Below are 144,179 nucleotides of genomic sequence, written 5' to 3' on the forward strand. Positions count from 1 at the left end.
CAATGGGAATGGGACTTAAATGGCATTTAAAACTGTAATCTGCTGCAGTGGGAATGCTAAATACCGTTTAAGATTACCTGTAATTTAAAACGGGTCTGCAGTGGGAAAGCAGCATAATAGGCAAAATAAGTGACATAATCAAATAATAAAAATAAATAAAACCACTGAAACAAAATACATTGGGAGTCAGTACTATAATGTAGTATATATATAATGCTCTTGGATATACAGATTAGATATATATGGACAATGGAAAGGTCAGAAGGTTGACATTGTTTTTGTGTATCTGTCGACGTAAGTTGACATGAACACGTATCAGTGTACCACGTCCGCTCGGCACACTATCCTATTCTCCCTCTACGCTTTAGTGGATGGTAGCGTATGAAATACCGCCAAACAAATGCTTGTGTCGATCTTCCAACCCTGTTGACCATAGGCCTGTCGACCTTTAGTGGTTGACCTAGGAGCTCTCCCTATGGACAGGTATGTCCTCTGTGACGCAATCACAATGGTGTTGCCATGTTACACATTCCAAACTATATTCGTGATAAATGGGCTACTAAACTGTATCATCTTTATAGAATTGAATCCCAGCCGCAGCTTTTCATTTGTGCAAATATTCACTTTAAAATCAAACTGTCTTTTGATATCTCTTTATGACTCGGACTCATTGGGAGTCTTGTCGTGTAGCAGAACCTCAGGCCTTCCAAGGACAGAAGGTTTTCTTCGCGCTCACTCACTCAAGATCATTTTCATTTTTATTGCAAGACGGTAGAAATGCTCATTTATCTCTCTGCTGATGACTACGAGCTCAGCGCTGCGATATTACCATCGTTGGAAAGTGGCTGTAAATGGAAAGCACGTTTCTGCTTTTAGCCTGTTACAAACAATGAAAAAGTCAAAAGGGTCAAAAGGTCGACATCCAAAAGTTCAACATGGTGAAAAGGTCGACACGGTTTTCGGTGTGTATGTTGACACAGGTCGACATGGGCAATGTCTAAAGGCCCCCATACTTTAGTCAGACTTGTCCTAAGGACAAGTCGGACCTGATTGTCCCGGCAGCTCCCTGGGAGGGACCACATGCGATGGCACTTTATGTGCGATTTATCACATGAAACTCCCGGGGAGCTGCAAGGACAATGGGAGCGGGGGACAGCAGCGAGGGTATGCCCGCGAGCACAGAGCCGGGCAGGGTGGGGGTCAGTGCAGGGAGCCGGGCAAGAAGCCGCTGCCGTCAGCGGGAGCAGGGGGCGGCGAAGGGAGCCGTGCAGGAGAAGATGCTGCCGGGCAGTGGCGGGAGCCCATACAAACGAATAGGAAGCCATTGATTGGCTTAGACCTCTCTCAGCCAATCAATGACTTCCTATTCGTTTGTATGTGGGGGGGGGGGGGTTATGCGTCTTCTCCTGCCCGTCTTCTTGGTTCTCTGTGCCGCCCCCCCTGATTCCGCTGATGGCAGCGGCTTCCTCCTATGCCTGGCTCCCTGCGCCGCCCCCCCCCCCCCCCCTGCTCCCTCCACTAGGCTCTGGCACCTCCCCCACCAGCTGCAGTCCCCCGCACGGCTCCGGGCAGCACATAAGTTTTAGCAAATCTTATGTGCAGCCCGTCCGACCCTGATCCGATGCGCATGGGACCGCGCATCGGGTCGAAGGGGATGTCTCCATATGCGATTTAGGCCGATTTCACGGCCTGATTCATCCAAATCGCATAGTGTATGGGGGCCTTAAGTGTACCGCGTCCGCTGTACACTTCGGGATTGGCGCACTATTATATTCTACCTCCACACCGTAATGGATGGTAGGGTATGAAATATCGCCTGCCCGCACATGGCGGCTCAAAATTTTCTTAAAAAATGCATGTCAATCTTTTGACCACGTCGACATTTTGACTATCAACCAATAGTGGTTGACCTTATGAATTTTGACCAAGAGTCAATCTATCATGAGTCTGGGTACCACTGTTTGTGTGACTGATAAGGGTCTTATTAGCATGTTTAAGATGAGATAAGATAATATTTTATTGTCATTGTAAAAAAGGCTCAGCGATGTTGCAGAAGTATTTTGTACCAATCAAATTCAGTAACAGAAAAGATCATTATTTGAAGAAGCAACGTTTTGCATATACAATTTTAGTTGTATGCCTTTGCATCTTCATTCCAAAACTTCATTTCTACAATATGATTAGAGGGAGGGACTAGAGTTAATGCCAAATTCCATTAGGAAACAAGTGAAGTTTCAAACTTCCCAACTGTCTTAATTGAAAAGGGGTGAACCCAATTTAAAGAGACTGTAACTCCGCCTCAATTATCAAGGCTTGGGCACAGTTGGGAGCAATGGCAGCTGCAGAGGTGGGGCTGCAGTCCAAAATAGGGGAGCCCTGCTAATTGCCATCCCAAATACTGCCATCATCGGGTATGAAGATGTACAACAATTTGCAACCGCAAAAAAAGGCAAAATGAATAGTGGGATTGTCTTTGTTAAAAATAATAACACATTTATTTAAATAACTTATTATAATAATTTAACATACACAATGACATTAATAGAATAAAAATAAAATTACATACTAAACTTATCCTTAAAACTGTGTAAGGCAGGTTTATATCACATATAGGAGTGATCACATTAATTTTGCGTAGCGAGTCCCTCTACCAGAAATAAACGATGAACGGCCCTCATATATACTATAGTCCCACATTGACGCACATTCAAATTAGACACTTTACATATTACATATAAAGTTTCACCACTGGAGTAATCGCTAAAGTCTTTTTGGCTTTAGTCCACTAGTCCTCAAGATAGCACCATACCCCAGCATGATGGTTTCAGAGGTTACCGCTGGAGGAAGAGGGATAGACCTTTTAGATGACCCGCGGGGTGTCGTCTCTAGTATTTGGTGGATCGTTGGTTAAAGTTGGTGGAATTGAAGGACTGGAGGGTGATGCTGGCAAGTGACACTCCCCGGACCGATGCGTTTTGCTGTCCCTCTACAGCTTTTTCGGTTCATCGGTCTTCCTCTAGCGGTAACCTCCAAAATCATCTTGCTGGGTAGTACTGTGCTATCGTGAGGACTATTGAACTTAAGCCAAAACGACCCTAACAATTTCTCCAGTGGTGAGACTTTATATGTGATATTTCAAGTGCCTAAATTGAAGGCGCGTCAATGTGGAACTATATATGAGAACCGTTCCTCATATATTCCTAGTAGAGGAATTAATTTGATCCTATATGCGATTTACACCTGCCTTACACATTTTTAAGGATACGTTATTTTTAATATGTAATTTTAATTTAATTTTATTAATGTCATTGTGAATGTGATTAAATAAATGTGTTATTATTTTTAATGCAGACAATACCACTACTAATTTTGTAAAAATCCATTTTAGTGCTGCTTTTTTATGCTGTTGCATATATTTGTACATCTACTACCGAAGAGTTAGGACTATATCTCTGCCCCAAGCAGCGGCTTCTCAGAAAAGCACCTCATTAAAGCGCCCGAATCCCCTGCCATTTGGTAATTTTCTCAATCGGGTATGAAGAGTCAGGCACGCCACCGAGGAACTGGCCACACCCCTCTTTTGCCTGTTGCCCATATTAGGATTTCCCAGCGTTGAGGTGTGAAATTCTACCAAAATAAATGTCAAAGGGGAGTCAGTGATGACAAAGGATGGAAATATGGAGCAGTCACCATATTTCAGTAATATACTTTGATGTAAGTCTAAAGATGAAGAAAGTAATCTTGTATAAGTAACCTGCCCAGCACCTATTGTATGCCACACGGATATTGAAATCCAAAAACAAGTTATTTCCCTCCTTCCCCTGTTCATATTGTATATTTACTAAAAGAATGGATATAGCATTTTTTTTCTAGGCAAGTCACTCACCTGAAACTGCGGTCCTTGGCTGGCAGCGGCATCAGCATCCCAGCTGGCCTGATCTCAGTTGGTCACTTTGGCTCCAGCACTGTGATGCTCCCCTATGGTGGTTTCTGCTCTTCGGCCTCTAGCAGCCACCATTTTGTTGGAGCCTGCTGAGGTAACCTAGGAGGGAATGCCTCTCTATCAGCTCAGCTCCAGTGGGATTCTGTCTCCCTGATGGGTCCCTGAGATCTACCATCAGTTCATGTTTTCCAGGCCACCTCTGGATCTGTAGAATGTGCCGGTTAGGAATGAAGCCGCACATGTGACGTGTGGTACTAACTACACCAGTGCACCACAGGTGGGTCTAGAAAATATGGACCGTTGGCAGATTGACCAATGCTGTGTCAGATCCTTTTCTGCGCTTGTAGTGACTGTCTCACTTTACCGTCCTCATACAGGTATTTAGAATATTTCCTCTCTCACTTAAGTTATTACTTAACGAATACTATGCTTCCTGCTATTTGCACCCAGGTTGAACCCAGGTGGCCACACCCTGCGGGAATTTTGCAGAGAAGCTAAAATTCCATTGCCAAAATACCTAGTGGACACCAGTACCCCATTAGACTTTGGATAGCAATGACCATGGACAGCAAGCACACAATGCTAAGTACTCCAGTGAGTCCTTTCCTCCACATCAGACCCCTAAGGTGTGCCGTTTCCAAACTACTTCCGCAAATATTGCATGGAATAAGTTATAAAACTTTCTATCTAATGTATACTTAAAATATATTAATTAAAATGTTCTTTCTCCACATAGTCCTTGGGAGTCGCATCTTTAAAGTTTACCAATGGTCCCTCTGCAATCATTGCCTAGTAAGCTTCTCCTTCTCAAAGGAAACCGCATCTGATATAAGGGGAATGAGTGGGTCCTGAGTGTGGATAAAGCCAGTTACCTTCTGACTAGCAAGGGGAGTATAAGGGTAGCATAGTAGGGAAGGTGTAAGAGGGCAATAGTGTGATCAGTGTAGATAGTAGGATAAGTGTGGCGGTATTAATATGGGCGGTATAGATGGGAGCTGGGTAGTTGTAATGGGCAATATGGTCACAAAGATGTTCCCTGTATTGTACAGCAGTCACTGAGATGGGATCTGTATCATATAGTATAGCAGTCATTGAGATGTGCTCTGTATTGTATAACAGTCACTCTGATGTGCTCTGCATCGTAGAGCAGTCACTCAGATGCGCTATGTATCATAGAGCAGCCACTCAGATGCGCAACAGATCTGTATCAGTAGCAGTTACTCAGATGTGATCTGCATCATAAAGCAGTCACTGAGATGCACCCTGTATTGTATAGCAGTAACTCATATGCACCCTGTATCATATAGCAGTCACTCACATGTGCTCTGTATCGTATAGCAGTCATTGAGATGCTCTCTGTATTGTATAGCAATCACATATGCCCTCTGTATTGTATAGCAGTCACCGAGATCCGCCCTGTATTGTATGTCAGCTACTGAGATGTGCTCTGTATCGTATAGCAAGTCCCTCAGATGCACTCTGTATTGTATAGCACTCAGATTCCCCCTGTATTGTATAAGTCACAGAAATGCACTCTGTATTGTATAGCAGTCATTCAGATGCGCTCCGTATTGTATAGCAGTCACTCAGATGTGCTCTGTATAGTACAGCAGTCACTGAGATGCACCCTGTATTGTATAGCAGTCTGTGAAACTTATAAGACAGCAGCCACTCATGTCATATGTGCTTTGTATTACTACATAGCAGTCATCCAGATACTCTGTACTGTATTAAATAGGACACTGAACGTTTTGGGTACTGAGACCAAGGCAATGTCATTTTTTTTTTTTTTTATATCGGTATATATAATATTTTATCCCAGTCGACTTTGTGTTGGTGCCAGCTGGATGAGGATTCTGTCCTTTGTCCTAGTACCACTTTAAGTTCACAATCCGCCCCTAATCTCCTATATATTTAGCCAGATCTGTCAATCACTGTGTGTATAACGCTGGGAGGAGTTACATTTACACACGTAACTCCGCCCCCTCCTAGCGTTATTATATACACACACAGTCCAACAGATCTGGCCAACCCTGCAGCAGGATCAGGGGCGGGAGAGCCGTGTGGCGGTAGTAGGAACGGCAGCAGCGGGCTGAAGCCGCAGTGAAGAACTGCGGCAGCAGGATCATCAGAGGCGGCAGTGGGAGGAGAGCCGGGGAGCATGAGCAGTGTAACGCTCTGAGCGACAGTGAGAATACACTCCCTGGCTCTCCAGCTCTCACTGCCGCTTTTGATGATCCTCTCTGCGTATTTCGGCAACCCCCTCCGCACATGGTAGAGTAACTTTTCTCAGCAGCCGGGGGCCAAATGTAATAGGGTGAAAGTTTCCGAAAGTAAGAGATTTTGGGAGAGTTTTCCCTTTTGGCAATCATTTACATGGCAAAATCATGTTGGTTTTGCCATGTAAATGATTGCTGCTTTTAAAAAAAATGGGAAAACTCTCCCAAAATCTCTCACTTTCTGAAACTCTCACCCTATTACCTTTGGCCCCGGATGTCAGCGCGGCCCCAGCTGCCCTCCTGCTGAATATAATACTGTGTGCAGTGGCCAGCTATTATTATTATTATTATAATTTTATTTATAAGGCGCCACAAGTGTTTCGCAGCGCCGTACAAAGGAACAATACAGGGAAACAAAACTTGGCATAACATTGAATAAATAACAAAAATACAGTACAAATAAAGAGCGCCACAGTTCAATACACATTACAGCTTGGATATAAGTAGTGAGGACTCAATCAACATACAACTAGAGGCTTGAAGCCAATGATGGAGATGAGTATGAAGATGGTCACTGAGTGTTGGAGTATAGGAGAGCTGTGAGTGAAATGTGAAGAGAAGTGGGCTTTGACAACAGGAGGGAAGAGGGCCCTACTCGGAGGAGCTTACAATCTAGTAGGAAGGGGAGACAGACAGATTACAAGAGGTGCAAGCAAGTGGGCGGTGGCTAGATAGCAGGATGTAAAAAGGCAAGGGGTCGGAGAACCAGCTGGTTTATGCAGTGGAAGGGTACGCTTTGATGAATAGGTGAGTTTTCAGTGCCCGTTTGAAGCTTTGCAAGGTCGGGGAGAGTCTAATGGAGCGAGGGAGTGCGTTCCACTGAAGGGGTGCAGCACGGGCAAAGTCCTGTACTCTAGCATGGGAAGCAGTGATCAGGGTGGAGGAGAGACGACAGTCGTCAGCCGACCGTAGAGGGCGGGAGGGTGTATGAATGGAGATGAGGTTAGAGATATATGGAGCAATGGAATTAGAGATGGCCCTGTATGTGAGTGTGAGGTGTTTGAAGAGGATTCTGTAGGGGAATGGAAGCCAGTGCAGATTTTGTTGAAGGGGAGTAGCAGAATTAGAGCGGCGGGAGAGGAAGATAAGCCTGGCTGCAGCATTGAGGACAGATTGGAGAGGAGCTAGTTGGGATTGAGCAAGGCCGGTGAGAAGAGCATTACAGTAGTCAAGCCGTGAGATGACCAATGAGTGGATGATCAGCTTAGTTGCACTCTGTGAGAGAAAGGGCCTGATGCGAGCAATGTTGCGTAACTGGAACCAGCAAGAATGGGCCAGCGTTTGGATGTGGGGTGCAAAGGAGAGGGAGGAGTCAAGAGTGACACCCAGGCAGCGGAGTTGGGGAACAGGGGAGATGATGGTGTTGTTAACAGTGATAGAGATATTAGTAGGGGGCATAGCTCTGGGTGGGGGAAAGATAATAAGTTCGGTTTTGTCCATATTCAGCTTCAGAAATCGCTCAGACATCCAGGTAGAGATGGCAGCGAGGCAGTTGGAAACTTGAGAGAAAACAGTGGGGGACAGATTAGGAGAGGAGAGGTATATTTGGGTGTCATCTGCATAGAGGTGATATTGGAAGCCAAAGGAGTTAATGAGTGCACCCAGAGAGGAGGTGTACAGAGAGAACAGAATGGGGCCAAGGACGGAACCCTGAGGGACCCTGACAGGAAGGATAGAAGGTGGTGAGGTAGAGCCAGAGGCAGAGACTGAGAAGGAACGGTTGAAGAGGTAAGAGGAAAACCAGTTGAAGACTGTGCCAGAGAGGCCAATGTTTTGGAGTGTGTGAAGGAGGAGAGGGTGATCCACAGTGTCAAAGGCAGCAGATAGGTCCAAAAGGATAAGCAGGGAGAAGTGACCCTATTATAATACGCTCCCCTGCCACGGACACCACCCCCCCTTTTCCCTGGATAACAGTGTGACCGACCGCCCGCCCCCTCCCCCCCCCCTTGTTGATCCGTACCCCACGCGGCTGTCGTCCACCCTAAAAAACTTCTCCTCAGTAAGTAATACTGTGTGTGGTGGCAGGCTATTTTAAATCCTCTCCCCTGCCGCGGATAGCAGTGTGACCCCCCCCCCCCACTCAGCATATCTTGGAGATCTGGACCCTCAACGTCCCCACTGCATAGGGAACCCTGCACCTCAATATTATTAATACTGGGTGTGCATTTTAAACCCCTTGGCAACAAGCAGGTTAACCTCTGGCAGACCATGGCTAACTCCATAGCAACAAGCATTTACCCCTGGCAGAGCATGTTACCCCTGGCAGACCATGGCCAACTCCATAGCAACAAGCATTTACCCCTGGCAGAGCATGTTACCCCTGGCAGACCATGGCCAACTCCATAGCAACAAGCATTTACCCCTGGCAGAGCATGTTACCCCTGGCAGACCATGGCCAACTCCATAGCAACAAGCTGAGTGCTGGGTTTCGCTGGGGCAGGAAAACCTGCCAAGGCAGGTATGTCCTGCCCCAGCAAAACCCACCACATAGCTGTGGGACATCCCTCCCGTCGCTCCCCCTCTTCTCTGCTTCGGCGTCGGCGATCGTACGCTGGAGCTCCCCAGCCCTGCCGCTGCCCCAGCCACCGTTCACAACAGGTGACAGGCTCTGGGATGTTCAGGGCGGCCCGGGAGGTCTCGGGTGCCTGAAATCCCGAGTTGCGCCAAACATCCCCTGCTGTCTGCTTACTAGAACTAATGGCGGCGGGGGCAGGGGAGCTCCGGCGTAAGGTGAGGGGGAGCAAGGCGAGGGGAGAAGAAAGGTGATGCGCCAGTGGTGCATCACCCCACCCATGCCACCTATTGAAGTACATTTATTTAAATATGCAAAGTCTATCTAATTTATTCATGTCGCACGCAATCAATAAGCGAATGTCCAGATTTATAATCAATGAATATTATTTATGAATGTAAACAGATGAAACTGTATCATGGATTTCAAAATATAACAATACAGGTATTATACATAATAACGATTATTATGCCAGCATCCTTAAATACAATTAACCTCAGTGTTAAATACTGTGTATGCGAATACAGCGCGGGAGGGGGCGTGGCTATGAAGCAGCCATTTTGTGATACCAAGTCTTTGTGTCCGCCATTTTAGATACCGCCGCATGGCATTCAGCCATCTTATAATAACTGTCGGCCATCTTAGATTCCACTACATGGCCCACAAAGGAACTTTAACAAAAGACTAATAACTTCCGCCTGGCAATCAAACATAAACTGACTGTACGTTCATTTGTCTTTCCACAACATTTATTCCAAATTACCTCTAACCTGCATCATGCAATACTCAAGATCCTGAATATAACTCGCACATTCAGCAAACACACTTTACCTGCAGCATACACAATTGAATATCATTTAAGCTACAATGTACTTCTCTGTACAGAACACCTAACTGGCACTATACAATCTATGGCCTTGCTATATCATACTCACATCACATGCCGTTACACACACACTTCAATACAAAGAATCCAGACAATAGTGGACTACCCTCACAGCACATGTTATCTTACAGTTACATCCGATTATCTAGATAATCTAGCCAGACAATATACTTTAAAAGCTTTCAGTTTTACACCCACACATGGACACACAGTGGCTAGTCCAAATGCTAGCCGTTTACCTACACAAAAGACTCACTGCAGGCCGGAGCCTGCAGCACATGTCTACACATTCTGCTTACATAGTAATAGCATCCACAATGCTCAAATCAGTATAATCACTACAGCTTATCCTTACAAATAAACATACACTGCTATCTCTACCAATTTAAGCATATCCTTGCTCACAATTCATAACTACAGGCTAGCTAAACATCATTCACACAGATCACCTTCACTACAGACAGAAGCTTTCTTTGTCCAAACCATAGGTAAACATACGCTGGGCCTATGCACATGTTAATATCTGAAGACAAACTAAGAATGGAAGTTAACTACTCTTAAACTCTCTAGCATAATCCATATTCCATAACCGGGGTCCTAGTACACGATACAATCGGTCCTACAAGTTTATACGTTACTCAAAGCCATGTGGCATTCTTGTCCAGGAGTGTTGCATTCCATCTTGTTCGATCAAAGTCCCAATAGCAAGTCCCAATAGCTGATTCATTTACTTCCCAAGAAAACTCCCTTTGCTGGGCTCATTCATCACTGGCACACCCCTTTGTTTACAGTATCTTGTGACTGGCTTAAGTGGATCCTTTTGTTTTTCCAGAGGCCATTCATTCACCTGGTATCACTTAGCTTATAGACACGCCCCTCTGATACTGTATTTTAAATCTATTGTGAACTTATTATTTGTATAACTTGTGAGTGCAATATGATATGGAATTCTAATAACTGTCATCTGATAGCTAGTGTAATTTCGCACATTTAGAGTCCAAACATGACATTATGTGAATCTAAAAATATGTAAATTAATATTCGATCTTTTCCTTACTTATGAGATATGAATAATATTTATCTCAGACTATATTAATTTAGTGGGCCTGGTTAGAATTATAATTATGGAAATTATATGCTGGGAAAAATTAGGCATTGACACACCCCTACCAACCCCTCCCTAATCCGGGGTAACATTGTACACACCCACGGCACGCCTGCAACAGCACCTACTGCGCACTCATTATACCCACACACGGATCACCCGCACCCTACCCTCACACACCTGCAGTACCCTCGCAACTGCCCCTCACCCACCCACAACACCTTTCGCACCAACAACCTGACCCCCCGCACCCGCCCCTCTCCCAGCCAAAGCACCACCACAAGTGCAACTCCACCACATGCAGCACACCCGCACCACCACCGGACACCCTCCCCCACCTGGGCCAACCACGCAACCACCACTACCCCACCCACGGTACCCCGACATCCACCTGTTGAAGCACCATACCTGCCCCTCCCACACCCGCAATATTTCCCCACCCACACAAACCATATTACAAGCAATTCACAGGCTAAGGGGGCGGAGCCCCTCACAACGTTGTGAAGAGCACCCATAGGGCGCTATGAGTCACCTAGTGCTATATAAGAAACCAGACAAAAATGCACCAGGTGAAAAGTATTGAATGTCGTCTGTTTTATATGAAATATTTTATTATGTCTCTCCAGTACAGCTTCTGCAATCCTCTAGGGCAGGGATGGCGAACCTTCAGCCCTCCAGCTCTTGTTGAACTACACATCCCATCATGCACTGCAACAGTTTCAACATAGTAAAGTCTTTTGTGATATACCAATTTATTTTTTTATACATCACTGGTCTTTACATGGCTCTGAATATTATTTCCGCTGATGTACTTTTAATACAAAACTTCATGGTGAGTACCGTCACGCAATCAATAGTAATATCATTATTTATCTTATTATAGCTATACTGCTGCTTTGTCCTGTGAGAACATCTCACCTTGTGCCCAGCTCGATCAGTGCTGCGGTCATCTCTGTATATTGATTAGTGACAGCGTCAGGGATGTGTGTTTATTGATCACTTTGGAAAGGCTACAACTGATTACAATTCATAAAACACCAAATCCTAGTTTTGTTATTCTCGGCCAAGCTAAGCCAGCCATACATCTACAGATCGATTGTCAGATTGGGCTAGTTGGAACAAAATCCTGGTAATGGATGTAAGCAAATGACAGTTGACCATTTGCTTTGAAATGCTGAAAAAACTGCCAAACTGCCATTCAAATACTACCAGGATTTTGTTCCATCCAGCCTAATCTGACAATCCATCTGTAGATGTATGGCCACCTTGCATTGCGTTATACTGGTGAGGGTCTGCTCACTTGTACACCTTCTAAAACAGAGCTAGTTTTTACATTTATGGGGCAGATTCAATTAGCTGCAGGGTGCAGTAGATTTATTTTTTGCAACCATTTGGATGATCAGGCATATGGCGCACTTTCATGGCGTTAGAAGCACCACCGCCTGGAATATGTTGACCTGCGGAGCCTTTAGTGCGATAAGTGAACTACTTGATCGGCACAGAGGGCCAGATGTATCAAGCTTCAAAAAGTGATAAAGTGGAGATTAATAAACAACCAGCCAATCAGCTCCTACCTGTCATTTTTTTTCAAACACAGCCTGTAACATGGCAGTTAGCTGATTGGCTGGCTGATTATCACTCTCAACATTATCACTTTTTGAAGCTTGATTCATCTGCCCAGAATCTGCTGTTAAAACTCTTGCCAGATGTTAGTAGAGACCTGTTTAGGTTCCCTATGAATTGTATTGATTTTGGTTGCTCCAATCGATTACAATTCAGCACTTGACTTGGCATTTATGTAAAGATTCCCGGGCAGGGGGCAGGAGAGCCAGGCAGCAGAATTTATTTTTATTTTTTTAAAGACTGGCCGGCCGTTGATTGGCTGAACCTAACATCCCCTCTAATAAACTAACCCTAACCTTCCCATCCCAGTCAAACCTTAACCCTCCCTACCCACAGCCTAATCCAAACACACCCTACCCATGTAAAGGGTAAAATTAAATGTGCAGGTCCTGGCACAGGTGGGATGGGAGGAGTGTACTGTATATGCCTGTACAGGACAGGTAAAGTGAGAGGGGCAGGCCCTGTAATATAATAAGTAGTGTGTGTGTGTGTGTGGGGGGGGGGCAGCGATATTACTAGGGGTGTGCACAATTTTTATATTTTGGATCTGCCTTCGTGTTTTGGATCTGGATTGGTTTTTGCCAAAACCACCCTTTTGGGCTTTGGATTGTATTAAATCTAAATACAGCTAAAATCACAGATTTTTTTTGTTTGTTCCTACAGTATTATTAACCTCAATAATATTAATTTCCACTAATTTCCAGTCTATTCTGAACACCTCACAATATTGTTTTTAGGCGAAAGGTTTCAGAGGTAACTATGACTTTGCAAGGCGACATAAGTGGGCGGCACAAACACTGGACTGATATGGCACACTTTAACAGCACCCCAGGACTGATACACTTAACAGCACCCTTGCAGTAAAAGATACAGCACCCCTGGAATTATACATGACACATGGCAGCACCCCTGGAATTATACATGACACATGGCAGCACCCCTGAAACTATACAGCTCCACTAGGCATAATTCTATTCCTGCTGGCAGCATCACTGGCTCCGAAGTCTAGAGAATCACAATTACATTCAAACATGAATTAGTCCCAAAGCGGAATAATGTTTGTAAGGATTAGGGAGTGTGTAAGGACATTAAGGTGTTACATATAGTGATATACTGTATATAGTGTAATATGTGAGGATTAGTGTGTAAGTATTAGTGAGTGTGTAAGGACATTATAGTGTTGCATATAGTGTAATATGTGAGGATTAGTGTGTAAGTATTAGTGAGTGTGTAAGGACATCGTGTTGTATATAGTGTAATATGTGAGGATGTGTGTTAGTATTAGTGAGTGTGTAAGGACATTATAGTGTTGCATATAGTGTAATATGAGAGGATTAGTGAGTAAAGGTGTTACCGTTACCAGCGTAATATGTGAAGGTTAGTGAGTGTGTAAGGCACTGTAATCAGAGTTATATGACATTAGTGAGTGTGCATGCATGGTGTGAGCGGACATTCTGCAAAACTAATATAAAATGTTTGCGTAGTGGGCACAGGGTATAAAAGTACAGAAGAAATAATCCCGTTGTGAAGAGCCAATAGACTTTATTTACAAAGGGAACATCCTAAAAAAAAGTCAACTGAAATATTGTAAAACCAGGTGTGATACAGTATCGACATCTAGTGGTGAAAATGGATATTACAATTACCATTCATTGAGATTCAGTAAAAACATACAGGGCCAAATATAATAAGACGTGAGCATCAGGAAGTGAGAGATTTTGGTGGAGGTTTTCCTTTTTATAAGAGGCAATAATTTACACTGAATACAAAGGTGATTTTGCCAGGTCATTGATTGCTTTAAAAAAATGGGAAAACCCTCACAAAATCTCTTTCTGATCCTTACCCTACTACAGTTGCAATGCGATACGGTACGGTACATGCATCCTGATTCTGATCCGACGCGTTCACAAGAGCATTGGTTAGAATTGTCTCAGGCACGAACTAGGTACCTAAACAATGTGCGCCAATGGCTTCCACAACGCGCACACACACACACACACACACACACCTCTGAAAAAGATGCATCCCCGGCTACACTGGCCAGGGTTTAAAACGGTAATGTACAGTAGCATTGTGTACGCAGGTACAGACGCAGTCTCTCACACACACACACACACACACACACACACACACACACACACACACACTGAATATTTGCATTCTGCCCATACTAATAAACAGTGAAAGCTGCTTGTGCTGCCATTTAAAAAAAAAAAAAAAAGTAGAGTCATTTAGACAGAAAAAGTTGCAAAAAAATGCACGGACACGACACTCACACGTATCAGCATGCCTCCATGGGACAGCACGGACTGTGTAATGGTCAGCATTACTGCCTCACAGCGCTGAGGTCATGGGTTCTATCCCCACCATGGCTCTAACTGTGCGGAGTTTGTATATTCTCCCCGTACTTGCGTGGGTTTCCTCCGGGTACTCCGGTTTCCTCCCACAATCCAAACATATACTGGTAGGGTAAATGGCTCCCAACCAATGAACCCTAGAATGTCTGTGTGTGCGTGTACATGGGGTAGGGAATATAGATTGTAAGCTCCACTGGGGCAGGGACTGATGTGAATGGTCAAAATATTCTCTGTAAGGGATACAGTCATTGGGTCTACAGCAAGTTGGTTGACATTCATTAGGTCGACATGGGGATAGGTTGACATAGTTCTAGGTCGACATGGGGTTTTTCAGTTTGTTTTTTCAGCCGGCAGGCGGTATTTCATGCCCTACCATCCACTAGGGGGTGGTGAGAGAATAAAAAAGTGTGCCGAACGCAGTGAGGCACCGTGCCAAAGCATTGCCACTGTGTCGACATTTGGGTTAAAAAAAAACATGTCTACCCAATGCTTGTGTTGACCTATTGACCTTTCCCTATGTCGACCTAGAAGCATGTCGACCTTTCCCCATGTCGAACTAACTGTCGACCTAATGACTTGTCGACCAACTTGCTGTAGACTAAACGATCCCAATCCCTCTGTAAAGCGCTGCGGGATATGTGTGCGCTATATAAATAACTGTTAATAATAAAGTCACTGAGCTGTAGGAATCATTTCACAGCAAATGTTTGATGGTGGAGAACGAATGGCCGCATGTGTGATGTACTGCACCTATTAGCAATAGTTGTGGCTAAAGCTGGGGCGCACACTAACTGAAATAGGCGTCCACGTAATCTGCATATAGAGACTTTTGTCAATCTGGGATTTTGTAAACGAAAGTTAAATAAAAACGAGAAACACGGAGTGAAAATTCAATCCTTTTATTAACTGCCCTGAAAGCATGCATTATATTACAGCACCTGTAAACAGTCAATTCAATGCGCTGACATAAGCAGCTTCGTGGGATTTGGAATGTTCAGTATATATTCTTTTTCCTTGTCCACATAAAACAGACATTAGTGTGACACGTTGCATGGCTACAAACATCCATAGCAGCTTTCCAAAAAAAAAAAAAAAATTTACTTTGTTAAATTATCTCATTGCACTTTTATCAAATTTATTGCTACATAAAAAAGGCCATTTAGAATTTGTTATATATTTTACATGTTCAGATTATTATACTGATTGTCTACATGCAGGTGCCTGTTTAAAAGAACAAGTCTGAGCATGCTTTAGAGCAGGGCTGTCCATCTGGCGGCTCGTGGGCCGGATATGGCCCACCACCATCTGAAATCTTTGTAGACTGTTGAATGAGGATTTCTTTGAATAGTATTTGGGTGCAGGAGCCCTTGCTTGCAACATCCATGCTGCCCTCTGCACGTAGATACTTGGACAGCGATGCCTTAAAGCAGGGCTGAGCAGCGATGGGTCTTTAGTTGCTGCAGAAGCGTCTCAGCACCGGAGAGCGACCGGCTGTCCATGTCTGTTAGACTTCAGAGTTGAACAGTCTCATCCTCAGTTCGACATCTAAGATGCACCCAAACCACAGAGGGGTGTTCTGGCCATGAGGCGAGATAAGCACCTGTCTTAGGCAGCAGAAGGTGTAGGCAGGGGATATAGCAGGTCCCTCTAGCAGTTTCCATTATTGCTGCCACTCCCCCAATAACGGATAGTCACAGGAATGTACGGTGATAACGGGAGGTATGGGGGTTACACAAAAAGAAACATCCCCGAAGTAACAGTCCACACCCTCTGATCTCAGCATGCTACTACAGACAGCAAGACTGACGTGGTCCTACAGCTGGGCTGACAAACTCAGGAGCTACCAACAGTTCACGATTACCAGACCACCTAGCTGGGGCACAGGTGCAGTCATTACTAACTGTCACGTTTCCCAGACAACCTAGCTGGGGCACAGGTGTGGTCATTACTAGCCATCACGTTTCCCAGACCACCTAGCTGGAGCACAGGTGCAGTCATTACTAGCCGTCACGTTTCTGAAACAACCTAGCTGGGGCACAGGTGCAGTCATTACTAGCCATCACGTTTCCCAGACCACCTAGCTGGGGCACAGGTGCAGTCAATACTGTCAGATTCCCTAGACCACCTAGCTGGGTAAAGGTGTAGTCATTCTTAACTGTCCCGTTTCCCAGATCACCTAGCTGGGGCACAGGTGTAGTCATTCTTAACTGTCCCGTTTCCCAGACCATCTAGCTGGCTAAAGGTTTAGTCATTCTTAACTGTCCCGTTTCCCAGATCACCTAGCTGGGGCACAGGTGTAGTCATTCTTAACTGTCCCGTTTCCCAGACCACCTAGCTGGGGCACAGGTGTAGTCATTCTTAACTGTCCCGTTTCCCAGACCACCTAGCTGGGTAAAGGTGTAGTCATTCTTAACTGTCCCGTTTCCCAGACCACCTAGCTGGGTAAAGGTGTAGTCATTCTTAACTGTCCCGTTTCCACGACCACCTAGCTGGGGCACAGGTGTAGTCATTCTTAACTGTCCCGTTTCCCAGACCACCTAGCTGGGGCACAGGTGTAGTCATTCTTAACTGTCCCGTTTCCCAGACCACCTAGCTGAGGCACAGGTGCAGTCAATACTGTCACATTTTCGAATTCAGTCCTAACGGACACATTCTACAGATCCATAAGTGGCCTGGAAAACATGACCTGTTGGTAGATCTGGAGGACTCGTTTGGCCACCCATGTACAACAGCGTGGTCAATTGATCTCAGGGGGAGGAACAGTTAAGAGAAATGGGGGTGGGGGGGGGATGCTGGCACCTATCAAAGGCCGGGGAGCTATCGCTATAGAATAACGTGTATATGGCAAGGGACACCTCAGGGAGAGTTAGGAACAGTCCCAATGCCACATGGTCAGCGAAAGAAGGCAAAATGCATGTGTACAGTATATAGTCAAAGTATCACTTACTGATTTACATTTCAATTAAGCAGTCCCATAGCAGCTAATTGGATAACGGTATATGAAAAATACATTACGCAATAAAAACCGAAACATGACATAACCAATTCATCTCTCTGTCAGACAATCACCAATATTTTAGAAGAACAGAATATTGATCCAATCATGTATACTGTCACTTGGCTGAACGGATTTGAATGAAACAAACAAACAAAAATATATGACCGGAACGGGGGTACATGAATACACAACTACCGTGATTTTCTAGGTGTGTAAAAAAAAAATTGGGTATTGCATAGTGCTAAAGGGCCTCTCTCGCGGTAGGCAGGGTTAACGGCTTAGGGGTAGAACGTCCGGTTTCAGTAAAGAAACCGGATCGGGAAAGTGTTTCTGGAATGATTTTCGCAGGGATCGGAGAATTATCCAGTGTAAGTGCAATGCTTCCATTAAATTGCATTGATTAACACAATCCCTTGTACATATCCTAGTGCAAAGTGACTTGATATTCATGTATATATTACAAAAAAAATAAAATAATTTAAAAAAAATTATAACAAAAAAGAAATGTTTTACTTAATTTGCATGTGTCTGATGTTTCCAACACAGTAAATTAACCTATGACTACTATGGAAACCTAATTATACACAGCTTGCCGTTAATACTCAAACTGCGCAGAGGCACAACTGTGGCCGATTTGGAGTAGGAACGCTAAAATATACAGGAGAAAAATCAAAAAACCGTTATGTCAAAAATATATATATATATTTCCCTTTCCGAGTGTAGGAAAATATCCGCTACCGATAATCTAAGGCTATTTTGGACCCCTGATAAGACTATATTACAGATTATTCGTAAAGATATATCACCTTATTCAGGCATAAACATATTTAAAAATGACAATATAAGTATTCAATAAAAAGTCTGATAAAGATATTCTGTCTCTTTACATGGAAGTTCAGTAGTATCATCCAGCAAAACCAGGATAGAGAAGGACTGCAGCTCCAGCGCAGTAAGAAGATAAGGCCCCTTTCATCTGATTGGCAAAACAAAGAAAGGAAAGAAAAAAAATGGCCGTCTTTAGAGACGCCCAATATAATAGGTTAATGGTCCTTCCCATAAACAAGAGGGAACAAACCATTAAATATCTGAAACGGACGTCGAACTCTGAGAAGACAGGAACTGGCGGCTTCATGTCAGCTGCACGGCTTTCTTTAGCTTGTCAATGTCGCTCTGAGGTGGGGGGGGGGGGGGGGAGAGAGAACATTATGTGGTTACTTAAGGGGAGACGGACACATCACTTTGATGGTGAATTGCGATTGAATTTATGGTTAACTGATTAGTGCACGGGTGGCCAAAGCGTTCCTTGAGATCAGTCAACAGTCCATGTTTTCCAGACCACCTGTGGATCTGTAGAATGTGTTGGTTAGGAATGAATGCGGTATGTTTGAAAATGTGACAGTTAGTAATGACTACAGCTGTGCACCAGCTACGTGGCCTGGGAGACGTGGACTGTGGGTAGATCTTGAGGACTAGTTTGGCCACCCCTGAATTAGTGCACAATAATACCTCTGCAATGTGAATGCCCATTCACTTACTTCTAAACTAGTACGTAGCGTTCTTTCCTCTTCTAATTCTTTCTTTATTTTATCCAGCTCTTTCCTAGGAGGAACAAAAAAAAAAAGTTGTTACAAGCCAAGGTCTGAAACTGCGCAAATAAAACATAAAAATACTATTGTAAATAAAAGGTCACTAATACACATACAGAAGCCATAACTTCAGTAATAAAACAGAACGGATAATATAGTGGGCTCATATCTTTCAGCAAACAACCCATCCAGTCAGGATATTTTGGGGTAAATATACTGCAGCTGTAGGGTAATGGGACATGTTTCAAAGGTATCACCAGTGACCCCCAACCTAACAAAATGAGATTCACGTGACTCTAGTACAGCAGCAGCCATTGTTCAAACAAACGGTTAGCAAAGTCTAGGTAGGGAAACTAGGCAGAAGGGCCCTCCATCCAATCACAGACTGGCTGTAAGGTAGTCAGTTATCACCATCTATTACTAACTTGCTACACAGTTTGCGCTGCCAGGTATATAGTCTGTTGGGAAGCCCACTAAGTACAATGGACACTGGACACACTATATATTGGAAATTGTTTATAAAATGAAGGGTATACGATTTAAAATTAAAAACGGAGGTCTTGAAAAAGTTTCTGGTTACCGTGGAAACGAAACGCGTCGTCGTCACTTCCGCCTGTGGGAAACCTCCGTGGTCGAAAAAAAGCCGTGCAGCTGCGCTCCTCCTTCCCCCCTTGGGAGCCGACAACAGCCAGCTTAACCAAGCATCTCAAGCCAGTAGAAAACGTATATATTGCTCAAACCCCGCCGTCCATACAGGACCCAATCCATGCGGCGGACCCTCACCTAGGGCTATCAACAATCTGCCTGTCGGGTTGAGCCGTTGAAAAATCCGTCTCCTGCTGCCTACAAACTCAAGCGGAGGGTGAGATACCATATCCAGTGACACTGGACTGCACATGTTTGCTGATTACAGACATTCTGGCGTTTTATTGCATACTCGCTAACTAAGCTCCATGTGCACTAATGACGGCCGTGCTTTATACTAACCATCTGCTTGCTTGACAAAATATACTGGAATTAACCCCCTATTAACTTGCACAGTGACTGACACGGAGACTCCCACACTAGCTACTCTTTCAAAGTGATTTATTAATGCCACTTGGCATATCTCAATTAATATTTTTTGATAGTTTTATATATGTTTTTAATTTTATTTTTTTGTCTATGTCATATATGTAATTTGTGTTATTTAAATCGTATACCCTTCATTTTATAAACCATTCTCAATATATAGTGTGTCCAGTGTCCATATTACTTAGTGGGCTTCACACAACAGACTATATACCTGGCAGCGCAAAGTGTTTATTTTTCGGATTCCCTCTTTACCTCTGTGTGAGCCCTAAGCAGACTCACCCTAAACACCTGCAGCAGCTGGGATTTAGTCCGATTTAATCAATTTATTTGTAAATTCATATAGACCCAACAGCCTAAAAACTCTCCACTGTCTGTACACCCCTTTTATAACCGGCTACACAGACTGCAATGTGCTCGTTTTTACCCCTTTCACACTTGCAAAAATATCCCGGGTTTTTGCACATGAACGCGCATCGACCAAGGATTTAGCTCAGTGTGAAAGGGTCTCAAAGGAATATCCCGGGATGAGCATTCAAGGATTTCTACCCAGGTCCTGACCTGGGTAGATTCCGGAATCGACACTGGATGCAGTCAGTGTGAATGGTCCCGTACCTGGGATCAGGTACATGGGACTTTAAAAAAAGCTGCTGATTGGATTTCCCGGGATCAGTGTGAATGGGGCTGTCCCGGGTCGATCCCAGGTCTGAGTGCAGTGTGAAAGGGTACATTCCCGGGAAGCATCCAGGAACACATTCCCGTGTATGACCCGGCTCTGTGAATGTGAAAGGGGTATTAGTGACATCACCCTCCAGTCACACACCAACCTGCTGCATCTCTCACTCTGTGATAGTACTATACCAATCCCTGCTACATGGGGTGCACAGTGCAGTCATACAGTCTGTGTAATAGGCTGTGCTCACTATCATCACCAACCAATCATACACCTGTGACCCTGAGAACTCATTAAATACAGACTTATCTGCCGATATAGCGCTATACTACACTCTCCTCATAGCAGCCATCCGAAATGTAGTTACTTCCTATTTTTCTTGACTTTATAGGGGAAAGCCTGCTCACCCCCTGTTCACTGCACACGTTGCACCCAGAGGACAGCAGCATCTTTACTGCAGATCAGTCTAGACCAGTGGTTCCCAAACTGTGTGCCTAGGCACCCTGAGGTGCCTCAGGACACTTGCAGGGGTGCCTTGGGTTGGTGGACCAGGATCAATTCATATTATTTATGGTCAATGTACCAGGCAAAACCAGTGCTTGTGGCTGCCAATCATAACATATGTGGACAAACAGAAGCAAATCCTGTCCCTCACCAGATAACTGTGACATATAAACACAACGCACTGAATTTAATATTTTTTTTCTGAATTTCTCGATAAGAAGCATTTGGCCTAGGGGTGCCTTGAAAATATTTTGATGCTCTAGGGCGCCGTGATTCAAAAAAGTTTGGGAACCCCTGGTCTAGACTTTTTCCTGCTCCTTACAGATTACTAATGATCATGAATGTCATATTTGGATTCGTCAATCAACTAGGATATATCATTTTGCAGAACATACTTAATAAAGCCTACTTCAAAGTTGATTGGTTGCGGGGAGCAAATTCTCACTCATCAGAAGACTTGATACATCTTCCCTTAATTAGGTCAGGTGACCGGAGGGGATTAAATAGTACTGTACCTATGTTCTTTTCTGATCGCATCCACGACAGTCAGAAGCTCGTTGAACTGGGCCCGTAACTCCTCCACCTCGCTCTTCTTTCCATCATGAACATCATATTTTGCTTTGACATCCATAAAGACGGGACTTAAGGGGGTGGTGCTTGGTCTTGACACGGTTGACGTAGGTGTGAAAATAGGGTTTGTAGGTAGGGTAACGGATGGCTGAAATGAAGAAAAAAGAAAATAAGCAGCAAATCAGTCAAGCGGTTCTACCAGAACACAAACACGGCAAGTGTAGGACGCTCGTACACGATCCGTGTATGTAAATGCCACCTCTTAGGCATGTTACTGTATTATTTAATATACGGCATAGACAAGATATCAGGGTGGGGGGAGACCCTGTTCCTGAGAGATGGTAAGGGGCATGAGGATGCAGGGTGATGAACAGTACGGGAAGAGAGGAGGGTATTGGTGCATGGGTGGAGGTTGGGAGATGACGTGTAGGGGTAATATGCCTCCTATCAGTGGTGACATCTCCCCCCTTGTATTACAGCTGTTAACGGTTATTTCCAATGCAGCCAAGCGGCGTTTGTCCCACTGACCGGTATAAGCCCGCAGCCGCTAAGACAGCTTGAGTGTGCGGGAGACATCATGGATCGGTGAGACACACCCAGGAACTAGGCTATGAATAATTTACCTTCTTTACTTCCACTATTACAGGTTTGGCACTCTCCTCCTCTTCAGGATGAAGAACCTTTTGGTTCTCAATCACATCTTTATTATTCTACAAAACAAAAAAAAATAGTTTGGTATTGCGGCCGAAAATCCCACAAGGCGAGAAAGAAACAGACAGATGAATTTGTGACTCTAAAATCAGATCTAGCAAAAGGACAGAGCCTTGAAAAATTAACGGGAGTACACGCCCACATGACACTGGTTACACCCACCCACTACTGGTCACTCCCCCCCCCCCCCCCCCCTCCGCTTTGCACAGTAAGCTCTTGATTGTACTTACAGCACTCGGACCGTTGAATCGGCCAGGGGGTCTCCTGCCGGTCATCTTTGGTCTGCTGGCAGTGGGGTGGGAAAGGTTTTCTGAGGTAGGCAGAACGTCATCAAAGCTGTCCTCTGATGGAGCTGAAAAAACAGAGATTTAGAGTTTGTCCTCCCCTCTGCACCAACGCCGGATTAGTTATCGTAGGCAGTACAGGTTAGAATAGAGATGACATTACTAGGCAGGCAGTCAGACCAGCAGCTCTGGAGAGGGGGGGTGTTGGGTAGAAAATAGAGAAGCCGTCGTTAAAATTCTAATATTCATATCAAGTATAACGCTAGTTAAAATGAAGGCAGTTCATGTTAAATCTCCCCTTATGTATTGCTTACACACCTGAAGCAATCACACTTGCTCAGCACTGACACACACTGGTGCAAATGATGAAATGTACTAAAGCCAAAAGGAAGCCGATCGCCTCAGACAAAGCACAGGTCACTGTATATGAAGTACGACAACACATGATACCAAGCAGCCGGTACAAACATCTACAGAGAAGATGGAAAGTGACTGTCTCATTGCATTACTCTGTCCTCTAGTAGCAGCCCCGGGTGGGTAACTAGATGCCTGACCGACCGTGTCTGCGTCCATACTGACAATAGGTCCACATGAGATTGTTGCGATTTCTTTTCCCTGGACTTTCGCATTTTTTACCATCCAAGCAGACTCCGGGGAACAGTGAGTGGTCCAAAGCATGGTGAGCAAATTGAGGGTACACAGTACACTAAATGGGGGTACCGGCTCTGCAGGCCAGTCAGTGTCCAGATGGGTACATGAGGGATACACTGACCCAACAAGCTACTGTACACCCAGTATGAGCAAACAGGTTACTCTGAAGCACAGTCTATTTACTTCTTTCCATTCTAGTAACGGAAATCCATACAAGACACTGGCACCCTGGGAAGTGCGAACCTTCATTATTTCCATTATCATAGACGCAGGAAATAAAGCGCATAACGTAACGACAGAACAGATTTCCATTTGAACAGCAAAAATATATGAAATCACTTGTCCCCCCCCAATCAGTTATCTGGGCTCCCCTGAAACATTATCTACAGTACACGCTTATCTCTGTTTTCCTGGCTTGCATCTGTCTGGGATAGTTTCTGCTTACTTCCCCTTTGGTATGAGACCGCTCTGGTGCCTAAGTGCACAAATCCATAGGACAGCAAGTACAGCCCAAATATACCGCAGAGCGCATGTTCCGCGCATATATTATTGTCATTCTAGCTGGCCTAAGATGCCCATTGTTACATCAGAATCCATGATCTATCAGAGGGATAATGGGGAAATGTACTAAGCCTTGGGGATGGATTATGCGGAGAGAGATAAAGTACCAACCAATCAGCGCCCAACGTCAATGTTACAGGCTGTTTGCCTGTTGGATTTCTGGAGTACCGAAAATGGGATACGGTCACTAGGTCGACAAGCATTAGGTCGACCACTGAAGGTCAACATGCATGAAGGTCAACAGGGTCATTAAGTCGACATGGGGAAGGTCAAGTGTCAATAGGTCGACATGGGGTTTTTCACCGTTTTTTGTGCCGACAGGTATTTCATGCCCTACCATCCACTAGGCCGTGGAGGAAGAGTACAATACTGAGTAGACATTCGGGTAAAAAAAAAAAAAAACATGAAAAAAACCTTCCCCGTGACGACCTAATGACCCTGTAGACATGACCCCATGTCGACCTAATGCTTGTCCCTCCTATGATCCATACCCGTGGCCATTGGGTAACATTCCTACAAGTAACAAGGGGAAGTGTGGCGGGACACACGATTTGCACAAATCGTTATGGAACGGTCCAATCTGCACGGACAGAGACATGTACCAGGGACAGGAGAACAACTAGAACAAAGACATGATCTTATACAAATGACGGAACTCCTCTAGCAATAGGAAGACAATACAGGATCAAATGATTACAGTCATGGGGCCAACTGTAATAAGGTGTGAGAGTCAGAAAGTACCAGCTTTTGGGAGAGTTTTCCCATTATTTTTGTTTTTAAAGCAGCAATTACACTGAAAAACCAGGCTGATTTTTGGCATGTAATACATTGCCGCTTTGAATAAACTGCCAAGATCTCTCACTTTCAGATATCTCACACCCCATTACATTTGGTCCATGGTATCATTACATATTAGTGGTAAATATGAGGACATGACCTAATTCGGGCACATGGGTGTGACATCTATGACTGAGCAGTACATCGTGTTCTTTTGGGGGTTATGTATGGTTTTTCACTTGCTCGGCCACCTGCCATGATCTCTACCACGGTGGTTCTCAAACTCTGTCCTCAGGACCCCACGCAGGTCATCTTTTACAGGTCACTAAGCAGCTGCGCTCTGGGTCTCCAACTGTCACATTTTTAAAATCAACAGGTGACCCGGAAAAACCTGACCAGTGTGGGGTCCCGAGGACAGAGTTCGAGAACCTGCATCTACCGCTACTACGATCAAATTGCTGCCGGCACTTCTTTCTGCTCTAAACTGGCTGGAGAAATGCGTCGCTCAATAGGATCGTTCACTCCCATGTACCCGCAACTATGCCGCCACGTACACAGCTCGTTATACGGCCGGTTCAGCACCAAGCGGGGTCACCCCGAGTCAACAGCAATATATGGATAGGAGAGCGGCGATTACATCCTCGTAGAGGAGCAACATAAATAAAGTCAAGCTTGCCAGGCGAGAGGGAATGGAAATAATAATCAGCGCACTTAAGCCTTAGGCGAATTAATCTAGGTACACAGCGGACTTCTGAGAGAGAACGTGATCTTACCAAAATGGAGAAGGGTAGGGGAAGTTCCTGACACGAAAGAAGGGATACATGGCAAACAGGATAGGAAACAAAATCTGGAAAGAAAAGTCGAGGAGAGGAATGTCTAGAACAAAGATTTTAAAAACAAAAAATTACTTTGCAAAGCAGAAGAAAAAAAAAAAAACATTTGTAGAAGAGGTAGAGACCGGACATGCTCAGCTGCAGGCGTTGTTAGTGCGGGAGGCAGGCAGAGGAAAATCCCGTCCTATTCAGGGGGACAGCATTAAACCAGGGACACAACACCGCAGAACGCCGCCATCATCGTTTTACCCAAATATGTGCTTCCTTCGGAACAGTGGATAACACAGCACCATGCATCTACCTTACTGTCAGATACATCAGACAAACACGTACATCGTGCATGCAAGATATTTCATATGCAATTAAACACACATAATACAAAGTAAAGAGCAATAATAATTGGGTGTGGCTCAATGGATCCACAGTGATAGACCGTTAATATCATCCTCATATGGTTGACAAGGTGAAAAGGCCGGCGGCACAGGTTTAAGTTTTTGGTAAGTCAATTTTGCGGTCTCTTCGAATGTGACCCCAATTAGTGTACCGTGTACACGCACCAGGCTTCGGGCAAGGTGATTGGCTGTAGGTTCATATTTCCAATCAAAGTCCACGCGGACGTCAAATTAAGCCAACGTTGAAAAAAACGTTAAAGAAAATATCTAAAATCGGCCTTCTACCTTCTATGGACCATGTTGATATTTTTACCATGTCCACCATATGGTGTTGATCTTTCAAATGTATCTAGAACTATCTATCCAGTGTCTGGAACTCAGGATTATCCTTCACACTTCAGATACTGGAATAGAAGTAGATATGAAACCGTGCCGGTCTAGCCGAGTCTGGAGTTACATTGTGTTGTTTAAGTGTTCCCTTTATTTTTTGAGCAGTGTATAAACCAATAAATCCAACAAGGTCCTCCATGTGCTCGAAGTTTAGCAAAAAAAATAAAAATTAAACAAGTACTTATTTAACAGAATTGTCCTCATGACCAACATTCGGCGGCTGCAGGGGACTTGTCCGGAACACATAAGGGAGCATGCGGCAAAGACAGCGAAATGATGACTCTTGCACAGGACGACAGAGAGCTTTCGGGCAGATGTATTAAGCCTTAACAAGAGATAAATGCAAGTGTGATAAGGAGAGATAAACATCCAGCCAATCAGCTGCTTACTGACTTTTTACAAAGACAGCCTGAAACATGGCAGTTAGCAGGTGATTGGCTGGACATTTATCTCTCCTTATCACCATTGCATTTATCTCTTGTTAAGGCTTAATACATCTGCCCCTTTGTGCCAAATCGAGCAAAGTAAAAGGGGAACAGGATGGAATACAGGTTACACACACACACACACAGAGAATCCTGCACACTCCACACCAACCCGGGAAATCTAGTGCTGCATAAAGCATTGCGATTTATATAGGAGGAACCAACCAGGAGAACATAAGCTGACGGAGACTGTGGAAAACAACTGGTGCGAATGTGCAGGCTGTACAGCAGAGATGGGGGAACCTTCGGCCCTCCAGCTGTTGTTGAACTTTACATCCCAGCATGCCCTGCAACAGTTTTAGCATAGCCCAATAGCAAAACTGTAGCGGGGCATGCTGGGATGTGTAGTTCAACAACAGCTGGAGGGCCAAAGGTTCTGCATCCCTGTTGCAGACCCTGTTTGCCTTTATTATGTGCAATGTCAGGCTTGTAGACAGATCCTGAGCATACACAGTCAGATTCTAGTTCTTTTATCCCAGGCAGGCAGCCCAAGCCCCCCCCCTCCCGATGATTGGATCAGTCAGCATGCTGGGATTTGTCACGTCCAATCATCGACCGTTAGCATACAGTATGCTATTATTGCCCCGATCCACGATTACCAGCGATCTGGCGCAATGCTCTCCATCTGTATACCCAATTTATGCAGCGAGATCTTGGTTTCAAGAAGAAGAAAAAACTGTAGATAACACAGACAGGAACCAGTCCTTAGATGGAAGGGAAGATATAATGGGATGGGAAGACGACGGTGGTAATACACAGATAGGACAGCAGTGAGACACAATGATCACATGCAATAGGAGGACCTTCCCCCAGGGTCCCCCCCCACACACAGCTGTTACACACACCGCCACATACCAGTTTCTCTGGGGCTTTTCACTGCACTCGGTTCAACCTCCACAGATTTTGGTCGACTTAATATATGTTCCAGGTCCATTTTCGTTTTACTAAACGGCTCAGGCTCAGACTTGGGTCGACTAAGAGGCGACTCCCCATTCGGCCTAATAGAAAACAAAAGCAGGGTAATTATCCGGAACGTGGAAGATCAGGCCAAGAGCTTAAGTGTTCCCTCAGCTTAATCCCAGAAGGACAACTGCATAATATCTGCTACAGAAGTGTCTGGGACGTTCTAAAAGATTTGGTACAATGTCAAACACTGTTTGGTTCCATGAATTATGTATTTATTAGCTCTAGTTACTTATCAAGAGGATATGCTAATAGCTGGGGAACAGGTCATTCAAAAAGTATTTACTTGCACTAACGATTACAAGTCACCAGGTGGCGCCATGAGCCTATGTGTTGACTAATACTGCTTCTCCGCCAAAACACCAGCTCCCATCCCGGCTTGGGAACACTCTGTATTTATCCCGTTTACACTGCGGTGCCAACATTCACCCGGAATATTCTCAGAACCCCCGGGGGGGACCCGAAATACTCTGGGGACAAGCTCAGCACTCTGGCAACTGCTGGGCTGCCTCCAGCCTCCGTCTCTGCTTAGTGAATGCTTGCGGAGGGCATCCCTTCTTCTTCATCCCGGCACCAATGCTGGCAACGTAGCAGAGCAGATGGCGGTGAAAATTGCGTGTGCCTTGTCCACCAATTTACTGGCCACCCCACAGGGAGCTGCGTTCGGAGCTATAGGCTCTCCCATTGCTGTAAATGGGTCCTGGCATTTACACTGCCACTTGCTACCGGGTATGGATTGCAGGGTGGGGGAGTGTGTGAATGGGGTATAAGTGATCACATTACAGTGACACGAGGCATCTACAAGCGAGAGGCTAATATGCATGACTGAATGTTTTCTGTACAGCGCTGCCAGAATGCCTGTGCGCTATTTAAATAACCGGTAATAAACAGTTATAAAGGTTTGGGGTTACTAATACTGCTTTCACATTGCAGAAATGGGTAATGACACGGTATTCTTAAATGTTACTTTAAAACGGGTCTGAGCCTTGAGACCTTTCACATTGCAGGTGAAAACCGTTTTAAAAATCATTTAATACCATTTAAAATTCAACCCGTTTAACCCCCAAGGGACACGTTTCAAGCCATTGAAATAGAGCTGTTCAAACTGCCAAAAAAACGGCTTTAAAAACGTGTAGGACTCTGCTTCTAACCGTGTTGAAATACCGGTTAACTTTAACCGGTAAATCAACTTTGGCACTTTCACATTGCAGCCTTAAACGTTTTAAAATGGGAAAAAAACGTCAATATACCGGTTTAAAAGTGCGATGTGAAAGGGGTATTACACACAAATGTGCAAGACATAGGCAGACAGTCATGCGGACTCAGCCCATATTATGTTCTGCATTAAAGTAAAGCCTGTCAGTAAGTAGCAGAGGGTACCAGTGACCACAGTGCCAGCCCTGCACAGTATACTACACAGGACAGACCTAGGGTTCAGTGACACCCATCAGGCTGCCTCTAATGCATTCAAATGAAATGTCAGATTCCACCATATGCAGGAATAACCGTCTCTGAAGATGGCTGTATGAACAGCGGATTGCAACCGAGTCCATAATACTCGTATGAACAATGGCTGTATGAACTAAGCCTGGTGATCTGTAGGAGGAACTAGAAGTACGCTAGGGCGCTCACCGACAATGCGTGTGGTTAAGGCCTTTAGCACTCTGACCTCTGTGGACAGCAGAGGTGGACAGTAAGCACCTACAGGAGGACCGATGATAATTATCAGTATGATGTAATGCGTTAGTGGACACACAGTCCTGTCCTAATCAGAGCTGACGCGTTCTCCAGAGAAGTCTTACTTGGATGGGGGAGGAGTGAACGCTGGCTTGTCCGGTCGTTTGGGTGGGATGGTGGCTGGCTTATGTAGACTGTTAGACTTGCTTACAAGGGTGGGTTTCTTGGGGGGTACCTGAGGTGCGGCTGGTTTGAAAGGCTTAGGGTCCAAAGATGGCTTTTCTTCTGCAAAGAGACGTTAAGACAATGCATTTGGTAACAAATAAAAATTGACAATTGCTCCACCTACTAAAAACCACAATAAAGCCAGCAATCCTTATGTGTGTGTAATGGCGTACACATCACACAGGGCTGGCACAGCTATGCTGGGCGTACACATCACACAGGGCCGGCACCAGCTATGCTGGGCGTACACATCACACAGGGCTGGCACAGCTATGCTGGGCGTACACATCACACAGGGCCGGCACCAGCTATGCTGGGCGTACACATCACACAGGGCCGGCACCGGCTATGCTGCACGTACACATTACACAGGGCCGGCACCGGCTATGCTGGGCGTACACATTACACAGGGCCGGCACCAGCTATGCTGGGCGTACACATTACACAGGGCCGGCACCAGCTATGCTGGGAGTACACAATACACAGGGCCGGCACCAGCTATGCTGGCGTACACATCACACAGGGCCGGCACCAGCTATGCTGGGCGTACACATCACACAGGGCCGGCACAGCTATGCTGGGCGTACACATTACACAGGGCCGGCACCAGCTATGCTGCACGTACACATTACACAGGGCCGGCACCAGCTATGCTGGGAGTACACATTACACAGGGCCGGCACCAGCTATGCTGGGCGTACACATCACACAGGGCCGGCACCAGCTATGCTGGGTGTACACATTACACAGGGCCGGCACCAGCTATGCTGCGCGTACACATTACACAGGGCCGGCACCAGCTATGCTGCGCATACACATTACACAGGGCAGACACCAGCTATGCTGGGAGTACACATTACACAAAGCCGGCACCGGCTATACTGGGCGTACACATCACACAGGGCTGGCACCTGCTATGCTGCACGTACACATCACACAGGGCTGGCACCAGCTATGCTGAACGCACACATCACACAGGGCCGGCACCAGCTATGCTGCGCGTACACACTACATGGCATAGACCACGCACAACAGACATCTGGTCATAGCAGTTATTGGCTGGACGCTTCCAGACAGGTGTACACACATTTTATACACCCAACATTTCCTATGAATATATAAATTGCAGGTGTCCAACTGTAATGATCCCTCTGTGTGATCCTTCCCAGGACATACTACTGTACAGCAAGATGACCCTTTATAACCTGTACATGTAGAATGAAAAGGCTACGTCCAGTCATAGCACTGTCTCAGAGACTATACCATGCCGCCATAGCCACACACAGAACATCCACCACTTGCTATGTGACAATGCCTGCACCAGATACGAGTTCCTGTGTACAGTATTTATGCACATATACCGCACAGACTATTCCCTGACTTCTTACAGATCTATAAGCTGTCATACTGGATGTAGGGGGTAAGTAACATCTAGTCAATACTCTGCACTTCTGGAAGAGCCCTAATGTAAAATCCAGATTTAAGACAACGAACAGCAAGTACTAAATGTCTAAGCATCATGCAGAAATCCAGCCAATCTCTTTCTTGTGGATCACCTTTCTCTTCTGGTTTTGGGGGGGTGAACCTCTTCTCTCCAATACGAAGTTCTGGCTTTGGTACTAGTGGGGAAGAACAGAAAATGTCAGTGCACCAAATACACTTTTTTAAATTTGTTTAAATAAAAAAAAACTACATAGAACTAAAGCCCTGTACACAGGCATCGATTTTTCCCGATTTTCGATTCGATTTTGCTTGTAGAATCCTAAACGAAAATCGAATGTTTTTGGTGTGACTTTCGATCTGCATTCGATTCGATGCGCGCTCCTGTTTTCACAAAATGGAACAGAAAAATCTACTGTGCAGCCAAGGAAATATCGAATTCGATCTAATAAAATCAAAAGTGTACAATGGGGCAGATGTATGAAGGGTCGTAATGGGGGAGAAGGGGTATCAGCGCACGTTATGTGCACTGATACCGCTTCTCCCCCATGTATGAAGGAGGTGAGATGCGGTAAAGGACAGGGGCGCTATGCGCCCCTGTCCATATCGGCGCTGCTATCAAAATGATAGCAGGCCGAATGTATGAACGGTCAGCATCGCTGACCGTTCCGCACGAAGCCTGCTTTGGCTTCGCCAGCATCAGGCTGGCGAAGCCCTATCTAAACAGCAGGGACAGCACTGTCCCTGCTGTTAGGTCTGGGCTGCGCTGGGGATCTCGCGTGAACAGCGAGATCCCGCGCATGCCCAGTGCGGCCGGCCGGGGGACAGGAGATAGCGCATCAGTATTAACTGATGCGCTATCTCCAGAAAGGGACATCGCCGAAGGGGGGAGTTAACGCTCCCCCGCTTCGGCAGACAAGATGTTAATACATCTTGTCGATGTCCCTTCCTGCTTCGCCTCGCTATTAAGGCGAAGCAGGAAGTATCATAGCGGCGCGATAAGCGCTGCTATGATACATCTGCCCCAATGTACCATGGATGTATATCGAATTCGACATCTAATGCAGAAGTACAGCTCTATTGCCAAATCGAATGAAAAGATCTAATGCCAGATCTAATAGAAAATCGAATCTAACATCGAATCAAAAGCAAAATCGATGTGTGTGTACAGGGCTAAACATTTATAAAAAAAAAAAGAAGAACTTTGTTCCAACACTGTAAACTTAACAGTGATAAAAACCTGAAAATATCCTGGTAATGCCGGAAGACTACTTTGTCTTGGTATATTTTCCCCGTCATGTTGAGTGCACATTAGTGCAACCTTCGTGCTCAGACAATTAGCTTGCAAAGACTATACGGAGGCTCCATACACCGTGTCCTGGAGTCCAAAGCAACATGAAAATGTAAGAATTTTGCATGTATTCAGACTGGCACTGAGAAACTTTACATCCGGGTATCGTAGAAACTTTCTTATTGAGGAAAAAGATTATTTTTTGGTTTGCACCTAAACATCTGCTTAGCTTCATTCACAGTTTAGTAGATCACGAAAGTTAGGAGACACAAGGAACCGGATACATTGCATGTGTTCCTTTGACAGGTGAAGAATTGCATGCGACTTCGTTCTCCGCTGCTGGGTGGAGGTCAGAGTTGGAGGACGGACATGCAGCAAGTCCGACCTCCGGCTCAGATTCAATGCGCACAGGACCGCACATCGGATCAGATCGGACATCATACTTTACACCCGATTTCTCGGCCCAAGCTGTCTGAATCGGGAGAGAAACGCCCAAATCGGACTAGTGTATAGGGGCCTTAAGGGTGATTTCACACCAAAGCAACACAGGTTTCAAACTAACAGTTTCAGATTGTAATTACATTTGGTATAATGGGGCTGATGTATCATAGCAGCGCTTATCGCGCCGCTATGATACTTCCTGCTTCGCCTCAATAGCGAGGCGAAGCAGGAAGGGACATCGACAAGATCTATTAACATCTTGTCTGCCGAAGCGGGGGAGCGTTAACTCCCCCCTCCGGCGATGTCCCTTTCTGGAGATATCTCCTGTCTCCCGGCCGGCCGCACTGGGCATGCGCGGGATCTCGCTGTTCACGCGAGATCCCCAGCGCAGCCCAGACCTAAAAGCAGGGACAGCGCTGTCCCTGCTGTTTAGATAGGGCTTCGCCAGCCTGATGCTGGCGAAGCCAAAGCAGGCTTCGTGCGGAACGGTCAGCGATGCTGACCGTTCATACATTCGGCCTGCTATCATTTTGATAGCAGCGCCGATATGAACAGGGGTGCATAGCGCCCCTGTCCATTACCGCATCCCGGCCGCTTCATACATGGGGGAGAAGCGGTATCAGTGCACATAACATGCGCTGATAACCTTCTCCCCCATATCGACACATCATACATCTGCCCCATTATGTGTAAAGAAACCCCCCAAACCTTCAGCTGATATGTACACTGGTTTTGAAGTTTTATGCCTTTAAAGGAAAAATTTGCCATCAAAGTTTTAGTTTTTTTTTTTTTATTTGGTGTGGAAGAACCGCTAGGCAGGAGTGGAGTGGCTAAGGGATTTTTGTGTGTTTATTTATCTTGAGATCTGTCTGGTTGGAACAAAAACATGTTTATGGATGAGAGCAAATGACAGTTGACCATTTGTTTGGAAATGCTGGAAAACTGACAAACTGTCACTCATCCATAACCATGTTTTTGTTCCAACCAGCCAGATCTGAAGATAAATCTTACTAGTGTATGGGCACCTTTAACTACAACTTTTGCTTAGAAAGAGACAGACGTGTAGGTGCACAATCGGTGAGGTCGGACAAGTGTGGAAGAAGCTGTTCGATGATAATGAAGAGACTGGACACTCCAGCAAATGGCAAAAACTAAATTTGCCCTCACAGATGCCCACTTTCTGGCTTTCTACTTGATGTTAGGTACAGAGGCAAAAAAGGCTTAGTCCTGCTGAAATTGAGACGGCTATAGAGAGATTGCTCATGCCAATCGTCATCAAATACATGCCAGTCTTCATCTTTCGTGTATCAATGAAACCATTCATGTTTGAAGCCAAGTGTCTCCTCTAGCCTTTTGGATGTCCTACAAAGATCAACTTCAGTAGTAGATCTTCTGAAGCAGATGTTCACCAGTTTCATCAAGTGCAGGAAATGAAAGTGTTTGATTTTTTTTTTAGGGCAGGGGGGCTAGGACAGTCCCCCCTCCCCCATTACAGAGCAAGCACTCACTCCCCCCCCCCCCCCCCCTCATAACCAAGCAAGCATCCCCCCCAATCACGGAGCAGGCACTTCCCTCCCACCACTGAGAAGCTATCCCCCCCAATAACTTATGGCAGGGTGATGGAGGCGGCAGCAGGGGGGCACCTGAAAGAGCAGACATGCCATTCTCAGTTGAGGTGAACAGCGAGTCAGCGCTGAAAGGGGTGGGATGCAGCTGTCAGCTCTTACAGCTGTGCCCCGACCCCCCCCCCCCCCCAACAGGCCGCTCAGTGCTGACCTCCTCTGATGAGGGCGGCTGTTAGCACAGCTGACAGCCACATCTTATCCTCTGCTGCTCTCAGCAGCGCAGTGGAGGGAAGCACAAGGGCGCAGAGTAATATTTGGAAAAGGGCAGGGCGCGGGAAAATACACCTAGTTTTGTACAATCCAGAACACACAACAGATTGGGAAATTAAAAAGCAGTTTAAACTGGCCATACATCAGAACAATAACAGGCAAGATTTTGATTGCTCGTATGATGCATTGTGTGTGTCTTTGTGCATGAGGTGTTTCGGTACGATTACGAATCATACACTGGGACCCGTGGGTCAGGAGATGGATCGTATGATCTTTTGTGCTGCACCTGAAGATACTACTAAGGACGAGCATGCTGGGAGTTGCAGATCCTGTGATAAATCTTATGTGAAATTGCACACCAGATCTACCCTGTGTCCGGGAAGCTGCCGGGGAGTTCACACGTGACACCATCCAGATCGGATTCGGGTTGTCCCGATTTATGGCCAGCTTAAGCCGGTTGCCTGCTACAGAGCCTTTTCTGTTGAGGACGTGGACAAAGACATGTTTGACTCAGACTACATCAACGGAGTCAAATTCAGAGATGAATTGTACTTCTTACTGCAACAGTTTAGTGTGTGTTTATTCTGTTACTGCATTCATTTTGTTACGGTTCTCACTTCAAAAATTCTACGTGTATTAATAAAACAATATGTAAACATCTAAAAGTAAACCGTTAACTTAAAAAAAAAAAAAAAATTATATTTAAAGCCAAACATCTGCTTTAAATACCAAACAATCTGATTTAAAATCAAATTATATATATATATATATATATATATATATATATATATATATATATATATATATATATATATATATATATATATATATCTCTAAAACAAGGAAGGCAGAAGAGGGCGCTTCATGGTGCATTAAAAATGATTTAATAAGGATCCAACAAACATTTGATCCACAGTAAAAGCAAGGCAAATGCTCGTACCAAACAAATTCACTCTGTGGGCTGGTTACCACATGGCGTTATAATATACCAAGGCAAAATCAGCTCACGGTTCCCAGGCGGGCCAGTAAATCACTCCAGGACGCTGCAGCTAACACACGCTGGATTGCGCTGAAAGCTGTAGGAGGACGCGGGGGATCACAGCCGGCTCGGAGCAGTGAGTGAAACGAGGACGGGCACACAGTCACAAGCCACGCTTTTATAAAAAAATAAAAATAAAAAATGATGTGAAAGTGACAGCATTATGAAATGGATGGATGGATCTCAAACAGCAAATCGCTCACCACTAGAGCGTAAGCAGACTGCTCAGTCTCATCCTATGTCACAACTTTATACTCCACACACAGTGGAGAGGACTGAACGAACAGTACAACAGGGTCACATACCTGGACTTTTTGTAGGAGGTGGGGGCTTCTTTGGTTTCTGAAAGGAAATTGGTCAGAGTTATCAGGGTAATGGTATAATATAGGTTACAGGGAATTGCTTCACAAAACATTTGTAAGCTAGAAATTGTTGCCTATATCCCTCCAATACGATCCTCTGTAATCGCTAGCCGGCAGGTCTCATGCAGAACGCCATTGGTCCCAGCACCCAGCAGCAGCTCTACAAGTATTTGCGTTTATTGCTGACTTCTCCAAATCACTGTCACTGGGTACATACAGAAGATATAGGAGATGCGTTTGTGATGTACACAAGTACATCTGACCTCACAATCTCTATACACCAGTTTGACAGAAGCATCACATCGCTATTCTGTATTCTACAACGGTTACAATTTAGAGGATTGAATTGGCCGCATCTTAATCTGGCGCTTATCCAATGTAAACCCAGGACAGGGGCATTATAAGAGAGGAGGCGCTAGTGTGCAGGCCCCTCCTCCCTGCCGGCATCCGCGCAGAGCTTTAGAGTCTGAGCACTAGACAGCGATTCCGACAATATACGCAGCAATTCTGATGCCTTTATGAGAAGCCAGAGGGGTAAGTATTAAAAAAAAAAAAATGGGTGCAGCATGTGTGGTGTGGGCACCCCCCTTGGACACCGCAGCCATTACAAAAATACCATTGACCCAGCTGCATAGAGCTATTAACTTTGCTATGAATCTATCATTCTGATTGGCTGGGATACGGTCATATTGTCTACAGCATTTAGGTCTACAAGCATTAGGTCTACACCACTAGGTCGACCTGCATTTAGGTCGACATGACTGAAGGTCGACTTTTATAAGGTCGACAGGGTCATTAGGTCGACATGGGGAAGGTCGACATGGGGTCATTTGACTGTTTTAGGAGTCGACATGTGCCGACAGTTGGTATTTCCTGCCCTACCATCCACTAGGGCGTGGTGGGAGAATAAAATAGTGCCCGAAGCATAGCGAGCGCAGCGAGGGGACGCGGTGCTATGTTGACTGTGTCGACGCTTGGAGAAAAAAAATGTCGACTTTTTCACTGTCGACCTAATGACCCTGTCGACCTTCAGTCAGGTCGACCTAAATGCAAGTCGACCTAATGGTGTAGACCTAATGCTTATAGACCTAAATGCAGTCTGACGAATTATCCCATTCCGATTGGCTACAGGTTGTTCTGACCCGGCTAACTGTAGTTTCTGCACTTCCGTGTTGTGTACCCAGTTGTGAGAAATCACTACAATGGGTGCTGTAGCCTTGGTTACACATCCGAAAATACAGAACAAAAAAAAAACAACAACAAAATAAATGTATAGAACTTTTGTGGTACTAAAAAAAATTCATAACTATGGGGTAGATGCATGAAGCAGTGATAAGGTAGCAGAATTGAGCCAGAGAAGAAGTGGCCCATTGCAACCAATCCGCTGCTCTGTATGATTTTATTTTATGCAAATTATAGATGTTACACCAGTGCGGATTGGTTGCCATGGGCCACTTCTCCCCTGACTCACTGCATCATACATCTACCCCTGTATCTCCAGCTGAGGAACGGAAAATCTGCGCACTCACTTCCTTCTCAGAATCGTAGATAACGGCAAAGTTGTCAGGAAAAACTCCTTCTTTACCATTTAGTTCTCCTCTCCACCAGCCCGGATCTCCTGTATCCTGACAACAAGTATGTGACCATTAAGAGATATTAAACCAAATAAAGAGTTTCAGTTTGCAAACAAACTATCTCGTGTCAAAATAAATATGCAGAAGTTAGGCATATATATCTGTCTCGCCAAGGGAAGGCCTGTGACATCACCAAGTCGCCAGGTCTCAGTACAGTGGCTGGGAATGATCACATGACCACAGTGTTAAATGGATTAAAGTAAAACCACTATACCGGTACTAATGGTAACATTAATGTCTAAGGCGGAGATCCCTTAAAGAAGCAACATAAAGTAAGCAGAATACAACTCTAACAAAAAAAAAAATGAAAAAAAAAAAACTTACTTTACTTAATACGTGGATGATGTCCCCTTCTTTAAAACTAAGCTCATCATCATTGACACCTTCGTAAGGATACAGCGCCCTGCACATCTCTTTGGCTGTGGGGAAAGAAAGGATTTGAGATTAACTATATATAGGAATAGTTACGCCATCAGGCACTGCCATACACTGCAGTGTGTAACAAACAGGGATAACAGTTTCCTAGATTACGGCGCTAAAACATGGTTTTAAAGGAGTGCTGGATGAACCCCCGACTGTCAGGATTTTGACGGTCAGTATACAGACATAGGAATCCCGACTGTTAAATGCCCATCAGTCGGGATCCCAACTTACAGGGGCTATTCCCCCATCATGGGGGTCCACGACACCCATAAAGGTAGAATACAACCTGTGGCAAGCGCAGTGAGCCCGCAAGGGGCTTTGATGACAGTCCCTGTCTGAGTACCGGCAGTTGGGATTCCGATGCCGGTATACTGACCGTTGGATTCCCGGCTGTTGAGCCGCTATACCACACGTGTATTTTAAAACCCTTTTGTTTTTTAAACATGTCAAAAATAACATCTAAAAACAGTAGCGCTTCCATGCATCGACTTGTATCCTGTATTGCAGATTGGTTAAAGAGCTGCATATGCCAACTGGAATACAGAAGCTGAAGCCGACACCTGGAGGCTCTATGTCAAGACATCTAGGTGCATGATGAATATTCCCACCCTTGGCACTTACCGCTCCATCTTTATACTTATAAAGGAGTATTTATATATTGTAGGTCCTACCTCTGCGGCCATGTTCTGCGCTACTGTAGGAGCCCTTTTCTTGTGCATGAATCTATCAGCCTACCATTCTGGATGTAAGCCACCAGTACAGTGGAGACCAGCGCTATAGTGCACCCCCCCTCCCATTGAGTGTGTGTGTGTGTGTGTGTGTGTGTGTATGATGTGTCATTAGGACACCTGTAAAAAGAGTTCTTCCTAGAACGCATGCTACAGAGAAAAGGAGTAGGACGGGTTTTTTAGAGGAGGGCTTGCTGGTTGGTACTTTATCTCTGCCCACATTATCTCTCTGTAAAGCTTAGTAAATACACTTCTTAATACCACCTCTTAACTGCGTTTGGTATTTTTTCTTAAAAATACCCCCTCCTGCCCCAAGTCTTACACTATACGAGCTATTCTATACGGCGATCGGACAGGAATATAAATTGGAACATACAGTAGACATGTAACACAGACAGACACAATCGCCACCTTTAGGTTTGCTGTCTGTTTCTGTCCTTGGTAGGTCGGAACTTGTGGTGCGAGACACTTTTGTCGCTGGTGTTGGGGTGGGTGAAGGCTGCAAGACAGAGGCGTCAGAGCGTGAGATGTCAAATAAAAGAAAATAAATAAATAAATTAAGTGTATTTCAGAACTGAATCTACACAACCAATAAGCAATAAAACATTCAATCCTAAATATAGTCTAACTCAGTGGTTCCCAAACGTTTTTTGGATCACAGCACCATAGAGTATCCGATTTTATTTCATGGCACCCCTAGGCAAAAAATTAGATACCAAGAACTTCAGAAAAAAATATTAAAATAAATAAATTGCGCTTATATGTCCTCCTTAGGTCCAGTTATGTAATGAGGAACAGGATTCACTTCTGTTTATCCACATGTTATAATTGGAAGTCACAAGTACTGATTTTCCTTATTACATTGACCACATATAATTTGAATTTGTCCTGGACCACCAACCCAGGGCACCCCCGCAAGTGCTCCGCTGCACCCCTCGGAGCCACGGCACACAGTTTGGGAACCACTGGTCTAACTACATATATTTCCAGCAGGAGCCGTGGTGATCGAGGAGCAACACATTTTATAATGGCCACTCATAAAGGGCAATTAAAATAACTAAAACCATCCATGAATTCCTACTGTCAAACTCTCCCCCCCCCCCCCCATGAAGCACTGCAGGTGGGGCAGATGTAACGTGCAGAGAGTTTGGGTGGGGTGTGTTCAACCGAAATCTAAATTTCAGTGTGAAAACAACAGCCAGTATTTACTCTGCAAATAAACAAAATAACTCCCCCCCCCCCCCCCAATGTACTGTTACATCTGCCCCACCTGCAGTGCAGCATGATTTTGCTCATTTTGAGAACAAATTTGTCCCGCGATCAGCTCTGAATCGGGCCTTAAATCTGGATACAACGTATCGCTCTCACACGGATCAGAATAATATTTCATATACATTGTGTAGTGCGCATCTGCGAACCCCTCGTTCCCAGCGTTTGTTCACTGAAGTGTCCCATAGGATGTGCTACAAATCCAATGGGCAGATTCCAAGGATGACCAACATTAATAACAATACTTAGCACTATTGTACAGCGGATCAGGATCATACAGCATACACTGCAGATGCAATGTACCAAAAACAATGGAAGCGCTTGTATATGTAAGATTCTGGTAGCGAACAGTACATCGGTCATTTACCTTATCGGGCTTTTTGACTTCTGGTTCTGCGGCCGGTGTCCTCGGCTTGAGCTTCACAGACCCTTCTTTAAAAATATCTCCAAAACCAACTCCCATGATCTTCTTTGGCTGCGCCACCGTCAACGGGGAACCTTCTGAGTTACTGACCGGTAATGGTACAGGTGACACAGGGGAAGTAACAGCAGGAGGATCAGCTGGAAAACACATGGCACAAACTTAGCGCTTCTTCCAGGAAGCAGATCTTGCCACCTGGTGTATATGCGCAGCCCTTGAGGCACCAGCTAAAGTCTGTTTTATTCACCACAAAGTAATGAATTCAAGTAGACATCAATCGTCACATATGGGGTACACAAGGCTGAGCAATGGGTAACAGCAGAATGTCCAACCAATACCCTCAGCTATAAACCATTGCAGACCAATACAGGCAGGAGGCATATGGAATAAAACCACCCACCATGACCGCACTGCAAACCCTCTTCCTTGTTTTTTTTCCTCAGACATCTTAAAGGACCTTGAAAACGCACCGATTAGTTATGCTTTGTCACAGCACACTCCGGAGTAATGTGTAAGGGTAACATACTGTGTAGTTCCATTTCAATTGTTTAAAATTTCAAAAATATATTGTATTACTAGTTCTTGAAGGCGGAATGGAGTATTTACTATTGCTGTGCAGTTCCTCTTTCCTGCCTGAGGGGTCACTGTCTGCTTTGATGCAGCTAGTACAGTCTGGCTGGTATTGAGATCCAAGCCATAATGTTATTGATACCGCACAGCAGGGAGCGACACCTCAGGTAGGAAAGAGGAACTACATGGGTTTTGAAAGGTGCAGGGTGCGAGAATGAACACTAGGTAATATTGTAGAAAATATGTAGCGTTTTGCAGCTGTTCATTCCTATGGACGGTCACCAACAGTTATAAATGCACATGTCTCTATGCATGCATGCAGGTAGGTAGGTAGGTAGGTAGGTATGTATGCATGCAAGACAAGGTCACGGTAGTCAGCAATTCATGGCTACATATTGGTCCTTATTCTGTTCACTCGCAGAGGCAAATGCCTTCTCAAATGGACAAAACCATGTGCACTGCAGGTGGGGCAGATGGAACTCGTGCAGAGAGAATTAGATTTGGGTGGGGTTTTACTTCAAAGTGAGATCTATATTGCAGTGTAAAAATAAAGCAGTCAGTATTTTCCCTGCACAGAAACAAAATAACTCACCCAAATCTAATACTCTCTGCACATGTTACATCTGCCCCACCTGCAGTGCACATGGTTTTGTCTATTTGAGAAGGAATTTTCCTTTGCGGGTGAACCAGAATAAGGGCCATTATCTGTGCACGTCACCACATATGCTGCAGCAGAAAACACCATATTCTATTGATAATAAATAATAGCTTTAATCAGCAAGTATCCAGATGGCAAGCTCTCAGAAGCAGGACGCCCCCTCCTACTCCTCTGTCTGTTCTCCTGCTGTCTATGGACACTTTCCCTGTATTTACAGAGCCGACCCATTACTTGAACGAGATAGTAAACCAGCATATTGTATAAAGCAGAGGGCAGTGAAAGCAGTCTGCCTTACTGGAAGCAGAGCATGCTTGTACGGTGTACAGATGGAGACAGCGATATGCCACCAGTTATTTTGGCGTCTGGCATCAGCTCTTCATAAGTGCCCTCTTTAATGAGAGCCAAACCCTAACAGTCATGCTGCTCAGGATTCTGGGTAGTGGACCATCTATAAAGGTTTAGGCATACAAGCTAGCATGCTCCCCATTAGCTGATGATCTTAAGACATCTGTGAAGTTGCCACCTAGCTAAAGAGGATATTTCAGTGGGTAGGTGTCAAATAGGTCCATACACACTAGGAGATTTTCATCTCAAAAGGCTTTGCCAAAATCTCTGATGGATATATGTGTCACCAAAGTAGTGCGTACACACTGAGATATCTTCCCAAAGTGCAAGAGATTTTCAGCACTTTGCTGAAAATCTTTCATTATAAAAGTACTTGTTTCCTAGAACGGCCACAATCGCGGGCATCGTGTACCTTAAAGTTAAGGTACACGATGCCCGCGATGGACCCGATTTCCTTTGAAATCAGGTCTATTTTGCCGGCAAAGGGAAAATCGCGGGCATCGAGTCGGTCGCGACCATTAACATTGGCCCCGACGCAACCGATGCGATTTTGCCATAGGCTTCAATGTTAAAATATTTTTTAACATTGAAATCGGGAGCATCGCGTCGGTCTTGTGCCATTATAATGGCACAAGATGAGATGGACTTGATTAAGTCCATCTCGCATAGTAAAAAAATGTGAAATGGGCCAATATGACCCATTTCACATTGTATATGGCCCCGTCGTCACCCCACGATTGACGCCAACCCGAAGCGTGGCAAGCGCAGCGAGCCCGCGAGGGGCGGCGGTACGCATCCTCCGACCTTTTCATACCCCTACTATCCACGTCGGCGTGGAGTTGAGAATATAAAGTGTGGCGAGCGCAGCGAGCCCGAAGCGTGGCGAGCGCAGCGAGCCCCCCGAGGGGACGCGTATACCTGTGAAGGTATACGCGTCCGCTCGACACGCTTCGGGCTCGCCACACTTTATATACTCAACTCCACGCCGACGTGGATAGTAGGGGTATGAAAAGGTCGGAGGACGCGCACCGCTGCGCTCGCCACGCTTCGGGTTGGCGTCAATCGTGGGGTGGCGTTGAGGGGGTCAAATTGGGGGTATGTGGAATATTTTACATTGAATCCAATGTAAAATAGGGTCCCAGGGACCCTATTCACATTTGATTCAATGTAAAAATCTGGTCGATCGCATCGCATGCGATGCGACCGACGCGATTTTTCCGACACGACCACCCCGATGCAAATCGGTGTGGCCGTGCTAGGAAACAAGTACCTAAAAGGGTATTTAGATAATGGGCATGGTTTGAATTCCAAGGGTTCCATGATGGCACAGGCCAGCAATGTATATACATTACTGGCACCACTGCCCACCAACATATAGGAATAAGCCGGTAATTTATATACTTTGCTGGACTGTGCCAGCAACATACAGTATATACCTTAACTTAGTGGCAATGAATTTGTTTCCACAAATGTCTCCCAGTGTGTGCAGTCTTTCAAGGATCTTTTAAAGAATAAGAAAAAGACGCCACTGTCATTTTATTTAATACTTTTAGATGTAATTCAGATCAGATTAAGCAGCCACTGATTTGCAAGCTGCTGATTGGGCAAGCATCCCCTCATATGTCTGCCTGGCACCAAAGTGCTTACGGAGACTACAGCCAAACTTGCATCAGTCCTTGGAACAACAAATAGGAAATATTGGTGATCGGTATTCAATCTCCGACTGTCGGAAGGCACATTGATCAGCGGTAAACACTGAATCTTCACAAGGGGAAGAAAGAAAGTCCGAAAACATCCATCATTAAATAGGTATGAGCCAATATTTCAGACTGTGTCCCCCCCCTTAGACTTATACAGACCAAAAGAGAACACAACGTCAAACAGCCAGTTCACCCTACAATGATGCCCTAAAAGGGCACAAATCCAACTGTGGTGCGAGCGGCGGTGTCACTGTCTTTCAAGCATATTACAAATAATTACTTTGAAAATAACGGCCAAAGTTACAGATCTTTAGTTTCCGCTCTTTTAGAGACCCAATACATTTTATTTAATCTCTTTTTTTTTTGTAGTAAACTGAAAATGTTCTCTCTGCACAGAACGCGGGAACAGGAGCGGTGCACATGGTTCTGGCACAGGAAATAAAAGCTTACAGTCCAATTACACGTATTTATACATCACATAACTTTCCATTGTTCCCTGCGAGCCAATGAGTGATGTAAGAAACAATGACCGGGGACTCTTCTATGCCCGCTTCTGAAACCTGCTCTATCCGGGCACATACTGTATCTGTCCGCAGGCACACGCGCCTGGCAGTATATAAACTTCCCAGCCTGATTCAAACCATGTGCGCAATGACCACATCGTATATATTTCCGGCCACGTCTACTAGGCGAGCCGTGCCTGCCGAACATCTCCTCTCAGAATCAGCAGCTGTTTATAGACTGGAGTAATTATTACACACTACAAAAGAATCATGTGCGCGGCCGAATGCTGACACGGCCAGACCTAGCGGTAATGCAGGAAACTGAAACATACGTCTGCCATTGTTAGGACACGGGGGGGGGGGGGTTAAGAAATGATCGGGAGATCAATTACAATATAAGGCATAAAACAACGCGGACTCAGTGAGAGCTTAACCTAATTAGTCAAATGTTTACAAGAGATCATATTAAAAAATACAAGTCCTCGTTTAACCCAGACATGTCCAAAAATGGCCCTACAGCTGTTGTGTAACTGCAAAACTGTGGCAAGGCATGGTGGGACTTGTAGTTTCACAACAGCTGGAGTGCCATTGTTTGGACATGCCTGGTTTAACCCCTTTAGTCCACAGAATCTACACGAAGAGTTTTAGAATGTGTTTAATGATACTGAGGGCCTTATTCTAGTTCACTCTTTCTGACAAAATCCTTCTTAGATGGACAAAACCATGTGCACTGCAGGGGGGCAGATGTAAAATGTGCAGAGAATTAGATTTGGGTGAGTTATTTTGTTTCTGTGCAGGGAAAATACTGACTGCTTTATAGATCTCAGTTTGAAGTAAAGGTACATGTTTCCTAGCACGGCGCCACCGATTTCGATTGTATGACATCGAGTCTGAAAAATCGGTCCAATGTTAAATAGTCCCTGGAGTTGATTTCATATAGTGTGGCGAGCGCAGTGAGCCACCGAGCCCAAAGCGTGGAGAGCCCCGCGAGGGGACGCGCATTACTTCACACGTATTACGCGTCCGCTCGCCACACTATATAAAATCAACTCCACGCCGACGTGGATAGTGGGGGTATGAAAAGGTCGGAGGACGCGTACCGCTGCGCTCGCCACGCTTCGGGTTGACGTTGATCGTGGCGTTGCTTTAACAATGGGGGGGCATTTGACATAATTAACCATCAGGGTGGGTATACAATTAAAAATCGGGTCTGGGGGGCCTTTAACATTGGGTCCAATGTAAAATCAGGTCTGAGGTACAATTTAACATTGGGTCCAATGACAAAATCGGGTCGGTCGCGTCGCATCGCATGCCATTATAACGTCTTTAAACCTTTAAAATCGGGTCCGATCGGGTCCCATCCCATACCTTAAGTTATGGTATGCGATGGGACCCGACGGGCGCCGTGCTAGGAAACAAGTAAAACCCCACCCAAATATAATTCTCTCTGCACAATTAACATCTGCCCCACCTGCAGTGCACATGGTTTTGTCCATGTAAAGCCCCCCCATACACGGTCCGTTTTGCACTTTTAAAGTACACATCGTATCGGATCGCATGCACTGCAATCCGATGCGATGTGGAGCTAGTACATAAAGTATGTGCAGCACATACTTTTTGTACTGTACTATGTGATGCGCGGGAGCGTGCATCGCATAGTACAAAACGGAGCAGGCGAAAACGAAGCGTCTATGGGCTCCTTAAGAAGGATTCTGTCAGAAAGAGTGAACTAGAATAAAGCCCTTACAAAAGTAACCAAGCCCCACGGTAAGAGTAATCGGCAGATAAAGGGTTACCTGGATCTTCTGAGCTTTCCTGACTTTCTCCATCGTCGGACAGGTCCAGCTCTTTCACGAAGTTCGATGGAAACAGCCCGGAACGCCCGCTGCAGGTCCCGCTCCACCAGCCCTCTTCTACCTTTAAAAAGGTATAAGCAGAACAGTCAGAAAAGATGGCTTTCATGGGGAGGGGGGGGGCCTTATGGGCTTTCCCTACCAAAAATTCTGTGCTACTGTACCAGCAGATCATTATGGGTTACAGCATAAAGCCTAGTGTCCTCCATCCCGTTCTGAAGAGACCGTACACCCCCGGCCATCAGTCTTGTAAGTTGGAAACTATTGTATTGGTACAGAACATTCTGCCATTGTGCCCAAGATCCACCATTATTTTCAAAACAATGCCCTCCTCAAAGTAGAAGTGCATTGCAGTTACAGTATGAACACATGAGCAGCTATACTGGAGGGGGGCAGTAGGTGGCGCTGTATTCTAAGTTATAACTATTAAGTCTCTCTTCAGTAAGAGAAGGTTTGTGGTTTCAACAAAGAGACCTATTTTGCAACCAAAACATCCCCTAAAATGTATTGAGCATCTTCTAATGTACAGGTGTACCCTTTGCATGTAGCGTGCATATCATTTACTGGATTGCTCCCTGCACTTGGATGGGTAAGAACTGCATGAGTTGAGTGCGTTCTTCTGTTTTACACACAAGACTTTACTGGTATCTTCTCCCTCAATACACAGGTGCTCCAGCACAACTCCTCTGTGGTGAGAGAGAGTCATATCATGGGGAGCGAAACTCCGCACCAGATGCATGGTGCGTAAAAAAAACAAACTAAAAAAAACCACATGCCGTTCCTTTGTCTCTGTCGACCTTGTGGTGTCGACCTATTGACTGTATCTAGACACTGTTGATCTTTCATCCGGATATCCTGCACACATATAAGGCTGTAACTGAAGCCCAGTCAGCTTTATGTAATCACAGTGGGGATTGGAGTCCGCAGATCCGGCCCTTTGAAAAGCATCCCTACACCCCAGATGTTAACCACATCCCACCTCAACACACACGTGCTGCGCCAATCACACATCTCCATGACACAGAGAAGGTCCTGATTATCGGAGTATTACCAGTACTATTATTCCGGAAAAATAGGTCCAGGAACTCTAGGTCTGGGGGCGGCTCAATTAAATAAAAAATAATATATACAGGTTGAGTATCCCTTATCCGAAATGCTCGGGACCACGAGCATTCCGGATAAGGGAATATTCCGGTTTTTGGAAGAATTTTTTTTTAGCCATACTTACCTGCCCCTGGTGGGTCCCCGATGGTCCCTTGGCATCCATGGAGTCCTCCGGCGTCCACGGCAGGCCACCAGCACCGTCTCCGGCGTCTCCAGCGGTCCCAGGAGTGCTTTGCGCAAGTTCCCAGGCACGCCGGTGACGTCACCGGCGCGCACTCGCGCAAAGCACTCCTGGGACCGCTGGAGATGCTGAAGGCCTGCTATGGACGCCGGAGGACTTGGTAAGTATTAAAAAAAGGTTGGGGGGGGGGGGGGAACAAATTTTTTTTTTTAATTATTCCAAAAAAACACGGTTTTTGGAATAATTCGGATACGGGATGCTCGGATACGGGATAACCGACCTGTATATAATAAAGAGAGGGAGGGAGAGATAGATGTATATATTGTATTTAGAAACAAAGACACTCACAGGTGACTTTAAAATAAAACTTATCTTATGGAAAGTACATTTTTAGTTCCTGATGTCATATTTAATTAGAGGTTCAGGAACTGAGTTCCTGCTGAAAAATAGCACTGAGTATTTCCCTACGACAAGCTAACAAGTTTACATTATTATGGAATCTTATGGGTACATTTACTAAAGCTATGAAAATGAAGAGAGTGGTTGTTTCTTATAGCAACCAGATTGTTTATCATTTTCTAGGATGCAATATAGAAAGGATTGCTAGAATCGGATTGGTTGCGGTGGGCAACAGCCTCACTGTTCACTTTTAGTACCTTTGGTAGTAAATTTACCCCTTGGTGTCGATTTTATATATCGCAGTCAAACGAATGGGTATTTATGTTCTCTGCTAGTGAAATGAACAATTGAGAAAGACTTTGGAACGAGGGAAGAACATATGGGGCTATGCAGTAAGAAGTGCGTACAGGAAAGTGCCAAGCACTGTATGAGCTCAGATCAAGCGACCCATCTGCTCTAGATTACAGAAATACCAGATATAGCCAGATATCAAAAGATGTGACTTCTAAAAATAAGAACATCTGCAGCGAGCAACCGACACAGGAATAAATCTACAAGTGAGCCCTCGCGGTGGTGACCGTATACAGATCTACGGAACGTCCCACGCAGCAATGGGTCTAGAGTGGGGAAACGGGCATTATTACTCACAGCTGAGCACCTTAGAGACCTTTATTTTCCTGCCACGCATGGAACAGACCAAAAAGTAGCACATTATTTCTACTTATGTCTAAGTCACAGCAGTCACTGTGCTAATGCAAGAACACAAGTATTAGTCGAGAACACGAGTATTCGTGCCACTTCTAAAGTGGAGATGTACCAGGCAGTCAGGCCGAACTACATGGTCTGCGTTCGTTGTACAAATATTTGCTGTGCCCGCAGGTTTCTCTGTCACCATCCAGGTGAGAAGGTACGGAACAACAAATCTTGTCTATGGTGCAAATTACGGAAGAAACCGCAGCAGAATTTTAATGCAGGTTTTTAAACACTTGATTCCTAGTTACGCATAGATGTCAGCTAAGGGAGGAACCCCTAGCTCACTCCATACTCTACTTGACACGGTTCTCGGCATACTTTCTAGACTACAGATATGTCCCACACATGCTGCAGTCGCACCACACAACTAATCTTGGAGCACCTGGTTGCCGGAGAATCTTCTAGCGCCAGTCATCATTTTGCTTCTTTTCTGCTAAAATTACATTTTCGTTCGTGTTCCTTATAGGCGGTTTTAGCAGAGCGCCACGCCCTGCCTGTTTTTTAAAGGGCAAAATGCGCCATGCCCCTCTAGCAGCGCTCTGCTAAAACAGCCTGCCTCTGACCCCGCCGGGGAAGTCCAGCACCGATGTAGATGCTGGGCTTGCTACCGGCACTAATATCGGTGAGCCCGGCCTGCCCCCCGCTCTGACCTTGCTGGGCCCGGACTGCCCCACGCACTAATGTTGCCTGGATGGCCTGCCCCTGTACTGATGTCAACTGGCTGTCCGACATCTACCTCTGCCTTCCCCGTCCAAGTCCGACAACTACCTCTGCCTTCTCTATACACAATGTAACTCTTAAAATATCTGGATCACTCACCTGTCACAAAAAGTTTTTGAGACTCCCCTGTAGCACCACCTTATGGTTTACAGCTCAAGTGACAACACAATAAATACCTTTCACCAATGTATAAGAATACCACAAAACCACACAGTGTTTTGTCACCATAAGCGAGAGTTTGGCAATCCACAAACTCCCCAGACAAGATAACACAGACTGCAGGATCCATTCTACTAGGTGTAATCTACCGTAACCATCACTTATCAAGAATCAGCACATTTAAAGCACATTTTAATGACTACTATACTAAAACAATAATCCCATCCCGCAGCATACCTCGTTAGTGATGTCAAGTATATCTCCGATTTTAAGCTCCAGCTCATCTTCATTCTGTGGAGTGTAGTCAAAGACAACTTTACATTGTCTCTTTTTGGATTCTGAAATCAAGACAAAATCAGGATGAGAAAGCAGCATCGATCAAACATGTATTTGCAGGGGAAAAAACAAAAGTGATCTAAGAAAGTATTCCTTTACTGCCAATGGCTACAAACACACACTAACAAAGTAGTCCCATACCTTACCAGTCTGCTTCCATTAAATATGTTAATTTCCGATGAGACCCAGGGAAGGTCAAATGCAGTGAGACAAGGGGATGGCGCAGCTAGGGGGTCACGGCACAACGTTCTCCTTTTTAAATTCTAGATTAGCAACCACCTAGGATGCATTATGTCACGGTATAGGAGTTCCCATTAAAGATGGCGGTCATTAGGGCCCTAAATGAATTTTAAAGCTCATTATCTACTGATCGCACCGATACTTACAAATTGTGGACATTTTTATCCTTTATATAAAATCACTGGACATTACACTATAATAAAGGAGGAACTCAGAGCCAAAATAGAGCAGTATGATTGGTAAATTCCGATTAATAAAACCAGGCTAAAAACAGAGTGAAAGGCCCAGGCATTGCTTTAGTACTATATGGATTTATCCAGTGCTACCACGGATGGTGTAATGGCTAGCATTACTGCCTCACACCAAGTTATGGGTTCTGTTCCCACACTGTATATTCTCCCCGTGGTTGTGTGGGTTTCCTCCCACAATCCAAAAATATACTGGTAGGTTATTCCCAACAAAAATTAACCTTAGCGAGCAAGTGTGTGTACATGGGGCAAAAAAGATGGGCCAAGTGGTTCTGATCTGCCATCACATTCCAGGTTTTTATATATGATTATGCAATACCCTGCTGAAAAGGGCGGTTTCGCGCGCTCTTTTTCAGAAGTTGAAAAAAAAAGCTGCCGCAGCAGCATCATAATGCAGTCCCGGGTGCCACCTCCTCAATTCTGATTGGCTGCAGGCAGGTCCTTTTCTACAGGTGGACAAGCCATGCAGAAGCTCGGGGTGCTGTGTCTGCTATCTCCCGACGCTAACGGATGCCCTGTATACGGATCGCAGCAAGATAGCACCTCGGCCTCTGTCTTCAGATCTCTCCAAAGGCTCCGCACTCCGAGTCACAAGTCATCCAGTGACGTCCCGTCCGACTCCCCGCTCTCCACATGCGGCTGCCTGCGTCCTCCTGGGGCCTCCCATGTTTGATGCTGCCATACCTCAAGGATTAACCCCAGCAGCACCCATGTCCCTCTGTTATGCTGAGCTGGGATGGACTGTGAGGAGCACTGGGACCATAATGTAAGTGACACTTTTAAGGGCATTTTTTTAAATGGCACTACTGCGGGCATTGTTGCACGTGTGGGGGGCACTGCTGGGGGCATCATGTGTATAAGCAGGAGTATTGGGAGGCATTATGGGCTGTGTAATAGACATCACGGTGTGCGGCATAATGCACAATGGGCATCACGGTGTGCGGCATAATGCACAATGGGCATCACGGTGTGCGGCATAATGCACAATGGGCATCACGGTGTGCGGCATAATGCACAATGGGCATCACGGTGTGCGGCATAATGCACAATGGGCATCACGGTGTGCGGCATAATGCACAATGGGCATCACGGTGTGCGGCATAATGCACAATGGGCATCACGGTGTGCGGCATAATGCACAATGGGCATCACGGTGTGCGGCATAATGCACAATGGGCATCACGGTGTGTTGCATAATGCACAATGGGCATCACGGTGTGTTGCATAATGCACGTGCACGTGTGTTGCATAATTACATGCGGCGTAATGGGCTGTGCTAGCTTAGTGGCCCTCAGGCTTCATTGATTTTTTTAAAGGTTGAAGACCCCTGCCCTACACCCTAAATCATCTCCCACAGACCAAGAGAGCCACAAATTAATCTCCTTTTTCCCTACTTTAATCACAATCTGTGATCTTCAAATTTAACCTAAAATGTACCTATGTGTGAAATGGGGAACTAGAGGTTACTGTGCTGAACTCACATAAAGAAGAACTGCTTTGTGGCCAGTGTCAGAGCGTAATCTAGGAAATCCAGGCAGGTTTTTGTAATGGTCCACACATGCGTCAAAGAGTTCATGTCCAAACACACAGCTGCATTTCTATATAGTGAGAATATGCAGAACAGGGCACACATTCACCAAATCACATTAATCCATTCACAAATATGTAAGTGATTGTTACATACATCATATACACACACACACACACACACACACACACCACAAGATGATTGGACAGTACAGAAAGACACTGGCACAGCCAAGTCCAAATCCTGGTTGAAAAATGTTCCACTTTAAAGGTGCACTTGATTTGTTGCATGAGGTGCACATTCTCACACCAGAGCCTTTGGCTACAGATCACCAGCTCAGGCACCCGATACAGGAAGTAAATAACTGTACAGCACTGAAACCAATCAGGAAGCTACTTTCACAGAGAATCCAGCCTATCCCTAAGCAAAGGGTGCATAGGATTTCACACAGCAATCGTCAGTGCGTTGGTCACCACAGAAGACAGCTTGCAGAATGTACATACTTTTCTTGAAGGACCTGTTCTGAGGTGGTGGTCCCATTCCAGGAATCCCATACACGCTCATCCTCTGCACTAGACTGGCCACATTTCCAGGTTTTTCCCTTTTAGACACATTCTCTTCCTTTGGTTCAGAATCCTTTGTGATTTCCTACAGAAAGAAAAGAGACCACAAGATTGTAAAATGCGCAATGTATGGAGAACATCAACTGCAAATCGGTACATCGAAATAAGAGGGGGCAAAGATGACCATTTCTTTATAACCACAATGAGCACATTCTATAGCTCAGAGAGATCTTACCCTTACAGAGCATATAGTACATGGGTTACAGAGTCACCCCATGCACCGGGTTATACTCACACTACAGCGAGTAACAATGGAATGTAAATAATGCAGGCCAGCAGGCGAGCACACGTTCTAACAGATTTGCTGCATTAATACTTACACATAATGAGAAAGGTATGCGGAGTTTCAGGGTTTCAAGTTATTTCACTGACTGAGTGTTCTATTAAATGTGAGTCCGGGGCTTTTCAACTGCAATCCTCAAACAGTCACGTCTTCAGGATTTAGGACTTGACAAAAAGCAGGGAACCTCCGATAACCACACACCACTGGGATTGGTCCAGGGCGGTTTGCTTGGCATCATCTATGGAAGTGCAATGGTTGAAGGTCTTGAGGGGGGGGGGGGATCTGTTTAGCCTTGCGTTCTTTGGTGCATCACGTGCTATTACCTGTGTTATTTAGGCATCGGCAGTACTATTTTTTCTAGAAAAACTGGACCTGGAACTCCGGGTCTTGGGATGGTTCATTTAAATAAAAGATATATATTGTATTTAAAAACAAAGGCACTCACAGGTGACTTTAAAATAAAACTTATCTTATGGAAAGTACATTTTGGCCGAGAAGAGGTTCAGGAGCCCAGTTGCTGATGAGGTCATATTTAATTAGAGGTTCAGGAACATAGGGGTAGATGTATTAAGCAGTGATAATGGAGAAGTGATAAACGGTCTAGTACTTTATCACCGGCCAATCAGCTCCTGTTAAGTTACAGGCTGGGTTTAAAAAGGAACAGTCAGGAGCTGGCCGGTGATAAAGCACCAGGCAATTTATCACTTCTCCATACATCTACCCCTGTGTTCCTGCTGAAATATAGCATTGGTATGTTATTCCTTTAGGCTCCAATCTGCAGGCATGTGCCAACCACTTTAATTGCGGTCTTTTAATATAGGATTCACTTGTGGGCAGGTCTTGGCATAGTTTCCGGATGTTTTTATTTCTCCAGCTGTCTGATAGGTTTGTAAGCACCTCATTTGGAAATGTACCAAGCAAGACTATCTTCCCTAAGTGTCTGTCCACCAGACCGGACAAATCATCTAGTGCAGTGCTGGCTAACCTTGACACTCCAGCTGTTGTTGAATTACACATCCCAGCATGCCCTGCATCAGATTCAGCATGGCCAAATAGTAAAACTGTAGCAGGGCATGCTGGGATGTGTAGTTCAATAACAGCTGGAGTTAGCCATCACTGATCTAGTGTGTACCCAGCTTTATGGAGGAGGTGGAAACATGTGAAACAAGTTTCTCCCTTTCATATTATCAAGTCATAATAGAACATTAGTTAGGGTGTAATTACTATGCGTAATTATAGCATTTGCCGCTTTACTGCATTATACAAACCCTTGAAGGAAAACAAACAGAAATCTGCTATATTTTAATGATACCGAAGCTTCCTGCAATGCCCGGGGATGATTACAGACTGCAGCTTGGCCACATGGAAATACAGACACAGGCACAGCACGGGACAGGACCTGGAGGCCCCAGCGAGCAAATAATGCTGGCCACGCGGTAACACCTGGTCCATGTAGCTCTATGCTGCTAGTATAAACAGTTCTGATTGGACGTCACCCACTAGGATTACTAAACAAATCTGAATAGAACCCCGAATGTTCTACAGTTCCGTTATGAATAGTGGGATTCTGTGCACGCATTTACTGGAGAGAGATATAGAACCAACCAATCAGCTCCTGTCATTTGTCAAACACAGACTGCTAAGCGGCAGTTACAAGCGGATTGGTGGGTACTTCATCTCACTATGGTACAGTAAATCCGGTAGGGATCTGGGAGAGTGAGAACAGTGACTGGTTGCAATGGGTAGCGTATAACACCGCTTACATACAGAATAGGCAGAACTGGAGTGGTGAATCGCTGTGTATAGTGTCTATGCTGAGGGTGCAGTGCAGTGGGTGCCGGACGGGTTCCCGACAGTCATTTACCCGACGTCAGGATCCCGACTGTCAAATCACCGACAGCCGGGTGCCCGACGGCCACCCGCTATTTTCCCTCGTGGGGGTCCACGACCCCCATAGAGGGAGAATAGAATAGGTGGCTCGCGCAGCGAGCCACCGTGCCCGCAGTGCGGCGAGCCCGCAAGGGGCTTTTTTGCGCTCGCCATGCTGTCTGACTCCGGACAGTCGGGATCCCGACGTCGGGATAATGACTGTCGGGATAATGACTGTCGGGATAATGACTGTCGGGATAATGACTGTCGGGATAATGACTGTCGGAGTCACATACCACACCCCAGTGCAGTATCCCAAGTTACAAAGAACAGTGGGTACTTGTGTATTTTGGCGGCGCCCATCGCATCGCATACCATAACGCATACGATGGTATGCGATGCGATATCGTACGATAGTGCACGATGGCATACAATTTTGAAATTGTATGCCATTGTACATGGCATACGATGCCATACGATGCGATGCGATTAAACATTGTATAAGCACCCTAATGGGTGCTTATACAATGTTAAGCACCCAAATGGGTGCTTACAATGTTAAATGCACCCCCACGCCACCCCCCCTTCTATAAACGTGAACCCGAAGAGTGGCGAGCGCAGCGAGCCCACGAGGGGCGGCGGTACGCGTCCTACGACCTTTTCATACCCTCACTATCCACGTCGGCGTGGAGTTGAGAATAGAATAGTGTGGCGAGCGCAGCGAGCCCCGCGAGGGGACGCGGATACCTATGAAGGGACGCGTTTACCTGTGAAGGTATCCGCGTCCGCTCGCCACGCTTCGGGCTCGGTGGCTCGCTGCGCTCGCCACACTATTCTATTCTCAACTCCACGCCGATGTGGATAGTGGGGGTATGAAAAGGTCGTAGGACGCGTACCGCCGCCCCTCGCGGGCTCGCTGCGCTCGCCACGCTTCGGGTTCATGTTTATAGTGGGGGGGTGGCGTGGGGGTGCATTTAACATTGTAAGCACCCATTTGGGTGCTCAAAAGCACCCTTTAGGGTATTGTAAGCACCCATTTGGGTGCTCAAAAGCACCCTTTAGGGTGCTTATACGATTTTTTGATCGTATAGGGGGTCAAAATCGCGTCGCATCGTATGCCATCGGGTGCATGGCATGCGATGCGATCTGTTCGTCGTACGACGGACATCGGGGGCGCCGCCAAAATACACAAGTACCGAACAGTGTACTGCCCCTTTTACACAGAGGCAAAAACACAGATTTTTTCCCTCGTGGACCCACGTCAGCGTTGGTGTAAAAGGGGTCAACCCAGATCCATTTACATTGGAATCCTACCCAGGTCCTGACCAGGGTGAAGTGCTAAAATGGATACCAGAAGCAGCAAAAGACAGCAGCCAGGAAGGACGTCCCGTCCTTGAGCGGACAGCGCACACAGGCTCCGGGCACCCCTGCTACCTGGCGCTCTACAGGTGGACTTGCCACAGCCCTATCCCACACTAGGAAGCAGCGGGGGGCACATAGGAGATGCTGCACTTTTATACCGCTATGTGTGCTTGAGCACTGAATAAAAACTTTTTGAAAAAATATTTTTCGAAATGAACAATCCAATATTTTTCAATGCTAACTTGTCATGTCTTTTCATTGTTATTTTAAATCACATTGAGGGAAGGTTGGCTGGCAGTTTATCAGACCTAAAATTTACCATTTTTGATGTCATCCATATGGAAAGCAGTGCTGACACAGGTGCAGATGCGGGTCCGACCTGGCTCACAGTGCTGTGTATGAAGCTGGGTCCGACCCTGCAAAGTCCCGTGTTCAAAGACCAGGGATTTTGGTGTAAAAAGGAGTACAAGAGGCACATGGACTAATTAGCACAGGGGCATTAAAACTGTAGAAGCTCATTGTAACGGCTACCAAAATGGCCAATCACAAGCTAAGATGGAAGAGTAAGAAGTTTCCTCCTTAGTAGTAGTACGTTTATTTATAAGGCGCCGCAAAGTGTCCGCAGCGCCGTACATAGCAAACAAAACAAAAAAAATTACAAGGTAACGTACAGGGTGTGTTGAAAAATACAGTATAAATAGGGGTATAGCTGGTAGAACTAAAATCAGCATCAGTTCTGAAGTAGGTGTCGAAATTGTCGAGGAGACTGAAGATGAAGTAGAGGAAGGGAAGAACAGGACAGGAGCACAGGTGAGGTAAAGAGGTAGGGTGAGTACGTGAGGAAGGAGGACCCTACTCATAAAAGTTAACATACTAAAAATAGGTGGGTGGACGAACGAAAAACAATAGGATAAGTAGGAACGGAGGGGAACGGAGGCAGGATAGGAGGATCAAAAGAGGTTAGGAGGAGGGATAGGCTAGTCGAAAAAAGTGGGTTTTGAGGGAGCGCTTGAAGGAGGTAAGGGAATCAGAAAGCCTGATGGGTGGTGAGAGGTTGTTCCAGTGCAGGGGGGCAGCGCGAGAGAAGTCTTGGACACGGGAGTGGGAGGAGGTGATTAGGTGAGAGGTCAGGCGGCGGTCGGCGGTGGAGCGAAGAGGACTGGAGGGAGTGTGGATAGAGATCAGTGAAGAGAGGTAGGGAGCGGTGGAGGAGGAGAGAGCCTTGTAGGTGGTGGTGAGGACTCCTTACGCAATATACTTCCCTAGAAATAATGGTCTATCAATAGAAAGCAGATGGGGATTTCATACTTCTAGTTGAACGTCTCTCCATATTTACATGGAGAGCAGACAATGCCTGGATAGGGTGGTGCCAGGTCTTCCTAGTAGTATAGTATAATAGTGACATTTAAAGCCTATAAAATGCAGGGATGCGATGACAAAGTGTTGCACCTGCACAGGTGTCAGACCCGACCAATCTATCGCGGATTGAAGGATCACAGATCAGTACATGCAGCACTGGGAGATCATTATCACACACATAACTCTCATATGTAATCGGTACAGTGGATTTGTCAAATAGAACGTCAAAAACTAAAAAACATTTACATTTCCTGACAGCTATGCAAAAAAAAAAAAAAAGTGAACACTAAAAAGTTTTTATAAGAGAACAAGCCTATATAAACTGGGACGTAGCATCCGACCGTCTCCAAAACAGAAGAAACGTGTTGCAATTCTGATTATAGAAAAGGACTGTTCCGTACACACATTCCATAACTGCTAGGCATCTGAAACAGCCAAACATTCTGATAAGCAGATGCCCACCCCGAGTTACACAGAACAGGAATACCGATTATAAAAAGAGGAGGAAAGCCAGATCCCATTCTCCGACAGGCGCCATTTGTAAAGCAGGCCATACACTAGTGCGATACGGCCACTTTTCATTAGATTCCGTTGGATCGGGCTGAGAAGTTGGATAAAAAAAGTGGCAAATCGTATGCAATTTGTCTCCAATTCCGATCTGCGGTCCTTCGCGCATCTCGTCAGAGATCCTGGTGTGCGGCATGTAAGAATGGGATTGCATATGCTAGATCATACGCAAAAGGACCACATATGACATATCGTATGCGATCCAGCTGCAAGATTACTTGCCGGGGTATCGCATGTGATTCTAGCATACAATACTTTGGCCTTGCCCCAGCAACAAGTATATGGTGGTGCCCAAGAGCCAGAGAGATTACTGTAGACAAAAGATTGGGGTTTGCTTCATCTAGATAAGATAAGATAAGATAATTTATTGTCATTGTAAAAAGAACAACCAATATAGTTGCCAGCACAACGAAATTCCAATCTTAGTCTCAGAGAAATACATCAGAAGACAACAGTGTTAACAGTTTAGGTTAAAATCACACACTGCGGTAGGGAAAAAGCTATTTTTCAGACGAGAGGTTCTAGCTTTTATACTCCTCAATCGTCTATTTGATGGTAAAAAGGAAAAGGCATAATTGTAAGGGTGATGTTGATCTCGCATAATGCTTTCCCTCTTTTGTCTACAATTTTTTACGAAAATATCTGAGATGGTAGACAAATCGCAACCAATAATGGTTTCAGCAGTATGTACTACTCTGGTTAGTTTCTTCAAATCCTTAGTTAAACTATTTCCAAACCATACTATGATGCAATAAGATAAAATGCTTTCAATAACACAGCTATAAAATCTGACTAAGTTTTCCTGGGAAAAATTAGCTGCCCTCAATCTCCTCAAAAAGAAAAGACGCTGTTGGGCTTTTTTGGCTATCAACCCAATATGAGAGGTCCACGATAGGTCCTCAGAGATCATAGTCCCCAGTAACTTGAACTCCTTCACACGTTCTACCTCCAAATTGTCGATGAACAGTGGTTCTACTACAGTTTTCCTCTCCCTCCTGAAATCGATGATTATTTCTTTAGTTTTTGCCTGATTCAACAGAAGGTTGTTTTCCTTACTCCAGCTAACCAGAGTCTGAACCTCATCTCTATATGCGGATTCCTCGCCATTTGAGATGAGTCCCACTATTGTGGTATCATCCGCAAATTTAATAATTAAATTAGAGTCAGATCGCGAGTGACAGTCGTGCGTAAACAAAGAGAATAAAAGTGGACTCAGCACACAACCCTGAGGGGCACCTGTGCTCAGTCTCTGCACCGATGACTCACACCCCCCCAATTTAACATATTGGGGCCGGTCTAACAAGAAATCTAGAATCCAGCTACATAATCTCGGAGGAAAGCTCAAATTCAACAATTTAGTCACTAAAATGTTAGGTATTATAGTATTAAAAGCAGAACTATAATCAATAAACAACACCCTAACATAAGAATTTGATTTTTCCAAGTGTGAGAGCGAGGGGTAGATTACCGACAGTAGTGCGTCCTCAGTGGATCTTTTGGGTTTATATGCAAACTGATTATTATCAAAACCCGGAGGCAAAAGCTTTTTAATGTGCGCCATAACCAGCCTCTCGAAGCACTTCATAATCAGCGAGATCTACTAACCTAGCAAGTAAAACTTAATCCTTCCACAAAACAGATTGATGCATCCTGTCTATACAATGGTTGGCCCCAGCGAAAAGAGATGTAGTCAGTATCCAATTTAGACAAGCAGAGACTCAGCATCTCAATATAACACTAAAACAATATTTGATGAAAAACTGGCACTAATGGGAAGCAGCTATGTTAATCCTCTGGAGACCATCCACTTCTCCAAAAATATAGACAATCGGGTAAATAAATATTAGGCTAACCAGACGGTAGTGCTGTGCAGGCTGGCGCACTATCCACCAGCGTCCTACACGGAGACCGGGACCTTACTGTGAACCTTCCACTACAGCGTCTGCAGCGCTGGTGGACGGAACTTTCATCCCGATTTCTTGTAAATAAATTGTTCGCACCTACACCTGGGGCATTGGAGAATCCTTTGAAAGAAACAGTTATGGGCATGCGAGGCTGAAGGCTAATGTAGGTGTACCCACATCCATACCGCATTTTGATGAGCTAGAGAGAAGTTTTAAAAGATACCTTTTGGTGTACTCGAGAAGGGATTTTAAAGTAAGTGTCTGTCTTGGAAGGGGAGGATCATTTAACGGTTGAGTTAAAGAAACTGCTATGTGAACTCGAGACAGGATTGAAAAGTAAGTGTGGTTCCACTGACCCACTAAGGAGTTACACCTGTCTTAAGCTGGGTACACATATGTACAATTTCATTTTTCTTGCGACCGTTCGATCGACCGAATACACGTTCGGCCGTCCAAAACATACGACCGTTCTGCGCGTACACATATGTACAATTTTACTTGCGACGTCCGATGTACTCCCGTCCAAACAATCACAAGAAGAAGTATATGAGAGACCCTGTAACCCTTTGCCTGCTGTTTTAACTAATGTGTGTTTAATGCCTCACTGCCCAACACTTTAGAGGCATCACTTTAAGACATTAATCAATGTTGAAGTTTTAATAGTGTGTTATGGTGCCCTGCAAAGAGCTTCCAGCACACTCTATTAAAACTTCAACATTGATTAATGTCTTAAAGTGATGCCTCTAAAGTGTTGGGCAGTGAGGCATTAAACACACATTAGTTAAAACAGCAGGCAAAGGGTTACAGGGTCTCTCATAATGCAGCATACCACCGTGCTTTGTCAAACTGTCAAGCATATCGATCGAACGTGCGTACACACTTCACTTTTGTTCCGATATGGAGCCGTCCTGTCGGATGAAATATTAAGCAGCAAAGAACCTTCAACCGACCAACCGTGGACGGCCAAGAGCGTTTTTGGCCGTTTATCGATCACACAGCAGCAATTGGGACAGCGTACACACCTATACAATCGAACGGCCGTTTGCCCCTAGATTGGAAGAACAGCCCGACGATTGTATATATGTGTACCTAGCTTTAGAGTGTCCAGTTCACAAGAAAGTTCTGAAATTAGCGCTGGTTATCCTAATATTTATTTACTCAGCATCTCAAGCCATGCAATCGGCACACGGAGCAGATTCAGGAAAGTTTAGACAAGCTGCATCCTCCACACCTCCTGGTCACTCATCATGGACCGGAGCCTACATGGCAGACGGCAGAGACTGGAGACACCGCGTTCAACCTTGAACAGCTGGAGATTAGACTCTCACTTTGCACAATTCTGCTGGATGCAGGGATTCCAGAGTGGTCTTAAAAAGGGAAGATGTTTATCGCTCAATAGTGTTAAAAAGATCTTCCCTTTTGTAAATATTGGAGCAGATGTATTAAGCTTTAACAAGAGATAAATGCAAGGGTGATAAGGAGAGATAAACGTCCAGCCAATCACCTGCTAACTGCCATGTTACAGCCTCTGTTTGAAAAAAAAGTCAGTAAGGAGCTGATTGGCTGGATGTTTATGATGTTTATCTCTCCTTATCACAGTTGCATTTATCTCTGGTTAAGGCTTAAGGTGCCCACACACTAGAACGATTTTTTGGCCGATTGACCGATTTCCGATAAATCGTCCGATATATCATCCGATGTTTACAGATAATCGGACAAAAATCGGCCGATTTTTGTCCGATGCGCGCTCCCGTGGATCTTTTGCTAAATCTTCTGATCTTACTTGCTGCACGAAAGATCAGAAGATTCAACAAAAGATCCATTGGAACGCACACGGGATCTTAAGAAAAATCTTTGGTAACGATGTGCGCTCGCCTGAAATCTTTTGTCCAGGACAGGCAAAAGATTTGAAGGCTAATTTATGCGCACATCTTACGATCGCAGATCTTTCTAGTGTGTGGGCACCTTTAATACATCTGCCCCATTGTTTGGAGGGGAGGGGGTACAGCATACAAGATGTTCAAAGATGTGCAACTCACCTCTCAGTCACAGAAGGACTACATTAACATGCCCCAAATGCCCTCTTTTTATCATGTTCTTACATACAATACCTAGTGATCCTTTGTCACAGTTGAGAGGGCCGCACCTGCCGATGTCACTGTTTTGGGCGGGCCAGGACTGGCACTGTTAGTGCCGAGGAGAGGGCCCAGCATCTCTGATGGTGCCGGTCTTCCCCCAAGTGCACCGGTGCAGTTGGATGGCCGGCTGTCCTAGCATTTTGTCCTTTAAAACTCCATGTGGGCGTCCTACTAAAAACAGCCTTGTGTGAACAACATAGTGTTCATTCTAGCACCCGCTATCTTTGAAAATCCATGCAGTTCCTCTTCCCTGCCTGTGGGGGTCGCTGTCTGCTGTGGTGTTTCTAGCACAGGTCTGGTTTGCGTAGCAGTGCTGAAATACAGACCACACTGTGCTAAAAGCACTACAGCAGACAGCGACACCCCAGGCATGGAAGAGGAACTGCATGGGTTTCCAGAGATAGCGGGTGCTAGAATGAACACTACATCAATACCATACCAATGGGCAACTTTTTTTTCTAAATTTCATTAGAACTTTTTGATACTTTTACCATCCATGTGGACTCTGACTAGGAAAGGTAAATTGTGTCAAGCGAAGAGAGGGTACGCAGTACACTAAATGGGGGTCTAAGCTTTTAAATCTACAAAATGACACCATAGAAACCTGAAAATCTCATGTATAAAACTTCAAGCGTCAATCTTTTTCCCCATGTCAACCTTAGTTATTTCACACTATGTCACAACGTCCCCTGAACCATCGTTTTCCTAAATGTCAAAGCCTTTTAAATACCTTACGCATTTCTCATCTGCGAAATCGGTCATGCGTTTACATATGCGTTCCCATAATCCTCCAACCGTGCACAGAGCTCTGAATACATTAATTTATAGTACATGGCGCCTAGCTCCGATTCGTCCATTTAAAAGCCCACATGAGGTTATTGTGTGTGACGGGTCTCTAACCACAAACACACTTTCACACCTCGTGACACAACACTCGAAACATGACAGCGGAACGTCCAGGAGGATAGACAAGGAATTTGTCATTGTGTAGCATCATGGTTTATGGTACTAATGAACGGTGCAGGGTGACTCACTGTGGGTAAGAGAGCAAACAGGGAGAATAAATCCCTTTATAGGTTTAAAAACAATTTACGAGGAATTTGGACACTTTCTTATGCCCATTTTGGTAAAATAACATTGCTCGCATCAGCATCTCCTCTCCAGCTCTCAGACATCCAGAGAAGACAGGCTGGGATATTGCCACATGCCCTGACCGATAATTATTGCACCAGTACTGCGGAACAGATGCTGACCACTGTAGGACTAACCTTCTGCTCAGTTTCTCAGCACAACACAGGGAGGCAAAGACCAACACAACAGTACAAGCAGAACAAGCAAGGCCTATCTTCAATGCAATGATTATTAACCTAAATCCCGGATATCTGAATCCAGCTAATCTGTCCATAATTCTACCTTCATTGTAACTTTACCTTTTCATCTTGGGGATGGGACACTACGGAGCCAAAGTCTGAAGGAATAAATAAATAATCAGTGCTTACCATTATGTGAAGCACTGTTGGGGGTGGAAGTGTCATTTTCCAGTCAGATAATCCAATAAAGCACTTTGCCAAGCATGGTCTTATGTCAACTGCGTCTTACTGTTTCAGAGAAGGAAAGCAAAGCACAGTCCCCGGGTCTAAAGTCACATTCTCCTGCCTTCACACACCCAGCCTGATAGCAGCCGGTGGGAGCGGCCTGACGTTCGTGTATAGACAGGACGGGCGCGCTGGCTGCAGCTGCTCACCTGCACTGACACATATACTGTAGCAGGCAGGGAGAATGGTTTACTAGGCCAATAACCCTTCCACCGCCAGGGGTCACGTGAGGCAAATAAAGGAGCAGGGACCGTTTCCTGTACACAACTGTGGAGATGTTGCCCGTAGCAACTAATCAGGAGCCTTTATCTATTTTTGCTTGTTCCAGCCTAGCCCACTTTAACATCATGGTGACAATATTTTTAAATGGTCGACATTATATACAGTAGGAGCCACTCTCAACTATCCTCCTTAGGTCTTGGCTCACCATGGCCCACAATTAGTGACATCAGTGGCCCGGGACTGCCCACAACGGTGACGTCGGCGGGCCCAGTTCACCTCCCTTATGCGCCCTGACCTGCTTAGTTCCTAGAAGGAACACTAGTAATGCGGGTCGCTCGTCCTACTATCCTTCACAATTTTAGTCCACGTAGCTAGCGGTGGATCTTTTAATACCTGTGCTCCAGCAGGAAAACATGTTGGGCACACATGATATATTCCAGTGCGTACCCCAGATAATGACATCGCTCAGACACGGAGTGTCGGCCCTGCAGCACAGCCAATAGCAAACAGATCTGCTGTTATATAAGTGCATCGAGTGGACCGTAGCAGCCACAGAGGCCACCGGCGACTGACAAAACAACTGGGTCGGCAACTGTCATTGCTTCCCCGTTTGTGACATCAGGCAAAACACATTGGGCCGATGATCGGTAAGTGTAAACGCACTGATATATTGTCAGATTGTTCTGTATTATGTACTGGCCTAAGAAGGATGGATGATTGCAGACCTTGCTACTGTCCAGTATAAGGGACTAGTTAGATACACCCTGCTAGAGAGTGTAGATGACCAGCAATAAATAGGAACATGGATTCCGTTAGTAATATATAAAAAGCACACTTACAGTAAGCCTCAATATGAACTTCATAAGTTTGTATATTCTCCCCGTACTTGCGTAGGTTTCCTCCGGGTACTCCTGTTTCCTCCCACAACCCAAAAGATATACTGGTAGGTTAATTGGATGCCAACAAACGGGTTGGGATCATTTGGTCTACAGCAGGGGTGGCCAACCGGTCAGAGGTAAAGAGACGAAAAATATCTGTAGCCAAGCTAAAGAGCCAACAACAAGCGCCAAAAAAGGGGGCGTGGTCTATTTGTGTGGGGCGTGTGGGTGGGGGGTGGAGGGGGGAGCAGGAGGTTAAAACAATTCAGACAATCAGGGGAATGGGTAAGGTCGCGGTACGGTACAGGCAGCGCTGCTACAAAAAAATATCAAGGGAAGGTGGCATCAGCGTGGAAGGTGGCATTTCATACATTTAATATAGCCGAGGAGGGCTCAGGGAGGAAGGTGGCATTACATACTTGTAATATTGCCCAGGAGGGCTCAGCATGGCAGGTGGAGCAGGAGGCTGAGCGGGAGCCGGACGGAGCACAAGAGCTCAATAAGGACACACTCCGCAGTGACTAAAATGTCACCGGGGACGCTGCCTCCTGGGCGACTGCGCATGCACCGGGTCACTGAGACCACAGCCCATCAGTGCTGTGGACGTGGCCTCCCATGGCGACTGCGCATGCGCCGGGTCACCTGTACATGAAAGGGAGGGAGCCGCCGCCGCCACACATGAAAGCGAGGAAGCCGCCGCCACACATGAAAGGGAGGGAGCCGGCGAGCCGTACATGAAAGGGAGAAGAGCCGCGGGTTGGCCACCCCTGGTCTACAGCATGTTGGTCAACAAGCATTAGGTCGACATGGGACAAAGTCAACAGGTCGACACAAGCATTAGGTCAAAAGGTCGACATGGGGTTTTTCACAGATTTTTGACCCGGAGTGTGGTGAGCGCAGCGAGCCCCACGAGGGACAAGTAATCCATGTCCGGTCGCCACGCTTCAGGCTCGCAAGAAGCTCGCCACGCTTCGCGCTTGGTGTCTCTCTGCGCTCGCCACACTTTATAAACTAAACTCCATGCCGACGTGGATATTGGGGGGTATGAACAGGTCGCGAGGATGCGTAACGCGTCCTCTCTCGGGGCTCACTGCACTTGTATGTAAATCAAAATTTGAATGCGATTTGCATACGATGCGATCCGCAGGGAAGTGCCGCCGTGAAACTACACAAGTACCGTTTCCAGTGCACCGCTACGCTCGCTATGCTTCGGGCACAGTGCCTCGCTGCACTCGGCACACTATTTTATTCACCCACCGCGCCCTAGTGGATGGTGGGGCATGAAATATCGCCTGTCGGCACAAAAAACTGAAAACCCCCATGTCGACCAACATGCTGTAGACCAAATGACCGTATCTCCAACAAATTAACCCTAGAATGTCTGTGTGCGCGTGTACATGTGGTAGGGAATATAGATTGTAAGCTCCACTGGGGCAGGGACTGATGTGAATGTACAAATATTCTCTGTAGAGCGATGCGGGATATGTGTGCGCTATATTAATAACTGGTAAATAATAAAGTTGTACATGGCAGTAGTTACAGGCAGGGTGTGGGAGTTGCAGACTGCTACTGTGTGGTCTAGGCACAGGTAACATAACGAGAAGGGGAGTATTACACTGAGCAGAGGGGAATGCTACCGCCTTCCTTATCTGAGGAAGTATGTCAGCAATGCCGAGCTCTTCCTGCTGGTTTGGCTCAGATCACAGGCTGAGAGCACTCATACAGAATAGGTGACTACACACACAGGTGAGCAGCGGGCCACGCCTCCCAGTCTGGGGGAATCTGCATTTCCTGCACTCTGAAGCTGGGACATCCAATGCAACGCCTACGCCTGGTTATAGTACACAGTAGCACCATGAACGCAGTTCTAGGTGGGCGATATACAGCAAAAAAAACAACATAAAATGTTCCAGCGTCTTATTTGCAAGACACATATTTTTTAGGCAAAGCCAAATGTGCCGCCAAAAATCTACAATTTAAGGGGTTAATTATGTATTTCCTGTCACCAAAGCCGAGAATATACTTCAGAATCATAAAGCTCTTCAATAAATCATTAAGTATTGCCACACAGCGGGACCATTAGTACTGAAAAACTCAGATCCAAGTACACACTCAGGGTGTGCGTGACAACTGATCTGAGTAAGATCGAAATTTCCACATTTCCCTGCTGGAAATTATTGTCGCCATCCAACCAAACTCCCAGAGATGTATTAATTCTGGATGAGACATGGTTCTCCCTCCTACAGATGACAGGCAGGCAGAGGACTTGTTGGGCCCGGACAGTCTACGCCAGACACCGGGAGCCACAGATTCTGTAACGTAAACTTTGAGCCATATAAAAGTTTGTAGTTTTTACTCTGGGATTATTTGGGCAGGGTGTGGGGGGGTTATGTTAGATTTTAATCTTGGAACACATTACTGCCAGACACGACTGAGGTCACAAGTTCTATTTCCACAATGGCCCTAACATTGCGTCATCCGTATATTCTCCAGATATTCCGGTTTTCTTCCACAATTCAAATACGGTGGCAGGTTACATGGTTCCTTTCAAAGGCCTTTATTCAGCACCACACGTTAAATCGCGATTGCTGCAAAAGTGCAAACGCACCAGTGCTCCTGGCCGTAAACGGCGGTCACGCTGCAATTAGTAGAACCACAGTCCACGTGACGACAGGGGACGGTGGCTGAGCATTTGCAGGGCGGTTGCCAACTGTTTTGTAGGTGCAGTCCAGACCTTTCGGGGTGGGTGGTATTGCAACGGGTGCGTAACCTCACACGCAGGCGCAGAGATCCCAAAAAATGTCCGGCCTGTGTCATGCGAGCGCTTCACTGTATTCGCCCAATAGCTATACACCGCTAAATGTTGCAGTTCCCGTGTGCCAGGCAGCCGTGTCCGTCCGCCGCCCCCCCCCCCCAATCTGACTAGAATGCTTAGAAATTAAGCACAGACTGGTCTTGATTTAGGGAGGTAAATCTTGGATTCCCATAATAGGTTTGATTTAAATAATTTGACAGAAATGTTTTTGTCCATTTTCCTGGGGTTGTGAGCTGATGCCGATTGCCATTTGTCCCCATACAGTACCAGATTTTCAGTCCAACCAACCAACTGGTTGGATGAAAGTTGGTCTAGCCAGTGTATGGTCAGCATTAGCAATGTAAGGTTCGTGTTTTCCAAGAAAACCATAATATAGCATTTTGTATACAGATACAGCTGCGGCCACTCACATAGGCGTGTAGCAGATCATTTTAATCGGCAGAAGCAGCTTGTGCGTCCTAACCTCTGCGTTTTGCAAAGCAGACGCCTTTAACCCTTTGAGTACCAGTTTATATTCAAAGGGTTAAATGACCTGGAATGTTTACCTTATATAGGAAAAATATGTTTGTTTTTTTAATTTAAATTTATATAACAAATGCGAGCAACGCCGGCATTTTTTTTTTGTGGATATTTTGAGCATCTCTCACAGAGATGTTGGCACTCAAAAGGTAAAAGAAAAAAAGTTACAAAAAAAATAAAAAAAAGATACCCGACAATACAGAGTCACACACAAGACACTAATGGAAGCTGGATGTATGTGGACACATTTGTAGCAGATCAGATTTCACAACGCACAACATGTGTTTTTGGGGCATTTACATATTAAACGGACCAAAGAATCAAATCACCCTGCCCCAATCTCTATATCTCACTGTAAACCAACATATCAACAGTACAAGCAGAGATAAGCACAGAACGTACACCCATTGCAACACTGAACATGCAAGTCCCTAAAACACATTTGCACGCATTACGCTGCATATGCATCAGCCAATCAGAAGCAAGATAAGATAACAAACCTTTACAAAGTTATCCGGGAAAGCTCCTCGTTTTCCATTGGTCTCGCCCTCCAGCCAGCCTTCCTCGTCCAACTTTTTCACATTCTTGATAATGTCCCCCACCCGTATGGTCAGTTCGTCTTCATGTACCGCTTCGTACTCATACTCCACAATGTACTCAACTAAAACGACAAAAAACATAAAGCAGGGTCAGTAATCAGGCACAGGAATACCGAAGGCCCTTTGTTCAAATTTACTCCAGATTTTAGGAATATTTTTCCTTGTTCTTTTTTGGCAACAACATAACCAACCTATTTTATGAACTGTAAATATGGCAGACTGTACTGTTCATTCTACCACCCTGCCACTTTAAAAACCTCTGCATTCCCTCTTCACTGCCTGAGGTGTCGCTCTTGGCTGTGGTGCTTCCAGCATAGTTTTTTTCTGCATAGGAGTGCTGAAATACAGACCACACTGTGCTGGACACACCACACTAGAGAGCAACACCCCAAGCAAGGAAGAGAAACTGTACAGGTATTGAAAGCTGCAGGGTGGGGTCGATCCTGTTAACATTAGCATTTCCAAAGATGACGGCCTGTGATAGAGGGGTCATGTGACATAGCTGCCAATTTTGATTGATTTAAAAACAGAAACTGGGATAAACTTTAAGGCTTTTTATGTAGCTCTGAATTTATAGCAAAAAAAAAAAAAGAAACTGCTTGCTGAATGGTGCAAGTCAATCTAGACCAAGCATGTCCAAACTGTGGCCCTCCAGCTGTTGTAAGACTACACATCCCAGCATGCCTTATTATTGTAGCATTCCCCAATAGTAAAATGGTGGCAAGGCATGATGGGACTTCACAACAGCTGGAGGATCAGGCATGTCCAAACTATGGCCCTCCAGCTGTTGTAAGACTACACATCCCAGCATGCCTTATTATTGTAGCATTCCCCAATAGTAAAATGGTGGCAAGGCATGATGGGACTTCACAACAGCTGGAGGGCCATAGTTTGGACATGCCTGATCTAGGCCAATGGTGCCACAGGAACAAGCACACAGGAACAAACACATGGCCCATTGGTTCACCCAAATTTAGATTGACATGCTTTGGGTCGACACCTGAAATAGGTCAACATGGCTGTTAACAGGGTTGGAAGGTCAATACAAGCATTCGGTAGACATTGGCAAGGTTGACAATCAAAACGTCGACATGAGGTTTTTTTTGTCCCTAATGTCGACATTGACACCGTCAAAGAGTGCATCTTCCCTTCACATGGCTTGCTGTGTTTGCCGTGCTTCGGGCACACTATTATTCTCCCACCACGCCGTAGTGAAAACCCCATGTTGACCTTTTGACCGTTGGCCTTCTGAGGTGTCGACCTTCGTGCTGTCAATCTAATGACCCCATACCCAGAGTCTGAGGGAGAGAGGTAGAGAGTTTCAGAGGTGTGCACACACAGACATACGGAACAGAATATAAATCGGACCCAAAGCTGGATCTGAGGGTCTCTCCTATCCCATCCCCGTACCCTGGACACAGCTGCTTTTTCCCCAATCTCCGCCGTGTAAGCCGTGTGTGTGTTTGGGAGGGGTTAGTAAAAGGTTTGCGCCTCCCAGAACATGTTGTAAGCTATTCATTTAATTTCCATGATCTCATCATATATACATTTTTCTCTTTCACACATACAGAAACACAGAGGCAATCTCAGAGGTAGCAGACTAGCTTTGGAAGCTTTAGCCTCAAGCGGGCTTAGCTAGTCCTAAATATAAATCCTACAGAAAGCCGCCCTGCTCAAAGTCTGCCTACACTGGTCACTACCCACCACCACGCTGCTCTAGAAAGCCATCATGGACAGGAGATAACGGGATGGTGCAGGAACCAGGGACTGGCATGGCAGTGATCACACTGCAGGATGCAGCTATTGCCTACAGTAAGAGAGCATTTCTGTCCCAACAGTAAATACCCATGATACAAGCATTTACTGTTTGTGCTTTTTCTATTCTTATTTTCTGGCTTTCTTGCACTTTCCAGTAGTTGTTTCTGCTTTTCCTCTCGTTATGTGTCTGTTCTTCACCCTGTCTGTGTTTGAAGTCTGTCGGCGCAGTCCCAGTAGCTGCTTGCTTCAGTGGTTTGGACTCATATGGACAGCATGTGAGAGGGCAGAGACCGGTCTAAAATTAACTTTCCCCAAGCTCCCATCTGATGCAGGAAAGGCGGGCTGCGGACGTGTGCAGACCGTGCCAGACGCTGACCCCGTCTACACATGCCGCCCTTCACTTGAGAAACACACAGGCTGCATTCTCAAGCCAAAAGGCAGCGTTAACATTATGGGAACCCGCCCATAAGAAAGCATTCGTCCGACTTGTAATAGGCTTCATCGGCAAATAAAAAGCACATTTAATTTATGAATGGTTCTTCACATAGCGCACATGTATTCTGCAGCGCTGTACAGAGAATAGTTCTTCTTTCCCATCAGACCCTGATCATACAATCTATAATCCCTGTAACATGGACTGTCACTACTAGGGAAATTAATCTGTCAGTATGAGTTTTTATTAGTTGCCCGAGGAAATCCAGGGGGACATACAAACTACACACAGACTTGCAATGGCAGGGATTTTAAAACATGGCCTCAAGTGCTGTGAGGGAGCAATGCTAACCACTACGCAAGGCTCAGTAACCGGTCTCAAAATACAAGAGATGATCTGGTGACAAAGTGATTACAACCCTATGGTATAGCACAGATACAGATCATTTACACAGAGAATGTCCTGTACAATCCATAGTCTCTGGCTGACTGCAGCTGATCAGCTTTGACAATCTATGCCACTGTACCCGGGAGAGCATATAAAGAAGTCACCGCTAACACTCCTCCTGCAACTGCAAATGGTCTATCCCAGGCAAGGCCACACTATGGCCCTCCAGCTGTTGTGAAACTACAAGTCCCATCATGCCTTGCCATAGTTTTGCTATTAGGGAATGCTAAAACGGTGGCCAGGCATGCTGGGATGTGTAGTTTCACAAAAGCTGGAGGGCCACAGTTTGGGCATGCCTGTCACTGTAACTAAAGCAAGGCTAATGCATAATCTGCCTGGCCATGACACCTCTGCATTCCATTGATGAGGGGCACTAGGACCTAAACCGGATGCCCTATTGGCGAATCGGCAGCAGTATGAGGCAGGAGGTGGCTCACGTCTCAATCACCTCTACAGGATCAGATAGGTATTTTGAGCACTTGCGTGACCATGTACAAAATTTGTACCACACACAAACACACACACACACGGTAATCATCATCATTGGCTGCCAGGCTGTGTGTGTCATACAGCCATTGATAATGTGACGTCCAGGTAATTATTAGTGTCAGTATTACAAGAGGATATAGTGACAGTCTGTGCAATGTGTCCCCTAGACTAGAGATGGTTCTACCGTGACAGGAGCCTATAACCAGGCAAAGAAACTCAGCGCTGCAGCAGCATTACAGACTGCGCACTGCCGAGATGGCAAAGTAACTAGTCCACTCTACTGAAGAAGCGGGCAGACTTGAAGGCGTGGGCCGGGGCATCATGTAGGGAAGCTGGTTATAAAAAAGGGCCTGACACACTGCACTGCATCAGGTCCTTGTACACTACAGTACTGTAACACAGCCCGCACTGCATCAGGTCCTTGTACACTACATTACTGTAACACAGCCCACACTGCACTGCATCAGGTCCTTGTACACTACATTACATTAAGGTAACACAGCCCGCACTGCACTGCGTCAGGTCCTTGTACACTACAGTACTGTAACACAGCCCACACTGCACTGCATCAGGTCCTTGTACACTACATTACATTAAGGTAACACAGCCCGCACTGCACTGCGTCAGGTCCTTGTACACTACAGTACTGTAACACACACAGCCCGCACTGCATCAGGTCCTTGTACACTACATTACTGTAACACAGCCCGCACTGCACTGCACCAGGTCCTTGTACACTACAGTACTGTAACACAGCCCGCACTGCATCAGGTCCTTATACACTACATTAGTATAACACAGCCCACACTGCACTGCATCAGGTCCTTGTACACCACATTACATTACTGTAACACAGCCCGCACTGCATCAGTTCCTTGTACACTACAGTACTGTAACACAGCACTGCATCAGGTCCTTGTACACTACATTACTGTAACATAGCCCACACTGCATCAGGTCCTTGTACACTACATTACTGTAACACAGCCCGCACTGCATCAGGTCCTTGTACACTACATTACTGTAACACAGCCCGCACTGCACTGCGTCAGGTCCTTGTATACTACATTACATTACGGTAACACAGCCCACACTGCACTGCATCAGGTCCTTGTACACTACATTACTGTAACACAGCCCGCACTGCACTGCGTCAGGTCCTTGTATACTACATTACATTACGGTAACACAGCCCGCATTGCACTGCGTCAGGTCCTTGTACACTACAGTACTGTAACACACACAGCCCGCACTGCATCAGGTCCTTGTACACTACATTACTGTAACACAGCCCTCACTGCATCAGGTCCTTGTACACTACAGTACTGTAACACAGCCCGCACTGCATCAGGTCCTTATACACTACATTAGTGTAACACAGCCCACACTGCACTGCATCAGGTCCTTGTACACCACATTACATTACTGTAACACAGCCCGCACTGCATCAGTTCCTTGTACACTACATTACTGTAACACAGCCTGCACTGCATCAGTTCCTTGTACACTACAGTACTGTAACACACACAGCCCACACTGCATCAGGTCCTTGTACACTACATTACTGTAACACAGCCCGCACTGCATCAGGTCCTTGTACACTACATTACATTACTGCAACACAGCCCACACTGCACTGCATCAGGTCCTTGTACACTACATTACTGTAACACAGCCCACACTGCACTGCGTCAGGTCCTTGTACACTACATTACATTACGGTAACACAGCCCGCACTGCACTGCGTCAGGTCCTTGTACACTACAGTACTGTAACACACAGCCCGCACTGCGTCAGGTCCTTGTACACTACAGTACTGTAACACAGCCCGCACTGCACTGTGTCAGGTCCTTGTACACTACATTACTGTAACACAGCCCACACTGCACTGCGTCAGGTCCTTGTACACTACATTACATTAAGGTAACACAGCCCGCACTGCACTGCGCCAGGTCCTTGTACACTACAGTACTGTAACACACACAGCCTGCACTGCATCAGGTCATTGTACACTACAGTACTGTAACACAGCCCGCACTGCATCAGGTCCTTGTACACTACATTACTGTAACACAGCCCTCACTGCATCAGGTCCTTGTACACTACATTACTGTAACACAGCCTGCACTGCATCAGGTCCTTATACACTACATTAGTGTAACACAGCCCACACTGCACTGCATCAGGTCCTTGTACACCACATTACATTACTGTAACACAGCCCGCACTGCACTTCGTCAGGTCCTTGTACACTACAGTACTGTAACACACACAGCCGGGCAAGTATATACAATCTATATATAGATTCTATATGCAATGATATGAAATTCCTGGGGGTAATGGGCGGTCGCACTGCTGATGATGCATATAGATCATGGGTCTTCAAACTGTGGCCCTCCAGATGTTGTGGAACTACATGTCCCAGCATGCCCTGACAGTTTTGGCATGCTCTTATAGGAAAAAATGTGGCAATGCATGTTGGAACATGTAGTTTCACAACATCTGGAGGGCCACAGTTTGAAGACCCATGATAGAGACCGGCTGTGTCTGGGCAGCGCGACCGTCCATTAACCCCAAGAATTTTATTTTTATCCCATTTGGGGTAATTTACCCCTGTTCCCTGACCACTGGTCTAGGTCGACAGTCAATAGGCAGACCACTATTGGTCAACAGGCAATATGTCAATACATGAAAAAGGTCGACATGGTCTAGATCGGCATTGAGAAAAGCTTGACATGAGCGAAGGGTGGATGTGTCAGTGGTCGACACAGAAAAAGGCCGACGTGCGTTTCATGCTTTTTGTGTATATGTCGATCTGGTATTAGTGTATTGCTGTGATCGGCACACTATTATATGATCGTTCTATGATCACTTGGACCGTGACAGAAGAACAAGTCTGTTTAAAAAAATAAAAATCATGACAAAAACTTGTATCAACCGTTTCCAGTGTCGACATTTTGTCAATGTCTACCTACACCATGTCAGCCTTTTTAATAGGTCAGCTTTTCGGCCGTGCATCCGACATGAAAATCAGAGCTTTAACAATCCATGTGCATAACCGGCCAACAGATTGCCAAACATACCAAATTACCGGTCACCGGCAATGTGGGTGACCAGCATCTAAGCTAAATGGCTAGGAGTCTGCAGAAAAGTGGCAAGCTTAAGGGGCCTACACGCGCAGCGACACTGCTGAGCATTCTGAACAGCGACACTGCTAGATTGCTCAGCAAGATCGCTCAGCACACACCGATGTGTCAGCGCCAGTGTTCTCCGGTGATTAACTAGATTTATCCAGCATGCTGGATATTAAATGCCGAGGGGGGGGGGGGGGGGGGGGGTCCATGCATTTCAGATTGCAGTCCCCATCAATGAATCTAATAATGTAATATCAATTGCCATGCATAAAATTACGAGTTAGATAGAGTAGGACTTTCAGGAAAATGGGTTCAGTTGATGGGGGTGGGGGGGGGGAATGTATTAACCAATATATGAACTAAACCTTATTATTATGGTGATAGCACAGAGGGGGGGAAAAACCTTTACTCGGTTCACGCAATAAACTCATAATATAAATGTATACTTTAACACCACCTATATAAAAAATAATAATAATAATTCTTGTCTAATTTAAATACCTACTGAAGCAATAAAAAGCATTAATGACTCATACAGTATGTCCTTGTATTTATCACAGCGAGGACGCTCCAGACGTGGCAGGTACTAATCCTGCAGCCACCACAGTGTAATCATCAGCAGCAGCACTACGGGGCCAGGACCTTGAACTGGTTCTCCAGGATGCTACAGAACTCTGCAGAAAAAGCGCAGACAGTTTCTGGGTGTGGAACCACATTAGCATTGTAAAAACTTCCCATTAACAAACTCTAGTCATTACCATTACTGATCATTACATAATGACCACAATAATGTGTCACGGAAACGTGCCAATCTCCCAATAAGGAGGCTAGCAGAATAAACTACCATCTCTATGCAGCGGGATAGTGCACCGGCATAGCTAATGATAATAATAATAAGGCGTGTGAGATACTTTGGATAATATGTTAAGGGAACGGGACGACCAATGAGAGACTGCAATGAAGGACTTGGTGACCGTTCATTGGCTCTCATTTTTGTTCACTTTCCACTGGTTACTCCACTGGTTGAAAGTAAATGAAAACGTTTGCCACCTTCTATGGTAATAAAGTTTTAATGAAGCGGTGATCCATTGAACAGACAGTGGAAACGGGATCAGGGCGGTGCTGGTGTAGTAAGAGACCCAATGGAATGATTAAAGAGTCAAAAGGTAATATTTCTGGAACATGTAGTGGCAGCAGTTCCTGGCTTTACGCAACATGGCCAAAATACAGAGAAGGGTAAGTGGTCACCATAGTGATAACCATATGTATATATGTCCCAGAGTGGGCAGATGATGACCAGCATTTTTCTTTAAAGAAGCCTGGCACTTACGGACATCAATCCAGTTAGTAAATAGACCATAGATTGTTCTGCTAGGATGGGATGTTGTAACCAATCAGAACCGGCTTATTTATTTAGCACCTTCTAGAAGAGAATAGACAGTATCTGATTGGTTGCCCATAGCAACATCCCATGTTCAACAGAACTCCCATCTTAGTAATACCCCTTTAACACCAAAATCCCGCATACGACCCGGTATTTGGAACACTGTTCCCAGCCAGGTCGGATCCAGGAGTTTGGTCCGTTTACAATGCGGTGCAGACTTGCAGTGTAAATGGGAGCGGCGCTTGGAGATGACATCATCTCCAAGCGCTGGGACCGCCGATTGCCGCCGCGATGGGGGCAAGCCCAGCACCAAGGTAAGCTGCTGGGCTCCCCCCAGCCTCCGTGAACCCCCCCGGCCCCCGTCCGCAAGGTGAATGGATGCCGCACACAGCCATCCATTCACCTCCTCCCTGTCTCCACTGCTGTCGGCACAGTACAGCAGCGGAGGCTGTGTGCGTCCCCGCCCAACCTTCATGTTGACCACAGGACGCTGTCCTGTGGAGGTTGGGCTTTCCTCATTGTTGGAAACGGGAGCCGGGTCGGATGACCAGCATACCCATTTACACTGCCAGTGTTCTACCCTGGTCAGTACCTGGGTAGAATTCCTGTGTAAAGGGACACGGGTAACCCCTTTTACACCGCAGCTGACGCGGGTCCACGTGGGAAAAACCCGGGTTTCGCGGCGGTGTAAAAGGGGTATGCATAAAACCGTTCAAGAAAGAAAATCCATTACCAACACAACTATAGCTGACCATACAAAGAATGGCAGGTTTGTCACAATCCCTTCCGATCACAGACACGGAATACATACACAAAACATGCCTACACGGGGATCAGCGCTTACTTCTCACAGAAGACTAGCCGAGGTTTGTGATACCTCTGCGGCAGGTCATTGGAGGCTCCCTCCACTGCCGCACATATCACTGCCACAGGCTGGGTTTACCAGACCGCTGTGCCAGAACAGACAATCGCAGCGTAGGGCAGAGGGCGAAGCTTCTCATTTTGGAAAAAACATTCTCCCAACTACGTGATCTAACGATTATATCTATAAGATGCCAGACAGAGGGATTCACAGTTCCAAGTTCTAAACCCTATGGAGCCAGGGGTGATGTAGCTGTAAACCGACCAAAATAAAATGTATCCAGGCAGAAACAGGCAGCGAGCCCAGGAAGATGATGAAACTCAGCCAATACAGAGAGCCTTCCTTTAAAGGATGAACGGTAACGGTGTGATAACAGAAGATGATTTTATCACAGCTAAATTATCATATTGAGTTCTTGCAGCTTTAATTCAAGGACAACTATATTTTAGAAGTATCTGGTTGGGGGGGGGGGGGTTAAATCAGCGGAGCTCTGGGAAATGCCTTCAGAACTGTCAGGTGAAGGCAGTCTGCATGCAGTAACATCGCTGATCCGGAACGCAGGGCAGTAGGAACAGCACTGGGTGCAGGGAACAACACAGGCGAGGCAGGGAACACAAGGGATGGCCGTTATCTGTAGGTCTCATTTACAGATCAATACTAGGGGACAGATGTATTAAGCCTGGCACAGTGATAAAGTGGAAGGTGATAATGCGGCAGCACACAAAGCGGGAACTCCGAGACCATGGGCACAATGCAGTAGAAATGCTAAATTCCTTATGGGCCCATTTATCATTGGGCCGAATATGCAATGTGATCTGGGTGGGATTTACCATGCAGGATCGAAATACTATATGCGATCCTTTCAGTTTAATGTATCAACCTGCGTCTGGGGCTCTGAAAGGAGCCCATCCCTGTGCTCTGCTTCGCTGGGCGCCGAGGGCGCTGACCACTGGCCGACCCCACTGCTCTGCCAGCAGTGCAGTCTGTAGCCCATGGACCACAACTGCGATGCAGCCGGATGATGATACACATCGCATGCCCCCTAGTAACCTATGGAGGGGGGTTACGTCCGCAAACACTTGAATTAGCCGCAAATATTTTATGATAGATGGGCCCTTAGTGAGGTCACAGAGATGAAAGAATTATGGGGAGGAGACAATTATTCATTAATACAAGGGGGGACAATTATTTCAGCTGGGGGGGGCCACTTAATACTTACAGCAGATATTTGAGGGCCGCATTCCAGAAATAGGGGGTGGGGTCACTCAAAAAGGGGGTGTGTCTTAGAATGTATTGTAGCACACCATACAACACAATAGTAGGCCCCTTATACTTCCCCTTACATTAGTAATGCCCCACACCAGCTCCCCCTTAGTTATTACACACATCTGCCCCATTAGTAATGCCACACACCTGCCCACCAGCCTTGAAAAATGGCAGCACTGCGGCTGTAGTGACATGTGGGTAGCTCGGCGCCGCTGTATGTGGTTCCAATGGCAGCTGTGTGTGTGCGCGCAGCGTAGTCCAGCAGCAGCCTTTCACGCATGCGCCGGACGACTGCTACGCACAGGCTGAGCATCGGCTGCACAGGACTACGCCGTGCGCACACACAGCCGCCATCGGACACATACAGCAGCGGCGGGCCAGTCAGGAGCTTTTCGTGGGCCGCCTGTTGCGCACCTCTGCATGAATATGTAACATAGAAACATAGAATTTGACGGCAGATAAGAACATGTAGACAATTAATTGGATCAACACATCCATAAAATGCAGTTTTGTGGCCCTACAATGGCACGGGGAGGTATTAATGGCCCTTCTACTCACCCAGGCCTAGTGACATAAAGGAGGCAAATATTAGTATGACTGGCATAATCTGCTTCTACGCCGAACTGCCTCCACTGTACGTATGTGAGGGGCATATAATTACATAGAATACACACGGGGTAAATTCTACGCACCACATGTTTAAGTAAAAAGATGAACTCACCAGATATTGCCTGTACGGGCTAATGCACAACCACCACACATTGGCTGAATTTAACCAACTGGAAAAAAAATCATTAGCTAGAAACGGTTTACAGCATTTCTGTGAGCGGACGGGCAGGCAGCATGACGGAGCTGAGAACAAAACTGGAACATGTGGGAAGCAGAGTTTCCTTCCTTCCAAAACACAAACACATATAAAAGCTCTCTGTTCCGGTTTCACCAACACCGCAGCCCAACATTTCCAGCAAGATAAATCCTTATCTCACCCTTTGCCCTTTCAATAGGTGTGTGTGGTCACTATGAATAGCATTGCATGATGCAGGTAAACATAATTACCTCACCCCCTTTACAAAGTCTAAGGTTTCACAGTAAAATAAAACACTGTTTCCTCAAAATTGGGTCATTAACGTAGGGAAAGTTATCCCAAAGGAATTAAAAGGTTATTGAATGATTATTTGTCACATCTTATCACAAACTAAAGCTCAATATCAGAGATGCGTGAACGGTATCTGGAGGATAGGTCGGGGGGTGTCTAGATGGACAGTAATACCACTTTCACACCAGCCTAAATTCCCGCGTTGAGTCCGGGAACAACCCGGTACTACCTCTGGTAGTAAAGGTACCCGGGACAAATTACCGGGCAAATTTGCCGGCAATCCAACCCTGCTAGGTAGCAGGGTTGTTCCCAGGTTCAACCCGGGGACCTGGCTGGTGTGAATGGGGTAGGGTATACTTACCCGGGTTGCCGGTCCTCTGTGTGCTGTCCGGCCGGGAATCCACGCAGGCGGCGGGCGCAAATGACTGGACAGGCGGTGGATGTTGATGACGCAGCTCTCCGGCGGCAGTGAGGGCGCCGGAGAGCTGTGTCATCTTCATCCGCCGCCTGTCCAGTCATTTGTGCCACCGCCTGCGTGGATCCCTGGCCTGCACGGAGGACCAGCAACCGGGGTGAGTATTCATACCACCTCCTGCCCACTTCCGCCGCCATCCTGCAGACTGCTCACTTCCTCCCCACCTCCTGACGGCCTCCTTCCCGCCCCCTTCACACACCAGAAAATGCAGGGACTTTTCTGGTGTAAAAGGGTCCCAATCCGGGAATGTCGCTGCTTGTCCCGGGAATGTAACGGGTTTGTCCCTGCATTTCTGGTGTGAAAGGGGTATAAATAGGCCGAAACGTGAAAAGGGTGGGTTTGGGTCAATTAACTTTAGCTCGACATGCATTGTGTCGGCCATTTGGCTCAACTCAACCTTTTGACTCTCAACCTATTTCAGGTGTCGACCTACAATAGTCAACCAAATGCATATTGACCTTTATATGGTCCCAAAAGGGCGACATGTGTATTAGTGCTCCTTCTAGGTTCTGGCCAGGGCAGACGTCACAATTGGAGGCGGGCCTGGGCTGCCGACATCACAATAGGATACCGGCCCAACCACCAGCATCCCCTGTCGGGGAAGCGCCGGGCATCTACAGTGGCGATGGGCTTCCCTGTGCGTATGGGCCGAGCCAGACAGCAGGCTATTCTAGCAGGGCGCAATTTGCCCTTTAAAATTGGGCAGGGCGCAGCCTAGCGTGAGCACGATTTAAAACTATTTATTTCATTTAAAAAAAAATAAAATTGGGGCCTTTCCATACTTTCACAGGGACTCAGATTGGGAACACCTCATGTCAACCTTTTGCCAAAGTCGATCTTTTTATCCAGAACCAGCCTGAATAACCCCCCACTATCCATTTAACACATAAATAAGTTAGAGTGCAGCCTAATAATTGTAGTTTTCATGGATTCTCCGCTCGCCCCATACAGTTACCACTGCAAATACTGCGCTGATGGGAAGCACAAAATAGTAGTATGTTTAAATGCAAAAACTGGAAAATGTCCAGCAATTAATAATTCACCATCAGACATTCTTACTCAGCTTTGATTATAAGCAGCAGGCGTATAATGTTTGCACCAGCTCCGCGTTCTTTTAAAACTAACACAAAAGTAAATCTATGTATTGCTGTTAATCGCCGCGATCTCTGTTAATAATGATAATAATCTGAAGATGAGCCATCTGTTAAATACACTTAAGGAACCTTAGATTGTCTATCCTGCCTCCTTCCGCTTACAGAACACCGGGCACTCTAGTGAAATTGGAATGACATTAATATTTACAGCAGGGATGGGGAAACTTCAGCCCGCCAACTGTTGTTGAACTACACGCCCCAGCATGCCATGCTACAGTTTTGCTGTTTGACCACGCTAAAGCTGTAGCGGGGCATGCTGGGATGTGTAGTTCAACAACAGCTGGAGGGCCTAAGGTTCCCCATTCCTGAATTACAGTATATCATAGAGAATGGGACAAGCGTTATAAAAAGTGTGAAGTGGACCCCTGCCCCTATTGGCACGGGGGGGGGGGGGGGGGGGTTGGGGCTCCAGGGAGGAGTGGCAAAGATTTCTGTTGTTTGTATTGTTGTTTCCAGGGAAACAAGCACCATTAAACATTAAAAGCAGGCTGGCATAATATACAACATATCATTTCGGTAAGGAGTCTATTGTGCGTTATCTTCTTGATTACCAACGGTTAGGTCTGAGCAGTCAAGATCCAAATATGCAAGCCGGTCCAACCAGACTGCTATCAGCTCAGTAATTGGAGACAAACGCAGCCAGCCATGCAAGAAGGAATATTGCATTCTTATGAAACATACAAAAGCAGGAGTTACTTAATCTAAATGTGTTGAAGCCAATGGGGCACTGGTCACTGGGGTGCAAGGCAAATATTGAACCTAGATGGAATATTCATAATAATGAGCCCCGATAACAGCTCTTAAAGAGAATAGGTTTGTTTTAACGAAGTGCAGACCTTCGGTCACAAGCTCACGGGGGACTGTCCTGCACGATGTGTGCGGAGTACAGCTGGAAACCGGAACCGTGAAATAAATGCGTTTGCTCATTTTCCCCCTCGAACTCCATAGAGAGACTCAGGAAAAAGAAGCCTTGGTGGCCCATTATAATGATCACTAATGTGTGCAGCTAAACATCAATGACTGAGCTGCTCCTACAGAGACGCTTAATTAACAAAGAAATGCACAACCATATTGCTCAACCATATTGCTCTCTCAGCCAATCAGCGGCCGTCCATTCATTTGAAAGGGGACTTTTGAAATCTCCTGCCCTCCCACTGCTACCGCAGCCGGTTTCCTGGAAAGCACTTTTCCTGCTAGATTCTTCCCTGCTCTGCAGACTATAGGAGTGTCCCAGTGGTGGCACTGCTGGCACACGCCTACGGACCTGATAGGATGCGATAAATCGTGGGCATTAAAAAAGCACCCACGATGTACCGCTGATAGGTCCGATTCATCTTATGCCTGTCCAACCTCCACTGCGTATCGGATTGGTTGTAAAACACATTTCTCGGCCCGATACATCAGAATCGGGTGAAATCGGGCCCAAATCGGACAGGTGTATGGGGACCTTCACACCACTCCTAAGGTGTAAGCAGAAATCAGACTAAACTAGGGGCCAGCACTTAAGGCCCTCCAACTTACCACTTAGTGCGAGCAAGCACTCGGATACAGGGGTGTAAACGGGCATCTCCCGACTATGTGCAGGGCGCGATGATGACAACACCGGGCTGAATTCAACCTCCAACTTTTTATGTTAATCCCCAGTCTTGTTTGATTACGGTTTTGTTTCCGGTTATGAAGTGCAACGCAATACGCTGGCAAGACTGAATAAAGGTTAATATTCTACTGCGCAAATTGTTCTGTTTGCCACGTACTTTATGCAGATCAGGAATATGCAGGATTTTGGCATAGTTTAATACCCAATGTTGGGTGTAGCATTTATAACTGCTCTCTAGAATAAGACATCTTCAACGCTGGTGATGTCACTATGACCAGCTGGGAGAACAGTCATCCCAATCAGCAAGCATACACAATGACGTACAGCAACGGTGATTACATCAGTTGCTCTCCTTGAATAATTAGTGGAGCGCATAGTGCAGTTGGTTACAGGTGTTTGTGGGTAAGGAAGCCATAATAATCCGGTGGTGTACATAACAAATGTGCAGTTGTGTGCCCGGCTACAACAACACCTGCCGATAACACCGGTGTCTACAGACAACATAGTTTCCTCCCCTGACTGCCATGCAGAGGAAGTGGCTGCAATCTGCAGAGAGACAGTTGTGAGTAGATCTGTCTACAAATCGGTCTCGGAATGAACAAAAAATGCACCCGCGCCATGGGGAAATTTAGGATGGGAGATTCAGAAAGTGAGAGATTTCTTAAGAAATCTCCAGGTTTTTTTTTTTTAAAGCGGCAATCATTTACACTGCAAAACCAGTTTGCCGCTTAAAAAAAAAAAAAATTTAATTTCTTACCAAATCTCTTACTTTCTGAAACTCCCATCCTATTACATTTCACCCCATCTCTGAGTCTTCCCATCCGTGGACAAGTTCTAAACACATTATGGGCCTAATTCAGTAAGCAGCCAAATCTGCTGCTTACTGAGCGCTGAAACGTCCCCAAATATCCCCCGTTGCCGAACACATCCCCTACCATGTACATGGGCGGAGGGGCTAACACCTGGTTGCTTGGCTCAAGCTGCCAGCCCTGATCCAATTTAATGGCATTAAGAACTTGGTTAACAAACTTCCAACATTAGAGTGCGGATCACAAGCTGCCGTACCCAATACTCACTACTAGCAGCGTGGAAATCCGAGCACAGGAAGCCTTTATTGTTAGCAACATCAAGATCCCCAGACTCCAGCGGATGAGGTTCCATTGAGGACAACACATGAAGGGTGTCAACAGCGTACTACGACTGCTTACAATACAGTCAGGAGACTGCACCTGTAATTAATCAGCAGCTGCAAACGTATGCAAATCCTGACTTCTGCTCTAATTAGATACTTAACTGCAAGGACTATGTCTGGCGGATTAGTCTAGGGGAGAACCTGTTATTTGCCCATCTCTGTATATCCAGCACTACTTATAGAGCCAGCTGTTAGGGCGTGCAGCCACTGCAAAACTGCTCAAATATCAGATTAACAATTAACCCAAACTATCAATTGCAGACAGCAAATCAATTAAAAAAAAAATTCAAATCTTATTTGGGACATGGTTTTCATGGTATTGAGGCAGTTTGTAACCAGAAAGTGATGACCCAACAGTCATGCTGTACATTAGTGTTGAATGTAGCACCCTGTGCAGTTCCTCTTTTCTGTCTGGTGGTGTCACTTTCTGTTCTGATGCTTCTAGCACACTCTGGTCTATATCTCAGCAGTGACATAAACGGCTTCATAGTCAAGGTCCATGCTAAAGAGTCAATTAAAATTTGTTTTGACTCATAACAACTAATTGATGAGCACATTTTTGATTTCTGACATACATTACCCCTTACACGACGCAAACACAGGTCAAACCACAATAAAACACAGATCATCCATTATACAGAGGGTGACCCGGGTTTAACCCTTCTTATAACCATGGTCGATTTGCCGGGTTGGTCGACCCGGGTTATAAGCTTTGGTGCGTCGACATGCCACCAACCCGGCAATAACCTGGGTACGAGGTGCGGTGCAATATTGACCGTGGTAAAGAAAGCTTCTGAATTAGAAAGAAAATAAATACATTAAATAAGATGACATAGTAATCCATCCATTTCCCTTGAACTCCCGTACAAACGATATAGAGCAGCGGTCACCAACGTGTCGCTCGCAATCTACGGGTAGCTCGACAACTGCTCTGCACCCCGAACCATACGCCTGACGTCCCGTAGCAGCAGCACTCCTCCGCACAGTGACAGTCACCTGCCTCTGCGCGACTCTATGCAAAGGAGCGGAGGCTTCTCAGGTGATCAGCGGCCAGTTCAAATGTGGCGCCCGATCGGGAGCCAAAAGTTGTTCTAAACCAACTTTTCCTATTTTTATTTATACTGGAGTTTTTTTTTTATTCAGAGCGGCAATTGGCTCACAAGTCAGCGCCATATCTGAAATGGCCGCCATGGCACCAATATGCAGGTGTGCCCCAGTGATGCACCATCTGGCAGCACCACCTGTAGGGCCGATCTGAAGACCAGCGACAGCCCCTTCATTGGCGAGTATTTCTGGAGTAGAAAAATCTGTCCTATGAGGATTGTCCTGCCCGCAGGAAAACCACCACTGAAGGGGTTAAATAATCCCAAACACTTAATAGATCCACAATATCACTTCAGTTGTTCAGTGTGTGTATGATGTACTCAGTGGTGCCAAACTCATGGCCCTGCATCTGTTGTGGAACTACACGTCCCAGCATGCCCTACCACAATTTTATCAAATCCATTATATAAAATCTGTGGCAGGGCATGCTGGGACGTGTAGTTCCACAGGACATGATGTTGACCACAACTGTATTATTAGAAGTGGTCATTCTGGCACCCTGTGTCTTCCAAAACCCATGCAGTTCTTATTCCTGGTCTGGTGTGGTACTCTTTGCTGTGAGCGAGCCTGAGATAGTGACACCTCTGCTGTCTGATGGTACAATGTACACAAACCTTGTTCCATGCACTAAAGTATCTTCAGGCTATGTATATAAAGGTGTGCATGAAACAAGTTAACTTTGTGTATGTACACAAACCGTTTCACGCACAAATACAAAATATTGTACAACACTTCCTCCAGGCTATGGGCCTTATTCTGGTTCACTCCTTCTGGCAAATTCCTTCTTAGATGGACAAAACTATGCTGCACTGCAGGTGGGGCACTCAACATGTGCAGAGAGAATTAGATTTGGGGGAGTTATTTTGTTTCTGTGCAGGGAAAATACTGGCTGCTTTATTTTTACACTGCAATATAGATCTCACTTTGAAATAAAGCCCACCCAAATCTAACTCTCTCTGCACAAGTAACTTCTACCCCACCTGCAGTGCACATGGTTTTGTCCATCTAAGGAATTTGCCAGGAGTGAACCAAAATAACCCCCAGTGTGTATATGAAAACTATGAAGATTTAGATCTCATTACACTAATATTCAAACACATGAAAAAATCCCAAATGCTTCTGGTCGCAAATATTTGTATACGGGAGAATCTGTCTGCATTCACCGACGCAAATTTCTCAGAATAGCCGTCTTTGCAACCAATATCGTTTACATCGCAAATGCCAGGTCTTACAAGGGATTTGGACACTGGTCCATCCCATTAGCAACTCGGCATTTATGAGGTTTAGTTCCCCACAGCGATCCCATAATAAGCCCGGTATCTGACATCAAGGAAGGGTGGGACGGAGCATCATAAGGGGTGAGGGGGAGGAGGTAGCGCTTGGAGCTGTTGCTGTATTCAAAAAGGCCCTTTCACAGCACACATAGACCCGGGATATTTTTTGCGATGTGCAAGAGGTATAACATTGCAAACACACTAAAAGATAGATTTTTTTAAGCATATTGTTAATTATTATTATTGTGCGTATTGTCTTGTCAGTGTGTTAACAACCCTCCCTGTCATCTGAACAAATTTGAATATATTGTCAGTGTGTTTAACGTTGGCCAGAGTGACTTCATTGAAGAATATCATTAATTAAATTGTTCAGTGTGTATGGGCGATATATTGCCTGGAGAGCACTGCCGATATCGTTAATAATATCAGCGGTGCAGCGGATCGCATAGTGGCCCTTATTCTAGTTCACTCTTAGAGGCAAATCCCTTCTCAGATGGACAAAACCATGTGCACTGCAGGGGGGGCAGATGTAACATGTGCAGAGAGAATTAGATTTGGGTGAGTTATTTTGTTTCTGTGCAGGGAAAATACTGACTGCTTTATTTCTACACTGCAATATAGATCTCCCTTTGAAGAAAAACCCCACCAAATCTAACTCTCTCTGCACAAGTTACATCTGCCCCACCTGCAGTGCACATGGTGTTGTCCATTTGAGAAGGCATTTGCCTCTAAGAGTGAACTAGAATAAGGGCCAGTGTGTAACCAGCTTAAGACATCCCAGGCATATCACCAGACACCCAAAATGTGGGACTTATCGCCAAATTACAGTACCCCAGACACTGGCACTGCAACCAGTGCGATTATACTGTGGAAACCGGCAAATGACAGGGGTCGGACACAAGGGAGCGGGGGGGGGGGGGGTAGAACAGTCTGGGAATTGCTGCAAGTCAACCAATGCGCCATCCGTCACATAGCGCAAAACGGATCTCTGTATAAGGACACATCTGTATCAGGGGTTTTCTTACCAAAACAATGAGTTACGCTTTTGTGAGACAGAGGTTTCACTCTCTATGTAGAAAAACCAATGCTAGTGTAAACGATGCCAGTTCCGACAGTTATTGTGGCAATAAGGTGTGACCACCAGGAGGCAGAGGGTGTCAGGATGCATACCTGTCCTCTGCAGCAGTCAGGGCGGCATTCTACATTCCACCAGGTGCCGTTTGGCCCCCACAAGCCTTTTACAGATTAGGCAGCTAGAAGAGAGACATACAGGGAGGTAGCACATTCCTGTGCACTGCCGGAGGGGGTCAGCAGGTAATCAATCACCAGAGCAAAGCAGCAGGACTGGTTTAGAAAAAAAACAAAAAACTTGTATTAGCTTTATTGTACCTTGCACGGAAACAAGTATACAGTACTAGAGACCACGTGCCACTGAAATCACCCAGTTCAGCTGCAGCTAAAGCGGGCAAGGACTCAAAACGGGCATTTCTTGGAGCCAGAATAAGTGACATTTAGGTTTAAAAAAAAAAAAATGCAGCAAATATTGAAAATCAGTTCACTTATCGAGTAATTATGTACTAAGTATTTTCTCTCTTGATTAGGGGATTAAGGGGCTCATTTTGCAGACATATTGGGTTATTTTTCACGAAAAATACCCTGGTCAGGAGCTGCGCATGCTTCCCTGCCACCTGTCAACTATGTTTACCAGCTCCTGGAGGGGATTCCTGCTTCTATGACCTACACACCTGTAAATCGGGAGACCATGTTAATTTTTTTTTCACACTCATTAAAGTCGGTATAAAGGAGCCCATACACGGTCCGTTGTGGACCGGCTCCGTTCTGTACTATGCGATGCGCGCTCCCGCGCATCGCATAGTACGGTACAAAAAGTATGTGCTGCACATAAGATGTGTACCTAGTACAAAAAGTATCGGATCGCAGTGCATGCACTAGGGATGCGATCCGATCCGATGTGTGCTGTTTAAGTCCCAAACGGATCCGTTAAACGGACCGTGTATGGGCAGCTTTAGACCCACATAGTGGCTAAACCCCACCTACTAGGACAACCACAGGGTCCAAAAACCCGGGTGCAACCCAGCATCTTGGTGTAAAAGTGGTATCAGAGAACACAAATGTATATAAAGCTTTGGAACCATCTTCTCCCACTATTTTGCACTCGTGGTTAGCAAGACTCAGGCACCAGTGGATGTGATCAGACGACAGCTAATGAAGTCACAGGGGAGAGACTGTGCTTATAGCTGCTATAAGACGCATGCCTGAAACTTCCGGTAACAGGTGCATTATATGGTCACAATCATTATACACCAATCTGTTATGTCATTTTGGCCAGCCCATCCGCCCGTAGGGGCGCACTCTTAGAAGATAGACAGCCAGGCAAGTGATAATACAGTCAAGTCAGGTTTATTTACTAAAACAAATTACTTTAAGTAGTGTTTAGTTTTTGTTCCCATAAACATGCGCCGACTGTCCCATAATGCGGTCTGTGCTATATTGCGCTTAATCTTTTAAAATCTGCGGCGTCACTTGCAAAATAACTGACAGGTCTGTAAACTCACAAAGTGCAGGAAGAGAACATTTACCTTTTAACTTATGTGACTCGATGAATGCACAAAAACATTAAGCAACTTTCGCTGTTCAAACAGAGTTTATCTCACGTAACAATCAGGAACCGCGGATCAATCTATCCGACAAGCACTGGGTAGGTCTTCAGATGACCTATAGGCACAGTCATAAAGGGGCGGAGTTCAAAGCAAAAAAAAAAAAAACAGAAACTCTGCTATAATACTCTGCAGTAATGCTTCCATGCAAGTGTTGCATACACATGCATTATTTTTGCATGCAGGGTAAATAACGGCTGCATTTGGAAGCAGCTCAGAAATGTTGGAGATATTTTTTTTTAAATTGTAGTTTAGATTTCAGCTTGCTTTGTTCCATAACAGAGCCATCCCCATTAAGCATATCACTATGGAGGAGCGATTAAACCAAGTATAAATACAAGCGCTCTGAAAGGGGGGGGGGATCATAATATATGCAGCAATAATGGAAAGGCCGGGCATCATAATCCAATGTTTCAATGGTAAATATAATCCCTGACTCCAGAGGCAGCTGCCTACTGAGGAAACATACACACAAACAGCAATGGAACAAGAGACGTGTTGTGTAAACATATATACGTGTAAAAGGCAGAACACAAGACAATACTTCTAATCCGAGACACAAGCAGGAATGTCAGGAACCAGACACATAACCAGCACATTCTTCTGCCGCTTCCTGCTAATCACGGCATAAAATTGTTCTGATCTGTGTTATTATTGTACAGGCTTGTCTTATCGCTCGCTCCATCCTGCCAACATCCACTGTAAAGGCCCCCATACACTATACGATTTTGGGACGATTTCATCCGATTTCGGCACTTTGGGCCGATAACCAGATGAAATCGCCCCAAAATCGCAGGTGTGTGATGTATGATCCGATCCGATGCGCGGTCCCGTGCGCATCGGACCGGATCAGGGAGGTCGGACGGTCAGCACATAAGATCATCCGACCTCCCTGTATGCTATGCATATGCCTGCCCACCTGTCAGGCATATGCATGCAGACACCGGGGGGCGGGGGAGCACGGCGGGCAGACACACTGACCTGGCCGGCTGTGATCACAGATAGCAGCGGCAGAAGTGGGGGCGGGCGGCGGCAGTAGTGGGGGCGGGCGGCGGCTCACAAATAAGTTCCCGGCGGGTGATGCTTACCTGGCCGGCATGCTGTGGTCTCAAATACAGCAGTAGCGCTGCCGCTGCGGGACGCACAGCGGCGGCTATTAGATTTTCAAAATAGCTGTCAAATGACTGGCCGTTCTGTGATTGGCTGAGAGAGCTCTCAGCCAATCACAGAACGGCCGGTCATTTGACAGCTATTTTGAAAATCTAATAGCCGCCGCTGTGCGTCCCGCAGCGGCAGCGCTACTGCTGTATTTGAGACCACAGCATGCCGGCCAGGTCAGCATCACCCGCCGGGAACTTTTGTGAGCTGCCGCCCGTCCCCACTACTGCCGACGCCCGCCCCCACTACTGCCGACGCCCGCCCCCACTACTGCCGCTGCCCGCCCCACTGCTCCTCACCGCCCTGCAGCTCCCCATTTGTTTTACATGTGATAAATCGCATGCGATTTATCACATGTAAAATCTGGCTCATCAAGTGCCAAATTTTATGTGAGCCTCCCGGGGAGCTGCCGGGCGGCTCACAGGAGAATTGGGTCCGACTTGTCCTAAGGACAAGTCGGCCTAATGTATGGGGGCCTTTACCCACGCAAGGCTCCTCAGCCAGCATGACTAGAATGGACTTAAATAGGTTTATTATATAAAAAGGTCCATGATTAAGTGGACAGATCAGTTCTTAAAGTGCCCAAACATGTGGCAACTCTGCAACGCACTTAGGCAATACCTGGTTGGCTGTAAATAACAAAATATCTGGCCCCTTAATGTTCCATAGTATCATCAGAAGCATTCAGAAGTCAACCGGGTCGACAGAATGAGGAGTTAACTTTAGATATCGAGTGTGGAGGTTGTCGTCCAATCTGTGCTCGACAAATGGACAGTGGGCACCATTAGACTGGCACACACAGTCTTTCCCCCAGTGACTGAGATCTGAATACACTTCATGCAGCATTTTAAGTCATTGGGTGATGAGGGTTGGATTGTCCTAATATCCATCAGTCAAGTTCACACCGCCACAAGGTCTGAATGAAGAAGCATTTACTCCTATCCCATCAATTCATAGACTCAGGAGCTGACGGGCTGGTGCTTTATCTCTCCCAAAGGCTAATTACACCTGGCCACGTGCACAGTGTATAGTAGTGCCGACATAACACGTTCACCCCCATGTGCAAGGGAATAGTTACAATGCGCCATTCTGGAACATTTATTTATTAACAGTTATTTATATAGCGCACACATATTCCGCAGCGCTGTACAGAGAATATTTGGGCATTCGCATCACTCCCTGCCCCAGTGGAGCTTACAATCTATATTCCCTACCACATGTACACGCACACACAGACATTCTAGGGTTAATTTGTTGGGAGCCAATTTGCCTACCAGTATATTTTTGGATTGTGGGAGGAAACCGGAGTACCCGGAGGAAACCCACGCAAGCACGGGGAGAATATACAAACTCCGCACAGTTAGGGCCATGGTGGGAATCTATCCCATGACCTCAGCGCTGTGAGGCAGTAATGCTAACCATTACACCATATATTGGAACATTGCATGGAACTGATCTTCCTCCTATAGGGTGTGAGGAAATACTCGAGAATCTGTTCCAGGAGAGAGTGTGTCGGCAATTGTACAGGTGTCCTAATACAGAATAGGGAGCATAGATGTATGCTTCGGAAGGGTGACATTATATATATATATATATATATATATATATATATATATATATATATATATATATATATATATATACACATACATACATACATACATACATACATACATACATACATACATACATACATACATACATACATACATACACACACACACACATATATATACATATACACACACACACACACACACACACACACACACTTGGCATGGTGTAAGTGACAGTAATAGCTCAGTAACAGGGTGCTGGCTGCCACAGGTCAGAGTAATAGTTGGGGTCTCCCCCCGAGTATCAGTGACAGAGTAAGGTCCCCCCCTCCTCCCCTCAGGTATGTGTCACCACAACAGCCACCGCCCCCCTCCCAACTTCAGGCCCTGGTGCCCGGGATACTCACCCATGCTGCCCGGGAAGGGGAGTCACTCTCCGGCCTCTCGCTCCCCGCTGTCACAGTCGGCGCCGTCAGCCCATCCACTCCGCCCGGCTCTGCGCTCCTCTGCCCGGGACCCGCCCCTTCCCTTCCCCTCACCGGCTCCCGGCTGCCTCCTCCGTCCCGACAAGGTAGCAGCTAGTTCCCAGGCTGTAAATGTCTTCGGGACAATACCATGTGACCCGGCTAGAAACTACAGCTTCCATCATGCAGCGCGGTGACCGGAAGTGACTTGGCTGACGCCAGGGGGACGGGAGGGACTCCGGCCGGTGTCTGTGTGTGGCTGGTCCAGCAGACTCTGGCCGGCAATCAGCGGCTACTCTGCGGTCTACCAACTACGTGAGAGCCGCTGACGCATGCGGCCATGGCCTAGGTCAGCTCACTCAGGTCAATGCCATGTGCTCCATGTGTCACACAGACGTGTAGTTTGCTCCCATGTGCCGGCCGGGTATCAGTGTGCTGTAGGCGTGTTGTATGTTCTCTACATGCCATACCTCCCAACATGACCCTCTCCAGGAGGGACACAATGCTCTGTTTCTGGACTTTCCTGGTAATGTATGATTGCCATCACCTGTTTAAAACAGGTTCATGGATAAGAAAGGTGTTTCACCACAGGTGATGGCAATCATAAATTAAGAGAGAAGTCCAGGAACAGAGCATTTTGTCCCTCCTGGAGAGGGTCATGTTGGGAGGTATGACATGCCAATATATATGTACTCTGCAGGCTGTCCCTCGTGTGACGTGATGTATGTGTGTGGTGTCCCTATGTCCCTTTATAGTGTAAGCTTGCAGCAGGGCCCTCCTACCTCCAAGTCTGTCTGTTGTTACCCAGTTTGTTTTATCACTGTATACTATTGTAAAGCGCAATGGAATCTGCTGCGCTATATAAGAAACTGTAACGGAATATGCTGCGCTATATAAGACACTGTAACGGAATCTGCTGCGCTATATAAGACACTGTAACGGAATATGCTGCGCTATATAAGAAACTGTAACGGAATCTGCTGCGCTATATAAGACACTGTAACGGAATATGCTGCGCTATATAAGAAACTGTAGCGGAATATGCTGCGCTATATAAAACACTGTAACGGATTATGCTGCGCTATATAAGACACTGTAACGGATTATGCTGCGCTATATAAGACACTGTAACGGAATCTGCTGCGCCATATAAGACGCTGTAACGGAATCTGCTGCGCTATATAAGACACTGTAACGGAATCTGCTGCGCTATATAAGACACTGTAACGGAATCTGCTGCGCTATATAAGACACTGTAACGGAATCTGCTGCGCTATATAAGACACTGTAACGGAATCTGCTGCGCTATATAAGACACTAACAGAATCTGCTGCGCTATATAAGACACTGTCACGGAATCTGCTGCGCTATATAAGACACTGTAAGAGAATCTGCTGCACTATATAAGACACTGTAACGGAATCTGCTGCGCTATATAAGACACTGTCACGGAATCTGCTGCGCTATATAAGACACTAAGAGAATCTGCTGCACTATATAAGACACTGTAACGGAATCTGCTGCGCTATATAAGACACTGTAATGGAATCTGCTGCGCTATATAAGACACTGTAACGGAATCTGCTGCGCTATATAAGACACTGTAACGGAATCTGCTGCGTTATATAAGACACTGTAACGGAATCTGCTGCGCTATATAAGACACTGTAACGGATTATGCTGCGCTATATAAGACACTGTAACGGAATATGCTGCGCTATATAAGACACTGTAACGGAATCTGCTGCGCTATATAAGACACTGTAACAGAATCTGCTGCGCTATATAAGACACTGTAACGGAATCTGCTGCGCTATATAAGACACTGTAACGGAATCTGCTGCGCTATATAAGACACTGTAACGGAATCTGCTGCGCTATATTAGACACTAACGGAATCTGCTGCGCTATATAAGACACTGTAACGGAATCTGCTGCGCTATATAAGACAGAAAACAAATAGAGGATAGCTTCCCAGCGCTGGTTGGGTCCAATTAATGATACGATGTTCCAAGGTATATACCCTATGGGACCACACTGACCTTGGTGTTGGTGCCTATGTGCAAAACAAGGTTTCTTTACAGGTTCAAATCCACAAGATCTTTTACACTCCTATCCAAGCTAGGGGAGATTACAACTGACCTGATGATAGGTCCCTATGTACACATCACGGTTTCTTTTAAGGCTTCAATTTTTCTGTGTCAATCACACACACTATAATTCAGATAGTACTGACCTGGTACCAGTTCCCTATGTTCACATAGGGGTTTCTTTGTCGTGTCTCAGCCAGCACAATGGATTCCCAACTCCAGACAACATGATTTCCAAAAATATGGATGATTTATTGTAAATGGTAAAAAGTATTTCCAATACAGATAAAATAAAATAGAGTGAGGGACAGAGAGCTCCAAACAATGACCACCCAATTTCCTTCTCATCCGGATTGAGTAGGAGAACGGTGGGACCGATGGAAGGGGTCTATCCAGAAGCTGTCCGTACCTCTCTCTGTACACTCCAATGCGTTTCAAAGTTAATCCTTCCTCAGGGATTCCTCTATTTGTTTTCTGGTTTATATGTAAAGGAGTGATGCTCCTGGATAGCGATTCAGCTGCAGTTAAAAGCGCTGCTTAACTGAGAATCCATTTTGTTTGAACTGCGCTATATAAGAAACTGTTAATAAATAATGTACAGTGTATGTGTGACTGAGCAGACAGCTGCCACTGACAGGATACGGTCAGTTGGTCGACACTATTTATGTTGACATGCAATTAGTCGACCACCAACGGTAGACAGGGCCTTGGTTGACACCTGAAATAGGGCAATAGTGTCGGAATATTGACACGTTAGGTCGACAGTGGGAAAGTTGACAGTTAAAAGGTCAACGTGAGGTTTTTCACGTTCTTTTTGAGCCGACATGCAGTATTTTATGCCCTACCATTCACTACGATGTGGTGGTAGAATAAAATAGTGTGCCCGAAGCATGGCGAGCACAGCGGTGCACTTAAGGTGCCCATACATGGTGTGATAGCACCCGTGCGCGTTGTACTAATACCCCCACTACCATTGCGTGTGTACTGAATGCAATACAGTCCAGTGTGAGCCAGGATATGTCAGCAGACCACATGATCCCAATTCAATAATTGCATCTGCAGAGCGCACCACATGCCCAGACCGGGTGTGCTGGACCACGGGATGGTCTTAACAAGGGATGGCCATCGTTGCCATAGTGCATATGCAATAGTGCAACTGGCCATCGATAGTATTAAACTGCAATGGATGACCATTGATATTTTTACTAAGTGATGGTCATCCATTTTGAATGAATGGCCTGTGGGCCAATCAAAACATGGGGGTGGGGCTTTGTGGGTGTCGGGGGCAGAGCTATGCTCCATGTCCTGGCACTTTGAAGAAAAAAACAAAAGCAAAACATTTGTTTTGCTATGCCATCGATAAAGGGTAACCATCTGGTTCTCCCCCATCGATGGCAAAAGCATTTGACATCAGCCATAAACCATCGATGATTTTGAATAGTTGATGGCCATCCCTAGCGGTAATGCTGTGTTATGCACTGGAATACACAGGTAAAGTTGGGATATTTTGGGTTAACCGGCTGCTGGGATGTGTATGGCAAACACTATGGCGTTTGAAACACATAGGTGGCTATGTGGGGTTAACAAGGGGGAGGGACAGGACATTCCTAATGGCATTGATCATGCTAAAAACGGAATCTGTCAGACCAGACTTAGGTCTACAGTCATTAAGTCGACCCAGGAAGGTCGACAGGGTTAAAGGTCGACATGGGCCAAGGTCAACATGGGTTTAGGTCGACATGAGTTTTTCTCTGTTTTTTTGACCCGAATGTTGACACAGTCGACATGGACACAGTTGGAGTTGAACCGCAGCCCCTCGCTACGCTCGGCACACTATTTTATTCTCCCACCACGCCCTAGTGCAGGGCCGGGCAACACCGGCCCTCCAGATGTTAATGAACTACACATCCCAGGATGCTTTGCATTAGTTTTGCTTTGTGGCCATGCTGAAACTGATGCAAGGCATGCTGGGATGTGTAGTTCATCAACATCTGGAGGGCCCGTGTTGCCCTGCCCTAGTGGATGGTAGGGCATGAAATACCGCCTGTCGGCACATGTCGGCTCAAAAAACAGTGAAAAACTCATGTCGACCTAAACCCAGGTCAACCTTGGCCCATGTCGACTTTAACCATGTCGACCTTGGGGCCAGTCGACCTTCCGGGGTCGACCTAAGTGTGGTCTGACAGGTGACCGTTTCCCGCTAAAAACATTGTCTATTAGATCAGAAGGGTGCGAGGTGCCGGTTTCATGCGTTTAAACTGGGCCAAATTCGCTTAAAATTTCTCGCTCCCCTATGGAGGTGCAAGTGCATGTAAGCAAATTTAGCCTGCTGTAAAGTCCGCTCAGTCGTGCCGTGATGGTTTGCACCCAATAGGATTAACCCCAATGAGGAGATTAGGGGTAAGCAGTGTGAGGGAGAAGCAAATAGCAGCTGGGGCAGTACTGGGGGGAGGCAAGGGGTCAGAATAGCAGCTGTGGGGGGTACAGGGGGTAGAAAGGGATACACAGGTAGATAGCAGTTGGTGCAGTGGTGTCCCCCAGCAGCCATATGTAGACTTCAGCTCCCTCCTGTTCCAGTCAGTAGGGTGCGAATCATGACAGCATCGGCGCACTTTACGGCAGGCTGAATTCGTTTAAAATTTCTCTCATCTCCATATGGGTGTGAGCAATTTTAAGCGAATTCGGCCCTGCGAAGAGTGCAAGTTAGGCTTAATTTGGGTGCCGTTTTCGGTGTTTAAACGGCACCAGAATGACAATTTGCAACCCTTCGGCGCCAATAAGATCGACCCGAGTGTCGGCATCACTGGCGTCTGCTTGTAGACAGTTGGCTGAAGTACAGTACTCGGAGCGCAGGCTGCTGGTGGGGCCCAGCACCTCTGACATTGCTCCTGCAGCAGCCGGGAAAGTCACATGGCGCAATTACATGCAGCCGCGGCTCTCCCCTCACAAAGCTGGATCACCATAGAGAGGCAGTGGTCCCTGCAAATGGCCCCTGGTGTGTAGGAGACACTAGATGGCTCAGACTCTACTGCGCATGTGCAGATCTCAGGAAACATTGCGCAACCTCCATTTTTCTGGCTGCTCTGCTGCCTTAACCGCAGGACTCCAGAGAAGCGAGTACTAAACTGCACCCATTTTAAACACGCCACTGCCCAGTGGCAGAATGGGTGTCAGTAGAGGCAGTAGGTGCCCAGTGGTTCCCCCATGCCAGGGGCAGAACAGGTGTGAGTAGATTGTGGTGTATATGGTGCGATCTGGGACAGTGGCAGAGCAGGTTTTTGTATAGGTAGGTGTATAGGTTGGTGTCAGCAGTGTAGGTAGGCACACGGTTGGGTTGGGGCATCTGCCAGCATTGGAGAGTGTATAGGTAGGTGTATTAGCGGGTGCTACTACGCGGTGTGTTGCCAAGCAGCCACTTCAATAGGGATAGTCAATCCCACAAATCAAATATATAGAATAGAAGAAATAAGTAATAGAAAAAGTGGCGGTAAATATTTATGATTTATTCAGCGCCACTTTTTCTTCTATTTATTGTAAAACATGTGGGTGCCCCCCATGCCAACGGCAGAGCAGGTATAGGGAGGTATACAGGTGGGTGCCAGGGACACAGCAGGTACTGTATACAGGTGTGTGCCAGCATAGCAGGTATAGGAAGGTATACAGGTGTGTGCCAGTGGCAGAGTAGGTATAGGGAGGTATACGGGTAGGTTCCAGTGGAGCAGGTATAGGTAGGGATACAGGTGGGTGCCAGCCGCAGAACAGGTACTGTATACAGGTGGGTGCCAGTAGAGCAGGTATAGGTAGGGATACAGGTGGGTGCCAGCAGAGCAGGTAGAGGTAGGGATGCCGTTGGGTGCCAGTGGAGCAGGAATAGGTAGGGATGCGGGTGGGTGCCAGCGGAGCAGGTGTAGGTATGTGGGTGGGTACCAGCGGAGCAGGTGTAGGTAGTGATGTGGGTGGGTGCCAGCGGAGCAGGTGTAGGTATGTGGGTGGGTGCCAGCGGAGCAGGTGTAGGTAGTGATGCGGGTGGGTGCCAGCGGAGCAGGTGTAGGTAGTGATGCGGGTGGGTGCCAGCGGAGCAGGAATAGGTAGGGATGCGGGTGGGTGCCAGCAGAGCAGGTGTAGGTATGTGGGTGGGTGCCAGCAGAGCAGGTGTAGGTAGTGATGCGGGTGGGTGCCAGCAGAGCAGGTGTAGGTAGTGATGCGGGTGGGTGCCAGCGGAGCAGGTGTAGGTAGGGATGCGGGTGGGTTCCAGCGGAGCTGGTGTAGGTAGGGATGCGGGTGAGTGCCAGCGGAGCAGGTGTAGGTAGGGATGTGGTTGGGTGCCAGTGGAACAGGTGGATAGGATACAGGTGGGTGCCAGCGGAGCAGGTGTAGGTAGGGATACAGGTGGGTGCCAGCGAAGCAGGTGTAGGTAGGGATACAGGTGGGGGCCAGCGGAGCAGGTATAGGTAGGGATACAGGTGGGGATAGGGATACGGTTGGGTGCCAGTGGAACAGGTGGGTGGGATACAGGTGGGTGCCAGCGGAGCAGGTGTAGGTAGGGATACAGGTGGGTGCCAGCGGAGCAGGTGTAGGTAGGGATATAGGTGGGGGCCAGCGGAGCAGTTGTAGGTAGGGATATAGGTGGGGGCCAGCGGAGCAGTTGTAGGTAGGGATATAGGTGGGTGCCAGCGGAGCAGGTGTAGGTAGGGATATAGGTGGGTGCCAGCGGAGCAGTTGTAGGTAGGGATATAGGTGGGTGCCAGCGGAGCAGTTGTAGGTAGGGATATAGGTGGGTGCCAGCGGAGCAGGTGTAGGTAGGGATATAGGTGGGGGCCAGCGGAGCAGTTGTAGGTAGGGATATAGGTGGGTGCCAGCGGAGCAGGTGTAGGTAGGGATACAGGTGGGGGCCAGTGGAGCAGGTGTAGGTAGGGATACGGGTGGGTGCCAGCGGAACAGGTGGTACTGCAAAACGCGTTGGTGCCTGTTGCCTCCTGGACCCAATTGGCCTAAGATTTATTCATCCACACCAGAGGACTTTTTCCCTCACTTGCATATTTATCTGATCAGATTCAATCCATCTTTGGAAGTCCCTTGCCCATTTCAATATGGACACCTGACCACTCGCAGCAGTGAGGACTCCCGAGCAGGCTAATTACATCTTGTGCCATCTGTTGAGTCCATTCAAACATCATCAGGATGCCATCAAGTGGCTAATAAGGACTCCATTCCATCCACCAGGATCAGTGCAGGTTGAATTGTCCTTAAAATTGGTGACTATACTAATTGGGTCCAATACCAATCATTTCGTATTTTAATACGTATGTTTAATATAGATGTATTTTATTGTGTATTATTGTCATTAAATAATTTTTCATTGATTTAATTGTGAGATATCAGCGCTGCTTCCTTTTGTCCTTTTTATCTCTGATTTTTTAGGCAGCTGACTACTCCCTTAAAACAGCTGCTTTGGGTAAATAATTTGTGGCAAGCGCTCTATACTAACCAGTGGTTGGTACCTTTTCTTTCTTATTAGCTAAAGACGACCTATTTATTTTTATATGAACAGGCCAATTCCCGTTCCATTTTTGTATTTGGTAACTAGCTGGCTCAGGTAGGGAATAATCTATTTCACTGTGAATTAAATCACAAATACATTATCTAAAGAGATTCTAAACTCAACCGCCCCGGCTGCTTTCCCCTTTTAATAACTATATACCTGACTTGTTTCATTAATGTACAGTACAGAAAGAGGCAAATGTTTCCACGCTGCAGGCCTGACAATGATAAGTCTCCATTACGCTCACATTGCTATTACTTGTCTGTTTACCCTAACACAGGTGCCGGTCTGGGCGTGCCAGTGTGCACAGCTGGCATGTGTGCGGTGTATCCGAGGCCTGCGAGGCTGACTTACAGTCACTGCTTCCCAGCCTTTTTCGCATGTAAGATAACATGGTACATTTATTAGTTCAAACAGGTGTCCGTTTAGAGAAAAAGATTTATAAAAAAAAAAAAAAAAGTCACATGATTTATTTCCCCTTTGATAATAAGTCAGTGTAAAATGACTTCTATTCCGGCCGCAGACTGCTAAAAAGGGGGCGGGCGCTGTCGTCATGGGACATCAGCCACCCGCCCTGAGCAGGAATTGGCCCATCTGCTTTCCCAATGGAATGCCCGGCATTTTTATGGGGATGCCCATAAAACACTGGGCAGTCCCCTGTTCCTGCCTCCTGCCCGCTCCTCCTACAGCGAACAGCTTGGCATGTGTGATCCTCGCCAAAGCCATTCGCTCCCAAGATTTGTGCAAACCCCCCACCCCCGTAATTCTTGGATGAACTTGTAACATTTGCGGAGCACCGGACGCTTTTTCATCAGAAACTAATCCAGGTTTATTCATCAGGGATATAGATACAAACCCACAACAGTCTTTAGTTTTTCGTGTACTTTCCTATCTCCACTTCAATAGATGTATTGTGGGGATGATGTCTCTTTAATTTATTATTTCAATATGGGAGGGGCTACCCACTACTTAATTATAGACAGACTCAACAACAAGAAAAAGTTAAGTATTCATGTGGGTGCACTGAACGTCAAATAATAATACATAAAATTTAACTTTTATTAGTATTCAATAAAATATAGTAGATAAAGGTAAAGATGAGAAAATTTAAAACATATATGGCCGCTGCTGGTCCACGTCCACGACTTGTAAGGGTACTGTATTGTGTACAGCACAGGTTCTCAAAGTCCGTCCTCAGGACCCCACACAGTGCATGTTTTGCAGGTCTCCTCACAGAATCAAGTGACATAATTAGTTACACCTGTGGATCTTTTAAAATGTGTCAGTGAGTGATGAGTGCAGCTGCTGGGTGACCTGGAAAACGTGAACTGTGTGGGGGTTCTGAGAACCGAGTTTGAGAACCACTGGTGTACAGAAAATGATTGCTACGTTTCTTTTGTAAACTCAAATGTTCACTGGCTTTATTTATAGCCTTTCATTAAAACTTTGTATCTGCTCAATGGTTACAGACACTTATACCGCTTTCACACTGCCAAAACGTTTCAAAAACGGGTATTTTTAAACGGTATTTAAAACGGGTCTGAGCCTTCACATTGCAGTAGATTACCGTTTTAAGTACCATTCACATCAGTCAACCCGTTTATTCCCCTGAACACGTTGCAAGGCAGAATGCAGGGGACAGCCTATCGCAGGTCTGTAGTCTGTTGTTTTTACTAAATACCGTTTCAGAGCCATTCTCACTGCATAAAAAAGGCTCTGAAACGTGTAGGACGCTTTTTAAACGTTTTGAAATACCGGTTATCTTTAACCGATAAATCAACTCTGGCGCTTTCCCACTGCAGCCTTAAACGCTTTGAAATGGGAAAAAAACGGCAATATACGGTTTAACAAGTGCGGTGTGAAAGGGGTATAACTTCTGTTACAAAATAATCAAAATATTAATTACACAATTTCTTTTTTCTGAAAATTAAGTCCCTTGTGAGGTTATTTTTAGTTCATTTGTTTGGAAAGTACCGTTCTGTGAGTTCTGTAATCCTCTCCTCTGTTACATATCATGGTGCGAATACTAATAAATGTTACATTTTATGTATTATTATTTGACTTTCACTGCACCCACATGAATACTTACCTTTTCTTGTTGTTGCGTGAGTCATCAGGGATGTTGTTATAATCTCAGGGGACGGGATGCCAGCAGTCGAATACCAACGCCAGCATTCCGGCACCGGAATATCGACACCTGAATCCCAGGGTTAGGTTTAGGTACTAGGGGAAGGGGTTGGGATTAGGCTGGATTTTTGGCCCAAAAAAATAAAGCTGTAATGGGACGATATAATATAATGACCGGCAGGCTAATAATATCTGGGTTTTTTTCAGGGAAAAAATGACTCCACTTACTAGGATACCAGATTTAAGAGGTCAACAAAAGCCATAATTCCAGTAATCCTCATTACAAAGGAGAGTGCGATTCGAATATGGATGATGTATTCATTTGGGGAATTACTCATTGGTTGCCGAACTGTCTGTCTGTCCCACTTCATGGAGTTTTTACAGCATTTGTGCCACCAGTAACATCATTGCTTCAGCCTCTTTTTGTTACTTTTATAGTCACTGGGCGGTATTCAATGAGGCAGAATCGCCAAGTTTTATGGCGATTCTGTGTTTTTTTCATGTGTGCTGGCGTTTTTTTGAGCTGAAAAAGCGAATCACCCTATTCAACGACCTCTATTCGCCGATGACGACCGGTGAATGAAGCACCAATCGCCAAATGTTATTCTCTACAAATCGCCGGTTTTTGTCTATAGGAATTTTCATGGGGATTCGCCGGTAGTCGACGGGAATCACCATGAATCGCCAAAAGTGTATTCAATGAGAAGTTGGCGATTCTTATTTCTTGTTTCATATCGCCGTTCCTCACCGAGTGTCCCTCGTCATCTTTTTATGGTGAACTTTGTTATGAACCTGTGTAATAATTGGTTTTAAGTGTTTAATTTCACTCTGCAAGTGTAATCTAATATTATTTGCTGCCCTTGTGTGATGTGATGGTCGTAGAAGTGCTATACAAATATATATTTAATTTTTTCTGGTATTTTTTTTTTCTCCCACAATGCACTGTTCTTACCCATGGTTCACCTCAATTACCCATGATTCTCCTCCCCACCTCTCTCCTTCGTTTGGCCTTTGAGGAGATTACACAGCTTTTGCAGTCTGCTGTATTGGAATCGTTTTTTCAGGGTAATTTGCATTTTTCTTGCATTTCACTGCAATTTCTTACAGTTCTGAAGCTGTTTAGGGAAACGCCGGATTGGCTGAGAATCGCCGTTGGGGGCGGCGATTCTCAGCCACGTTGAATAGGGTGACACAGCTAGTCCCGGCGACTCCCGACGAATCCCTACGCGTGGCGAATCGACGTAAAAAAACTGGCGAATGGCTGGCGATTCTGAAATCAGAATCGCCGTGACCAACGATTCACGTCATTGAATACCGCCCACTGTGTTGAGGCTTTATGTCCTTTTACAAAGTATGAATTAAACGTATCCTTCATACATCCTGCAAGGAGGTTTCTCGTGGGGGGGTCGTAGCTTGTCCAGGCTGGGACACTGCTGGGCAAGCAGAGATGATTGGTCACCCTAGGTCAAGGGTGGGCAAACTGGTCTTTGAGATGAGGTCATGTTTTTCAGGGGTTTGGGTCGATATGGGTATGGTCAACAGGGTCGGAAGGTCAACACATCGACACAAGCATAAGGTCAAGCAGGGCCCATTCTCCGCAAACACACCCTCCTGCTCCTCTGATACAGACACAACAATATCTGACGTCTACCCGACAGTTAGCCTTATCCCAGTAACTAAGGTGTGAATAAGGCTATGGGTGCATTATGTCCTGCCTCAGCCCCCTGCAAGAATGGTCAGGTACCCGGCAGAGCTGATAAATGACCTGGCAACTGGGGGTGTCGCTTATCGAACGTTCACATTGCGAATATGCGAGATCAATTGGCAAAAAAATCCATATGCATTGAAGTCGCAGAGTGGCTGCAGTTTGATTGACAGGAAGCCGACGTTTAGGGGCGGAAATGTGGCATTTTCTGGGTGTGTTTGTGACAGTGCTGACGTGCCCAGGAGTTTGTCGTGTGATGTCAGTAATGACCACTTCCAGCCTGGTTCTTGAGCAGAGTAGTGGAAGCCCCAGACTGCTATTTGCGATACTTTAGCAATTTTGCGAAGAGCGGTTTCTCTGGTTAGTGATCCGTACTGAATTAGTCCCAAAATACAGAACAGTTACCTTATTACAACCAACCAAACCTTTTCATAGTCCGGTAGTGGCACAGTGCACCTCAATTGCTGCTCTAGTATTGTCACGGGCACAGAGTAGTGAATACCAGACCGGGGATTGACGCCCTGATGCAGGGGTGCAGGATCTTACAGTTTCATAGGTTTTCGCCAGTGACCCCTCCAGTTGGGATATGGGCTTCACTGATATGAACATGCTGGTCGCGGTCCCCTGAACAGGTTCCCCATATGGCACTGGCAAACTGGGAAGCAGGTAGCGTGGAGTCTGGATTACTTGTGGTCATCTTAGCCGGGTCATACACTGGTAGTCACTGGATATGGTACACTAGGATTAGGCAATGTATAGTACAAGGCAAGCTGAGGTCAGACACTGGTAGTCACTGGATATGGTACATTAGGATTAGGCAATGTATAGTACAAGGCAAGCTAAGGTCATACGCTGGTAGTCACTGGATATGGTACATTAGGATTAGGCAGGAGAGTAGTCAGAGCAGGGCCGGCGCCACCACTAGGCAGCCTTAGGCATTTGCCTAGGGCGCCGGCCGCTGGAGGGCTGCAGTTTGGAGCTGGTCCGCGCCGCATCACCCAGCAAGCCGCCCCATCCATGGGGAGCGTTGCGTTGCTGCGACCCGCACCGCCCGCCAAGCCCCCCCCCCTGGAAAGTGAAGGCGCTGGACACCCCCCTCTCCTCCCGTCCCTGGGCAGAGTTGCGGCGGGCAGCGCCGCATCGCACTGCAAGCCCCCCCCCCCCCCCCGGAACGTCACAGCGCCGGACCCCCCCCCCTCCTCTCCCCTCCCTGGACCCAGCAGCGTGGCCCCCCTGGAGCGGGTAAGTGTTTGAGCACCGGGGCGCACCCCCCCTCCCCGCCTGGGGCGCTCCAGTGCCTAGCACCGGCCCTGAGTCAGAGGGATAGCCGGGTTCATACACATTAGTCAGGAATCTCAGAGGGATAGCCGGGTTCATACACAGTAGTCAACACTGAGCTAGAGCCTCACAGGTTCCTAATCAGTGAGAGAAAATAACCTGGGCCAGACCCGGGTTGCAGAATTAACTACTCGGGTCAAGGAGCGGTGTGAAAGCACCAAACCTTATTACCCAGGTCGAGCAGCTCGGTAATTTGACCTGGGTTAAAGACTGGTCACTGTCCGTATAATGGGCGACCCTGGTTTAATGTGAATGCGTCTGACCCTAGAATGAAATCCGGGGTCCGATCCTGCTTTGTGATGTGAGAGGGGTATTACAGGCCCCTTATACTGCGTTCATACCGCTAACCAGGGTCCAACCTCAATCGGACTTGGACTAACTAAACCCAGATCACCCTTTATATCCCTTCTACACCACTTCAAATATCCCGGGTTTTTACACATGCGTAAAAACCTGGGATTGCAGGCAGTGTAAACGCTCCCAACTGAAATGACCTGGGTCGTGCGACCTGTCATTTCGACCCTTTGTAGTGAGCAGGCCGGCTCACGGTGCAATGTAGACAGGTTTCCCGGGTTGATGCAATGCTGGACCCGTCCACTGCAATTAAATAAGCGGCACTGGGAGATGCTCTCCATAACGGCAGTGTAATAAGGGTAACAAAGCTGGGTCACACCTGGGTGGAAGCCGCGTCCAAAATCCTGAGTCCGACCCGGCTATTTGATATAAAAGCGGTATTATAAACATTGCGACCAGGGGTTAACCCGGGTTGAAATGTCTAGTTGTTCAAACTGGGCTATTGACTTTGGTGCTTTCACACTGCACCTCGACCTTGGTGGACCCAGCAATACCCCTTTCACACCACACAAATAACCCAGGTTATCGCATAACCCGGGTCTAGTAATCTACCATTTCAAATCATGTTAAAAGAAGGGGTGAAGCATGTTCAGTGTAAAAAGGTCTGACCCGGGTTCAAGATCTCGGGTCGGACTCAGGTTTGCCATCTTATGTCAGACTTGACCGCAAATGTGAGAAGTCACAGCGGACTGCGAGGAGAATGCTACCGCACAGACAGAAGACGCCCCTTGCTAAATAGCGAGAGGATTGTGAATGGATCGCTTATCGCTATTCCCGAAACATCAAACAGTTTTTGCCTTCTGGTCAATTGTGAGTATCCCTGAGGCCCCCACTAATCTGTGACTGAGACAGGCGGGATGTCACAGACATCGCTGATGTCACAGACTCTCCTCAAAAACTCCTGGGCATGTTGCCATTTTATCAGACATACCCCAAAAATGGAAGGTTACCACCCCCCAAACGCCGGCTTCCCCTCAGTCAAAGGCCAGCCGCATTGCGATTGCGATTACGATTTGTGTGCATTTTTTTTTTTTTCATCAATACATTTTTATTGGTACAGAAAGTTTATATGGGGTACAAAAAGAAAGAGGGGACATTTCAGGGGGGGGGGGGAACATGGACTTCAATCGTAACACATTACAATTCGGCAAACAACACAAAACATTACATGTCACTGCCCAGAGCGACCAGTACCGAGAACATGTTGATAAACAAGACACAGCATGACGACCATGATAGTCTTAAGAGCTATAGGTAGGTCATTCAGTAGATGGGGAAGGAGCGGGCCTGAGGCTTTGGACCTGGGATGGGGAGGCCTCTGGGGATACTATCAAGCTAAACTGTGTGGGGGGTAGGGAGGTTGTGGAAGGTAAAAATCTGGCACCTTCGCCTTCTGTGGTATAAATGTACCATGGTAGCCAACGGGGATGGGAGTGGGGAGGTCCCGGAGGGGAGGATAGTGAGCAGGTTTCCATAAGGAAATGGTGATTTGTTTTCAAGATGACCTGGAGGAGGGATGGGGGGGAGGGTTGTTTCCATTGTTGGGCTAAGTTTGCCCGTGCCGCAATGAGTATATGTCCGAGGACGTATGCTTTTTCTGTTGGGACCTCGGAGGGAAACAGGTGAAATAGAGCAATACTTGGTGCTGGGGTCAGTTTCAGCTGCAGGACCTTATTGATTAACTTGAATACCTCGTCCCAGTACGACCGAAGCTTGAGACAAGACCAGAAGATATGATGTATGTTGCCCACACAGCCACACTGTCTCCAACACTGGTTGGAGCAGGATGGCCAGAAGGTGTGGAGGCGGTCGGGGGTCAGGTAGAGTCGGTTGATGAGCTTAATATGCATCTCTGTATGGTTGAGGCAGCGGGACATTGAGTAGGAGGATAAAAAGATCCGGCGCCACTGGGAAGGCGAGAATGTCTCGCCTAGGTCCGCCTCCCACTTCCTATGGGCAGAGGTCTTAGAAAACGCAGAGGGGGTTACCAATACTTTATACCAAAAGGAAATATCTCCTGTGGAGTGTAATAGGGCCGGTCTGGAGAGAGCTACCTGTGAGCGTGCATCCGGTGTAGCGTAACTGTGGAAGTTGGTTTTCCACCAATGTGCTAGCTGTAAATAGTGGTACTGTTCTGTATTGGGGAGTGAAAAGCGGTGTTGGAGGGTAGTGAAGGGAATCATAGTGCGGGGATTTGTGTGCATTTTCTGCCGCGTATACGCCCAGTCGTTCGATAATCGCTCTATTTACGAATTCTAATTAGTGGTCAAGTCTGAAAGTGGTATTACAGCAGTGTTCTCCATACTTTGTGTAAAGTCCCCTTATGTCACGCAAACTGTTTTTTTTTCCTTTAGTTTCACAATCTTTCCATTTTATCATTGTTGAACTCAAAAGCGAGAAATTGCAGAAGCGAGCAAAACAAGAGGAACTAAAAATAAATCAATATATATAAATAGTAATAGAGTGCGCTTATAAAATTCCACCACCTCAAGTCCTCAACACACCCTCAGAGGGGAAGGTATTTGATGTTTTTGCAGCATTGGCCATGAAAACCAATAACAGAAGTATCTGGGTGAAGCTCCTCCCCCCACCACTCTGTGCTCCTCCCTCAATGTCTTTACCTCTGTGTCACCCCAGCTTGTCTGAAAGTCCTCTATAGACTGTATGTTCTCACAAGTCAGGCCCTCTGTGCCTATCCTTCCTTCACTTATACCATCTCTCCCCACTGCCAACAGCAACACTGAACATTTGGATTCAGCCTTCTCCCCTTCTGTGGGTATGGTGGTTATATAGCTTGTATCTATATTGTTTTGTACTGTAAATCTTTTCCACTTTTTCCTTATTTAGTTTGCACTTGTGGGTGCTGTGGGCCCTTGGGTGTGGTATGGGGCTCCGACAGTGGGGATCCCGGCAGTCAGTATCTCGACTGCCGGTGCTCCGAAGGGGGCGAGCGCAAAGTAACCCCTTGCAGGCTCCCTGCGCACGCAACGCTGCGGGCTCGGTGGCTCACTACGCTCGCCACAGGTTCTATTCTCCATCTATGGGGGTCATGGACCCCCACAAAGGAGAATAGCCCCTGTAAGTCGTAATCCCCCCTGTCGGAGCACCGGCAGTCGGGATACTGACTTTCGGGATCCCCATTGTCGGAGCGTCATCCGGCACCCCGACCCTTTGTGGTGCCAGATTAAGGATAGTAATAATGTTTCTGTAGAGCAGGGCTGGCCAAACTGGTCCATGAGATGCACCAACAGTTCACATTTCCCAGAACACCTAGCTGGGACCCAGGTGCAGTAACTACTGTCCCATTTTCCAGACCATCTAGCTTATGCACCGGTTCAGTTATTACTAACTGTCCCATTTCCCAGACCACCTAGCTGGTGCACAGGGGCAGTCATTACTAACTGTCCCGTTTCCCACACCACCTAGCTGGTGTACAGGGGCAGTCATTACTAACTGTCCCATTTCCCAGACCACCTAGCTTGTGCACAGGTGCAGTCATTACTATCTGTCCCGTTTCCCAGACCACCTAGCTGGTCAGGGCAGGTGCTAGGGTGTCCGTCGCCCTCCTGCAAACCATAAATTTTGCGCCCTTTCACATTGCCATTGCAACAAGCTGCAGCCTGATTGTGGGAGTGTATGCAACATGCAATCCTATGAAGGATCTCGGCTGCATGTACATGTATGCATACACCATCTCAGTGCTGTGTCCGCAAAATGTTGCAGGCACTAAAGGTGTCTATACACGCTGCGAGAATCGCATACGTTATGGACTAGATCGCATCGCATGGCATGCATAGTTACATAGTAGGTAAGGCTGAAAAAAGACTTGCGTTCATCTAGTTCAATCTGGTATAGATATCCATTGCTGATTTGGTAGGTTCTGGTATTTTACAGACAGATTATATTTCTTATTTGTACCCATGGATGTTTTTCTCCAGTAAATGTTTGTCCAACTTTGCCTTGAACGCATTTAATGAGCCAGCCGTTACCACCTCTCTGGGAAGAGAGTTCCAGAGTTTGACTGTTCTGACCGTAAAGAAATTCTTTCTACTAGCTGAATGAAATCTTTTTTCTTCTAATCTATACTCATGCCCTCGTGTCCTAGATTCCTTTCTAGTAGAAAAGAGGGTGTGTGACAGTTCCTTATATTGGCCCTTGATGTACTTGTACATGTTGAGCATGTCCCCCCTTAAACGTCTCTTTTCTAATGTAAATAGTCCCAAATTGCTTAATCTCTCCCCGTAGCTTAAATTCTCCATTCCCCTAATAAGCTTTGTTGCTCGCCTTTGGACTTTTTCTAATTCTATGATGTCCTTTTTATAGTGTGGGGCCCAGAACTGTACTCCGTACTCGAGGTGAGGTCTCACCATTGCTTTATATAGTGGCATAATTACCCTTGAGTCCCTAGTTTCCATTCCCCTCTTAATACATGCCAGAATTTTGTTGGTCTTTTTTGTAGCTACATTACAATGGGCACTACATCCTAGTTTGCTGTCTATTTGGACTCCTAGATCATTTTCAAATATGGAATTACCCAGTTTCTCTCCGTTAAGGTTGTAACTTGCACACTGGTTGTGTCTCCCAAGGTGCATAACCTTACATTTATCTACATTGAACCTCATCTTCCATTTTTTTGCCAACTCATCTAGAATTAGAAGATCATTTTGAAGCATGGTGACATCTTCTGATGATTTGATGACTTTGCTAAGTTTTGTATCGTCCGCAATGTGCATGCAATGTGTGTGTGATGCGATCCAAAAGCAGTACAAAAAGTATGTGCAGCACTCATGACTGAGGGGAAAAGAAGGGGAGAGAAGGAGGAGATGGAAGAAGAGGGGACGAGAAAGAGGGGGCGAAGTGTTAAGGACTGGCAGCAGCACTGGCACAGCACACCGAGAAGAGGGCAGGCGGCGCTGCTGCCTGTTCGTCATTTGATTGACAGCTGACAGGCGCAGGGAGCAATGGGTAGGGGGCGGATCCGGACATGACATGTCATCCAGGCATTCACAGACAGCGCTACATGCCTCAGCGCAAGTGTCCGTGAGGAAGAGGCGACAGGTCGCAGGAGGAGGACAGTGTGTGCGTGGTGCAGGGAGCTGCTCAGCCTCTCCATACTGCCTCCCACTGTCATACAGGCGCTGCAGGCAGTGTGCCGGAGGCAGTGACAGTGAGGGCTGAGGCAGCTTCAGCAGAGCAGGGAGGGAGACAGCGCCTTTTCAGCATGGCGCCTCCCTGCTTTGCAGGAGCTGCTAATTGGGTAGCGCCGGCCCTGCAGCTGGTGCACAGGTGCAGTCATTACTATCTGTCCCGTTTCCCAGACCACCTAGCTGGTGCACAGGGGCAGTCATTACTAAATGTCCCGTTTCCCAGACCACCTAGCTGGTGCACAGGTGCAGTCATTACTAACTGTCCCTTTGCCCAGACCATCTAGCTGGTGCACAGGGGCAGTCATTACTGTCATATTGAAAAAAAAAAATGTGCTGCATTTATTCCTAACCAACACATTCTACAGATCCACAGGTGGTCTGGAAATCATGACCACTTCATAGATGTTGAGGACTGGTTTGGCCACCACCGCTGTAGATGTTCTGTGACACATCACCGCTACCATGCGATTCCCCAAGTCCTTCACATATGTTTATCAATTTATATTTGTGTGACTATGAATATGTAGGTGGTAGACCCATGGGTGGCAATTCTGTAGGGACCTGAGAAGGTGTGTGTGTAAATACATCATAAATCACAAAATGCTTGGTTTAAAACCTTTTACTATTCTCTCGTTCTAGATTGCTTCTGAGAATTTTATGTTTAGAATAACGTTTGCTTTCTACATTTAGCTCCTGGCCACCCACTCTAAGCTCAGTGTTGGCAGTTTCCTGTTCTATCTATAAATAAGAAAATGCTAACTGGGTTTGGGGGGGCAGAGTTTGTCAGTCTATAAGGTGGACTGTTTCCCACGCACCTAACAGGAAGCCAATCTGTAGACCAAACCACTGAATCACTGAGGATGTATGTGTGCTAGCTTGAGGTAGATAGGCCGCTTGGTGCCACCCAGCTATTGTGGGCATACATAAGTCACAGCTGGCAGCTCACAATGGAACTGTAGATGATGCGATATTACCTGGCCCTAAAACAAGTACCTAAACAATGACAAATCAGCACAGAGTAGTAAAACACCTGCATGGGCAAAGGGACGGAAGAGATGTAAGGCTAGATAATGTTAATAAAATAAGTGTATTTCAGTGGGTGTGTAGTCACTCCATGCCAGCCCTGTGTCATGTACCAACTATAGAGTGTATTGCAACTACTGTAGTTTATGCTGCTGTTAGAACAGGGTAGGATCCCAGCGCTAGGGCAGAGGATGGGCGCCCAGTGTTAGAAGAAGAGGCAACGTGGTATTTTGAAAATGGCTCCAGAAGCACCATGGCTCTGGCTGTAATTAGTCAATGCCAGCAGCAGCAGCAAAAAAAAAGTATGTTGGTGGCTAGGGAGTAGAGCTGATCTCCTGAGGAACTGCAGCAAGAAGAGATGCCACAAGAGGGAGTAGATCCAGCAGGAACATAATGAGGAGAGTGTTTCTCCAGGCAGTAGTCCCATGCCCCTGTGTATTTCCAGGCACTAGACCCATGCTTCCATGTATCTCCAGGCAGAAGTCCCATGCCCCAGTGTATTTCCAGGCACTAGGTCTATGCTTCCAGTAAACTTCCAAGTAAGGGTTCTCCGGCCTCCCCACACCATTTTCTGACATTCTACACGACCAAGTCATGCCCATGAGTACCAGCAAGTTATCGGGTGCCGGACGCGGTCCCGACAGTCATTTACCCGACATCGGGATCCCGACTGTCAAAACTGCCCAACGGCCACCGGCTACTCTGCCTCGTGGGGGTCCACGACCCCCATAGAGGGAGAATAGATTAGGTGGCGAGCCACCGTGCCCGCAAGGGGCATTGTTGCGCTCACCATGCTGTCTGAGTCCGGGCAGTCGGGATCCCGACGTCGGGCTAATGACTGTCGGGATCCCGACTGTCGGTACCCTATACCACACCCCAAGTTATCTGCCCCAGTCCTATAGGCCTCTTCCCTATGGTCCACTTGGTAAGTGCAGGCAAGCCCTTGATTATAATTTGGACGTACAGTACTAACACATCACTTCTAGCCCCTCTCCATCTAATTTTTTGACCAGAAAAAAGTCCCAATTGACCTGACGTGTAAGGCTTTTCAGTGCACATAAGCAATTGACAATTTGCATAAAAATAAAGGTGCCAATGCTAACTCTGCATGAGCCCCTGTATTTGAAAACTCAAATTTGGCTGCATGTACTTTCAGTGAACAGAACTGGACAACGAGTCATTCCAATCTGCTGTTCCTTGTGGTTGGGGTAGGGCCGGGGATGCTCAAGGTCAAGGTTCACAAGCAGAACATGTGACCTTTTATGGCCAGATGTGCTGCAAGGTGGATATTTCCCAGAATACTTTGTAATAACATAATGGTGAAATACACGTTGGCAGAGAGCCCTACCACTCTGCCCTACCTCGGATCTTTGAATGTGGCGAGAGGGGCTGAGGAACCCTGTTGTAGTGTTTGCCCAGAAAGTTCTCTTCTGAACCTTTTGTTTGATGTGTTTTGTGTAGAAAGCAGATAAGTCTCCATTGTTCTGCTGGTTTCCTCACAGCTTCTTACCATATTTGGCTATTTATAGACCAGCCGGGCAAACACTGACGGTTTCCTTTCGTGACTCCTTCTGTGACCTGAGTTGCTGATGTTTACCTAAGAAACTTTTCTCTCCTTTTTTAAGTTAATGGATAACGAACCTGAACTACAAGTCGTGGGTGTAGCTGCGTGGTTTACTGAAGATATTACTAGTATATTTGAGGTATGGAGGTGGATTCTGAGCGGCATTACTCACAAATCTCGAGGCTTTCGGCCTATTGCACATGACTCGCGAAGGGATTTGGCTAGATGATTTAATCCTTCCAAGGGCCAGATTAACAATGGGACGGATGGAATTAAGTCTTTAGGCCTCCACATAAGAATAGGGCCACCATCATGAAAGCATGTTGATCCCCAGACATGGTCGTATAGTTGGCCATAAATCATAAGTATTAAAATTACGGGCCAAAAAGTAATAGGGTGAGAGATTCAGAAAGTGAGAGATTTTGGGAGAGTTTTCCCATTATTTTTATTTTCTTAAAGCGGCAATCGTTTATACTGCAAAACCAGGTTGATTTTGTCATGTAATTAATTGCCGCTTTAAAAAAAAAAAAAGGGAAAACTCCCCCCAAATTTCTCACTTCCTCATATGTGGCCCTGTGTCTCTATTTTAAACACAATTTTTGTATTTTTATACATTTAGGGAGACACGGGGGCTTATAGTGTATGGCTTCTACATGGCATAGGCCTTACCTCCACGTCTTATAATAGGCCCGTGAACATTTTCAGCTCCAGGCCCATCCGGCCCTGATCCGTCCACCTGCAGGCAACACTTCCCATGAAATAAGCGATTCTGGGCAGTAGGTAAGCGGCAATTACATAGAATCTCATGGAAGTGTTGTGGAAAAGTCGGCCAACTTCCTTACTCTACTAGTTGTAGAGATTGGATGTCTGGCATCCGGATTATTTAGCATGGTGCTGTTGTAAGTCCCGGTAATAATGATAACAGTAAGCAGGCTGCCACGGATGGACTGAAAAGGTGCCACAAAATCAGTTCTATCAGTTCAGAAACTTCACTATTAAACCATAACCAAACATACAATCACCCATGTATTCACTTTTATAGCATTTGTGGATAGACGATAGGAACAAAAAACCTTTTGCAACAAATTCTCCCGTTCCACATTTCCATTTTAACTGTGCATGTTGCACTGGTGGAATTAGCCTATACTGTAGGTGTTCTTAGTGCTTCCCACCATACAGAAGAATGAATAGACCCTCATCGTCATCTCAGCTCTACTCATATGGGTAGCAACCAATCAGATCCTATCTATTATCTCCTAGACAGTGTGCTAAATAAGAAGTTGAATCTGATTGGTTGCTGTGGACAACATCCCATCTTAAATAGAACTCCAAAAGACCTCAAATTCCACAACATGCTCATTTCTGTGTACGGTGCAGAAAAGCCAAACTTGAACATTTTCTCATCGGAACTTGGCACCTCTGCAACTTCCCTTTTCACAGCGGAACTAGACTCATGTGAAATGTTGGCACAAACGCTGAGCTTTAGTTGGATGACTCCTCCCACTGTATGGAGTTGATGTCGAATTGAACTTATGGGCCCCACACATGGGGTGACATTCAGGCATTTTTTGAGCGATTTTACTAAATCACTCCGAAAATGCCTGAAAACGCATGTAAATCGCTGTGTGTGTGTAGACCACAAAGCGATTTAAATGCACGGCCCGCCGTTCTGAATGTGCCCAAGATTCAGAAGAGACGGGTCAGATAATTTCAATGCAGTCGCTCAGAAGCACCTGCACATCTCTTGTGTGGCGTGGGCAGATGAGCAGGGCCCCACTCGCGGCATCCACACCCCCCCCACTCGCGGCAATTCTGACCCCTCCCCCACTCACGGCACCCAGACCCCCACTACCGCACTTCCGGCCTCCCCCACTCGCGACACTTCCGGCCTCCCCCACTCGCAACACTTCCGACCCCCACTCGCGGCACTTCCGAACCCCCCCCCCCCCCCACGACCCGCACCCTTTTTTTGAGAGATTTGAAATCTCTCATGCTGAATCTCCCATTATGGATCTCTGGCACAAATCTCTCTGTGTGTGGGCCCATTCTCTGAGAGATTCAGTTTAAGGGAAATCTCTCATGCTGAATCTCCCGTTATGAATCTCTGGCACAAATCTCTCCGTGTGTAGGGCCCTTTACACTCATTAATGTTGCACACGAGCATATAAGCACTGCACATGCTGTCAAAAGAGCCAGTCTGGAACCTGCACCTCATTACATCTGAATTGGCGAAAGAAAGGGAGTGAAGGCAAATTGAAACCCAGGGCAAGTGCTAATACTTTCTGATGATGGTGACTTGGTGCAATCCAGGCACATTTGCTGGAAGATGAACTCAAGTTCTCTATTGCTCTGCATTGTGGAGAGGTGTCAGTTACGCCCATCTTGCGGTAACTTTCCTATTTATTGTAGAGTAGTAACTGTACAAACTGGTTGGATGGCACGCCAAGCATGTGTTTCAGTTAAGAGATTATTTGGTACTTATGTAGTATCTGGGCTGCCGATTTTTTGATTGTATGCCTTAAGTTAAGGAATACAATCAGATGCGATGCGATATCGCATCACATACGACCAAATCGCATGCGATGCGATGCGATGGACCCGATTTTTCCATAGGATTCAATGTTAAAATGGACTAAGTCCATTTTAACATGGAATTCAATGGGAAAAAGGGGTCCTTTTCATACCCCTACTATCCAAGTGGGCATGGAGTTGGATATAAACCTGTGGCGAGCCCGAAGCGTGGCGAGCGTAGCGAGCCCCGCGAGGGGACACAGAATACTGTTTAAGAAATCTGCGTCCCCTCGCGGGGCTCGCTTCGCTTGCCACGCTTCGGGCTCGATGGCTCGCTACCCTCGCCACAGGTTTATATCCAACTCCATGCCCACTTGGATAGTAGGGGTATGAAAAGGACCCCTTTTTCCCATTGAATTCCATGTTAAAATGGACTTAGTCCATTTTAACATTGAATCCTATGGAAAAATCGGGTCCATCGCATCGCATCGCATCAAATGCGATATGGTCGGATGCGATGCAATGGACCCGATTTCAAAATCGGCAGCCCAGTTAGTACATAAGTACCGATTATTTCTCTTAACATTGGAACTAGAAATTAGAAAATGCTGTAGAAATACTCGGAGATACAGAGCTTTTTACGGAAGAGCCTGCAACACAATCTTCTGGGTGCACTCTTACATCGCCAGTCCATACTGCACCATGTAGAGAAGTGATTGGACACCACTGCAGCAGACACGTGTTTCAGAGCACATGGCCGGGAGAGAGGGGTGGGTGGGGGGGGGGGGGGGGGGGGGGGGAATGCCATGTTATTTTTTAAAATGATTTATTTATTCCTATTTCCTATGATCCGTGCAATTCTTCAGGGTTGTCCGTATTTGGCTGCCGGGAAACTCCAAATATGAATGTTTTCATCATCTGAAAATACGAATAGGAGAACTCGCCAGTTTTCAGGCCCCCCAATAAAGTCTCATCCCCTTCGTAGGCGTTCGTACAGCGGATCAGCCAAGTTAGACAATTTCTCCCTGTGGGTGACAGCTAGGACTTCCAATAGGAAGTCACTACCAATCACAGAGAAGCCAATGCCGTCACGCGTATGGGTTAAACACGCCAATGAGTGTACAAGATCCCCATAAAGATGTGAGGGCCTATTAGATGCCGTGCCTCAATGCTTTCAACACAAGTATTAGTTCGACAATGGCTAGGTCGAAAGTCAAAAGGTCGACATGGGTTTTTCCATTTGTTTTTGTCTTGAATGACGACGTAGACACCGTATCAGTGCACCGCGTCCTCTCGCATGGCTTGATACGATGCTTCGGGCACGGTGCCTTGCTATACTCTGCACACTATTATATTCTCCCTCGATGCCCTAGTGGATGGTAGGGCATGAAATACCGCCTGTCGGCACATGTTGGCTAAAAGAAAAGTTAAAACCCTAAGGGGGGTATTCAATGTTTAGGTCATGGCGGTCGAGCTTGCTCGACCACCGTGACCCTGTCCTGTTCTCGGTCAGCGCAACCGAGAACATGCAGGTGGGATTCAGGTAAGTCCGGGGTTATTTCAATAGTTGCTGCAATAAAGGGAGGGCCCTTTTTTAAGCCCTTTCGAATGAGCTATCGCTCACGTCTGTGGCACTTGTAGTCTTGGAGCAATTGCACGTCTTTGTCTGAAACGCGATGATGCACCACCTCAAATGATGAGGCAAACGTTATAGACCAATGTCTGGGCAACCTTGCTCCATCGATCGGTACACATGCGCAGGCGTACGAACGGGGACTGAGTGGTGGTGCAAGGAGCAGTACATGTTTTCGTGACAGGGAGTGCAGCCTGCATTACCCCTTGATTGTGTGAGAAAGACATGTTATCCATGCCAAAAAGGTAGTCCTATCCCTATTTACTGAGACAAACCGCTTCATTGGATGACAAATGGCGTTCAACTCCACCTTAATCTACCACCTCACCAGAGACCATGTGACAGCTCTTTCATCCTGTAGCCCGCCACTAGGGGTCATCCGCTGCTAAAGTTCAGTTTTTAAGGAAGAGGTGAAAAATCCAGGAAATGTAGCAGTGCGGCAGCATAAGATCCTCAAGGATCGGGCCATGACTGCAGGGACGCAGTTTTCCATGCTTTGCAAAAGTTGCAGCTTCTCAACAACATTTTGCATTGCAGCAGGATTCATTAATTAATGAAAAAGCAGCACCCTAATATAGAGCACCACCTCTGGCAGGAGTGTGGTATTACAGCTACAAAGTCCATAGCTTAGACCGGATTTTCAAGCTATGACATCAGTCAGTAAATAAAGTGTCAATAAAATCTACCTTCCATTTGTATGTAAACAACACCTGATGTCTTAGTTACGCATTTTTGTAAAGATGAGATAAGACAATATTTGCATAAATAAAAAGAGGCGCAAATTAGTAAATTAAGAAGCGGTATTTATTTATTTATTTATTTACAGGTTCTTATATAGCGCAGCAGATTCCGTTGCGCTTTACAATAGTAGACAGTGATAAAACAAACTGGGTAACAACATACAGACTTGGAGGTAGGAGGGCCCTGCTGCAAGCTTACAATCTATAGGGATATAGGGGGAAACACAAGGACAGGCACCAGTAATACCATAGCAGTCCCACCAAGTTACAAGTCCAGAAGGGTAGCTATATAATACATAAGTGCCTCAGAGGGTTATGCATGTAGAACTTAAACATTATAGGCTTGCCTGAAGAGGTGAGTTTTCAGGGAACGCTATAACGGTATAAAGCCCTTATTGAGTTAACGCAAGAAAAAAAGACTTCTCAATATGTTATTTTGGCCGATCCACAGGTATTAAGGGACGTATTACTGCCCTGTATATAGCGCGACTAAAGGCATCTGAGCGTTTTCTAATTACTCTTACATTTCTAATTAACGTAAAATCAGTTTCATTACAGGAAAGACAAACGCGTCTTCATAATGTGATAATAATCTCGTGGACACATTGTGAATGATGCATATCATGTAATCGTTGGAGGTATTGTCAGGGCCGGTGCAAGGCACCGGAGCGCCCCAGGCGAGTGGGGAGTGGGCAGGGGGGTCCGTGCCGGCATCTGATAGGAGCGTGCAGGGGTGTCCCTCCGTGCCGCGGGGGTACCTGTGGTGGCACTGTGTATAAAGCTGGCGGCGGCGGCCCTGCAGTGATTAAGAAATAACTAGCGCTCTCCGCCGGGCTATGTGGCGCGCGGGAAGCGCTTCTGATTTTGAAAACACTGGCCACACGTTGATTGGCTGAATCTCAGCCAATCAGCGTGAGGCAAGTGTTTTCAAACCCAGCAGTGCTTCCCACACCGCCGCATAGGGCTAGTTATTTCCTATTCACTGCAGGGACCCCACCGCCGCCGCCAGCCTTATACACAACTGCCGCCCTCCAGTGGCTGGTGTCCTAGGCAAATGCCTAGAGCTGCCTAGTGGTGGCACCAGCTCTGGGTATTGTAGTGCAGCACAGGAACCCCTGCATCAGCCCTACGGATATTGCATTAGCCTTAAGTCAGGCATGTCCAAACTGTGGCCCTCCAACTGTTGTAAAACTACACATCCCAGCATGCTTTGCCATAGTTTTCGCATTCCCTAATAGCAAAACTGTGGCAAGGCATGATGGGACTTGTAGTTTCACAACAGCTGGAGGGCCATAGTTTGGGCATGCCTGACTTACTGTAAGTAGTACATAAGAAGCTGTTTAGGATCAGCCACAGTCTATATAAAGACATGTCAAATGAAATAAAACAAGATACAGTACGGTAAATTTACTAAGGAGTTCTAGTGAAGATGGGATGTTGCCCGTAGCAACCAATCATATACTATTTATTTAGCACCTTCTAGAAGATAATAGATAGAACTGATTGGTTGCTATGGGCAACATCCCATCTTCAAAAGAACTCCCATCTTAGTAAATTTACCTCAGTACGTCTCAATCAAAATATTTTTTTTTCTTAACGCTGGGTTTAAATCAAGATGTGATACAAGATCGGCATCTAGTGGTGAAGAAGGATATTACCTTTTTTATATATGACCTAATGACCAGACACCACCTCCCCTCCCCAGAAGGTATGACCTGCACTGGCAGCGGTGACAGTAGTGGACAGCGGCGGCAGTAGCAGGCATCTGTGGCGGCGGGAGCGGGAATCGGCAGCACATTCCTGTCTCAATAAAGAGCAGGGGCCAGGACGGTAGTGTTCCTCGTCATGTTTGCTAGCAGCTCGGGGGAGCACAGTATGCGGTTTCCGGGTGCAGTCAGCTGTTCTGCGGTAACTGCTCCTGAAAGGTGATTACAGGAGGCTAAGGAACGATGCACCAGGGGGAGATCTATGCCCAGGTAAGGCTCATCTCCTTCTATAGGACTTAGCAGTCTTCCTCCACCTGGCATGTATACTGCATCTATACACCTCACATCACTGTGTAGGACTGTGTGGCCAAGCACTCCAGCCAAAAGTAGCAAAGTTCCTGGTGCTCACCAAAGCCCACGTCAGGCCAAATACACATACTCACACTGCCGTGGCAGCAAAGGAAGCACACAGTAGTCAATCCGACAGGAACATATAGCAACGTTTCGATTTATTAACAAATCGTCATCAGGCATAAAGAAAAACAAAACAATGCTCACCTTATATCCCTTACACCATAGTGCATGTCGCCGCACGTTTCCCGCGGCTCACATCATCAGTGCGCGTCCCAGTGCCGCCCATTGCCATGGTCACGCGTCCACATCGAGTCTCCAACACCATGGCAACTGATGTCTCCTGATGACACCGCAGCCAGACAATGGAGAACCAAACCACGTAGTCCCAGCGGCTGACGTAAATAAAAACAGAGATGACAGGCGAGTACAAATGCGATCTACACACACGTATTGTCAGTACAAACATCAAGCATGATCTGCATCATAAGAGTACAATATAAGGATACAATATACCATGTATAAGTAATACATATCATGTCTCCATGTATATCAATAGAGAATCTTCATAGGTAATACAAACAGACACAAGCACATACAACTATACAGCAATTATACTCAGAATACAAAAAATTACAGAAAAATTACAAAAATGAAAAAATACCAAGAAAGACAAATAAGAATGGACCCATATTATAGTCTTTAAATACGCATGCAATCCCAAATGGTCATTCAGTCCAAATGGGACCATGGTTCTCAAACGGTGTATCTACCGTGACTCACATTGTAGCAAGGCTAATGATCTGTTACCACCCCTCAATCTAGCTGGAACATGATCAATGATCATATAGGCCCTTATTCAGATTCGAGCGGTACGGCCCGCGTGCGGCCGTACCGCCGATGTTTTCCGTCTGCACATGCGCAGAGGTCAATCTGCGCATGTGCAGGCGAATTCGCCGCACATAAATTTACTACGCCGCAAAGGGGGCGTATAGGGGAGTGAGGGGCTTCATGCCCTCATTTCCCTATGTATACGCCCCGCGTTTCATGGGCGTTCCCATGCAAACGCGGGGCGTACGCATGCTAATGAGGGCATGACGCAACTCATGGGGGCGGAAAGCTGACGTCGCCGGATGTCAGCTTTCAGCCCCCATACAAGCTACCACACGGACGATTGTCCGTGTGGTCTCAGCTTGCGGGAGCTGCCGCGGCGTGCGGACCTGCCTTCGATGGTCGACGACCATCGAATGCAGGGGGCAGCTCCCACCATGGTGGAGGCGTAGCCTCCACCATTTTTATGCGGATCGCCAGCCGTCCGTGTACGGACGGCCGTGGCGATCCGTAGGGTGGGCGGGGATTCGTCTGGTGCGGTCGGAGCCGCATATGCGGCTCGACCGCACCAACCAGAATAAGGGCCACAGTGCAAGTTAGCTATACTGTGTCCGGCCAGTGCAAAATGTCTTGCAACTGGCTGGTCACTAGTGCCAGTAGCAAGCGCTGCCCGTATAGCAGCGTGGTGTCCTGCCATTCTTTCCCGGAGAGTCCTATCAGACTTCCCTACGTAATGCAACCCACACGGGCATGATATAAGATATACAATAAAGCGTGTGGTGCATGTCACTTTGGCCCTTATTCTGATCGGTGCGGCCGGATCCGAATATGCGGCCAGCACCGTGCGTCCTAAACCCCGCCTTCCATACGGATCGCCAACTCCGTCCGTATGCGGTAAGAAGCTGTCCGAACGGACCGCACGTGTATTTTTTTCATGAATACACCTCCTCCATCTCAGGGAACCTCCCCCATCATTCAATGGTCGCAGACACATGCGCAGACACAAAACATCGGCGGCACGAACGCACGCGGATATTTCCGCACCAACCAGAATAAGGGCCTTTGTGTCTAATGAGGTAGCGCTTGCCAGAAAAAGGGTGGCAGAAACTGTCACCTACAGACATGCTCCTGCAAGTTATACAGTTCAAACAGCAAAAACAGCCATTTCGTCTCCCCCAAAAATGTAGTGGGGGATGCATTGTCCAAAGGGGTAATGTCAGCCCGGACAACCCAGTCCCTAACATTCTTCCCCCTAGTATAACAGGGCATGAGGGACACATCCGTTAACTGTAGGGTGTTGTCAGCACTGACTAGGGGCCAATGTCTTCTGGAGATATTTCTAATGGCATCACTGGCTGTACTAAAATGATTGACCCAGGGCATTTTATTCTTAACACTGGTAGTTTTAATCTTGGGTGATAATAAGACTTGTCTCGGTTGTGCGAGGGCTTTCTTCCTAGTGCTGTTAAGTAAATCTAAATCATAGCCTCGAATCAAATTTTTTTTTATCATACCATCAATCTGTACAGTGGCCTCCGTCTTATCACTACATATCCTGCAAGCACGAATAAACTGAGAGTATGGAAGCCCAAATTTTAAAGGTCTAGGATGGTGGCTAGCGGCATGCAAAACTGTGTTGCTGTCAGTTGGTTTTTTAAAGAGAGATGTTTTTATAAGCAATTTAAAGCCAAGGTGGCCCCTATATTAGTTTCAGTTTTTAATGAAGCTTCCACAACTACTAACTTTCCCAAAGAAATGCTAGAGGCCCGCATAATTACCATCCCCAAACACGGTAAACCCCCTTCTAGTGTCCAAAACTATCGCCCCATGGAAGCGATACATCTGTTAGAACAGACTTAGGTCTATAGTCATTAGGTCGACCCCGGAAGGTCGACTGTCCCCAAGGTCGACAGGGTTAAAGGTCGACATGACTTAAGGTCGACCTGGGCCAAGGTCAACATGGTTTTAGGTCGACAGTCATTAGGTTGACATGAGTTTTTCACTGTTTTTACGAACGGTTGTTCATCTTCACATTTTGATATTACAAACGGCACTCGACAGGGATGCCCCCTTTCACCTTTGATTTTTGCTCTGGCGATTGAGACCCTGGCTGAGACAATTCGTACACAGGCACTCATCCAAGGACCGGTTATAGGGGGAATATCACATAAGATTAGTTTATTTGCGGATGATGTCCTATTGTGCCTCAAAGATCCAGCATCCTCTCTTCCCCACCTACATACGATTCTAGATACTTATTCTAAAATTTCATACTACAAGTTGAATACCACTAAAACGGGACTTCCGTTTCCGGCATGAAGGAGTGAGCAACCTCCTTCGGAGCTCCGCTGCACAAACTCACCCCACATACCGGCAACCCTGTCTGCGGACAAGAGAACGAGATCCCGGTCCCCTAGAAGAGTCCAGGAATCCATGGACAAAAATCGGGGCCAGAGCGCGACCTCCAAAGCGCTGTCTCAGCCGCAGCCGCAGCGGCAGGACAAAAGGAAGGGGGAGCAAAACATGGCGCCTGCTGACGACGCCCTGCAAGGTACGCCAGCACACAAAAAGCCTATCTTGGGAAATAACACTGACCCTGCAGAATTAAGGGCAGGGATGGACTCGACGCCTCTGACATATAGCGATAGCACTGCAGCAATTAACAATACTATGCAGCCGCTGCTACAGAAAGCAGTCAGCGCTATAACGGAGGAGATAACTAAACTGACAGGCCGCATCACACAAGCAGAAGCCCGGATAGGGGCTAACTCAGACGATATACACTCTCTGCAAAAGGCTGTAAAGGCGTTGGAGCTGGATAATAAACGGCTGAAAGATGGGCTAGAAAATGCAGAAAACAGGGCGCGTCGGAACAATTTAAGAATTGCAGGCATACCTGAAAGTGTTAAGGGTCCCCAGCTAGAGTTCTTCATAAAAAACACACTGCCAGCGCTGCTACAGATAAATCAACAATGCGCAGATATGGTACTGGAGCGGGTACACAGACTGGGGCCTCTGACTGCACAAGATAAAAATAGACCAAGAGTGGTAATATTTAAGGTGCTAAATTTCCTGCATAGACAGGCTATATGGACAGCCTCACGCAAGAAAAACCCCATTATGTGGGAGACACATGCCTTGAAGATATTCCAGGACTTTTCCATCGAGCTCTCAAAGGCTAGAAGAGCTTTTACTCAGGTTTGCTCAATCCTGGCTAAAGAAAATCATAAATTTTACCTTATTTATCCAGCTAAACTAAGGGTGTTCTCCGGAACCTCATTCAGAGACTTTGATTCACCAGAGGAAGCCACTAAATTTGTGTCAAAGATGTCGCCAAGGCGGGAAGAAAGAGACATAGCTGATAATCCGGATGGGTGAGATACTATGATTCCCGATTGACGGGAACTAAAAAGTTGATAGGATTGCCCAACGGAGAGATATTGATATACTGAGAACATATTCAGGACTGACTCTACAATGGGACAGTATATCGGTATACCATAAAGCCTTATGTGAAACGTTCTGATATGATAGTTTTGTGCATTTTAATATTGGTCAGTTATAGCGTGGTAGTTAAAAGTAATTAGGTCGGCATAATTAGACTAAGCGGAAATTTACATAGATATGCAGACATGTAACTAAAGTTTATAATAATAATATAAGTGGGGTGGGTGAGTAAAGAGGAAGCTAGGCCGGGCTTCACTCTGCCATTTGTGAAAAGCTTTTGCTCTAAGTTGATTGGAGCAGGAGACTCTTTGCACGGAAGTTCAGATTGTTATTTGAAGTAGTTGCTCTACATTTCTTTTTATGTTATTTGTTGTATGTTTGTTGTGTCCCCCCCCCCTCATGTTTCACCCTTCCCTTTGACATTTTCCCTAGGACAGGAGGCAGGAGTGCTACAAGTATAATATATAACAGATATGTCATATAAAGTGGGCTCGTTAAATATCAGAGGGATCCATACGCCAGCTAAACGGAGAAAGCTCCTTATGTATTTGAATAAGCGGGGTGTGGAGCTTGTGTGCTTGCAGGAAACTCACCTATTGGCACCGGAGGTCAAGAAGTTGCAGATGCTGGGATGGGAGGTGTTAGGCTCAGCTGTACTGAATTCTAAATCATGTGGAGTGGTCACTATGGCAAAAAAAAATATTGATGTTCAGGTTATCTCAGCGCTTTCGGATCCAGGGGGGAGATATCTATTGCTGCACCTAAAAATTGAGGGACGAGAATTGGTATTATGCAATATATATGCCCCGACCCAGTACAAGAAAAGTTTTTTTACTAATTTAATAGCCAAACTGCATACATTCGACCCAACTAAACTAATACTATGTGGAGACTTAAATTTAATCTCAACCCAACTACTGGATAGGTCTCCCCCTCCTAGGAAATTAACACCCTTGCCGAAGATAGGAGTACCATATCTAAGTAAAGAACTTAATCTGATAGATGTGTGGAGGGCACATAACCCGACAGAGAGAGACTTTACGTGTCTCTCTCTGACTCACAATACTTGGTCAAGAATTGACTACATTTTGGTGGCGGAACCACTGTTTTCGGTGGTCACCGCGCCAACCATTTGCCCCCCCACATTGTCAGATCATGGTTTAATTTACACTACACTAACTTTTAAAACCACCGCTGAAACAAAACCTATGTGGAGATTCCCGTCACACTTAGCGCAATCAGATGAGCTGAAAGAGCATATGGCTACGGTCTGGAAACACTTTAAAATGGAAAACGCTGGGTATGAACAAAATAACCCCAATATATTCTGGCAAACAGCCAAAACTGTGTTGAGAGGGGAGATCATTGCATATATTACACAAATCAAAAGGAAGGAAAATGGAAAATATTTAGAATTGCAGGCGGGGCTAACTGATGCATTTCAGAAATTTAAACAGAGTCCGACATCAATTAATAGGTAAACATATCGGATGGCACAAACATGTTTTAATGAATACCTACAGTTAACGGGGGATAAATATCTTTTCAACATAAACTCGAAATTTTTAAATACGGTAACAAGGTGGGGAAAATGATGACAAATTTACTGAATGGCTCTAAACCCCGAATATCAGTTTTACCTCTCCTGAAAGAGGATAACACTCTAACAACCTCGGATCAGGAAATAGTTCAAATAATGAGGAAGTATTATTTAACATTATACTCTGATCCGAATTCCTTGCGGACAGTTGGGGGAGGAGACGAGGGACACCAACCACCTTTAAATACGCCATTGTCATATTGGGAGACACTTAAACTCCCACAAGTGCCGGATCAATATTTGACATCTCTTGGTAATCCCATTACTAAAGAAGAGGTGACCTGGGCCATTGGCCGTTTGAAACTGGCCAAAGCACCAGGGCCCGACGGCTATTCAAACGAATTTTTCAAGATAATGGCCCCACACATAGTAGACTCTCTGGTAGCCACGTTTAATTCGATATTGGAACATAATAAACTCCCTGAGTATTTCTCTGACGCCTTAATCAAGGTTATCCCCAAAGCGGGGCGTGATCTTAAACTAGCAGGGTCGTACCGGCCTATTTCTTTGTTGAATGTTGAGTACAAGGTGTTCACAAAAATTATAGCGGAAAGACTAAAACCAGTCATGCCACAAATAATTAACACGGACCAAACAGGTTTTATTGCAGGCCGACATTCGACTACAAATGTGAGGAGAGTACTGGCAGCCATTCAAAAATCACATACTTATTCCAGGGCAGATGGGGTCAATAACATGGTTTTGGCCTTGGACGCCGAAAAGGCTTTTGATATGGTGCTGTGGCCCCATCTGCTCGGGACTTTAGAGAAATTTGGCTTCCCACAGAATTTTATCAATATAGTGCGCACCTTGTATTCGGCACCGCGGTCATCTATAGTGTGTAATGGTCTTGTCTCTACCCCATTCCAATTGCAAAGGGGAACGAGGCAGGGATGTCCACTGTCCCCGCTCCTCTTTGCAATCGCCATAGAACCCTTGGCAGAGGCCATTAGAACAACACCATTAATACATGGAATTAAGCTAAATAAGGAGGAGCTAAAGATTGCGTTGTTTGCCGACGATGCCTTGGTTTTTATTTCCAAGCCAGAAAACACCATACCAGCCCTCTTGCACCTTATAGAATCATTTGGGAAAATAGCAGGATTTAGGGTAAATTTGACAAAGTCGGAATTGATGCCGATTGGACACTGTGATATCGAAATACTGAGAGCATTGGATATCCCATTTCCGATAACACAAACGCAAATCAAATATTTGGGGGTGTATATATGCAATGATCTCTCCCGATTATACGCACTCAATTTTTCGCCAATAATAACACAAATGATAACAAAAATGGATGCGTGGATAGATCTCCCTGTTTCATTGCTGGGACGGATGGCGATTATTAGATCTATAGTATTCCCTAAACTTCTATACCGTATGCAGATGCTCCCCATAATGATCCGAAAGCCGGAAATAAGCAAATTAGAATCAGCTTTCAATAGATTTTTATGGAAAAATAAGAGACCAAGAATTGCGAAAGATAAACTAAAACTTCCAAAAGAAAAGGGGGGGATAGATTATCCGGATACTCAACTATACTCCCTAGCCATAGCTTTTAGATATATTGGGGACTGGATGTTGAATGCTTCTACATACACGGATCGCATGCTAGAATTGGATGTATTCTCTCCTTACTCACCAGGGGCACTTTTGCAGGCTAATAAGCGGGATATTCCCTCCTGGATCTTACAACATATCCTATTTAGCAGGGCCGGACTGGGACCAAAAATCGGCCCTGGCATTTTTAGAGCACACAGGCCCACCTGCAGCAGACGGGACCCTTGCGCGGCGAAGCCGCATGGCGAAAAGGATGTGTGGCCTCATGAAAAGGAGGCGTGGCATCACAAAAAGGAGGCATTACACTGCCAATTCCACATTATGGAACACACCATTATGCCCATTCCACATTATGCCACACACCATAATATGCCCATTACACATTAAGCGCACACAGTTATGCCCCATAGACAAAAAAACAAGATCAGGACACTTACTAGTCTTGGCTTCCACTGTGGCACCACGTGACTGGCTCTGCCCAGCACTCTACTTAAATAGAACCCCGCTGCCATGGCGCCCTGCTGCAGATTTTCTAGCTGCAGGAAATGGTTGTGGTGGTGCCGGTGGGTCAGGTGTGGCGGCGTCATGACGATAAAATGGTAATGACGGCTGGGGCGGTGCAGACTGTGATGGCCAGGACTGGAGGCAGTGGGGCGGGCTCAGAAGCAGCTGCTGCCGCGTCATGGTGATGATGGGCTGAGCGGGCAGCGCAGGCTGGCCATGCAGCAAGGACTGGAGGCAGCGGGCGGGCTCAGGAGTCATGGCGTCAATATGCAAATGACGTGGCGGCCGTCACAGTGATGGACAGGGAGACAGCGGGGCAGGCACAGGTGCCATATGACTACAAGTTCTGCACAAAATCGGCCCACAAGGCCATCGGCCCTTCTGGCATTTGCCAGAACTGCCAGATGGCCAGTCCGGCCCTGCTATTTAGAGACACGTATGCAGCATGGGTGCAAATGAATAGGATATGTGGCGAAAATCCTAAAGTTACTAGATTCATCCCGCTTTGGGGTAACCCATCGTTTCTACCATCGACCACTAACACTTGCTTTAATACGTGGAGGAAAAAAGGGTTGGACACCTCAAGTAAAGTCTACGACCCAGGCGGAAATATGTATTCCTTCACTGAACTGTCAAGTAGATACGATCTGCCTAAAACGCAGATATTCATGTATTTCCAGGTGAGACACTTCCTTTCTGCACACAAGCTCCACACCACTACGCGCCCCTCAAAGATTATGCTCTCACAAGTAAACTCAATAGATAAGTTATTTTGTTACATAGAGACAAATGTGTACAAATTGAAATGTTTATATAACTTACTTATTAATAATAGATTGGATTGTGATTCTATATGGTTGACATTAAAAAACAGGTGGAAAGAAGATTTAGACTCTGACATCACCATAGAGACACTCATGCAAGCTAATGAGAGAGCCATGAATACCCTGAAATCAGCATACTTGCAGGAGGTCTCCTTTCGAACCCTACACCGGGCATATATAACACCACACCAACGTCGCCACATGGTACCAGACGAGACTGGGCAGTGTATTAAGTGTAGAATAGCGGTTGCAAACTTTTCACACTGCATGTGGGACTGTCATAAAATCAAGCGTTTTTGGTGTAAAACAGTCTCGTTCATTAATGTAATTTTTACAACCAATTTTAAACCCGACCCAGCGGCTTGTATGGGAATTGACTTCCAAAGTTGGAACATCGATGGACTCAGAGGTCTACAGTTATCGCTTCTCTACCTGATTATAACGTTGGCGAGGAAATGCATTTTAACTTTTTGGACAAAGAAAGTCGCACCTCAATTATCCACCCTTAAACAAAAGATCACTCAGGTACTATTTTTTGAACGAAAGTATGCTAAATTAGACCTACATAAAGGTATAGATAAGTTTTACCTGAAATGGTCACCATATATTAATACTTTAGACGCGCATGTAAAGTTACAACTATCAGTAAACTTAGAGATTCAGATGTCTTAATGGTAAACCCAGATAATAGATAATGTGATGATGAAGATGTGTATATAGATTTATTAGTGCACTAACTCCTGCCCTAGATTTCAATACTGATGACAATCCCCCTTCACCCCCACCCCCCTCTTGTGGTCTCGTCTTGTCTTGTTTGTCTATAAGTGTGCCTTTGTAGGTTAGGTAGCTGATAGTAATGTTAGATAGTACATGTAATAAGGAATTCACCGATGTCCAGGCAAAGATATCTGAAAAATACGAAGCACTCCATATTGTTAATATATTAATAACTATGTAACATCTGGTGAATACCCGTGGAGTTGAAGAATATTGATGACATCGTTATGTATATTACATTGCTTTTATTCTTTTGTATGTTTGGCATAAAAATCTAATAAAAAGATTTAAAAAAAAAAAAAAGAATACCACTAAAACGGAAGCTCTCCCATTAGACATACCAGATAGTACGCTAGCCTGTATGAAGGAGGAATATAAATATACCTGGAAGGCTAAGACAATTAAATACCTAGGTATTAACTTAGCTAGGGACTGTGATATCCTAGATGCCAACTATGACCCTCTGCTACGTGCTTTCGATGTTTTTACTAAGGATTGGATGTTACAGGAAGTGTCCTGGGTTGGACGCATAGCAGCAGCGAAAATGGTACTTCTGCCCAAGCTGATGTACATTTTTCGTACTATCCCTCGAACCTTTCCATCTGTTACCTGTAACAAATTTAATAAGCTGTTGACCTCTTACATATGGAGGGGCGCCAGACCCAAAATAGCAAAAACCACCCTGTCTTGTGCTAAAGATGAGGGTGGCGTAGCATACCCTAACCTGGAGAAATACCACTCAGCTTGTCTCCAGAGCCAAACTAGAGATTGGTTCTCGACGGACAATAACAAACCCTGGGTTGCGATAGAACAGGCTCTAATGTCCCCCCTCCTCCTCCCAGATTTACTTAGACTACCACCAGCAGCTACCCTTTCCCATACCTCAACCTGTAAGGTGGTCCGCACAACTCTTATGGTATGGCAAGGGTTGGTCTCTATTGATAAAGACATTTGTCTACCCTCCCCACAACTTACCCTAACATCCATAGCGGCCCTAATCCCTGACTTGAATGTAGACTTTAGGGTTCCCCTAGGTTTAGTGTCGTTACAAGATATCCTCTCAGACGGAATTGTGGTACCTTTTTCCCACATCCAACAGCAGAATAAAATCCCGAAACGAGACTTCTACAAATTTTTACAGATAACTGGCTTAGCAGTTTCCTCCCTAAATCCTTAGTTAAGCTATGCATTCCTAGGATCTTACTGTCATTCTTTGATGCCACAACCGCAAGGGGAGGTATCTCTCGCTGGTATAAACATTTGATCTCTATTAGCTCGAATAACAAGTTCCCGTCTCAACACCAGTGGGAAAGAGATTTGCCAAACGTATTCTCAGAAGAGGTATGGAAATTCATTTTTCACTCCTGTTTCAAAGTTTCAAAATGTGTTAATCACTCGGAGATGTATTTTAAGCTAGTCCACAGGGCTTACCTTACACCAGATCGTCTCCATAAGTTTTGGCCTTCTGTCTCCTCGCTATGCTGGAGGCATTGCGGTGGGGTGGGGTCTATTTTACACACCTTCTGGTCCTGTCCGGCCCTGAGCCCCTTATGGAGAGAGGTCTTTCATCTGATAACTAAAGTGCTCCATCAACCTATGCCTATGAACCCCCTCGTTGCACTCTTTCACTATTATCCAAGGATGTTACCAGCTAGCGATAGGTACCTCCTCGGGCATATCCTGTTGGCGGCTAAAGCTTCCATCGCCAAATTTTGGAAGTCCCCGGATCTTCCTAGTATCCAAATGATTGAAAATAAGATACATAAGCATTTCCTATTCGAAACATCTGATGTGGATTATTCCCCTAGAGCGTCCTCAATCCACATCAAATGGTTCAGATGGATTGAATATAGGGAAATGGAAGGACATCCATGTGGCCGCAACACCCCTATTGACCTTTCAGTATTGAACACGCCTAGCAATATCACACAAGCGGTAACCACTGATGTAACTTTGTCTTAATAGAGTGCACTCTGCCTGATTTGTTCATTAATGGGCATGTAGACTTCATGACTTACCTGACATATTCTGTATGTGCTTTATGTACAGTACATTCTCCTCTTTTTGGTGTTATTTTTCTTTTTCTTTTTTTTTTGTATATGTTTTATTTTATTTACCTTTCTATTTTTATTTCTTGCTCTGTTCATAATTGATATTGACACATCTGTTTAACTATCTATATGTCTTGTGTTTCAAATATAACTTCAATAAAAATTCAATTTATATAAAAAAAAAAAAAAAGAGAGATGTTTTGATAATACCATCAGCCAGACTGACAGCCACATCCAGATAATTCAACCTCTCAGATTTAATCTCAAAAGTGAACTTCAATGGTGATGTCGACATATTATGTCGACCAATGAACTCAATGAGTTCCTTTTCACTCCCCGTCCATATCAAAACAATATCGTCGATGTATCTGACATAGAAAAAGATCTTGTCAGACACATCGCAGACGTTGAAGAATATTTGTTTCTCCGCACAAAACATGTACGCATTGGCGTACGATGGGGCCACATTGGACCCCATCGCACAACCGGAGCGTTGCAGAAAAAATTTGCCATCATGTATAAAAAAGTTGTGCGTCAACAATAATTCTAAGAGAGAACAAACAAACTCAGCGGAAGGACCAGAATACAAAGGGTTACCAACCAATAGAGTGCGTACTGCCTCTATCCCCTCAACGTTTGGAATCACAGTATATAGGCTCGAAACGTCTATAGTACAGAGGAGACTATGAGGCGGGATGTTATTAAGTGCACGTAATTTGTTAATGAACGAGGTAGTATCCACAAGATACTTATCGTGTTGTACAATGCAAGGCTGCAGTAAAGAATCTAAAAACACAGCACAGTTTTGAAATAAAGAGTTGTTGGCGGCGATAATAGGCCTACCAGGAGGCTTACTAGGATGTTTATGTATGTTGGGGAGCGTGTACTTGACCGGGACACCATGGAGGTATTAGTGCTTCACCCAGCATCTTGCCAATCACATTGTCAGCAATCGCCTTCTTAATCAACGTGGTCAACAACAATTTATACGGTACAGTAGGGTCCTTCTGTAAATGTGAATAAACATTAGTATCTGCCAATTGGCGTTCAATTTCACCCTTGTAATCAATCAAATCCTGAATCACCACCGCCCCACCTTTGTCAGCGGGGCGGATGGTGATATCAAGATTTTTAGCCAATTTCTTAAGTGCGGTAAATTCTCCTGTAGACAGATTGCTATTAGTCAATTTATTAGTAGCAGTTTTCATATGCAAATCTACATCATGATTCAACATTCTAGAGAACATTTTAATGGACACATTATTGGTCAGGGGATCAAACTTAGACCTCGGCAACAACTTTCTTAATTGAACAGGAATGTCATCAGATCGTGGCCCTATAGTGCCCACACCAGTGGCATTAGCTTTGGTAAAGTGTTCATGAAGACGCAATTGTCTGTTAAGTCGATATTTCTCGATCTGCCACTCAAAGTCATTAAATTGTGTTGTGGGGACGTATGATAAACCTTTACTCAATACCTTGGTTTCATCAGGTGATAAAGAGTAAGAGGGAAGATTAAAGATTACCGTGGCCTTCTGTTCAGAGGTGGTCTGCCGGGCCGTCTTCTTTCGCGCCCTCTTGCCACCCCTTCTAGTCCTTGCTCGGACTCGCTGAGAAGCTGTGTGCGAGTCCGCACCCCTAAAATGGCTGAAGCTCTTGAAGATGTGCCACCTGATTGTTCATTGTAATCAGACTTGCTTGTTGTATAATTATCATCATACACACGTCCCAACCGAGCTGCAGATTGACGATAAGGTCTCCTTCTATTATTGAACATTGCTAGGTTTAGAGACACAGTTGCAGTTAAAACTACAGCCTCACCAAGAAGGAATCAGCCTCTAGAGTCATAGCATAGCAGAGGCCCAGGCAACTGCTCGGCCCAAAGAGAGTAGCCCCAACACTACCCACCCCCTCATCAATGTGCATCCCCCCATCGCTGCACAATCAACCCCTTGTCAGTGCACACCAAACCTCCGCTCCCCACATCCCCATTAACATGCAGCACTTACATTACATTCCGCATCAGGACCAGTCGGACCCTCCCGTGTCCAAGACTTCTCTCGCGCTGCCCCCCTGCACTGGAACAACCTCCCGCCATCCATCAGGCTTTCTGATTCCCTTACCGCCTTCAAGCGCTCCCTCAAAACCCACTTTTTTCGACTAGCCTATCCCTCCTCCTAACCTCTTTTGATCCTCCTATCCTGCCTACCCTACCCCTCCATCCATTCCTACTTATCCTATTGTTTTTCTTTCGTCCACCCACCTCCTTTTAGTATGTTAACTCTTATGAGTAGGGCCCTTCTGCCTCACGTACTCACCCTACCTCTTTACCTCACCAGTGCTCCTGTCCTGTTCTTCCCTTCCTCTACTTCATCTTCAGTCTCCTCGACAATTTGGACACCTACTTCAGAACTGATGCTGATTTTAGTTCTACCAGCTATACCCCAATTTATGCTGTATTTTATCAACACACCCTGCACGTTACCTTGTAATTTGTTTTTTGTTTGCTATGTACGGCGCTGCGGACACTTTGTGGCGCCTTATAAATAAACGTACTACTACTACTATCTGGCGGGAGGCGCCAGCACCGGGAGACACTGACATCCCCTGATCATGGTGACGACGCTGTGGACCCCTTCCCTGTCCCTTCTGTAATATGAACCGACAGCCAGTTGTTACAACTGCAGAAGTAACAGGCGCGCACTGCACTGCTGCTCACTGTAGAAACTGTTAGCGGTTACCAGCAGACCCCTCAGACACCTGCTCCTCTGTGCCCTATTGATCTCTAATGCCCGGAGTTAAATGACTCCATTGCCTCTGGGAATTTCGCCGCTGCCCCCTGTCCCTCTGTCTGCAGTGTTTAGATTAAGCGTGGGCTGTATATCATACTTGCCTACTTTTGAAAAGTAGTTTCAGGGAGATTTTAGGGGTCACCAGATTTTGCTGCGCAAATCGCTCCATTGAGGAGGCGGGTCATGTCCCGTCCAACTGGCGTGTCTAACTTCACCTATGGGTGTATCCATTTCCACAGGGGTGTGTGGTAGTGGCAGGTATAAATGAGGGGGGGGGGGATGTGGGCAGTTCAGCAAGGCTCTCTGTCAATATCCCCCATTGTCCTTCATGTACAGACGACGGAGACAGGCATTGCTAACAACACGCAGCAGCGTGCATCATTAATTATATAGTGCATACTTGCGGATGCTGGACGTGACAATCAGCAGCAGAATGGAGCGGAGGGCATGCTGCATTCTGAGCATTTATCTTGCTGGCAACATACTCTGTTGTCCTGCATGTACAGACGAAGACGATGGAGGATGTCGCTGATGACACACACATCATCAGTAAAGGTGGGCAGAATGCAGAAAGCAACTTGAGATGCTTGCCACCAGTCTCCGCATGCACTACGGCATCTAATAACACCGTTCACATGAAGAATTTGTAAAAGGGCGGCTCTTGCGTCCTTTGCGATGATAAGACTTCTGGGTTTGGACCCGGACACACAATCCCCATATGAGTATCACTGCTTACTGTACGCACACAATGTCCACAAGGCTAGTGCCGCACATGCACACAATGCCCACAGGACTAGCGCCGCCTACGTCCCAAGACTTGCGCCGCCTATGCCCACAGCACTAGCACCGCTTACACAAACAATGCCCCCAAGACTAGCGCCGCCTATACCCACAGGGCTAGCGACACCAGCGCACACATTGTCCACATGAATAGCACTGCTATGCCTATGCACACAGTGCCCACAAGACTAGCGCCGCTACACACACACACACACACACACAAAATGCCCATAGGACTAGAGCAGCTTACGCACACATTGCCCACAAGACTAGTGCCGCCACACACACACAATGCCCATAGGTCTAGCGAAGCTTACGCACAAAATGCCCACATGAATAGCGCCTTTTTACACCCACACTGCCCACATAGATAGCAGCACTTTCGCCCACAGGACTAGTGACACTATGCACAATGCCCACATACACTAGTAATACCTATTACAACACATAAATATTAGTGCATCTTGCACATATAATGCACACATTATGAGAAAGGCACAGATAGGTGCAAGGACTGCAGAAGGGGGAGGTAAGAAAAATAAGCTTTTTGATAAGGATGGCAAACTGTCCTTAACTTACTCATCCTGTACTCTGGCTGCTAAAGGGGCGGAGCATGTGGGAGGGGGCCATGTCTTCTGCTGTAAACCTCCGTGGTCACTGTCAGTCACAGGGGCGTAACTATAGCACCGCAGCCCCCGCGACCGCGGGGGGGCGCTATGCATGTGCGGGCGCCGGGGGCTGCAGTGCTATAGTTACGTTAGCTGCAATGTGAAGGGAGCAGGGGGGCATTGAGGCGGCTGGGGGGACGGACGCTGCGGGGGACAGAAGCTGCGGGGGACACAGAGGCGGCAATTACTTACAGCTGAGCCGGGCAGGGGGAGCCGGGAGCTGTCTGTACTGAAGAAAAAAAAGCCCTTACAATGAATGGGCAGCCTGTGATTGGCTGCTGAGCGCTCAGCCAATCACAGGCTGCCGATTCATTGTATGGGCTTTTTTTTTTCTTCCGTACTGACAGTGACAGCTCCCGGCTCCCCCTGCCCGGCTCAGCTGTAAGTAATTGCCGCCTCTGTGTCCCCCGCAGTGTCCGGCCCCCTCAGCCGCCTCGCAGCGTCCCCCCCACCTGCATTGACGGCTACCTGGGGGAGCGGCAGGCGGCGCAGATGGAGACCGGGGGCGCGGCGGGAGAATATAAAGAAATCTTATTCAAAAGACCGGGCGGCCGCTGATTGGCTGAGAGCTCAGCCAATCAGCGGCCGCCCGGTCTTTTGAATAGGATTTCTTCCTATTCTCCCGCCGCGCCCCCGGTCTCCATCTGCGCCGCCTGCGGTCCTCGTCTGCCGCTCCCCCAGGTACCCACAGATATATCGGATCTGAACATCTAGACTGCGGGGGTTGGTGGGGCGGGCGGAGGGGCGGGTGAGTGGCTGGGCGCCCTCCATTTAACGGCGGGGGGGTGCCCAAAATGTAGTTACGCCACTGGTCAGTCACACTGGCTGCTGCTCTGCTACTACCTGTCAGTGTGACAGATGGTGGAATTCCGACCGCCGAAATCCCGACAAGGGGGGGGGACGTGGATCGCCCCCCCCCCCTCTTGCGGGCTCGCTGCGCTCGCCACGAAAGTGTCGGGATTTCGGCGTTCGGGATTTTGGCGGTCGGGATTCCAGCGTCGGGATTCTGAACGCCGGGATCCCGACCGCCGGGATTTAAACTGCATCCCCAGCAGATAGTGAAGAAGGAGAACGGGAGTCCGCTGTCTCCGTGCTGTGCAGAGCTGCTCAGTTCATTGAGCAAGCTCTGCATGCCTCTCCAGCACTGTCCTGTGCTGCAGCAGAGCGGCCACCTGCTCATAACCCCGCGGTGGCCGGCTTTTGGAAGCAGGACAACGACGTCTTCCGTCATGATGCGTCCCTGTATGCCCCGCCCACTGAATTTCTGGACTCGCGCATGCGCAGTCCAGATTTTCGGTTATTAACCATCAAAAACCGGGAGGATAAGCTGGCTTAGCGGGGCAGCGGGAGGCTTGGGTAAAACCCGGGAGCCTCCCACTGAATGCGGGAGGGTAGGCAACTCTGCTGTATATGCATGAGGGCATTTAAGAGCCTTGGAATTTTTGTGATTGTCCCAATAAAGTTAGTTGAAGAAGTTTCTTACCCATAGAATTTAGTGATGTTATGTGTAGCCAATCAGGTGTAGAATGGGTGGTAGCTTATGCAGGGGTATAAAAAGGGGTCAGGTGATTCTGCTTCCTCTTTGAGTCTGGATTATCAGTCTGGAAGCAGATGAGTTATACTTTGTCTCAATTGCTCCCATTCTCTCCCATTCCTCACACTTTTGTACTTACCCTCCTCATTCCTCCTGTACAGCTTGCTTTTTCTGTCTGAGGGGTGAATTTATGAAGCTTGGAGAAGTGTTATCTATCCCCATAAAGAACGTTATGAGCAAGGTGATAATGGTTCAGCCAATCAGCTCTTACCTGTCAATTTACATATTGTAGCTGATTGGCTGAACCATTATCACCTTGCTCATAACGTTCTTTATGGGGATAGATAACACTTCTCCAAGCTTCATAAATTCACCCCTGTGTACCTTATCTGCTCCCTCTTGCACAAAATACCCATCACAGCCACATGTAGACAGTGTCAGGGCTGGGATTTCCATGCTGGCAGTGGTGGTGCTACAGCACCACCTGCTGGTGCCCTGGTTACTAGGTTTGATTTCACTTGTGGCTTTTCATATGCATACCTCCTAACTTTGAAGCTTCCGAAGGCGGGACACAGCTGCCTAGCAGCCGACATAGGGGACTCCCAACAGCCCCCCCTCACCGCAGGACACTGCCGGCCGTGGGAGGGACAGCGGGACAGGCCCTGATAATCGGGACTGTCCCGCTAAAATTGGGACTGTTGGGAGGTATGAATATGGGGGGTGTCTTTGAGGCACAAGGCCTTCTGTCTGTGGGCTCCCTGCCTTGGGATGGTGCAGCCCATACATGCCTACCCTCCCGCATTTAGCGGGAGGCTCCCGCTATTTGCTTTACCCTCCCGCTGCCACGGAAACATACCTGCACCTCCCGATTTTCGGGTCCTGTCCCGCTGTCCCACCCGCGGCAGGCATTGTCCCGCTGCGGGGGGTGGCAGTTGGGAGACCCCCCAATCTAGTAGAATAGACGCTATGCGCACAGCGTCTATTCTCGTATGAAAATGAGGTTGCGGCTAATTAGCATAAGTCACACCCTCATTTGCATACACCCCGCCCCCTTTTCACACGAGTGTCCCTATTTCTTCAGGACAGAAGTTGGGAGGTATGCCTACTCATGGTTGCTCTGCCTGCTTCTCCTGTCACCGGCTGCCCATTGCTTCCCCCTCACCACACTGCCTGCTCCCCACCACACACAGGGTCCCTGCACTCCCCTACAAGGATCAACACAGCTAGGAGAGTGCTGTGTGTACTAGGGAGTGTGGGCTGAAATATATGGGAGAGAAACTGTGTGCACATTGTGCACTGTGTGTGTGTGTGTGTGGGGGGGGGGGGGGGGAGGCTGTTTATAATGTATTATGGGGTGAATTTATATAATGTACTATAGTATCAGGGAGTTGTATATAATGTCATATGGGGGAGTAACTGCAAATTGTGCAATGTGTGTGTGGGGGGCTGTGTATAATGTAATATGGGGGGCTGTGTATAATGTACACAGAGGGGGGGGGGGGGGGGCTGCGTCTGGAAAGTTGGGAGGTATGCTATAGGAATCTCCCTGAAACTGGTTTTCAAAAGTAGGCAAGTATGGTGCAGCCATGCATGTTACAGTTGGCCCACCATTTCTGCCCTCTCTCTTAGCTAAAACAGTGGTGAGAGCTGCTCAATCAAACTAGAAATACCCCCACAGGTGCTGCAAGGGAGGGGGATTTAATCCCCAGCACGCCAAAGGGCATTAGTAATAAGATTTGAAAAACCAACATAATAGAGGGTCATTCAGAGATCTTAGTTACATATATTTTGCAAAAGATATGATAAGCTTCCAGGCCTCGTCAAGTCCTATACTGCATGATAACAGCACCCAATCTGGGCCATATAATTGTCTTACTGTAAGGCTACATGATAACTGCACTTACCAATATATCTAAGTTGAGAGCCAGCCTATCAGGAGTTACCCTAAATCCTCCTTGTGGCACTACAGGAACCAGCATGCCCTCCAGGGCTCACTCCATGTGGCCTCCCTGCCTACTGGCATAGCCGGGCCCCAGTCTGAGCAGCCTTGCTTACAGGGACTTATGCCTCTTAATTTTACCACGAGTTTTTGTTGCTGGTGAGTTACCAGTTGGCAGAATACATGGTCGTTTACCTCACCTCTGACCGCTGGGCACCTAGTTGTTTATACAGGCCTACAGTAGTTTGGTTTCCAGGCTTTTCCATTGCAGCAGGCTGCATATCAGAAATACAAGGGGTTACAGGGTGCGTTGTACGTACCTGTGTGGGCTGGCACATCCCCGCTGCAGTCCCTCGTTTGGTAGTCTGGCGCATTCTCAAGCTTTTCTGGGCTAGTTTCCATTCAGCGAAGGTCTCTACACATTCCCATAGTTTCCCAATGCGCCCCCCCGAGGGCCGTGGGTCAGTCGAGGCGACCTCCCACCATGTTGTTTCCCAGGGTGTTTACCGCTGTGATGTCTCATGCCTGTGTTTCTTCCCAGCCGATACAGTTACCCAGGCACCGTCTGCTATCGAGCAGGGAGACGCTTCTATGGCTGTTTTCTGCAGCTGGTGGTCCAGTCATAGCATCTAGTAGATCTGGAGCACTCTCAGGCAAGCAGCCGTCGAGCAAGGTGCAGCATCGATGAATGGTCTCATATGATGCAAGTCACGCTGCTGCAGCACAACCCGCAAGGGAGAATGCTCCGGCTGAAGTGCAGAACACGGACGCGACATCAACAGGGACGCAGTCAGCTGCATCTCTCCATACTGCGGCCTCTGCCGCCCCAGAAGCGGATTCTGCCCGAGCAGGAACATCTCAGGGAATCGTGCCTTTGGAAGCTGGTGGTCCATCTGGTACTGGTGAGCATGATGATGATACTATTTCTTGCTCTTACTCTTCCCATTCCTCTGCGGGCAGCGAGGAGTCAGGTTCCCACAGGCGTCCGCGCAAGTTTGCTAAGTTGGTAGCGCGTGCGGTAGCTACACAGGTTAGCGGGAGCAAACGCGTAGGGTAGGAAAAGGCGGCTGTTGCAACTGCCCCGGCATCCGATATGGTGCACTGCAGCAATACTGCCATCACCAGGGGTCTCCGTAAGGGGATTAAGGGCAAAATTGCCAAAGGGAAGTTCGTCATCGTCTTTACGTCGACTAGCGACATTAAAACCGAGTTCGCCAAAGCCAAAAAGGCAGCCGGCTCCGGTGAAAACTCCTACCGGAGTTTCCACCAAGGGCTCTAGGGTTTTCTCATTTTCGCATCATGCCACCTAGATACTGGGCCCGGGGAACACCCAAACGTTCTGCGGTATATATTCGAGGTGAACAAGACTTTCTTGGCTTACAAGGGTACTGCATGGTGGGATTACAACAAAAAATATCGTCTTACACATGACGGGACCCGGGTCACGCCAATGGGCCCCAAGCACATAGAGATATGGCTGGAGGTCATTGGCTAGCGCCAGCCCCAGCCCCAGGCCAAGGCCCACCCCAAAAAGTATTTTCCAGCAGGTAGGAAGGCGCAAGGTATGCCGCAAAAGGCGAGTGTCATGCGTTCAACGACTCTGAGTACGACAGGGGCGCAAAGTGCTGTTGTCGGAATTGTGGAGCCGGTCACCCTTCCAAAACCTGCAAGTCTGCTGCCTCCAGCGAGGCCAGCACTAGTGCTAAGTAAGGCCCCCTCTCCCATCGTGGTATCCGAGTTAGAGCACAGTTTGCGCTTTTGCCCGCAGGGTGGTTGCCCGCAGGAATTTAAAGGCAGCGGTGGATTTCCCCGAGGTAGTAAGACAGAAGGTGCAGGCCGAAGTGGCATTGGGCAGGATGGCTTGCCCTTTTTCTGCCAAGCCCTTGCCCAATATGTGTATATACCGGTTAATTCAGCACCTGTCTTACCCCCATTAACAACACCATTCCTGAAGACGTTTGCAGCGAGCTTTATCAGCTATTTGATGAGGTACTCTGTTTAGTCCGCAGTTTTGGGCAAGGCGCTCTCATGGCTAAGCTGGTCATTGAGTCCAGTTTCCGCCTCCTTCTGTTACGCCCCAGCTCATTCCGCACCGCCGTCGGCTGCTGTCGCCTACCGGCTGACAAGGTCGATAAGTGGTTCGGCCTCATTCATGTTATGGTTTTGTCGGGAGTGAACCCGTAGCCGGGACTGCTGTTTAGAACAGCCACAGCGAGACCCTACTCTGTCTCTGTTGGCCCCCACGGTTAGGTAACCGGTTCCTGCTGAACTAGGCTTCGCCTGTAGCCGCCACGTTTGAAAGGGCGAGTTAAGCCCGCCCTGACTCCGGTGCAGCCAGGAGTTATGGTGAGACAAAGAACCGGGACCTCCCGAGGGTACAGCCAAGAGGAGATCTAGCTAAGGGACCTGACTGAAAATTAACAAAGGGCCACTTGCCCAGCTAACTATGCTGCTAAGCGCCAGCGACCTAGTCGCCAACCACCAGCGACAGAGTCGCATGCACAGAAGAAAATACACCACGCAAAAGGCACACTACAAACAGAACACGAACTACACTAAACAAAGAAAGGACTGCCAAGAGCACGACCTGTGGACCAGGCAATCCGATAACAGCGACCGGACAAAAGTACTTGCCAGCAAGCCACTGGGCAAGGACAGAAAACAAATGCGAAACCCCAGGACGGGTGATGATACGAGAAAAGAGCTGCCCCGAAGGGGTACTCACGAATACCAGGTGGAGACTGGATGAACAGACCAGAAGAATACTTCAGCCAGAATTCCCTGGAGCCGGGACAGAGAGCAGACAGGAAACCACTGTCACAGGAGCTATCACCGGCGGGGTTTGTGAGACACAGAAGCCCTTAAATAGGAACTGGTCAGGATACCAGGTAGACCAGCCCACCTCCTGGTCCAATGGTGGGCTGGGCGCCGGGTAATTAGAATGCAGCCCTTAATCCAGAGGGCAATGGCGTCCGCCGCGTCATGCCCCCTAATGCTGGGTCCTGCCGTCTTCCGGGATTACCCGGATGTATGGTAGTGGAGGGCGGAGGCTGCGCCCGACTGCGGCGTCCCCCGGCGTCCCTGGTTGCTGAGCAACTGGACATCGGATCATCAGGACGTGCAGCCGAGCTGCATTGCTGGTCCCGGCCTCCCGGATGTGAAGAGGTGGAGGGCGGGGGTTGCGCCCGACTGCGGCGTCCCCCGGCGTCTCTGGTTGCCGGGCAACCAGACGTCGTGACGTCACGACGCGCAGCCGGGACGCGCCGCTGATCCCTTCCACCAGCCGCCAGGGACCGGCGCGCAACAGTACCCCCCCCTCGAGGAGGGGTTAACAAACCCCTATGACCAGCTTTGTGGGGAAATTTCCGAAAAAATTCTGATTTCAACCTCGGGGCGTGCAAGTCACTGTCAGAGACCCAGGACCTCTCCTCCGGCCCATATCCCTTCCAATGGACGAGGAAGCAGAGGGAACCACGAGACCTTTTGCAATCCAGAATCCTCTCTACTAGAAATTCTGACTGTCCCTGGACATCCACTGGGGGTCTATTCTGAACCACCCTTCGTGGGAATTTTTTCGAAAAAACGGCTGGTTTGAGGAGGGAGGAATGAAATGTATTGGCGATCTTAAGTGAGCTGGGAATTTGTAACCGAAAGGCTACTGGGTTGACCTTCTTAATGATGATATACGGACCAATAAACTTCGGACCAAATTTGGCAGATGGCTGTCGAAGTTTAATGTTTCTGGTCGATAACCAGACTCTATCGCCCACTTTGAACTTACACGGCCGTCTCAAACGGTCTGAAAAGACCTTCTCTCGAAAGGCAGCTCCTTTGAGCGCTACATGCACTTGTCTCCAAATTGTTCTGAGCCGGGCCGTCGTAGAAGATAAAACTACGGAGCTTTCCGGACCCAGTGCACTGGCCTTGGGATGGACTCCAAAGACGGCAAAGAAAGGAGACGTCTTAGTGGAGGAGTGATGAGCATTGTTATATGCAAACTCGGCAATAGGCAGAAATTCTGCCCAATCATCTTGTGTCTTGGACACAAACAGGCGTAAATACTGCTTTAAGGATTGATTGAGCCGCTCAGTCTGACCATTTGATTGGGGATGGTAGGCTGAGGTCAAACTAAGCCTAATTTTAAGTGCTGCACAAAAGAGCTTCCAGAAACGAGCAATGAATTTTGGACCCCGGTCGGATACAATGTCAGAGGGCAGCCCATGGAGTCTGAAAATATGAAGTAAGAACAATTTGGCTAGACCATTGGCTGTTGGTAATTGTGGTAATGGAACAAAATGAGCCATTTTACTGAAACGGTCAATAACCACCCAAATGACCTGGAACCCGTGGGAAATGGGTAAGTCCACCACAAAATCCATGGCAATATGAGATCACGGCCTGGAAAGAATAGCCAATGGTACTAATTGCCCTGCCGGAACAGTCCTTGGAACTTTATGTCTAGCACAATCGGGGCAAGACAAGACAAAGTCCTTAGTGTCCGTGGCAATATCGGGCCACCAGACACAACGAGAAAGGAGTTTTAACGTC

General features: G+C 46.5%; 1 protein-coding gene across 2 annotated transcripts; it reads right to left on the minus strand.

The window, feature by feature from the left end:
• Positions 1 to 15,588: 15,588 nt before the first annotated feature.
• On the minus strand, positions 15,589 to 92,646 carry CD2AP (CD2 associated protein). 2 transcript variants are annotated; one of them, XR_014471853.1, is made up of 19 exons: positions 92,434 to 92,646; positions 68,871 to 69,031; positions 52,740 to 52,884; positions 50,122 to 50,222; positions 46,512 to 46,632; positions 40,886 to 41,079; positions 39,661 to 39,748; positions 38,423 to 38,517; positions 37,994 to 38,089; positions 36,408 to 36,444; positions 31,613 to 31,675; positions 29,957 to 30,116; positions 28,047 to 28,189; positions 23,049 to 23,170; positions 22,731 to 22,817; positions 22,053 to 22,255; positions 19,239 to 19,302; positions 16,731 to 18,873; positions 15,589 to 16,574 (listed from the first exon to the last, which is right to left on the minus strand). XR_014471853.1 is itself a non-coding variant. In XM_083178661.1 (18 exons), the coding sequence occupies exons 1-18, from the start codon at positions 92,435 to 92,437 to the stop codon at positions 18,832 to 18,834; spliced, it is 1,926 nt and encodes a 641-aa protein (XP_083034787.1). In that variant the 5' UTR covers positions 92,438 to 92,646; the 3' UTR covers positions 15,589 to 18,831. The 2 variants fall into 2 exon arrangements, 1 of the variants encoding a protein (XP_083034787.1); XM_083178661.1 differs by having other exon boundaries at positions 15,589 to 18,873.
• Between the last annotated feature and the right edge of the window lie 51,533 nt (positions 92,647 to 144,179).

The sequence above is a fragment of the Crinia signifera genome, chromosome 3 (assembly GCF_055691185.1).
Source record: "Crinia signifera chromosome 3, ASM5569118v1, whole genome shotgun sequence".
NCBI lineage: Eukaryota > Metazoa > Chordata > Amphibia > Anura > Myobatrachidae > Crinia > Crinia signifera.

What these genes read in the sequence shown, in the direction of transcription:
- CD2AP (XM_083178661.1), bottom strand. An exon ending in GAACAGGTCCTTCAAGAAAA is followed by an intron (nt 50,223 to 52,739) that starts GTATGTACATTC and finishes TCTTGATTTCAG; the next exon opens with AATCCAAAAAGAGACAATGT. An exon ending in TTCACTCCTCCCCCATCCAA is followed by an intron (nt 28,190 to 29,956) that starts GTAAGACTTCTC and finishes GTTTTCTATTAG; the next exon opens with GCCGAATGGGGAGTCGCCTC.